General features: G+C 40.7%; 2 protein-coding genes and 1 non-coding gene across 7 annotated transcripts; all 3 read right to left on the bottom strand.

Annotated features, from left to right (window-relative positions):
- Nucleotides 1-30,036: 30,036 nt before the first annotated feature.
- RSL24D1 (ribosomal L24 domain containing 1) lies at nt 30,037-57,893 on the bottom strand. Of its 2 annotated transcripts, none has more exons than XM_032624090.1 (6): nt 57,739-57,893; nt 39,642-39,755; nt 37,816-37,888; nt 35,049-35,112; nt 33,207-33,292; nt 30,037-32,262 (listed from the first exon to the last, which is right to left on the bottom strand). In XM_032624090.1, the coding sequence occupies exons 1-6, from the start codon at nt 57,817-57,819 to the stop codon at nt 32,129-32,131; spliced, it is 552 nt and encodes a 183-aa protein (XP_032479981.1). In that variant the 5' UTR covers nt 57,820-57,893; the 3' UTR covers nt 30,037-32,128. The 2 variants fall into 2 exon arrangements, with proteins under 2 accessions (XP_032479981.1, XP_032479982.1); XM_032624091.1 differs by having other exon boundaries at nt 32,190-32,256; nt 33,203-33,292.
- Nucleotides 57,894-64,196: 6,303 nt separating this feature from the next.
- On the bottom strand, nt 64,197-137,867 carry RAB27A (RAB27A, member RAS oncogene family). Of its 4 annotated transcripts, none has more exons than XM_032622927.1 (6): nt 137,744-137,867; nt 91,306-91,480; nt 82,998-83,083; nt 80,921-81,024; nt 75,456-75,579; nt 64,197-66,534 (listed from the first exon to the last, which is right to left on the bottom strand). In XM_032622927.1, the coding sequence occupies exons 2-6, from the start codon at nt 91,456-91,458 to the stop codon at nt 66,336-66,338; spliced, it is 666 nt and encodes a 221-aa protein (XP_032478818.1). In that variant the 5' UTR covers nt 91,459-91,480; nt 137,744-137,867; the 3' UTR covers nt 64,197-66,335. The 4 variants fall into 4 exon arrangements, with proteins under 4 accessions (XP_032478818.1, XP_032478819.1, XP_032478820.1 ...); XM_032622928.1 differs by lacking the exon at nt 137,744-137,867 and adding an exon at nt 122,506-122,633; XM_032622929.1 differs by lacking the exon at nt 137,744-137,867 and adding an exon at nt 104,379-104,442.
- On the bottom strand, nt 112,936-113,042 carry LOC116750298. Its single transcript, XR_004348994.1, has one exon. It is a non-coding gene; the product is annotated as a U6 spliceosomal RNA (small nuclear RNA).
- Nucleotides 137,868-144,179: the final 6,312 nt, after the last annotated feature.

Raw genomic sequence — 144,179 nt, 5'->3', positions numbered from 1 at the left:
AACGGGAGAGGCCACAACAGTGAGAGGCCTGCGTACCGCAAAAGAAAAAAAAAAAAAACTTTGGTTTTATTAATTTTTTCTATTGTTTTTTATCTCAATTTTATTTATGTCCTGTCTGATCTTTATTTCCTTCCTTCTGCTGACTTTAGGTTTTGTTTCTTCTTGTTTTTCTAATTCTTTAAGTTGGTAGGCTAGGTTATTTATTTGGGCTTTTTCTTTTTTGAGGAAGACCTGTATTGCTATGAACTTTGCTCTTAGGACTGCTTTTGCTGCATACCATAGATTTTGTATGGTTGTGTTTTCATTGTCCTTTGTCTCAAGGTAGTTTTTTAATTTCCTCTTTGATTTCATCATTGACCCATTAGCTTTTTGGGGAGTATGTTGTTTAGTCTCCATGTAATCATTTTTTTCCTCATTTCTCTTTCTGTGGTTGATTTCTAGTTTCATGCTGTTTGGGTCAGAAAAGATACTTGAAATAATTTCTATCTTCTCAAATTTGTTGAGATTTATTTTCTGTCCTAGTATGCAGTCTATCCTAGAGAATGTTCCTTGAAATGAATGCACTTGAGAGGAATGTGTATTCTGTTTGGGCTTTTTTTTGGAGGGGGGCCATGTAATGTCCTGTAGATAACAGTTCTATTTTGTCATTTGGAATCTCTGTTGCCTTACTGATTTTTCTGTCTAGATCTGTCAGTTGATGTCAGTGGGAGTTAAAGTCTCCTACTATTATTGTATTCTCATCAGTTTCTCCAGTTATGTCTGTTAGTATTTAGATGCTCCAGTATTGTTTGCATATATGTTAATGAGTATAATATCCTCTTCTTGTATTGATCCCTTTGTCATTATATAGTGTCCTTCTTTGTTTTTCTTTATGGCCTTTGCTTTAAAGTCTATTGTGTCTGATATGACTATTGCTACCCACACTTTCTGGTCATTTCCATTTGTGTGAAATATTTTTTTCCATGCCCTCACTTTCAATCTGTGTGCATACTTTGCCCTAAAGTAGGTCTCTTGTTGGCAGCCTATTGTAGGTTCTTGTTTTCTTATCCAGTGTGCCACTCTACGTCTTTTGATTGGAGCAGTTACTTCATTGACATTTAAAGTATTTATTGATAGGTATGTATTTATTGCAATTTTAAACCTTGTTTTCCAGTTGATTTTGTATTTCGTTTTTGTTCCTTTCTTCTTCTTCTTGTTTTCCCTTTTGTTGTTTGATGGTTTTCTCTTGTATTATGCTTTTTAGGTTTTCTGAATCTATTGTATGTTTTTGATTTGTAATCACCCTGATTTTCAAGTATGTTAACCCATAACTATATCTGCTTGCTGTTGACTTGTAGCCATGTAAGGTCAAACACAGTCTTAAAAAATCTACACTGTCTTACTCCCCCAACATTTTGTGATTTTGATGTCCTATTTTACATTCTCATGTTTATCCTTTGCTGTTCATTGTAGTTATAATCGCTTTCACAGAGTTTTTTTGTTTAATCAATATATGGGCTTATTTATCTACTTTATATATATATATAAAATCACAATAGGAAAGGCCATATTTATATATGGCCTTTTCTAGTGTGATTTTCCCTTTACTGTAGATTCTTCTTTTTTATTTAGAGAAGACTGTTCAGTATTTCTTTTAGTTTTTGCTTGTCTGAGAAATTCTTTATCTCTCCCTCTATTCTAAATGATAATATTGCTGGGTTGAGTATCCTAGGTTGCAGGTTTTTCTGTTTCAGGACTTTGGTTTTTGTATTTTTTTGTATTTGAAGTATAGTTGATTTACAATGTTGTGTTAATTTCTGCTGTACAGCAAAGTGACTCAGTTATACATACATATATATATATATATATATACATTCCTTTTTAATATTCTTTTCTATTATGGTTTATTCCAGGACATTGAATACAGTTGCCTGTGCTATAAAATAAGACTTTGTTGCCCATGCATTCTATATGTAATCGTTTGTATCTACTAATCCTAAACTCCCAATGTATCCCTCCTCTACTCCCCCTTCCCCTTGGGAACTACAAGTCTGTTCTCTATGTCTGTGAGCCTGTTTCTGTTTTGTAGGTAGGTTCATTTGTGCCATATTTTAGATTCCACATATAAGTGATATCCTATGACATTTATCTTTTTCTTTCTGACTTACTTCACTTAGTATGATAATCTCTAGTTGCATCCATGTTGCTGCAAATGGCATTATTTTGGTGTTTTTTGTGGCTGAGTAGTATTCTACTGTATATTTATACCACATCATCTACATCCATTCATCTTTTGATGGGCATTTAGGTTGTTACCATGTCTCGGCTATTGTGAATAGTGCTGCTATGAACATAGGGGTGCATATATCTTTTCAGATTAGAGTTTTGTCTAGATATATGCCCAGGAGTGGGATTGCTGGATCATATGGTAATTCTATTTTCAGTTTTCTGAGGAACCTCCGTACAGTTTTCCATAGTGGCTGCAACAATTTACACTCCCATCAACAGTGTAGGAGGGTTCCCTTTTCTCTACACCCTCTCCAGGATTTGTTATTTGTAGACTTCGTTTTTTAAGTGAAAGCAGGTATACTGAGAGAGAGATACATTCCATAGGTAGAATATGGTTGTCTCAGAAGGTGAAAGTGGCCCCGGGCTAAGGGGGTGGTTAGTTTTTATGTGCTGGCTAATTTCATGCACTAAAGAGGAGGAGGATTATTCTAACTATTTTGGAGAAGAGTCAGGGACTTCCAGGAGTTGGGCCACCACCCACCTTTTGGCCGTTTTTAGTCAGCCTGGGAACTGTCATGGTATCTGTAGTTGTCATTTAGTATGTTAAAGTTTATAATGAGCATATAATGAGGCTCAAGGTCTACCAGAAGTTGAATCTTCTGCCGTCTTGGGCATAGTTGGTTCTAACTGGTTTATGTCATATCTTCAACGGCTGTGTCATTCTTTTCTGTTTCTTTTTTTTTTATTGAAGTATAGTTGATTTACAATGCTGTGCCAACCTCTGCTGTACTGCAAAGTGACTCATTTATACACATATAATCATTCTTTTTTTAATATTCTTTCCCATTATGGTTCATCACAGGATACTGAATATAAGTTCTCTATGCTATACAGTGGGACCCTGTTGCTTGTCCATCCTATATTTAATAGTTTACATCTGCTAATCCCAAACTCCCAATCCATCCCTCCCCCTTGGTAACCACTATGCTGTTCTCTGTCTGTGAGTCTGTTTCTGTTTTGTAGATAGGTTCATTTGTGCCATACTTTAGATTCCACATATAAGTGATATCATATGGTATTTGTGTTTCTCTTTCTGACTTCACTTAATGTGATAATCTGTAGTTGCATCCATATTGCTGCAAACGGCATTATTTTGGGTTTTTTGTGGCTGAGTAGTATTCCATTGTGTGTGTGTTTGTGTATACACCACATCTTCTTTATCCATTCGTCTGTTGATGGACATTTAGGTTGTTTCCATATTTTGGCTATTGTGAATAGTGCTGCTATGAACATAGAGGTGCATGTATCTTTTTGATTTATACCTTTGTCCAGGTATATGCCCAGGAATGGGATTGTTGGGTCATATGGTAATTCTATTTTTAGTTTTCTGAGGTACTTTCACACTAATTCCCATAGTGGCTGCACCTGCTTGCTTTCCCACCAACAGTGTAGGAGGGTTCCCTTTTCTCCACACCCTCTCCAGCATTTGTTATTTGTAGACTTTTTAATGATGGTCATTCTGACTAGTGTGAGGTGGTACCTCATTGAAGTTTTGATTTGCCTTTCTCTAATAATTAGCAATATTGAGCATCTCTTCATGTGCCTGTTGGCCATGGCTTCTTTAGAGAAATGTCTATTTAGGTCTTCTGCCCATTTTTCAATTGGGTTGTTTCTGTTGTGATTGAGTTGGATGAGCTGTTTGTATATTTTGGAAATTAAGCCCTTGTTGGTCTCATTGTTCGTAAATATTTTCTCCCATTCCATATGTTGTCTTTCCATTTTGTTTATGGTTCCTTTGCTGTACAAAAGCTTTTTAAGTTTGATTATGTCCCATCTGTTTATTTTTGCTTTTATTTCTATTGCCTCGGGAGGCTGACCTAAGAAAACATTGGTATGATTTATGTCAGAGAATGTTTTGCCTATGTTCTCTTCTAGAAGTTTTATGGTGTCATGTCTTATATTTAAGTCTTTAAGCCATTTTGAGTTTATTTTTGTGTGTAGTGTGAGAGTGTGTCCTAAATTCATTGATTTACATGCAGCTAACTTTCCAGCACCACTTACTGAAGAGACTTTTCCCCATTTTATATTCTTACCTCCTTTGTTGAAGATTAATAGACCATAGATGTGTGGGTTTAGTTTTGGGCTCTCTATTCTGTTCCATTGATCCATATGTTTGTTTTTGTGCCAATACCATGCTGTTTTGATTACTGTAGCTTTGTAGCATTGTCTGAAGTCTGGGAGAGTTATGCCTTCTGCTTTGTTCTTTTTCCTCAGGATTGCTTTGGCAATTCTGGGTCTTTTATGGGTCCATATAAATTTTAGAATTATTCTAATTCTGTGAAAAATGTCATGGGTAATTTGATAGGGATCACATTAAATTTGTGTATTGCTTTAGGTAGTATGGCTAAATAGCATACCAATAGCAATATTAATTCTTCCAGTCCAAGAGCATAGGATATCTTTCCATTTCTTTGAATCATCTTTAATTTCCTTTTTAATGTTTTATACTTCTCAGCATATAAGTCTTTCACCTCCTTGGTCAGGTTTATTCCTAAGTTTTGTGGGTTTTGGTGCAAGTTAATTTTTTTTTTACATCCCCTTTCTAGTATTTCATTGTTAGTGTAAAGAAATGCAACTGATTTCTGTATGTTAATCTTGTATCCTGCTACCTTGCTGAGTTCATTTATCAGTTCTAGTAGTTTTTGTGTGGATTCTTTGGGGTTTTCTATATATAGTATCATGTCATCTGCATATAATGACAATTTTACCTCTTCCCTTCCAGTTTGGATACATTTTATTTCTTTTTCTTGTCTGACTGCTGTACCTAGGACTTCCAATACTATGTTGAATAGAAGTGGTGAGAGTGGGCATCCTTGTCTTGTTCCAGAATTTAGCAGGAAGGCTTTCAGCTTTTCACCCTTGAGTGTTATATTGGCTGTGGGTTTGTCATAAATAGCTCTTACTATGTTCAGTATGTTCCCTCTGTACCCACTTTGGTGAAGGTTTTTATCATGAATGGATGTTAAATTTTGTCAAATGCTTTTTCTGCATCTATTGAGACGATTATGTGGTTTTTGTCTTTTTTTGTTGATGTGGTGTATCACATTTATTGATTGGTGTATGTTGAACCATCCTTGTGAACTTGGGATGAATGCCACTTGGTCAGGGTGTATGATCTTTTTTATGTGTTGTTGGATTTGGTTTGCTAATATTTTGTTAAGAATTTTTGCATCTGTATTCATCAAAGATATTGGCCTGTAATTTTCTTTTTAGGTGGTCTTTTAGGACTTTGCATATATTTTGCCACTCCCTTCTGGCCTGCAAAGTTTCTGTAGAGAAATCAGCTTATGGGGGTTCCCTTGTAACTGACTGTTTCTTCTTCTCTTGCTGCCTTTAGAATCTTCTCTTTATCTTTAACTTTTGCCATTTTCATTGATATGTCTTGGTGTAGGTCTTTTGGGGTTCATCTTGTTTGGGACCCTCTGTGCTTCCTGTACCTGGGTATGTTTCCTTGTTTAGGTTTGGGGAGTTTTCAGCCATAATTCTTCAAATACCTTTTTGATCCCCTTTTCTCTTCTCCTTCTGGGATCCCTATTACATGCAGATTAGCATGCTTTATATTATCCTATACATCTCATATGTTGCGTTCATTATTTTTTTTCTGATTGTCTTTCTTTCTGATGTTCTGATTGGATGACTTACAGATCATTTGTTCATTCTTCTGCCTTATTTAGTCTGCTACTCATTGCCTTTAGCTTGGTTTTTATCTCAGCAATTGAGTTGTGTAATTTTGATTAGCTCCTCTTTACAGTTTCTAGTTCCTTGTTACAGTCATCTGCATTTCTATCAACAATCTTTCTTAATTTCTTTAGTATTTTTATCATCTCAGTTTTGAACTTGGGGTCTGGTAGACTGGAGAGGTCTGTTTCATTGTTCAGGGAGTTTCTCTTGTTGGGAGTAGCACCTCTGCTTTTTCACTTATTTCTCTGACTCTATGAATTAAGGAGAAACAGTTATCTACTGTGGTCTTGAAGATCTGTTTTATGTGGGAGCCTCCCGGTGTAGGCTGCACGAGACAATATTTTTGGTGTGAGGGCTGTTTTTGGTATAGATGCCCACCACATATTTCCTCAGGGTGTGTTGGCCATTGTTCCCTTAAGAGAGCGCTGGTAATCAGCTTGGACATCCCTCAGGCACTGCACTCACAAAACCACTGGCAAAAAAAACCTGCCAAAGCTAGGCTCCCACACCTCCTGTGGGAGCCCCAGTAATTGGATTAGATTTCAGCCCCACCTCCACTTGTGTGTGTGCACCCACAAAGCTCACTGCTGCTGGCAGTGGACCTGTCTCCACTGCAGAAGCACCAATGATTGGCTTGGATGACCCTCCAGTGGTGCATGCATGCTCCCAAACCCTGCTGGTTATTGCACACTCCCAATGTCTGCAGCAGCTAGAGCCATGCCCTGCTGTGAGTGCACTGACAATGAGACTGCTGGGGCAGCCCCACACCCCTCTCTTCACACGTTGACAGTGAGGCTCCTATGGTGGACCTACACTCCATCCCACCAGCTGTGGACTAGACCACACTTCAGGCTCTTTGGCCTGTCTCTGTGCATTCAAACCTAGTTCTCTCCCCAGGGCTGTCCAGGGTAGCCCAAGTTTCAGCACCCAGCCACTGAGTACACCAGCAGGCACACATCTTGGGCTGGGAAGTACAGCGAGGTGGCCAGGACGGTCTATGTTGGTCTCTCTCTACCTTTTTTTCCCACACGGCAGCTCCTGCACTCTCTTCTAGAGCCTCTGAAACTCCCTATCTGTCCTGGCGTACCTCCCAGCTGGTGAAGGAAGTCCCCATGGTGAGGGAACCTTTCCTCTTTCATTTCGTCCTACCCAGTTACATGGGGATCTTTATTGAAGCTTTGGTTGTATGAGATCTTCTGCCAGCTTTCAGTAGGTATTCTCTGAGAATTGTTCCACATGTAGATTTATTTTTGATGTCTTTGTAGGCAAGGTGAGCTCTGGGTCCTTCTACTCTGCCATCTTGTTCTGATGGGTCCACCCTATATCTTTTGATTGGAGCATTCAGTCCATTGACATTTAAGAGATGGTTGATAGGTAGGTACTTATTGCCATTTTGTTATTTGCTTTTTGGTTGTTTTTTCTAGTTCTTCTCTGTTCTTCTTTTAGTCTCTTCCCTTGTGGCTTGATGATTTTCTTTAGTGATATGTTTGTTTCCTTTCTTTACAGTTTTTGTATAGCCATTCTAGATTTTTTTTAAACATCTTTATTGGAGTATAATTGCTTTAAAATGCTGTGTTAGTTTCTGCTTTACAACAAAATGAATTAGTTTTATATATATATACATATGTTCCCATATCTCTTCCCTCTTGCGTCTCCCTCCCTCCCACCCTCCCTATCCCACCCCTCCAGGTGGTCACAAAGCACCGAGCTGATCTCCCTGTGCTATGCGTATGCTTCCCACTAGCTACCTACTTTACGTTTGGTAGTGTATATATGTCCATGCCTCTCTCTTGATTTGTCACAGATTACCCTTCCCCCTCCCCATATCCTCAAGTCCATTCTCTAGTAGGTCTGTGTCTTTATTCCTGTCTTACCCTTAGGTTCTTCATGATATTTTTTTTTCTTAAATTCCATATATATGTGTTAGCATACGGTATTTATCTCTCTCTTTCTGACTTACTTCACTCAGTATGGCAGACTCTAGGTCTATCCACCTCATTACAAATAGCTCAATTTCGTTTCTTTTTATGGCTGAGTAATATTCCATTGTATATAAGTGCCACATCTTCTTTATCCATTCATCCGATGATGGACACTTAGGTTGTTTCCATCTCCTGGCTATTGTAAATAGAGCTGCAATGAATATTTTGGTACATGACTCTTTGTGAATTATGGTTTTCTCAGGGTATATGCCCAGTTGTAGGATTGCTGGGTCATATGGTAGTTCTATTTGTAGTTTTTAAAAGAATCTCCATACTGTTCTCCACAGTGGCTGTATCAATTTACATTCCCACCAACAGTGCAAGAGGGTTCCCTTTTCTCCACATCCTCTCCAGCATTTATTGTTGCTAGATTTTTTGATGATGGCCATTCTGACTGGTGTGAGATGATATCTCATTGTACTTTTGATTTGCATTTCTCTAATGATTAGTGATGTTGAGCATTCTTTCATGTGTTTGTTGGCAGTCTGTATATCTTCTTTGGAGAAGTGTCTATTTCGGTCTTCTGCCCATTTTTGGATTCAGTTGTTTGTTTTTTTGCTATTAAGCTGCATGAGCTGCTTATAAATTTTGGAGATTAATCCTGTCAGTTGCTTCATTTGCAAGTATTTTCTCCCATTCTGAGGGCTGTCTTTTGGTCTTGTTTATGGTTTCCTTTGCTGTGCAAAAGCTTTGAAGTTTCATTAGGTCCCATTTGTTTATTTTTGTTTTTATTTCCATTTCTCTAGGAGGTGGGTCAAAAAGGATCTTGCTGTGATTTATGTCATAGAGTGTTCTGCCTATGTTTTCCTCTAAGAGTTTGATAGTTTCTGGCCTTACATTTAGGTCTTTAATCTATTTTGAGCTTATTTTTTTGTATGGTGTTAGGGAGTGATCTAATCTCATACTTTCACATGTACCTGTCCAGTTTTCCCAGCACCACTCATTGAAGAGGCTGTCCTTTCTCCACTGTACATTACTGCCTCCTTTATGAAAGATAAGGTGACCATATGTGTGTGGGTTTATCTCTGGGCTTTCTATCCTGTTCCATTGATCTATCTTTCTGTTTTTGTGCCAGTACCGTACTGTCTTGATTACTGTAGCTTTGTAATATAATCTGAAGTCAGGGAGCCTGATTCCTCCAGCTCCGTTTTTCGTTCTCAAGATTGCTTTGGCTCTTCGGGGTCTTTTGTGTTTCCAAACAAATTGTGAAATTTTTTGTTCTAGTTCTGTGAAAAATGCCAGTGGTAGTTTGATAGGGATTGCATTGAATCTGTAGATTGCTTTGGGTAGTAGAGTCATTTTCACAATGTTGATTCTTCCAATCCAAGAACATGGTATATCTCTCCATTTATTTGTATCATCTTTAATTTCTTTCATCAGTGTCTTATAATTTTCTGCATACAGGTCTTTTGTCTCCTTAGGTAGGTTTATTCCTAGATATTTTATTCTTTTTGTTGCAATGGTAAATGGGAGTGTTTTCTTGATTTCACTTTCAGATTTTTCATCATTAGTGTATAGGAATGCCAGAGATTTCTGTGCATTAATTTTGTATCCTGCTACTTTACCAAATCATTTTAGATTTTTGATTTGTGGTTACCATGGAGTTCATATACATTGACCAGTACTATATCAACTGGCTTTAAACTAATAGCCATTTAAGGTTAAACACATTCTAAAAGCTCTACATTTTTTGCTCCCCACCCCAAGTTTTATATTTTTGATATCATATTTTACATCTTCATGTATATCTGTTAACTTTATTTTAGCTATAGTTGATTTTACAATTTTTGTCTTTTAACCATCATACTATCTTATTTAAATGGTTGATCCACTGCCACTAGTATATATTTGCCTTAAACAGTCCGATTTTTCCCTTCCTATAATTTCTTATTTCTTATTGTAGCCTTTTCTTTTTCACTTAAAGAAGACCCTTTAACACTTCTTGTAACGTCTGTTTAGTGGTGATGAATTCTTTTAGTTTTTGTTTGTCTTGTAAGCTCTTTGCTTCTCCTTCAATTCTGAATGATAGGCTTGCTGGCTACAGTATCCAAGGTTATAGGTTTTTTTCCTTTCAGCACTTTAAATATACCATGCCCGTCCCTCTGGCTTGCAAAGTTCTCTTAAAATATCAGCTGATAGCCTCATGAGGGTTCCTTTGAATGTTACTCTGTTTTTCTCTTACTGGATATAGAATTCTCTCTTTAACTTTTGACATTTAATTATGATATATCTTGATGTGAATCTCTTTGGATTCATCTTGTTTGGAACTCTGTACTTCCTGTACTTGGCTTGTTTCCTTCTCCATGTTTGGGAAGCTTTCAGCCATAATTTCATCAAATAATATTCTACACCTTTTCCTCTCCTTCTCCTTTTGGGACCCCTATAACATGAAGGTTAGTATGTTTTATGTTGTCCCAGAGGTTCCTTAAACTGTTCTAATTTTTTAAAATTTGTTTCTTTTTACTGTGCTGATTGGGTGATTTCCATTATTTAATCTTTCAGGTTGCTTATGTGCTCTTCTGTATCACCTAATCTTCTGTTAATTCCCTCTAGTGTGTTTTTCATTTCAGTTACTGTATTCTTCAGCTCTGAGTGGTCCTTCTGTACATTTCTTTCCCCAGGTCAGTTAGCATTCTCATTACTATTGCTTTGAACTCTATCAGGTAAATTATTTGTTTTCTTAGGGTTTTTTTTAAAGGTTATTTCCTTGTTCTTTCATTTGAAACATTACTCCTCTGTCTTTTCATTTTGTTTAACTTTATCTCTGTGAAATTATGTGAAAGGGTTACTTCTCCTGGTCTTGAAGGCATGCCCTTCTGTGAGAGCATGTGTATGCCATCTGCCTTTGCCCAGTGGCTTGGTGAGAGAGCTAGATCTGAAATGACCGTGAGCTGCATCTTTCACCCCAGGATGTGCTGGCAGCCACTACTTTGGTGGGAGGTGGGGGCTGGAGTTGGATTGGCTAACACCGGAGCCCGGTGCAGGCTGAGGTTTCACCTATGCTCGATGGCCATCACCATCCTATCAGGGGCAGGGTCGGGGACCAAGGGGCTGGAGCAGGACCCCTGAGGAAGTTGGGTTTCTTTCAGGAATGATGACAATCTCTGCCTTGATTTGGGATGTGACTGGGGCCTGAGGGCCTGGGGTTGTACTTCTGTGCTGGTTTCACTTTTTCCCCATGTTCACACCTTTGTTAGAGGGTGGGTCAGGGATGGAGGGGTTGGTGCCACACTACTGTGCTTGTTTCACTCCTGTTGGCAACGTTGGTCTCCACCCTGGAGCTAGTTTCACTCCTCAACATGGGCAGAATGTGCAAGCTGGAAATGGCTGTCTCCACTCCTGCCAGAGACAGAGCTGTGTCCAAGCGGGCTCCATTCCCTCTAGGTGTGCTCACTCTTTTGGGAACAGCAGCCTCCACCCTAGTGGAGAGCAGCACCATCGCAAGAGGGGCTGGAGCAAGTGCCTGGTATGGGCTGGGTGGGGGTGTGCTGGGACAGTCTTGGCAAGCCTACCAGAGCCCCAGGCAATTTTCAGTCTGATCCCTTCATGCTATGACTAGGAGTAAGCAAATTAACGCATGTGCTTTTCAAGATCAGAGTCTCAGTTTCATACACTCTTCCAGTAAACCACACTGATTTTCAAAACAGCAAAGGGGCTCATCTGCCCAGTGTCGTATCCCAGGGCTGGGGTGCCTAATACGTGGTTCAAACCCCACACTCCCCAGGGAGGATCCCTGAGCCTGTGATAACCCTCTCTTCTTCTTTGTCCCCCACTAGGGGTACCAGTCCCACCTATTTTGCATTTCCTCCCTTCCTACCCGAGTACATGTGGATCTTTCTTTACAGCCTTGCTTGTAGAACTGTTCTGCTAGCTCCTGGGTCAATTTCACTGAGAGTTGCTCTATATGCAGTTGTAGTTCTGATGTGCTCGTGAGAGAAGGTGAGACCAGCATTCTCCTACTCTGCCATCTTGGTCTCCATCTCTCTCTTTTTTTTTTTTTTTTTGCCGTACGCGGGCCTCTCACTGTTGTTGGCCTCTTCCGTTGTGGAGCACAGGCTCCGGACGCGCAGGCCCAGCGGCCATGGCTCACGGGCCCAGCCGCTCCGCGGCATGTGGGATCCTCCCGGCTCGGGGCACGAACCCGTGTCACCTGCATTGGCAGGCGGACTCTCAACCATTGCGCCACCAGGGAAGCCCAGCATCTCTTGTCTTTTTGGTAGTAGCCATTTTAACAGGTGTGAAGTGGTATCTCATTGTGATTTTGATCTGCATTTCCAGGATGAGTAGTAATGAGCACCTTTTCATGTACCCGTAGTGCATTTGTATGTTATCTTTAAAGAAATGTCTAGTCAGATCCTCTGCACATTTTTTAATATTATTTAGGTTTTTTCTACTGAGTTGTATGAGTTCTTCATATACTTTGGATGTTAACCCTTTATTGCACATATGATGTGAAAATATTTTCTGCCATTTGGTAGGTTGCCTTTTCATTTTATTGATGGTTTTCTTTGCTGTGCAGAAGCTTTTCAGTTTGATGTAGACCTACTTGTTGATTTTCGCTTTTGCTGCCTTATGATTCTTTGTGTTTGTTATATCAGTTGTCATGTCTCCTCTTGCAATTATAATTTTAAATCCCATCCTTTTTTAGTCAGTCTAGTTAAATGTTTGTCTATTTTGTTTATCTTTTTAAAAACCAGGTCTTAGTTTCATTGATCTTTTCTATTGTCTTTTTAATCTCTAATTTATTTATTTCAACTCTGAGCTTTGTTATTTCTTCCTTCTAACTTTTGGCTTAGTTTATCCTTTTTCTAATTCCTTTACATGTGAGATTGGGTTGTTTGAGATCTTGTTTTCTCTTAATGCAGGCATTTAATACTATAGTTATCCTTCAGTATCAATGGGATATTGGCTCCAAGACTGAGGATAACAAAATGAGCAGATGCCCGAGTCCCATGGTCAGCCCTCTGTATCTGCATATTTTGCATCAAAGGATTCAACCAACCGTGGGTTGTAAACATAGTACTCAATCCACAGTTAGTTGAGTCCACAAATGTGGACCCCATGGATACAGAGAGCCAACAATTTTGGAAAAAAATTGTAGGTGTTAAGTGGACCCATGCCATTCAAACGTGTGTTGTTCAAGGGTAAACTGTATAAACTTTCCTGTTTGAAATGCTTTTGCTGCATCTCATAAGTTTTGGTATGTTGTCTTTCCATTTTTACTTCATCTAAAAATATTTTTCATATTTCCCTTTGTTTTCTTTGACCCATTTGTTCTGGAGCATGTTGTTTAATTTCTTTATACTTGTGGGTTTTTTTTTTTTTTCCAGATTCTTCTTGTAATTGATTCCTAATTTCATAGCATTGTGGATGGAAAGGAAGCTTGATATGATTTCTTTTTTTAATTTAATTTTTATTTTATATTGGACTGTAGTTGGTTTACATTGTTGTTACTTTCGGGTGTACAGCTAAGTGATTCAGTTATACATATACATATATCCTTTTTCAGATTCTTTCCCATATAGGTTATTCCAGAATACTGAGTAGAGTTCCCTGTGCTATAAAGTAGGTCCTTATTGATTGCCTATTTTATCTATAGTAGTGTGTGTCTGTTAATCCCAATCTCCTAATGTATCTGTCCCCCCACCGCATGTTTCCCCTTTGGTAACCATAAGTTTGTTTTCCATGTCTGTGAGTCTGTGTCTGTTTTGTAAATAAGTTCATTTATATCATTTTTTTTAGATTCTATATATAAGTGATATCATATGATATTTGTATTTCTCTGACTTACTTCCCTTAGTATAATAATCTCTTAAGTCCAACCATGTTTGCTGCAAATAGCATTATTTCATTCTATTTTATGGCTGAGTAATATTCCATTGTATGTATGTACCTCATCTTCTTTATCAATTCCTCTGTCAGTGGACATTTAGGTTGCTTCCATGTCTTGTCTATTGTAAATAGTGCTGCAATGAACATTAGGGTGCATGTATCCTTTCAAATAACAGTTTTCTCTGGATATATGCCCAGGATTGCTTTAGTTTTTTAAGGAACCTCCATACTGTTCTCCATAGTGATTGTACCAATTTACATTCCCACCAACAGTGTAGGAGGTTTCCCTTTTCTCCACACCCTCTCCAGCATTTCTTGTTGTTTTTTTTAATATATTGGAATATAGTTGATTAACAATGTTGTGTTAGTTTCAGGTGTATAGCAAAGTGATTCAGTTATATATATACATGTATCTCTTCTTTTTCAAATTCTTTTCCCATTTGGGTTGTTACATTATATTGAGCAGAGTTCCCTGTGCTATATAGTAGGTCCTTTTTGGTTATCCATTTTAAATATGAGTGTGTACATGTCAATCCCAAACTCCCTAACTATCACTTCCCCCCACCCTTCCCCCCAGTAACTGCTTTGTAAATAAGTTCGTTTGTATCATTTTTTTTATTCCACATATAAGTGATATCATATTTCACTTTCTCTGTCTGACTTACTTCACTCAGTATGACAATCTCGAGGACGATCCATGTTTCCAGCATTTATTGTTTGTGAACTTTTTGATGATATCCATTCTGACCTGTGTGAGGTGATACCTCATTGTAGTTTTTGAATTTCTCTAATAAGCAATGCTGATCAGCTTTTCGTGTGCTTTTTAGCCATCTGTATGTCTTATTTGGAGGAATGTCTATTTAGATCTTCTGCCCATTTTTTATTTTTAATTTTTTTATATATATAGGGCTGCATGAGCTGTTTGTATGTTTTGGAGATTAATCCATTGTTGGCGGCTTAGTTTGCAAATATTTTCCCCCATTCTGTGGATTGTCTTTTCACTTTGTTTATGGTTTCCTTTGCTGTGCAAAAGCCTTTAGGTTTAATTAGTTCCCATTTGTTTATTTTTGTTTTGATTTTCATTACTCTAGGTGGTGGATCAAAGAAGATCTTGCTTCGATTTATGTCAGAGTGTTCTGCCTATGTTTTCCTCTAAGAGTTTTATAACATCCTGTCTTACATTTAAGTCTTCAATCCATTTTGAGTTTTTTTGTATATGGTGTTAGGGAATGTTCTAATTTCATTCTTTTACATGTAGCTGTCCAGTTTTCACAGCACCACTTATTAAAAAGACTGTCATTTCTCCATTGTATATTCTTGCCTCCTTTGTCATAGATTAATTGACCAAAGGTGTGTGGGTTCATCTCTGGGCTTTCTATCCTGTTCCATTGATCTATATTTCTGTTTTGTGCCAGTACTACACTGTTTTGGTTACTGTAGCTTTGTAGCATAGACTGAAATCAGGATGTTTGATTCCTCCAGCTCAGTCTGCCATTGGTAATTTGATAGGGATTGCATTGAATCTGTAGATTGCCTTGGGTAGTAGTCATTTTGACAATATTCATTCTTCCAATCCGATATCACGGTATATCTTTCCATTTGTTTGTGTTGTCTTTGATTTCTTTCATCAATGTCTTATAGTTTCCTTTTGCCTTGTTAGGTAGGTTAGGTAAAATACTCCCAGGTATTTTATTCTTTTTGATGCAACGGTAAATGGGATTGTTTCCTTAATTTCTCTTTCTGAACTTCCACTGTGATTGTATAGGAATGCAAGAGATTTCTGTGTATTAATTTTGTATCCTGAAACCTTACTGAATTCATTGATGAGCTCTAGTAGTTTTTTAATAGCATTTTAAGGATTTTCTATGGATAGTATCATGTCATCTGCAAACAGTGACAATTTTACTTCTTTTCCAATTTGGATTCTTTTTATTTCATTTTCTTGTTTGATTGCCATGGCTAAGACTTCCAAAATTATGTTGAATAAAAGTGGCGAGAATGGACAGCCTGTCTCGTTCCTGATCTTAGAGGAAATGCTTTCAGTTTTTCACCATTAAGAATGATGTCTGCTGTGGTGTTTGTCATATATGGCCTTTATTATCTTGAGGTAGGTTCTGTCTATGCCCACTTCCTAGAGAGCTTTTATCATAAATATGTGTTGAATTTTGTCAAAAGCTTTTTCTGTATCTATTGAGATGATCATATGGCTTTTATTCTTCAATTTGTTGTGTACAACACTGCTTGATTTGCGGATATTGAAGAATCTTTGCATCCCTGGGATAAATCCCACTTGATCTTGGTTTATGATCCTTTTAATGTGTTGTTGGATTAGGTTTGCTAGTACTTTGTTGATGATTTTTGCATCTATGTTCATCACTGATATTAGCCTGTAATTTTCTTATTTATTTATTTATTTTTGGCTGCGTTGGGTGTTCTTTGTTGCACGCGGGCTTTCTCTAGTTGCAGCAAGCAGGGGCTACTCTTCGTCACGGTGAGTGGGCTTCTCATTGCAGTGGCTTCTCTTGTTACAGAGCACAGGCTCTAGGTGCATGGGCTTCAGTAGTTGTGGTGAATGGGCTTAGTTGCTCTGCGGCACGTGGGATCTTCCTGGACCAGGGCTCGAAACCATGTCCCCTGCATTGGCAGGCAAATTCTTAACCACTGCACCACCAGGGAAGTCCTAGCCTGTAATTTTCGTTTTCTGTGGTATTTTTGTCTCCTTTTGGTATCAGGTATCAGGATGATGGTGGCCTCAGTAGAATGAGTTTGGGAGTGTTCCTCCCTCTGCAATTTTTTGGAATAGTTTGAGAAGGATAGGTGTTAACTCTTCTCTAAATGTTTGATAGAATTCACCTGTGAAGCCATCCGGTCCTGGACTTTTGTTTGTTGGGAGTTTTAAAATCACAGTTTCAATTTCAGTACTTGTGATTGGTCTGTTCATGTTTTCTATTTCCTCCTAGTTCAGTTTTGGAAGATTGTACCTTTCTAAAAATTTGCCCATTTCTTCTAGGTATTCCATTTTGTTGGCATATAGTTGCTTGTAGTAGTCTCTCATGATCCTGTGTATTTCTGTTGTGTTGTAACTTCTCCTTTTTTGTTCCTAATTTTATTGATCTGGGCCCTCTGCCTTTTTTTCTTGATAAGTCTGGCTAAAGGTTTATCAATTTTGTTTATGTTATCAAAGAACCAGCTTTTAGTTTCATTGATCTTTTCTATTATTTTCTTCATTTCTATTTCATGTATTTCTGCTCTCATCTTTGTTTTCTTTCTTTCTACTAACTTTGGGTTTTGTTCGTTCTTCTTTCTCTAATTGCTTTAGGTGTAAGGTTAGCTTGTTGATTTGAGATTTTTCTTGTTTCCTGATGCAAGATTGTATTGATATAAACTTCCCTCTTAGAACTGCTTTTGTTGCATCCCATACGTTTTGGATTGTCATGTTTTCATTGTCATTTGTCTCCGGGTATTTTTTTTATTTCTTCTTTGATTTCCTTGGTGATCCATTGCTTGTTTAGTAGCATATTTTTTAGTATCCACGTGTTTGTGTTTTTTAGGTTTTTTTTTCTTGTAGTTGATTTCTAATCTCATAACACTGTGGTTGGAAAAGACCCTTGATACGATTTTAGTTTTCTTAAATTTACTGAGGTTTGCTTTGTGGCCCACCATATGATCAATCCTGGAGAATGTTCCATGTGCACTTGAGAAGAATGTGTATTCTGCTTTTGGATGGAATGTTCCGTAAATATCAATTAAGTCCATCTGATCTAATGTGTCATTTAAGGACTGTGTTTCCTTATTGAATTTCTTCCTGGATGATCTGTCCATTGATGTAAGTGGAGTGTAAAATTCCCGCACTATTATTGTGTTACTGTTGATATCCCCTTTTAGGGCTGTTAGCATTTGCCTTATATATTGAGGTGCTCCTATGTTGGGTGTATATATGTTTATAATTATTATGTCTTCTTGGATTTACCCTTTGATCATTATGTAGTGTCCTTCCTTGTCTCTTGTAACAGTCTTTATTTCTAACTCTATTTTGTCTGAGTGTTGCTCTTCCAGTTTTCTTTGGATTTCTATTTGCATGGAATACCTTTTTCCATCCCCTCACTTTCCGTCTGTACGTGTCCTTAGATCTGAAGTGGGTCTTTTGTAGACAGCATATATATGTGTCTTATTTTTGTATTCATTCAGCCAGTTTGTCTTTTGGTTGGAGTATTTAATCCATTTACATTTAAGGTAATTATCAACATGTAAGTTCTATTTCTATTTTGTTAATTGTTTGGGGTTTGTTTTTGTGGGTATTTTTTCTTCCTTTCAGCTTCTCTTGTGATTTGATGACCATCTTTGGATTGCTTTTTCTTGTGTGTGTGAATCTATTAAATATTTTTGGTTTGCAGTTCCCATGAGGTTTTGATATAGCAGTCTATATATAAACAAGATTGTTTTAAATTGCTGGTCTGTTAATTTCAAATGCATTTTCAATATCCTGCATTTGTACTCTCTTCTTCTCATGATTCCTGGTTTTGATATCATATTTGTGTGTGGATAATTTCCTAACTTTACTGTATGTTTGCCTTTACCAGTGACCTTTCCCATTTGTAATTTTCTTTTTTCTACTTGTGGCTTTTTCTGTTCTGCCTAGAAAAGTTCCTTTAGCATTTGTTGTAAAGTTGGTTTTGTGGTGCTGAATTCTATTACCTTCTACTTGACTGTAAATCTTTTGATTCCTCGGTCAAATCTGACCGAGACCCTTGCTGGGTAGAGTATTCTTGGTTGTAGGTTCTTCCCTTTCATCACTTTAAACATATCATGTGAGTGCATCGTGCATGCTCCAGGAGAGAGGTGGTGTCAGAGCCTGCAGATTTTTGCTGAGTTTCCCTGAGAAGTTTCTGGAAAGTCAGAGCTCAAGGGAAGCTGGGGGATAGAGAGTGCAGGGAAGCAAGCATTTGAGAGAAGGAAAAGCAAAAAATCCAAAGCACACTGCCACTGCCCTGCCTCCATCCATCAAGCCATGACCAAAGCAAAGCCCAAGCCCACCAAGACCCTCATGCCTGAGGAAGAAGCATGGGGATGACAGCAGCTGCTCCTTCTGCCTGTGCCCACCCCCTGATACCCCTCACCACAGGGAGAAGGGAGAGAGCAGGAGGGAACGATGAAAATCCTAAGACACTCACTGGATGTTTGCGTGGTGGAGTGAAAGCTGACATCCACGCTCTAAAGTGCCTGCATGCAGTGAGCCACTGGTGGCTCTTCACTGCTCTCTTGGGTGTGTACTCAGTGTTGGAATTCAACATGGCTGCTGAAGGCCTGCTATGGGACTTTGGCGCCTTTTCCTTAATTTCTCCTCATCAGGGGACTCTTTGATTCCCCTTTCCTATCTTTACTTTGGTGGCCTGGAGTTAAGCTGCGGGTGTGGAGACCCTAGGAAAGGGGTGCTCCCTCCCCCCGTCCAACCAAAAGGGTGTCCTTGGCAGACAAGTGTCACCTAGCAGGTGTGCCATGCTCAGTTCTTTCCAGTTTGTATGCCCTTAAGTAAGAGCCTCCTGAAGAGGGGGCTGTTTGGAAGGGAAAAGGCAGCCCAGGCACAAAGTTGCCAAGTCTTTGGACTTGAGAGGGCAGAGGATGGTGCTGCTGGGTGGGGTGGTATGGGAAGGCCGGGGTGTCTCCACGAGGCCACGGAGGTGTGCCTGTGCCCAAGGAGGGCTGGGGGCCCTGACCACCATCAAGAGGAAGCTCAGGCTTGCATTGCTGCACTAGGGATGGGATCCATGGCACCTTTAATTTCTCTGCAGCACCTTTAATTTCCCCTCCAGTGCCCACTTGGGGCCTGGCCCAGCTGTCATCTTGTGACACAGCTGCCATTTTGTGGCGTGGCCACGGTTTCGCCCAGCCATGGGGGCCATGTTGTGGGGGAAGGGCACACTGCCAAAGAAGGGTGGGTCTGGCAACTGGGCATGGGCTGCCCCCAGGAGCAAAGGTGGGCAAGTCCCCTTTGTTATTCTTCTGGGCTCAGGGCTGGGCTTGGGCTCTGCCACAACCCTCTCCAGACACAGGCCAGGTGCATGTGGTCTGTGAACCTCTAAAAAGCACAGAAAGGCATGCATGGAGTCCCAAATCCTTCCTGCCCTCTAAGCTCTTGAAAAGTGGGATTTTTTCATGCCCACCCTTGCAGTGTGAATAGGGATTGACTTTATGAGGCTGTGCTCAGAGCTCGAGCATGGGAAGCTGTAATTTCACTCTGAGAGTGAAGGCACTTTCTGCAGCCCTGTGCTGCTGAGAGTCGTAAGCCCACTGGAAGGCCATACCTTGAACCACAGTGGCATTCTGCAAATAAAAGTTACACTGCGGACCTGGGAGAACCAGCAATGGTGCTAAACACCAGTGTAACTGAGAGGTCAGTCTCCTTAAAAAAGAAAAAAAAGAAAAGGTAGTGTCTTTGGAGTGCCATCAGCCATAGAAAAAGGGAGATGTTGCTTTTCATTGGCTGGCTTTGAAGCACACACTGTGCAACTATTTTCAGATCATGTTTATTTTATTTATATGTGAGCTATAAACTGGAACAATAGATTTGAATATCTTATTTCTGTCTGTTGAGAACATCTTCCATTTAACTTCTTTTTAAAATCCCTTATGAGTATGTAAATAACAAATTGACTCAATAAAATCTGTTATGTGCCAAAAATAAATATCAATATGTATCTACCTATATCATGCCACTCCCCTCTGGCCTTCAGAGTCTCTGCTGAAAAATCAGCTGATAACCTTATGGGGATTCCCTTGTATGTTATTTGTTGCTTTTCCCTTGTTGCTTTTAATATTTTCTCTTTGTCTTTAGTTTTTGTGAGTTTGATTTATATGTGTCTCGGCATGTTCCTCCTTGGGTTTATGCTGTATGGGACTCTCTACACTTCCTGGACTTGAGCGAATGTTTCCTTTCCCATGTTAGGGATGTTTTTGGCTATAATCTTCAAATATCTTCTCGGGCCCTTTCTCCCTCTCTTCTCCTTCTGGGACCCCTAGAATGCATTGATGGATTCAGTGTTGTCCCAGAGGTCTCTGAGACTATCCTCATTTCTTTCCATTCTTTTTCTTCTGTTCTGCAGCAGTGATTTCCACCACTCTCTTCCAGCTCACTTATTTGTTCTTCTGCCTCATTTATTCTGCTATTGATTCCTTCTAGTGTATTTTTCATTTCAGTTATTGTATTGTTCCTCTCTGTTTGTTGTTCTAGCTCTTTGGTAAACATTTCTTATCTTCTCAGTCTGTGTCTCCATTCTTTTTCTGAGATCTTAGATATCTTTACTATCATTAGTCTGAATTCTTTTTCAAGTAGATTTTCTGTCACCACTTCACTTAATTGTTCTTCTGGGTTTTTACCTTGTTCCTTCATCTGGAACATGTTTCTCTGCCATCTCATTTTATCTAACTTTCTGTGTTTGTGATCTCCTTTCCACAGGCTGCAGGATCGTAGTTCCTCTTGCTTCTGCTGTCTGCCCCCCCGGTGGGTGAGGTTGGTCCAGGGGCTTGTGTAAACTTCCTGGTGGGAGGGACCCGTGTGCTTGCCCACTGGTGGGTGGATCTGGGTCTTGTCCCTCTGATGGACAGGGCTGTGTCAAGTGATGTGTTTAGAGGTGGCTGTTAGCGAAGTACATCTTGAGGCAGCCTGTATGATGATGGGGGGGGGGGGGCTGTGTGCCCCCGCTTCCTTGCTGTTTGGGCTCAGGCGTCCCAGCAGTGGAGTCTGCAGACTACTGACTTGGGCCAGGTCTCAGTGGCAAAATGGTGACCTCCAGGAGTGCTCATGATGATTGATATTCCCTGGGGCCAAGCCACCAGTGTCCTTCCCCCCACAGTGAGCCACAGCCAACCCCTGTCTCCCCAGGAGACCCTCCAAGACACACAGTTATGTCTGGCAGAGGCTCCTATGTAGCCACTGCTTTGTGCTGTGTCCCAGTGCACATGAAATCTTGTGTGTGCCCTCTGAGAGTGGAGTCTCTTGTTTCCCCCAGTCCTGTGGCGCTCCTGCATTCAAGCCCCACTGGACTACAAAGCCAAATGCTCTCAGGGTTCCTCCTCCCAGTGCCAGATCCTCAGGCTGGGGAGCCTTCCATGGGGCTCAGAACACTCACTGCTGTGGGAGAACATCTGCAATATAATTATTTTCCAGTTTGTGGGTTGCCCACTCAGCAGGTATAGGATTTGATTATATTGCAAAAGCGCCCCCTACTGTCTCGTCGTGACTTCTTCTTTGTCTTTGGATGTAAAATATCTTTTTTGGTAGGTTCCAGTCTTTTTTTGTTGATGGCTGTTCAGCAGCGAGCTGTGATTTTGGTGTTTTCATAAGGAGAGGTGAGCTGAAGTCCTTCTACTCTCCCATCTTGTCCAGAATCAAGGGGCTGCTTTTAGTGTGGATGCTTGCTGCCTCTTTCCTCAGTGTGTGCTGGCCACTATCCCCTTGATAGGTGGTGTGCAGGTGCGGCGGCCTGTGCGCTCTCCCAGTACGGCAGGGGCAGCGATTGGCACCCACTCGCAGGTCTCCCAGCCATGGCAGCGGCCCACGCACTCCCAGGACAGCAGGAGCAGTGCTTGGCGCCTGCTTCTGTGTCTCTTACTGGCGGCGACAGGCTGTGCACTCCTGGGATAGCAGAGGGAGCAATTAGTGCCCGCTGCGGCCCATGTGCGCTCCTACAGGTCTTTTGCTTCCTTAGGTAGGTTTATACCTAGGTATTTCATTCTTTTTGATGTGATGGGAAATGGGATTGTTTCCTTAATATCTCTTTCTGATCTTTCGTTGTCAGTGTTTATTTATATGATTTCAATCTTAAATTTATTGAGGCTTGCTTTGTGGCCTAACATAATCTATCCTGGGGAATATTTCACGTGCACTTGAAAAGAATGTGTATTCTGCTGCTGTTTGATGGAATACTCTATAAATGTCTATTAGATATATCTGACTAATGTGTGGTTTAAAGTGCAGTATTTCTTTATGGATTTTCTGCCTGGATGATGTATCCTTTAATGAAAGTGGGATATTGAACTCCCCTACTATGACTGTGCTGCTTATATATTACTCCTTTCATGTATGTTAACACTGAATTTATATATTTAGGTGCTCCTTTGTTAGCTGCATAAATATTTACTGATGTTTTGTTCTACTGATAAATTGAACCCTCTATCATTATTTGATGACCTTCTTTGTTTCCTGTTAGTCTTTGACTTAAAGTCTGTTTTGTCTAATGTAAATCTAGCTACCTTGCCTTTTGATTTCCATTTGTTTGGAATATCTTTGCTAATCCTTTCACTTTCAGTCTATGTGTATCCTTAAAGCTGAAGTGAGGTTTTGTTTGTTTTTTGTTGTTTTTGTGTGTGTGTGTGTTTTGTTTGTTTGTTTGGGCTGTGCTGCACAGCTTGTGAGGTGTTAGTTCCCCAACCAGGGAGTGAATCCATGCCCTCAGCAGTGAGAGCATGGCATCCTAACCACTGGACCACCAGGGAATTCCCTGAAGTGAGTTTCTTGTAGGCAGCATATAGGTGGGTCTTGGATTTTTTCATCTTTTGTTTTGGTTTTGGTTTTGTTCGTTTTATCCATTCAGCTACTTTGTCTTTCATGAGGATATAGCCCATTTACATGTAACGATTGTTAGAAATGGAGTTGATATTGCTATTTTGTTATTTTTCTGGTTGTTTTGTAACTGCTTTGTTCTTTTGATCCTCTCTTGGTTTCTCCCTTTGCGATTTAATGATTTTCTGTAGTGGTATTCTTAAAGTCATTTCTCTTTATCTTCTGTGCATCTACGATAGGTTTTTGCTTTGTGGTTACCATGATGCTTACATAAAATATAAGTCTATTTTAAGCTGATAATATAACTTTGAAGGTCTACATTTTTACACTCCCCCACCCACATTTTTGTCACAATTTGTCTTTTTATGTTGTGTAACCATTAACAAATTATTGAGGTTATTATTAATACTTTGGTCTTTTAATCCTTATAGAATTATAAGTGACTTACCCATCAATGTTATAACTTTACAGTATTCTGAGTTGAACTATATAGTTACTTTTACCAGTGAGTTTTATGCCTTCTTATGTTTCTCGTTACTAATTAGGATCACTTAATTCCAGCTTGAAGAACACTTCAATATGTCTTGTAAGGCCAGTCCAGTGGTGATAAACTCCTTTAGCTTTTGTTTGTCTGGAAAACTCTCCAAATCTGAAGGATATTTTTGCCAGAATATTCTCCATTGGCAACATTTTCTTCCTTTCCTTCTTTCTTTCCTTCTTTCCCTTCTTTCTTTCTTCCTTCTTTCCTTCCTCCCTTCCTTTTCTTTCTTCCTTTGTTTCTTTCTTCTACTTTGAAAATATTCTGCCGCCCACTTCTGTCCTGCAAAGTCCCTGCTAAAAAATCCACTGATGGTCTTATGGGGGTACATATACAACTTGTTGCACGAAACAAGTTGCTTTTCTCTTGCTGCTTTTAAGATTCTTTCCTTTTCTTTGTCCTTTGGCAGTTTAATTATAATATGCCTTAAATGGGTGTCTCCGAATCCTCTTTATCTGGAACACTCTGGCATTCATAGATGTGTAAGTCTGTTCCCTTCCCCAGATCAGGGAAGTTATCAGCCAATATTTTTTTAAAATAAGCTTTCTCTCTCTCTCTCTCTCCTCCTTCTAGGACCTCTTTAATGCATATAATTGTGCTATGATGGTTGGTATCCCATAAAACCCTTATGATATCTTTACCTTCTTCATACTTTTTGGGTTTTGCTTCCCTGGATGAATTCCATTGCCCTGTCTTTAAGTTCACTAATCCTTTCTTCCAGTTGCTCTAATCTGCTCTTGAATCCCTCTATTGAATTTCTTAGTTCAATTTATATTTTTCAGCTCTGATTTGTTTTGTGCTTTTCTGCATTTTCTCTCCCATTTTTGAAATTATCATTGTGTTGCACATTGCTGTCTGACCTCAGTTAGCATCTATATGACTGTCATTTTGAATTCCATCAGGTACTTTACTTTTCTCCATTTCATTAAGATCTTTTTCTAGAGATTATCTTCTTTTGTTCAGAACATACTCATCTATTTCTTCATTTTTCTTGATTCTTTATGTTGATTTCTGATAAAACAGCCACCTTTCCCAGTCTTGACAAAATGGTCTTGTGTAGGAGATAAACCTCATCTGTCAGCCTGGCCCCAGCTCCTGGTTCTCTCAAACCTCTGTGATCTTCCAAGCTGCCTTCTTTGTTCTGAATGGCTCCCAGTACTTGAGGGTGTACCAAGATCTGTCAATGTCCTAAAGTGGAGGACCTCAGCCGGAACCTAGATACAGACTGATTAGAAGGCAGACCCTTAGGCGGCAGCTGGGAAAGTTTTTAGTTAAGCCCCTTCTAGGGAGAAACTGGGAGATAAGAATTTTTGCCTGCTCCCTCTGCTCTAGGCCCGCATATATAGATGCAGGGGTCAAGGGGTGCTTCTGTGCCCATTAAGAACTGCTTCTTTGTTTGTTACTATTCTGTAGGACTCGTGAATGCAAGCCCTGTTAGCTATCAGAGCCAGGCAATCTAAGGGCCCATCCCACAGGCAGCAGCGCAAAAGCTGGGCACAGATAAGCATATAAGCTCGTTCCATGGTGACAGTGGCAACTTTGAGGGGCTGTAGGGAGAGGCTATAGCAGAGGAGGTGTCCGACAGGTTCCTGTCTCCAGGAAACACAGCTAGTGCCTAGATGTGTCCTAAAGTAGAAGCCTGACCCTAAGGCAGCAGCTTTCAACATATGCACATACACTCCTTTCAGAGAAAGATTGGGAAACTGGTGATTTTTGCCTGCTCCTGCCACACAGAGCCCAGGGGATCTAGCCACAGCAAGTGCTCACACACCCACTAACAACTGCTCCTTTGTTTGCTGTAGTCTTGTGGGTGCAAGCCTGATTGGCTTTCAGAGCTAGGTGTTTTGGAGGACCCACTCCTCAGGTGAGCATCTTTAAAGTTGGGACGCCAGATGGGAGGTTCAAACCCTTTAATCCTCAGGGAGAAGCTGGAAGTTGGGAGTTTCTACCTGACTGTATGGTGGTGTGCTGGGCGTGGGGTTTACGGTGAGTGTGTCGCAGCCTTCCCTATCCATTTCAATGTGGGTTTTGTTCATTCACCAGTGTATACAAGTCATTCAGCTAGTTTCTAAATTTCTTTCAGAGTTGATGACTCTGCGTGTCCATGGGAGAAGAGTTCAGGTACCTCTTTTGTCACCATCTTTCTTGACCCTAACACCTGATAACTTTTTAAAAATAATGCCTGGGCCTCAATCCCAGATTCTCATTTAATCGTTCTGGGGCAGGGACCTGGGACTGATAACTGTAAATTGCCCCAGATGATTCTCTTGTGCCATCAGGCTGGAGGCCCCCACTCTGAGTGCTGCTGTAGCTAATCCTCAACTGTTTTGATCGAATCTTCCTGGATCCCTAATCTCCAGTGGGGACTTAGCATCAAGAAAAAGGAATACAGTTGCTTAGTAGGGCCCACATTATTTCTGAGGTTCCACTTAACTAACAGTGGGAATAAAATATTATCATGTGTGCTTACGCGTTGCAAGAACATGATTTTAGATTCTTTTCCACATCAGTTATTAGAAAGACGAATCCAATAGTACACTGGGCATCTTCAGATCGCACCTCTCACCTTCGATGAAACCTGAAGCTTGTCAGCATCAGGACTTTCAGCCCCTGGGACAAAGACGTAACTGTATTGTCAGTAATCCTGACAGTCTTAGAGAATTTAAGAATTGGCCCAAGAGCAACAGCTATTAGAATTAAAGTCCTATAAAATGAACTCTAACTAGAGGAATGCACTTTGCAATGATTCCGATTTCTCAAGTATAACATGAATTAACTTGCTAAGTGAGGCAAACAGTGCCTCACACATAGCAGACACAAAATAAAAATTTAAAATTAATACTGAAGTTGCTCAATTGAAGCAGGTGTTGAATTTCAAAATCTTCTTGGGATAACAAGATTAGCAAGCATTGTAGTGCTAAATGAACACTTGCTCCAATAATTATACTGTAATTACTTGTACTGCTGTACTAATTTTTGAAGTAAATTTCAAAAAAACTTAATTTCCCTGAACTTGCTGTCTGAATTATACTCAGCCTGGGATAGGTGATCACCTGTCAGTCCTGGAAGAACTGGTAAGAAAAAGTGTTCATTCTAGAGTCATAGGTTCAACCACTCCATGAAATCTATCCTTTTCTCCTGGATACTTTTTTACTGCTAGATTTTTTTCCTTGAATGAATAAACACATGTATATTGAGCACCAACATGCTCGATGCTGTTTAGGATTTCAGCTAGTGATTGTCAGAGCTTGAATTTAAGCTCTGCTACTTGTTAGTGACGAGCATATGGATGAAGCTGTTTTCATATTCTAATGTTCCTCATCTACAAAATGTAGGACTAACTTAAAGGGCTGTGAATATTATGAGATAATATATGCAGTGTACCTGGCTGTAATATTTCCTGTATCACTGAGTTCTCACAACTCTGGGATAAGGTGGTACTACCTCTTGGCAAACGTGTGATCAAAGGAACTGAGAGATTAGGACCTAGATATTTTCCCCTACAGAACTTTTATTTCCATTGTATATTATCTTCTAGAAATGGGGAAACTGTCTCTACAAAGTCAAAAAGCTACTAGCTCTGGTGTTTCAGCAGCATGAAGAATCAGAGTACTGAAGAGAAACTCAGTGGACAACAATGTAGTTTAACACAGTATAAGCATGTAGTATCATTTGCTTTGGAATGGGGAATCCTTTTAATCAGCTGGACTGCCTTTACTTGCTCACTGCCTACATCATTCTGTATCAGAAGAGTTAATATGTAACAATATCATCAAATGTACACTGGAAAACAGTGTGAGGTAACTCACTAGAATGGCATACTGTTCATTGGTGTTCCTCTTAAGAGTCCAAGGCTTGGTGCCGAACCAAACATATATACACTTTATTGGAATATATTAAACAAATGAAGTATTTAAAATCTGGCATTCTCAAAACAAAGAGTTCCTCAAAATGCTAATGGACCAGTCTCCTGTATTTTTTTGGTTGGTTAACAACCCTTTAAGAGAAGCAGTACTCTTTTAACAGATTCTTCCCAATTGTTCTTCTTTCTATTTTAGACTCTGTGGCTCCTGAAGTAAAGTTCTACTTCCACCAGCACAGCACGTTCCAGACAAAACATTAGGAAACCTGCCAAAACCATGGCTCATGCTCAGTTCTTCCTGGGATTTCTTGACTTGTGAATGCTCCGCCAGACCCAGAAGTGGAGGTTGGTGTACCACGACTAGACGGTTAGACCTAAGCAGCAAAATCAGTTTTCTGCAACCCAAGGTAAGCACTGTTCTTCAGCAAGTCTTCCCAACAGTGCAGATACAATTAATGTTAAAGTCACAGACAGGCTGCTTCCTTTCCTGATGTAGTATCTCTCTACTGCTAATTGATTCTTTATATCTTCCAAGTTACTGGCTATCTTAAAGATAAGCAGGAGTAAACCTAGCAAATGGCTACATTTAGTCGCATCTATTGAGAACCTTCCATGCACCAGGTACATGTGTATGGGATAAGAAACAGTCCCTGAAATCTTAATACATTATGATAGAAATGGGTTGCCTGGACTTGCTGGAGAGGATGGGGATGTCTATCAATCAAAATTTTTGGTTACAAACACTGGCAAAAGGAATTTATTGTCAGGATCAAAGGAAAGACACAGAATCGATGGGAGCCTAGAGAATCAGTTCAGGTAACTGTAGTGAGTTTTTCTACTATGTTGGTAGAAACATCACCTCCAACCCCTGCATGATAGCTTGAATTAAGATACAAAACCTAGGGGGAGGGGGCTTCCCTGGTGGCACAGTGGTTGAGAATCTGCCTGCTAATGCAGAGGACATGGGTTCGAGCCCTGGTCTGGGAAGATCCCACATGCCGCGGAGAACTAGGCCCGTGAGCCACAACTACTGAGCCTGCGCGTGTGGAGCCTGTGCTCCCCAACAAGAGAGGCCGCGATAGTGAGAGGCCCGTGCACCGCGATGAAGAGTGCCCCCGCTTGGCACAACTAGAGAAAGCCCTCACACAGAAACTAAGACCCAACACAGCCAAAAATAAATAAGGAGGCAGATTAAAAAAAACAAAACCTAGGGAGAGTGTTCAAGAAGGAGAGCTTAAGTTAGAGACTCACCCCATGGCACCAGAAACTAAAGATTGTTACATCCAGAGTGTCAGAAAAGATAAGAAAAAGGTCACTTCTCCTTTAAAAAGAAATTCAACAGACAAAAACGATTCCAGTCAACACGAGGCTGATGGATACACTCATTGTAAACACATGCAGGGTAAACCATGTGGGTTAACTTTTCCATTCTGCTATGTATCAGTAAAGAATAGACACCTTAGAAAATTCTTCCTATAGCCTTTGAAACTGATTTTTAATATATTTTTCCCCTTAGTTTTTCAACACTCTCAATTCAGCAGGCTGCTAAGTTAATTTTTACAAGGTGTAGTGTTCATTCAATATTGGAATTTATATTGAGTGATTAAAGTCTGATGTCTTTTTCCAGATCTCCATTTAAAATGTAAGCTAAAGGACAGAGGGAAAAAATAACTTCCCTTATATCATGTAAATTAGCCATTAAAACTACGGGCGATGAGTCATTTTTTAAACTAATGCTGATGAACCAGAAATGTATTTCCCCCTCCCAATCTTCACAGCAGAGAATGTTTGTGGAATGAGATGCTTTTAATAACTGAACTTGCCAGCTGACATAAAGGCTAAAATTAACATTTTAAACCATACATACCACTTTGTAGACTAAGTACACTGCACTCAATTTAGCACAGCTAGCCCCAACCCTAAGACCTTCCATCTTTCTTCCAAGTCAAAGTCCTTTGCTGTTACTGAGTTTGTTAGTAGCTAACTTTTTTTTTTTGCGGTATGCAGGCCTCTCACCGTTGTGGCCTCTCCCGTTGCGGAGCACAGGCTCCAGATGTGCAGGCTCAGTGGCCATGGCTCATGGGCCAGCCGCTCCGCGGCATGTGGGATCTTCCCGGACCGGGGCACGAACCTGCGTCCCCTGCATCGGCAGGCGGACTCTCGACCACTGCGCCACCAGGGAAGCCCCGATAGCTAACATTTTAACAGTACCTTACTATAGTGGTGGAGTTGAAATGACTATTTTACATGTATTAACTAATTAGATCCTCATAAAACTCCTGAGGTTAGTCATATTAGTCTCCATTTTTTTTTTCCAGATGAAGAAACCAAAGTATAGTCAAGGGAGTGTTACAGCTAACACCTGGACTTGTGAAGATGGGATCTGAGAGGCTCTAGATCAATCCCTTCCATATAAACGCAGGGCAATGCTGGAAACAGACTGGTAAGAACACAACTCCCTGCCTCTTCCATCTTCTGTTCCGTGTGATTAAGGGGCAAGATTTTATACCTGAAATTTGGCCATTTATAAAATTAGAAAAATGCTGTCTTCTTCATGAGATAATAGGCTAGTTCTTCTCAAACTTTCTTCTACAGGGCAAACATCTTCCTAGGGTTTCCATTTTTAAGAAATGAGATTTTTTTTTATGTGAGAATTTTTTTTCTGCAATCTTACAAGGTTTTTTAAGAGGTACATGTTAAAAAAAATTCTATGACTTCCAGCCCTATGCTGTTCTTAAACAATGAGAGAATATATTCTGTGTAGTGAGTGTTTGGACAATTTACGCTTTTGTGTTTATGCTAACTGCCCAGCAGAGGTCTCAACCAGACAAGCTAAAACAATAGTAGCCTAAAACCATTGAACCTCGCCACTCTCAGGCAAACTTTAAAGGGACAACTCATCCTCAGTGGTCCAACCAAGCTTAAAAAGCTGTGGGTGGATAAAATCATGGCATTTGCACCCAAATACTTATCTGGCGTCTCACAATAATATGAAATCCTGACAGCTAAGAGAACTGCCTGAATGTTAAACCTGAGACACAGTGTCACCTCTTTGTTTCAGCTCAATTTCCCCAATTAATGATCTCAAAGCAACAGCTAAGCTGCTCCCTAACTAGCACAGTAGGAAATTTGTTTCTTAGTAAGTTTTACTGAGTTTTAAGAAACTAAGTTTTACTTAGTTTTACTATGTAATTTTAAACAAGTTTATATTAAAACAAACATGAATATAGCATGCAATGAAAACTTCAAGTAATTTTACAAATGTCTTTACATACATATTTCCCCTAAATGTTGCATCAATAATGTTTACAAATGAGCTTTTATTTTATCAATAAGAACAAAGACTGGATTTAGGTCTTCTAACACGTGGTCCAGTGGATCGGTCCACTTTTTACTATCTAATACTAAAATTAAAATTTAGCCATAACTATATAATTATATAACCTTAAAACTTTGGAATTTATTCTAACTTTTGTCCTAAAAAAAAAAAACTGAGTTACTAATACTCTAAACATACTTACTCATAAGTAATGTAAAAATAAGAAAACATGAAGTATAAAGTATACATTTCTCTCTAAATGTATCTCCTGCTTCTTAGTATGTGTGAGCAAACGTCATACCTTTCTGTTTAGTACTTTTAAATAATAAATATGTAGGCACTTACTTCAGAAACAATTTTATGTGCAAATAATCTATAATGTGTTACCCATACGTCCAATTTTCCACAAACAATAAGGAGGTTTTTTAAAAAGAAAACCACACAAAACATTTAAATAGGTACTGGACGCCTAGAAAAATAAAGCTTATTCTACTAGGAATCTCAACTACGAAGTGAGTATATTCTCCAAAGTAGAAATTATATAGTGCCATTTCAGGAACAGACTATTCAACTCACCCTCAACATCCCACAAATCCCCTATCAATCACAATAGTTAAAACCAGATCAAAACGGTCCAACATAATTAGGCTTCAATATATTAGACCATTATGTTCTTCTAAGAAGCTAATAAACCAAAACCAAAACCAAAACCAAAAGAAATTACTAGAGGCTAATTATCATACAGATTGTTAGTTCCTTGCTATATCCCTTCTAGAAAAGGAATATTTTACTGCAATGAAAGTTTTATTTTATATATAACTCGTCATGAATTTGTCATTAATTGTTACATAAATGCTGCCTAGTGCCATTAACCAAATGCCATGACCATTTTATGTCCACAATTCACTTCTGTATTTACAAACAATTTTCATGACTTACAAAAGTGTATCTCTCAGTGAAGGCTTAATGTTGAGATGCAATCAAGCATCCACACTGCCGTTCTGTAGAGACCAATGTAGGAAGGAAGTACTTAATCCCCTTTCATATGAGTGACCTTATATGAAAAAACCCCAATAATTTAGAAGTTCTATGTCGCCAAAGGAGATTTCCAGATGCACTTATAGAAATGGTTACAGACAGTAAGAGTTCTAAGAAACATCTTCCATGTCCACATCCTGTTGTAATTTCTGCACCATTCTGTCTTCCAGCTGCTTTCTTTGCCTTAAAAAAAAAAAGAAAGATCTAACTCTTGACAAAGAAGCTGGGATGTGAACCCTGGCCACCTTGAACCAGGGTCTCTGCTCTTAACACTGTACTACCTACCTCAAAGAGGGTTACCTGAAAACTTAGGTAACAATGGTTCATTCCTATTGTTCTTTTGGGTGTCTGTCAGTCCATATCATCTATATGTGAAACAATGCTCCAGGATTTTGTCTTTTTTTTAAAAATTTGGTACAAAACAACCTAGCTAGGACTTTTGCATAAATTACCCAATATGTGGCTATAGGATTGACTTTACCTAAGGTTTAGGCATAGCTATATCTCACCAAAATTTCCTCCTTTTTAACAGATCGTACTCTGGCTACCAGCCTGAGTAAAGAGTGGTTTCCTAGCATCTCACAGAAGAAAGATGCACACAAGCAACTGCTAAGTGAGTGCCTAACTGTAAGTTACATGAGCACAAGGGAGGGTTTTTGAATACAGAACTGTAGTTCTCAGACTCACCTGGAGAGCTAGTAAAGAACAGAGGTCCAAACTCAAGGTGGCTTAGACCTCTATGTTTACATACTTAAGTCCCCCAAGTAACTCCCACACCAAATGAAGTCTGAGAGCTACTATTAAAACATTATCCTTTAATCAAAACAGGTAGGGCAAAATCATCATTAAATTATTACTCAAATCGTTTTTTGATTAACTGGATTTTGTGGAAGCTAGGATTTTACGAAGGGAGAAAGAAACACCCTACGCAATAAACTGATGGAACTGGGAAACACGCACGACTAAATTATTTTTATAAACAGTCATATCATAAATGAGGGAGAACACTTACATGAAAAGATTCAACCTTAAAAAGTTGGTTGGTACCCAATTACATGGACCACAACAATCCAGATTTTTCATTTCTCTACTTAAGGCAGAGAACTCCTGCACAATGCAGTACTTACCTGCAAGAGGGGCCCGGATAAGATGGATGTTTTGCTTCACTTCTTTAATGTCCTGAACTTTCTGTAGTTCTTTATTTTTCTTCAACCTAGGATAAAGGCCAAAATTTCAGTTACTAAAATCTCTTTAAAAGAAAGACATTAATTCCTAATTTGTAAAAATTGTATTAAGTTAGCCACACAAATGAGCAATGGGAACACAATTCATTTCTTGTTCCTAATTAGCTTAAACATGATTCCTGCACTCCCAATTTGTTCATTCACTGTATTCTTAGCACCTAGTCAGGAATAAAACAGGGGTTGAAAAGATATTTGCTCAGTGAATGAAGGGATGTGATTGAAACAAAGAATTAACAAGTCTCAGAGATTACACAGAGTAAGAATCTCTAATTATTAAAGTGTCTGTGTTCTCTATTTGAGGAGAAAGATTTGTAGTCTCTGTGTTACCTAATTTTTTAAATCATTCAGTAATTACAAGAGCACAAAACACAAGACATTCAACAAAAAAAGCTAACAGACTAGTTCTCAAGCATTTGGGTCCTTTTTTGTAATGCTTTAAAAAATAAAAAAAAAAATTTTTTTTTTAAGCCAGAAAGCTGTTGACGCATGCTTTTCTATGACTAGATCAAAAGCGATGCCCCTTCTAAAGAAATGGCCAATTCCAAGCTGGGGCAGGGAAAATCTTATTAGCCATAAAGCAAAAAGCAAGAAAGGACTCAAAGAATGGTGAGGTACTGTCAAAATGACACACAGCCTGCCTGAAGGAATTCTCACTGGCCAACTTGGGGCACTTAGAACATCAAAATAATGACAAAGGATTATAACTCATGGAATACAATGAATTAATGAATACACACAGATATGATGTGAATAAATGAATAAAAGAATAAATTTTGGAACTGGGGAAAAAGGAAAATGCTGTTTCTTAGATAAGAAGGTCAACTAATAAACGGAGAAGAAATGATGAAATCAGAAAAACCACCATTTGGCAACAATCACAGTAATCACAGTAATAACAGATTCAGGCAGAACGCTAATGGATGCGAAAACCAGTAGGTATCAGTTTGAGGAGTAACAGGCTCTTTGCTGAGTCTCAATGTGTCTCCCTCAAGATATATACTGATTAAAAAGGGGGGAAAAACAGTAACTTTCCAGTGGAGAAAACTGGCAGACACTACTTTAACCAAGCAATGAAAGTTAACATCACCAGTAAGGGACAACAGGTGCCTCTGCTGGGGTGCTTAAGGGGGACACACTTCTATGATGTTCTGGCCAAAGGGACCTGAATCTAATCACGAAGAAAACATCAAACAAAAACCGGGGAACATTCTATGAAATGACTGACCTGTACTCTTCAAACAGGCCAATGTCATCTAAGACAAAGGTGAGAAACTGTTTGGATTAAAGGAGCTTGAGGAGATATGACCACTAAATGTAATGTATGATCCAGGATTTTCTGCTATGAAGGACATTATTGGAACAACAGGTAAATCTAGTAAGGTCTGTAGTATTTTAGCAGTGTTAATGTTCTGATTTAACTATACTGTGGTTATTAAGAGCATGTTCTTATGCTGTACACCTGAAACTAATGTCGTGTGTCAATTATATCTCAATTTTAAAATCCCAGAGAAAAAGAACATACTATTTTTAGGATATATATATAGATGAGAGAGAGAGAGAAGCATACTTAGGAGGAAAAGGTATCATGTCTTCAACTTACTGCGCACAGAGTTAAAGTAAATTTGGCAAAATGCTAACAGAATATACAAGACTTCTTTATACTATCTTGCCAGTTTTTGAAAGTTTGAAGTTACATGAAAATAAAGGTATTTTAAATATTCATACCTGTTCATTATAAATGTAGCCTGGCGTTTCTGTTTGATCTCTTCAACTCTCTTCATTGCATCAACTACAAAAAAAATTCATATATGTTAAAATTCATAAATGTTAACAAATTTATGTACATTCATTCAAGCAGGATGATTATAACCAACAGGAGCTTTAACAATCACTACTTTACTGTGGCTAAGAAGTGGATTAAACTCAACAAAAAACTCACCTCAAAAACAATTCCTACTAAAATAGCTGACAAAGGTATGCACCCTTGGCTGATATCACTGTTGACTCTTTCCCACGTATCATTTCTCTTTTATTTTGCAAAAGCCTTTACTACTAAATTTTTCTTGTACTTGAAACCAGTCCAACGCTTTTCAAATTTATTCTACAGAGAACTTGGATTAATGGCAGTTAATCCCATTCTTAGCTTGTCATCTCCATAAATAGACTCTACCTTGTCATAAAAGCCACTTTTTCTTCAAGTGCCTAGGATATGATCTGCACATGATGAATACTGGTAGAATGAACCAGTCAATCTGCCACGTTCTTAACCACTAAAATCCAACTGTTTCAGAAAATGTGTAGAGGAGCCTTGGCTATAAGGGAGTTGAGTCCAACTACTCTAGAATCTATATCAGCACTGTCCAATGTAAGATAAATCACATATGTAATTTAGAATTTTCTAGTAGCCACTTTTTTAAAGTAAAAAGGAACAGTTTGAAATTAAATTTAAGATAGATTTTGTTTAACCCAACATAGCCAAAATACTATCATTTCAACATGTAATTAATATAAAAACTTATTACTGAGGTCTCTTATGCTTGTTTTCATACTAAGTATTCAAAATCCAGCATGTATTTTATATTTACAGAACATCTCAATTCACGCTAGTCACATTTTAATTGCTCAGTAGCCCCTGGGGCTAGTGGCTACCACACTAAATAGCACAATTCCCAATCCAGATTCTTAAAAGTGTAGTCTGTGGATCTGAGTGGGGCAAATGAATGAGACTCCGTGATAATACCTAAACCAATTACTGTCTTAACAGAAACAATAAAATACTCAGTAAAATGCACTGAGAGATCAGGGACTGTGTATGCCCTGTTCATCTTCGTATGCTAGAGTCAGTGGTTATTGGTAAAGGAGACAACATCTTAGAGAACACACAGTATTTCTCAGGAACAACATAAACAGCATGATACCAGCACAGAGGATCTTAGTAACTGAAGATCCACAGATGACTAAAATATGTACCTTAGTTTCCATATCAAGCTGAATACCCATCAAGTAAAAGTAGTTATAGGTAAAAATGGTCTGGAGCTGCTATCTTCAAGTAGTAACAAAAAAGAAAACAAAGGCCAAAGTGAAATAAAACTCAATGGGGTCCAGAAACGCTTTAGGGTCTTCCAATAATGTCCCTGCCAAGAGTACCTTTAGGAATCAATTTAATAATCCTATGAAAATCAGCTATGTATGGTATAGATGTTAACCAGACTTACCTTGGTGATCATTTCACAATATACACAAATATCAAATCATTGTGCTGTGCACCTGAAACTAATATGTCAATTATAATCTCAATTTAAAAATCCTATTAATCTCTTCAGAAATCCTTGCGTTTGAATCAGTGTTATTTCCTTACTAAATAAACCCAATAAAACCAACTGCTAATCAGAAATTAACTCCTCCTCTAATTACAGAACAGAAGGGAAAGACCTTATTTTTTAAAAAGATAAAAAAACCAAACAAGCACACCAAGGGGCAGAATACTTATTCCCCATTGGGACTCTGATTTTTCCACACAGTTCAGGAAGATAAACAAGGCTTTAGAGGGTGTCAAATGCTACTACAAAGGCCCATAACTTTCCAACTCTTCCTCTGAAGTCTTGTGACTAACTGGTGAAAAGGTGTTGAAAAGTATGCCCTGCCAATAATCCATTAGACACCAATAAAGTTGGTAGAATTCTAAGTCTTAGAGACTTCTAGTTAACAAACTACATCACCTCCACACCCAAGACTAGAAATGGCTGAAGGCCGCATAAGCAGGCATGGGGGAAGGAGAAAAGGCAGGGCCAAGGGCCTCAAACAAACACACATAGAGACGTAGTGGAATCTACAAGCTAGCTTAAGGAACTACGTTTTACTACATTAAAGCCTCTGCTTACTTAAATAAGTAAACAAAACAGAGATAGATAGGTAGGTAGGTAGATAAGAATTAAACATTACTGCTTTTAGTTTCAGTAGCCTATAGCTTCATTTTTACCCAAGTCAAGCACTTAGAAGTTCTCTTAGAAAATTTGTAATTATCACCTTACATGCTGTACTTTTTAACTTTACAGAATCACTAAGTTTTATTAGATATACAGAAAACAATACTTATATCCCGAAACCAAATTATCTAAACTTGTAAAGTGTGTTAGGTTTTTTGTATATTTTAACTATGCCACACTCACCCCCCAAAAGTATTCTACATCTCTATTTTTTTCCCCAGATATTTGAATGTTTTTATATTTCTGTGTAGGCACTTCAAGTAATATCAAATTTAATAATTATGTCATTTTTATAATGGATACATCAGCCAATTCTGAAAAGGATTTGGGATAGCTTATTAAAAAAACCCACAAATACAACAGAGCCATTAAAATAAGGATCAAAGTATAAAAGCTAACTGATGAAAAGAAGAAATTTAATATTTAAACAACCAACTGATATTAAAGTTACAGTAATACCCCAAACCAGTGTCTCCTGAAAATCCCCGGTAGTCCTTGTGACTTACTGGTTTTATTCCACAGCTCTCGCTGGTATCTGACAGGTTCATTTCTACGTTTTTCAAATTCAAATGAATTATCCTGTAAGAAGAAGAGAAATACGGTTTTAAGAGAGGTAGAAAGGAAGCATTTCTTAAAACTTTTTCTCCTTTTCACAAAAGTTCTAAGTGTTTCAAGCTATGGGCACATATTAAGATTTCCCCCGGGGTGATCCCAGAGGATACAAGTTTTCAACCTTTTTCTCCTTTAAATACCACGATGTACAAGACAGCCCTATTGAAAACGTCTGTCTATGTAGGAGTGATTCTCAAAGGGAGGGGAGAGGATCACCACCATCCCTCATAGGGGCCTATAACAATCATGGGGATTATAAACGAACTAAAAAACTTCCCTAATTTCCTATTCCCCTAATTTCCTATTCCTAGATGAGACTCACAGCCAGAAAACTTTATATTAGTTTGAACCATATGAAATTTCCTTTTCCCATAGATCAAAAAGTCAAACACTGAGGACCGCATATGGTTCAACAAAAATACCTAGCATGTTTATATATTTCAAGACCTATAAACCTTTGTTACAGCACAGAGTTGAAACCACATCTTCAAATAACGTGGTACTACTCTGCATGATGTAAGCTTCAGCCTGAAATTCCTTAGTCCCCTCCAAATATAGTTGATATTTTGACAATTAACAATCCTGTTTATCTCAAAACATGCAAAATAATTTTGGAAAAACTACAGATATTTCTTAGTTTTCAAATCTATCAGACTCTGGCATGTGGAACAGCATTAACTCTGCACTTGGCTATTTCATTTATATACACATGCCTCTGTTCGGATCACAGATTTATATACACATGCCTCTGTTCAGATCCCAGTAACCTCAGCCATGATAAGGTAAGTGGTCACCAGCAAATGACTATGACCCGGCATCCTTTCTTCACTCATACAGTTGCCACCTGTATTTGAGACGCAACATATCTATTCGTCCACAGTGAAAATTACTTTTGTGACAATTATGATTTGGCCTTATGTGTTGTCAAAAAATATTCTTTATGTTCACTGAAGAACCTCAGGTGTCGAGAAAGACAGCAAAGGGCTTCATAGCAACTACTAAGATACTGTCTTTAAGGAGTGGCGAGGTGGGAAAGAGTCATGGGTTTGGGGGAAGGGGAAGTCCGGCGGAAGGGGACAGTTGAAAGCTCTCCCTCCCTCAAAGGTAGCCTGTGCAGCAGCTTCCCCTCCTCCCTTTTTAAGGATCGAGTGCAGATCAGCTTCACCAGGTCCTTACACCAACTCAATTAACAGCAATATGATGGTGGGGGCTTGCCCCATGGAACTCCCTCACCCCTGATTCCTCACTATTCCTCCTTACACTGCCATTATGAACTAAGCTCTCTGCTCTCAGACACAGAGTCCTGCTAAAGAAATCAAGAAACTGATAAATGAGTCTACTACAAACCTCATCTGAACCCTCACTGCTAGTCAAAAACCCTTTAATCTCTTAACCTCCTTTCAAAACCCTTAAGTAGCAATTTCCAACTTCAATCCATTTAAATAATTCTCCCCTTGTTGCAAGAGCTAAAAATACTTTTTCGAGAATAAGAAAAATCACTTTCACAAACTAGATTAGGAATTTTTTTCCTTTTCAGAATTCTACAGATTTATGGTTCTGAGGATCATGTGAGAATGAGATTACCAAACCCAAATGCAAATAAGTCACTCATTAACCATTCTATAAGAAGCCTTGTTAGAGTTAATGAAATCACATCTCCCACCCAAAAGTTAAAATTTTGAAAACTGTAAAAACGATACTGATAGCTAACCGTACTCACCACTGTGAGCTCTTTACCAGCTGCTTTCCGGAATGCTTTGGTCCACCTGACCTTGCGAGGATTGCGCTTCTTTTTAAAGTTTTTATGACACTTGGATTTACAGAATCTGAACACCTACAAGAAAAGTGTTAAAATAGTGAAAAGTCAATATTAAAAAATTTTATACCACAGGATGTTATCCTACCAAACAAAATATACTATAAAGTCTGAGAAGTAACAATAGTTCTCACTCACAACTGCTTCTACTTACTCAAACTCAAAACAGCATTTAGAAATGTGTGAGACATATCACATAAAATGGAAATTGAACTATTTTTTGACTAAAACAGCATCACAACTAAAGATTGGGGGCCCCAAAAATATGGTTAAAAACGACCATTGGGGCGTCCCTGGTGGCGCAGTGGTTGAGAGTCCGCCTGCCGATGCAGGGGACACGGGTTTGTGCCCCGGTCTGGGAAGATCCCACATGCCACGGAGCTGCTGGGCCCGTGAGCCATGGCCGCTGAGCCTGCGCGTCCGGAGCCTGTGCTCCGCAGCGGGAGAGGCCACAACAGTGAGAGGACCGCAAAACAAAAACAAAAAATGAAAAGGCAACCTACTGAATGGGATAAAATATTTGCATATCATATATCTGATAAAGGGTTAATATCCAAAATATGTAAAGAACTCATACTATTCAATAGCAAACAAACAACCAATACAATTAAAAAATGGGCAGAAGACCTGAATAGACACTTTCCTAAAAAAGAAGATGGCCAACAGGTACATAACAAGATGCTCAACATCACTAATCAGAGAAATGAAAATCAAAACCACAGTTAGAATGGCTATTTTCAAAAAGACAAGAAGTAACAAGTGTTGGAGAGGATGTGGAGAAAAGGGAACACTTGTAATTGTTGGTGGGATTGTAAAGTGCTGCAGTCACTATGGAAAACGTTATGGAAATGCTTCAGAAAAAGAACAGAACTACTATGTGATCCAGTTATTCCACTTCTGGGTATTTACCCAAAGAACACAGAAATACTAATTTGAAAAGATATATGCATGTCTATGTTCATTGCAGCATTACTTACAATAGTCAAGATATGGAAACAACCTAAGTGTGCATCTAGAGATAAATGGACAAAGAAAAAATGTGTATATATACAATAAAATACTATTCATGCCACTGTAAATATGACATATATATATAATGGAACATTATTCAATCATAAAAAAGAAGGAAATCTTGGGAATTCCCTGGTGGTCCAGTGGTTAGGACTGGGTGCTTCCATGGCAGGGGGCCCGGGTTCGATCCCTGGTTGGGGAACTAAGATCCCACAAGCCACATGGCACAGCCAAAGAAAAAAGGAAGGAAATCTTGCTGTTTACAACATGGATGGATCTTGAGGGCATTATGCTAGGTAAAATAAGCAGACAGAGGAAGACAAATACCGTATGTATGATATCACTTACATGTGGGATCTAAAAAAACAAAAACACAAAGCTCACAGATACAGAGAATAAATTGGTGGTGGTTAGAGACTGAGGGAAGGGGGAGAGGTGGGCAAAATGGGTGAAGGGAGTCAGAAGATACAAACTTCCAGTTATAAAAAAAATAAGTCATGGGGATGTAATATACAGCATGACGACTACAGTTAATAGACTGTATTGCATATTTGAAAGTTGCTAACAGTAGATTTTAACAGTTCTCATCACAGTAAAATAAATTCTGTAACAAGGTAATGGTGACAAATGTTAACTAGACTTACTGTGGTGACCATTTCACAATGTATATAAATACCAAATCATTATGTTGTACACATGGAACTAATGTACGTCAATTATAACTTAATAAAAATAAGATGGTAAATTTTATGTTATGTAAATCTCACCTCAATAAAAACGAATTTAGAGTTTGTTGCCAGTGCCCTACAAGAAATGCTAAAGGGAGTCCTTCAGGCCGAAATGAAAGGACAATGGGCAGTAACTTGAATCCACAAGAAGAAATAAAGAACACCAGTTTGAATCCACAAGAAGAAATAACACCAGTAAAGGTAACTAAATAGGTGACTATAAAGGTCAGTATTAATGAATTTCTAGTTAGTGACTCCTCTTTTTTCAAAAGATTTAATTTAAAAGACAATTGTATAAAACAATAATTATAAATCTACATCACTGGAAATTAAGATTAATTGTAGTCACCAGAGTAACCATTAAGAAAGTTACTAAAACTAAAAATATACAGACAAAGAAACAAGAAGGGAATCGCAACAGTACACTACAGAAAAAGCAGTCATAAAGTAAGACAGTAATAAGAATTGAGGAACAAAAAAGACATGACATAGAAAACAAATAATAAAAATGGCAGAAGTCCTTCCTTACTGGTAATTACTTTAAACGTAAATAAATCAACTTCTCTAATGAAAAGGCAGAAATTGGCAGGATGAATTTTAAAAAATGATCCATCCTGGGACTTCCCTGGTGGCGCAGTGGTTAAGAATCCACCTGCCAATGCAGGGGACACAGGTTCAAGCCCTGGTCCGGGAAGATCCCACATGCCACGGAGCAACTAAGCCTGTGCACCACAATTACTGAGCCTGCGCTCTAGAGCCCACAAGCCACAGCTACTGAAGCCCATGAGCCTAGAGTCCGTGCTCTGCAACAAGAAAAGCCACCGCAATGAGAAGCCCACGTACTGCAACAAAGAATAATAGCCCCTGCTCCCTGCAACCAGAGAAAGCCCGCATGCACCAACAAAGACCCAATGCAGCCAAAAATAAAATATTATTTTAAAAAAAGATCCATCTATATGCTGTCTACAGGACAGCCTAACGGTAGTTATATTGTTTATATAGTATAACTATACTAGTAGTTATACTAATATCAGGCAAAATAAGTCTTAAGAAAAATTGTTACAAAAGAAAAAAGGACATCATAAAATGATAAAAGGGTCAATCCAACATGAAGATATAATTTAAAACATATATGCACCTGCATGTAAATCAATGAAGTTACAACACACCCTCACACCGTACACAAAAATAAACTCAAAATGGCTTAAAGACTTAAACATAAGACATGACACCATAAAACTCCTAGAAGAGAACACAGGCAAAAATTTCTGACATAAATCGTACCAATGTTTTATTAGGTCAGTCTACCAAGGCAATAGAAATAAAAGCAAAAATAAACAAATGGGACCTAATCAAACTTACAAGCTTTTGCACAGCAAAGGAAACCATAAGCAAAATGAAAAGACAACATACAGACTGGGAGAAAATATTTGCAATTGATGTGACCAACAAGGGCTTAATTTCCAAAATATACCAATAGCTCATACAACTCAATAACAAAAAAACAAACAACCCAAGCAAAACATGGGCAGAAGATCTAAACAGACATTTCTCCAAAGATGACATACAGATGGCCAACAGGAACATGAAAAGATGCTCAACATGGCTAATTATTAGAGAAATGCAAATCAAAACTACAGTGAGGTACCACGTCACACCAGTCAGAATGGCCATCATTAAAGAAGGCTACAGATGGGCTTCCCTGGTGGCGCAGTGGTTGAGAGTCCACCTGCCGATGAAGGTGACACGGGTTCGTGCCACGGTCCGGGAAGATCCCACATGCCGCGGAGCGGCTAGGCCCGTGAGCCATGGCCGCTGAGCCTGCACGTCCGGAGCCTGTGCTCCACACGGGAGAGGCCACAACAGTGAGAGGCCTGCGTACCGCAAAAAAAAAAAAAGTCTACAGATAACAAATGCTGGAGAGGGTGTGGAGAAAGCAAACCTTCCTACACTGTTGGTGTGAAAGTACATTGGTGCAGCCACTATGGAGAACAGTATGGAGGTTCCTCAAAAAACTAAAAGCAGTTTTGTGGGAAGATGAAGGAAGAGTAAGACGCGGAGATCGCCTTCCTCCCCACGGATACACCAGAAATACATCTACACGTGGAACAACTCCTACAGAACACCTACTGAAGGCTGGCAGAAGACCTCAGAGCTCCCAAAAGGCAAGAAACTCCCCACGTACCTGGGTAGGGCAAAAGAAAAAAGAAAAAACAGAGACAAAAGAATAAGGACGGCACCTGCACCAGTGGGAGGGAGCTGTGAAGGAGGAAAAGTTTCCACACACTAGGAAGCCCCTCCGCGGGCGGAGACTGCGGGAGGCGGCGGGGGGAGCTTCAGGACCGCGGAGTAGTGCACAGCGACGGGTGCGGAGGGCAAAGCGGGGAGATTCCTGCAAAGACGATCGGTGCCGACCGGCACTCACCAACCCGAGAGGCTTGCTGCTCACCCACCGGGGCGGGCGGGGCTGCGAGCTGAGGCTCAGGTTTCGGTTTTGGACGGAGCTCAGGGAGACGACTGGGGTTGGCTGCTTGAGCATAGCCTGAAGGGGTTAGTGCACCACGACTAGCCGGGAGGGAGTTCGGGGAAAAGCCTGCACCTGCCGAAGAGGCAAGAGACTTTTTCTTCCCTCTTTGTTTCCTGGTGCGCGAGGAGAGGGGTTTAAGAGCGCTGCTTAAAGGATCTCCAGAGACGGGCGCGAGCCGCGGCTAAAAGCGCGAACCCCAGAGACGGGCGCGAGCCGCGGCTGAAAGCGCAAACCCCAGAGACGGGCGCGAGCCGCGGCTAAAACCGCAGACCCCAGAGACGGGCGGGAGACGCTAAGGCTGCTGCTGCCGCCACCAAGGGGCCTGTTTACGAGCACAGGTCACTCTCCACACCCCTCTTCCGCGGAGCCTGTGCAGCCCGCCACTGCCAGGTTCCCGGGATCCAGGGACAACTTCCCCGGGAGTACGCACGGCGGGTCTCAGGCTGGTGCAACGTCACACCGGCCTCTGCCGCCGCAGGCCCGCCCCGCACGCAGTGCCCCTCCTTCCCCCATCCCCCAACCCCCGGCCTGAGTGAGCCGGATACCCCGAATCAGCAGCTCCTTTAACCCCGTCCTGTCTGAGCAAAAAACAGACGCCCTCCAGCGACCTACACGCAGAGGCAGGGCCAAATCCAAAGCTGAGCTCCTGTGAGCTGTGAGAACAAAGAAGAGAAAGGGAAATCTCTCCCAGCAGCCACAGAAGCAGCGGATTAAAGCTCCACAATCAACTTGATATACCCTGCATCTGTGGAATACCTGAATAGACAAGGAATGATCCCAAATTGAAGAGGTGGAATTTAGGAGCGAAATCTATGATTTTTTTCCCTTTTCCTCTTTTTGTGAAGGTGTACGTGTATGCTCCTGTGTGACATCTAGTCTGTATACTCTAGCTTCCACCATTTGTCCTAGGGCTCTATCCGTCCATGACTTTTTTTTAAAAATTCTTTTTCTTAATAATTAAGTTTAATTGTAATAACTTTATTATACTTTACCTTCGTTCTTTCTTTCTTTCCTTCCTTCCCTCCCTCCTTTAGACAACGAATCACCCCAAATTGAGGAGGTGGTCTCAGGGAGCAGGATTTATGATTTTTCCCCCTTTACCTCTTTTTGTGAAGGTGTGTATGTGTATGCTTCTGTGTAAGATTTTCTCTGTATAGCTTTGCTTCCAACATTTGTCCTAAGGGTCTATCCGTCCCTTTTTTTTTTTTCTAAATATTTTTTAATTCAATAACTATATTATACTTTATTTTATTTTTACTGTATCTTCTTTCTTTTTTTCCTTCTTTCCCTCCTTCCTTCCTTCCTCCCTCCCTCCCTCCTTTCTTTCCTTCTTTGCTTCATTCTTCCTTCCTTCCTTTCCTCCTTTCCTTCTTTCTTTCCTCATACTTCTAATTCTCTCTACATTTTCTCCTTCTTTCCCTCCTCCCTTCCTCCCTCCCTCCCTTTCTTTCCTTCTTTGCTTCTTTCTTCCTTCCTTCCTGTCCTCCTTTCCTTCTTTCTTTCCTCATACTTCTACTAATTCTCTCTACATTTTCTCCTTCTTTCCCTCCTCCCTTCCTTCCTTCCTCCCTCCCTCCCTCCCTTTCTTTCCTTCTTTGCTTCTTTCTTCCTTCCTTCCTTCCCTCCTTTCCTTTCTTTCCTCATACTTCTACTAATTCTCTCTACATTTTCTCCTTCTTTCCCTCCTCCCTTCCTTCCTTCCTCCCTCCCTCCCTTTCTTTCCTTCTTTGCTTCTTTCTTCCTTCCTTCCTTTCCTCCTTTCCTTCTTTCTTTCCTCATACTTCTACTAATTCTCTCTACATTTTCTCCTTCTTTCCCTCCTCCCTTCCTTCCTTCCTCCTTCCCTCCCTCCCTCCTTTCTTTCCTTCTTTCTTCCTTCCTTCCCTCCTTTCCTTCTTTCTTTCCTCATACTTCTACTAATTCTCTCTACATTTTCTCCTTCTTTCCCTCCTCCCTTCCTTCCTTCCTCCCTCCCTCCCTCCCTCCTTTCTTTCCTTCTTTGCTTCCTTCTTCCTTCCTTCCTTTCCTCCTTTCCTTCTTTCTTTCCTCATACTTCTACTAATTCTCTCTACTTTTTCTCCCTTTTATTCTGAGCCGTGTGGATGAAAGGCTCTTGGTGCTCCAGCCCAGGAGTCAGGGCTCTGCCTCTGAGGTAGGAGAGCCAACTTCAGGACACTGGTCAACAAGAGACCTCCCAGCTCCACATAATATTAAACGGTGGAAATCTCCCAGAGATCTCCATCTTAACACCAGCACCCAGCTTCACTCAACGACCAGCAAGCCACAGTGCTGGACAACCTATGCCAAACAACTAGCAAAACAGGAACACAACCCCACCCATTAGCAGAGAGGCTGCCTAAAATCATAATAAGGCCACAGACACCCCAAAACACACCACCAGACGTGAACCTGCCCACTAGAGAGACAAGATCCAGCCTCATCCAGCACAACACAGGCACTAGTCCCCTCCACCAGGAAGCCTACACAACCCACTGAAACAACCTTAGCCACTGGAGACAGACATCAAAAACAACGGGAACTACGAACGTGCAGCCTGCAAAAAGGAGACCCCAAACACAGTAAGATAAGCAAAATGAGAAGACAGAAAAACACACAGCAGATGAAGGAGCAAGATAAAAACCCACCAGACCTAACAAATGAAGAGGAAATAGGCAATCTACCTGAAAAAGAATTCAGAATAATGATAGTAAGGATGATCCGAAATCTTGGAAGGAGAATGGACAAAATGCAAGAAACAGTTAACAAGGACCTAGAAGACATAAAGATGAAACAAGCAACGATGAACAATGCAATAAATGAAATTAAAAGTACTCTAGATAGGATCAATAGCAGAATAACTGAGGCAGAAGAACGGATGAGTGACCTGGAAGATAAAGTAGTGGAAATAACTACTGCAGAGCAGAATAAAGAAAAAAGAATGAAAAGAACTGAGGACAGTCTCAGAGACCTCTGGGACAACATGAAACGCACCAACATTCGAATTATAGGGGTTCCAGAAGAAGAAAAAAGAAAGGGACTGAGAAAATATTTGAAGAGATTATAGTTGAAAACTTCCCTAATATGGGAAAGGAAATAGTTAATCAAGTCCAGGAAGCACAGAGAGTCCCATACAGGATAAATACAAGGAGAAATACGCCAAGACACATATTAATCAAACTGTCAAAAATTAAATACAAAGAAAGCATATTAAAAGCAGCAAGGGAAAAACAACAAATAACACACAAGGGAATCCCCATAAGGTTAACAGCTGATCTCTCAGCAGAAACCCTACAAGCCAGAAGGGAGTGGCAGGACATACTGAAAGTGATGAAGGAGAAAAACCTGCAACCAGGACTACTCTACCCAGCAAGGATCTCATTCAGATTTGATGGAGAAATTAAAACCTTTACAGACAAGCAAAAGCTGAGAAAGTTCAGCACCACCAAACCAGCTTTACAACAAATGCTAAAGGAACTTCTCTAGACAAGAAACACAAGAGAAGGAAACGACCTATAATAACGAACCCAAAACAATATAGAAAATGGGAGTAGGAACATACATATCGATAATTACCTTAAATGTAAATGGACTAAATGCTCCCACCAAAAGACACAGATTGGCTGAATGGATACAAAAACAAGACCCTTATATATGCTGTCTACAAGAGACCCACTTCAGACCTAGAGACACATACAGACTGAAAGTAAGGGGATGGAAAAAGATATTCCATGCAAATGGAAACCAAAAGAAAGCTGGAGTAGCAATTCTCATATCAGACAAAATAGACTTTAAAATAAGGACTATTAAAAGGGACAAAGAAGGACACTACATAATGATCAAGGGATCGATCCAAGAAGAAGATATAACAATTGTAAATATTTATGCACCCAACATAGGAGCACCTCAATACATAAGGCAAATACTAACAGCCATAAAAGGGGAGATCGACAGTAACACATTCATAGTAGGGGACTTTAACACCCCACTTTCACCAATGGACAGATCATCCAAAATGAAAATAAATAAGGAAACACAAGCTTTAAATGATACATTAAACAAGATGGACTTAATTGATATTTATAGGACACTCCATCCAAAAACAACAGAATACACATTTTTCTCAAGTGCTCATGGAACATTCTCCAGGACAGATCATATCTTGGGTCACAAATCAAGCCTTGGTAAATTTAAGAAAACTGAAATTGTATCAAGTATCTTTTCTGACCACAACGCCATGAGACTAGATATCAACTACAGGAAAAGATTGTAAAAAATACAAACACATGGAGGCTAAACAATACACTACTTAATAATGAAGTGATCACTGAAGAAATCAAAGAGGAAATAAAAAAATACCTAGAAACAAATGACAATGGAGACACAACGACCCAAAAGCTATGGGATGCAGCAAAAGCAGTTCTAAGGAGGAAGTTTATAGCAATACAAGCCCACCTTAAGAAGCAGGAAACATCTCGAATAAACAACCTAACCTTGCACCTCAAGCAATTAGAGAAAGAAGAACAAAAAAACCCCAAAGCTAGCAGAAGGAAAGAAATCATAAAAATCAGATCAGAAATAAATGAAAAAGAAATGAAGGAAACAATAGCAAAGATCAATAAAACTAAAAGCTGGTTTCTTTGAGAAGATAAACAAAATTGATAAACCACTAGCCAGACTCATCAAGAAAAAAAAGGAGAAGACTCAAATCAATAGAATTAGAAATGAAAAAGGAGAAGTAACAACTGACACTGCAGAAATAAAAAAATCATGAGAGATTACTACAAGCAACTCTATGCCAATAAAATGGACAATCTGGAAGAAATGGACAAATTCTTAGAAATGCACAACCTGCCAAGACTGAATCAGGAAGAAATAGAAAATATGAACAGAACAATCACAAGCACTGAAATTGAAACTGTGATTAAAAATCTTCCAACAAACAAAAGCCCAGGACCAGATGGCTTCACAGGTGAATTCTATCAAACGTTTAGAGAAGAGCTAACACCTATCCTTCTCAAACTCTTCCAAAATATAGCAGAGGGAGGAAACACTCCCAAATTCCTTCTATGAGGCCACCATCACCTTGATACCAAAACCAGACAAGGATGTCACAAAGAAAGAAAACCACAGGCCAATATCACTGATGAACATAGATGCAAAAATCCTCAACAAAATACTAGCAAACAGAATCCAACAGCACATTAAAAGGATCATACACCATGATCAAGTGGGGTTTATTCCAGGAATGCAAGGATTCTTCAATATACGCAAATCAATGTGATAAACCATATTAACAAATTGAAGGAGAAAAACCATATGATCATCTCAATAGATGCAGAGAAAGCCTTCGACAAAATTCAACACCCATTTATGATAAAAACCCTCCAGAAAGTAGGCATAGAGGGAACTTTCCTCAACATAATAAAGGCCATATATGACAAGCCCACAGCAAACATCATCCTCAATGGTGAAAAACTTTTCAGTTCAGATCTTCATTTCCACTAAGATCAGGAACAGGACAAGGTTGCCCACTCTCACCACTCTTATTCAACATAGTTTTGGAAGTTTTAGCCACAGCAATCAGAGAAGAAAAGGAAATAAAAGGAGTCCAAATCGGAAAAGAAGAAGTAAAGCTGTCACTGTTTGCAGATGACATGATACTATACATAGAGAATCCTAAAGATGCTACCAGAAAACTACTAGAGCTAATCAATGAATTTGGTTAAAGTAGCAGGATACAAAATTAATGCACAGAAATCTCTGGCATTCCTATATACTAATGATGAAAAATCTGAAAGTGAAATCAAGAAAACACTCCCATTTACCATTGCAACAAAAAGAATAAAATATCTAGGAATAAACCTACCTAAGGAGACGGAAGACCTGTATGCAGAAAATTATAAGACACTGATGAAAGAAATTAAAGATGATACAAATAGATGGAGAGATATACCATGTTCTTGGATGGGAAGAATCAACATTGTGAAAATGACTCTACTACCCAAAGCAATCTACAGATTCAATGCAATCCCTATCAAACTACCACTGGCATTTTTCACAGAACTAGAACAAAAAATTTCACAATTTGTATGGAAACACAAAAGACCCCGAATAGCCAAAGCAATCTTGAGAACGAAAAAAGGAGCTGGTGGAATCAGGCTCCCTGACTTCAGACTATACTACAAAGCAACAGTAATCAAGACAGTATGGTACTGGCCCAAAAACAGAAAGATCAGTGGAACAGGATAGAAAGCCAGAGATAAACCACGCACATATGGACACCTTATCTTTGATAAAGGAGGCAGGAATGTACAGTGGAGAAAGGACAGCCTCTTCAATAAATGGTGCTGGGAAAACTGGACAGGTACATGTAAAAGTATGAGATTAGATCACTCCCTAACACCATACACAAAAATAAGCTCAAAATGGATTAAAGACCTAAATGTAAGGCCAGAAACTATCAAACTCTTAGAGGAAAACATAGGAAGAACACTCTATGACATAAATCACAGCAAGATCCTTTCTGACCCACCTCCTAGAGTAATGGAAATAAAAACAAAAATAAACAAATGGGACCTAATGAAACTTCAAAGCTTTTGCACAGCAAGGAAACCATAATCAAGACCAAAAGACAACCCTCAGAATGGGAGAAAACATTTGCAAATGAAGCAACTGACAAAGGATTAATCTCCAAAATTTACAAGCAGCTCATGCAGCTCAATAACAAAAAACAAAAAGCCCCATCCAAAAATGGGCAGAAGACCTAAATAGACATTTCTCCAAAGAAGATATACAGAATGCCAACAAACACATGAAAGAATGCTCAACATCATTAATCATTAGAGAAATGCAAATCAAAACTACAATGAGATATCATCTCACACCAATCAGAATGGCCATCATCAAAAAATCTAGAAACAATAAATGCTGGAGAGGGTGTGGAGAAAAGGGGACACTCTTGCACTGCTGGTGGGAATGTGAATTGGTTCAGCCACTGTGGAGAACAGTATGAGGTTCCTTAGAAAACTACAAATAGAATTACCATATGACCCAGCAATCCCACTACTGGGCATATACCCTGAGAAAACCAAAATTCAAAAAGAGTCATGTACCAAAATGTTCATTGCAGCTCTATTTACAATAGCCCAGAGATGGAAACAACCTAAGCGCCCATCATTGGATGAATGGATAAAGAAGATGTGGCACATATACACAATGGAATATTACTCAGCCTTAAAAAGAAATGAAGTTGAGCTATTTGTAATGAGATGGATAGACCTAGAGTCTGTCATACAGAGTGAAGTGAGTCAGAAAGAAAAAGACAAATACCGTATGCTAACACATATATATGGAATTTAAGGGAAAAAAATGTCATGAAGAACCTAGGAGTAAGACAGGAATAAAGACGCAGACCTACTGGAGAATGGAGTTGAGGATATGGGGAGGGGGAAGGGTGAGTTATGACAGGGCGAGAGAGAGTCATGGACATATACACACTAACAAACGTAGTAAGGTAGATAGCTAGGGGGAAGCAGCCGCAAGGCACAGGGATATTAGCTCGGTGCTTTGTGACAGCCTGGAGGGGTGGGATGGGGAGAGTGGGAGGGAGGGAGACGCAAGAGGGAAGACATATGGGAACATATGTATATGTATAGCTGATTCACTTTGTTATAAAGCAGAAACTAACACACCATTGTAAAGCAATTATACCCCAATAAAGATGTTTAAAAAAAAAAAAAACTAAAAGCAGAGTTGCCATATGATCCAGCAATTGCTACCTCCTGGGCAAATATCCGGACAAAACTATAATTCAAAAAGATAGATGCACTCCTATGTTCATAGCAGCACTGTTCACAATAGCCAAGACATGGAAACAACCTAAATTGCTACAGATAGATGAGTGGATAAAGAAGATGTGAGAGACATTATATATGTATACACACACACATATATACACAATGGAATATAAAAAAGAATGAAATAATGCCATTTGCAGCTACATGGATGGACCTAGAGATAATCCTACTAAGTGAAGTACGTCAGAAAGAAAAGGACAAATACCATAGGATATCACTTATGTGTGGAATCTAAAATATGACACAAATGAACTTATCTATGAAACAGAAAAAGACTCACAGGCATAGAGAACAGACCTGTGGTTGCGAAGGGGGTGTGGGGGTGGGAGAGGGTTGGACTGAGAGTTTGGGACTAGCAGATGCAAACTATTATATACACTGAGTTGGCCACAAAGTTCATTCGGTTTTAAGTAAAAATAAAACACATTTTTCATTTTCACCAAGAACTTTATTAAATGCATACATTAACCAAACGAACTTTTTGGCCAACCCAACAGAATGAATAAACAACAAGGTCCTATTGCATAGCACAGGGAACTATATTCAATATCCTGTAATAAATCATAATGGAAAAGAATATGAAAAAAATGTAATATATATGTATAATATATAACTGAATCACTGTGCTGTACACCAGAAACTACCACAACATTGTAAATCAACTACACTTCAATAAAATATATATATATATATATATATATATATATATATATGCACCAAAAGAAAAAAAAAACACCAACAGAATTGAAGGAAGAAATAGTTCCACAGTAACAATTGGAAACTTCAAACACCCCACTTTCAATAATGGTCAGAACAAAACGATCAGTAAGGAAACAGAGGACTTGAACAATGCTATAAAACAACCAGACATAACAGACATCAGTAGAACTCTCCACTCAACAGTAGAACATACATTCTTCCCAACTGCACATGCAACATTCTCCAAGACAGACCATAATTTTAGGACACAAAACAAGTCTCAATAAATTTGAAAAGACTAAAATAATACAAAGTATGTTCTCTGACCACAACAGAATGAAACTGAAATCAATCACAGAAAAAAATCTGGAAAATTCACAAATATGTGGAAATTAAACAATGCACTCAAACAATCAAGGGTGCAAAGAAGAAATCACAAGGGAAATTAGAAAATATTTTGACATGAATGAAAATAACAAAGCCTACCAAAAGTGTAAGGGATGCAGGGAAAGCAGTGCTAAAAAGGAAATTTGTAGGGCTTCCCTGGTGGCACAGTGGTTGAGAGTCCGCGTGCCGATGCAGGGGACACGGGTTTTGTGCCCCTGTCCGGGAGGATCCCACATGCCGCGGAGTGGGCTGGGCCCGTGAGCCATGGCCGCTGAGCCTGCGCGTCCGCAGCCTGTGCTCCGCAACGGGAGAGGCCACAACAGTGAGAGGCCCGCGTACCGAAAAAAAAAAAACCGACCATTTTTATAGAATAATAGTAAAACCTTACAAATGATCTTGAATGAAGGGAACAGTTTTAAGGAAAGTCATTTATTTAAATCCCTTTGCAATTCAGAATTCTCAAAATTCACTTTCTAAATACCTCAATGGGGGGAAGGGGTTAAAAGTTTCAAACAACCATTCTGAAACTTCCTTTGGTTCTTTCCACCACTGCACAAAATAATTTCAAAAAGCAACTAAAACTGGACTATAGATTTGTTTTCTAAAGAATTTATTCAGAGATCTACTAGGAAGATTCTTCACTACTCTAAATTCTTCACTTTCATCCCAAAAGATGTGATCCTTTAATAGTGTTACAATTTAATGATCATTCAACATGCTCCTGAAATGGCTTATTGGGACTCATTTATAAGTCTAAAATGTATCATTTTGGTTACTTTGTCTTAGAACACATTGAAATTTGTGTGTATTACTAGAGGAAATCTGAAGAGAAAAAGTAATTGTGTTTGTAGATCTTGGCAAAGAAAATTAAGTTGAATTATCATACCTAGAAAATGTGACCCATTAAAAAAAAAGGTCAAAATAAGGTATCACCATTTCAAGCTAATATACACACTCTCTCACACACACACACACACACACACACACACACTCGCGTATATCACAAACCAAAATACTTTTCATTTTATATACACTTTGTTCTATGGAGACCTTCAAATAGGTCACTAAACACACTAGGACATAGTTTTCTTAAAAATGGTCAATACCAGATCAATCTGATCTAAGCCCTGACCTCATGGAGAGCCCTCTCCTGGGAGACTTGAGTAAAAGCATGTCTACATTCTTGAATTAATTTCAAACCAACCAGAAAATAGGAGAATATGGTAGTCTTCTGGAATAACTCGCTGTAAAATCATTACTGGTAAAATTTCTTTGAGTATTTTCAGCCAAAGTACTATTACCTTTTTTAAGTAAAAGCCTTCAATGTTTAAATACCTACTAGATAACTCCTAAACAAATCCCCATTTCTGAGATATACCTAATGAGAGGCCTGAACTTGTCCCAGGTCTCCTCGGTTCCAAAGAGAGCCAATGGGAAGTTACAGGCAAGTCTACTTGAACTCCATACCTAACAGACGTCACCTGAAAAGCACAATGAATTATCTGAAGAGACTGGAGTCATTGAAAATGGGATGAGGATTCATCCCCAAATAAAGAGCAGCTACTATGTGCTGGATGTTGTACTAGATACAAGAATAATTAAAACATGACGCCCTACGTTGAGAAAGCTTAGTCTAGCAATGTGGTAAAATCTCATTTTGCAAACAAGAGAGATAAAGAACGGACTAGGATATAAACAATGAGATATAACTATACACAATAATCAAGTATAAAGTAATATGCAAGTACACATTAAGGAAGTCGTTAAATCTATGGTGGGGTAGGTGGTAAACGATTATGTGTGAGACAAAGCTTCATAGACTCAAATCTCCCTTTTACCCTAGTCCTCTGGCATCATCCTCAGTCTTCAACATGCACACAAATGATCCATCTGAGCCTCAAAGTTCTTCAGCACCTTCAAGTTCTTATGCCACATCTTCAAGTTCTTATGCCACTAATGCAACAAACATTTATTAAGCACACCTTAAGAGTATGTATATTTTTCCTGTTTGCAAACTATGAAAATACGGAGCAGTAATACACTAATTCTACTCTTAAGAAACTACCTGAGAAGCATAAGAGGGGAGGTTTCTATGAAAGATGGTCCCAAAAGCTAAGAGCATAAATGCAGAAAGACTAGTTAGGAGGCTACAAAAAGCGACAAGTGCCTAATCTGGACCCAGGGGCAGGTGGGCAGAAAGAAAGCTAAGACACCACTCTCCTTTGCAAAGGCAGAATGGATAGAACCTATAGCTAGATATAAACGGTGAAAGATTCAAAGATGACTCTCAGTTTCTAGCAGAACTGTCTAGGTGGATGAACAGTATCAATTCAGAGAGCAAAAAGATTGAGGGTAATAAGGAACACTCTCAGTAGGCTCACTGTTAAGTACAAACAGGATTTCCCTGTCAAGCGGAAAAATTCAGACCTGGAACTAAGAGAATAAAGATTTCGGAATCATCAACAAAGAAAAAAATGAGGTACCTGTTCTTCATTAGTGCTTCAGGGCCTCTACTTATTTCCCCAATCAACTCTGTTCTGGATACACTGGTCTTCCCTACAGCAAGCTAGCTCCCAGCTAATTGAACACTATCCTTGCTAGCAATATAGACTTCCTCATCAACTTGAACTTCCACTGTGTCTGCCAGATCAACATACAACTCTAGATAGCTCCCATCATCCTTTCTAATTCCCATACCCAGCTGACAAACACTGATGGACAAAAATCATAGTCATGATGACCAAATCATCCACAAAGCCATAATGCCCACCCCATTGGGCATTACACCCCAACCTGACAATCATTTCATTCATTGCTATAAATTCTTTGTCATGTTCCTGAGAGCAGGAATTAAAAATCTTTTGGGCTCCCCTGGTGACGCAGTGGTTGAGAGTCCACCTGCCGATGCAGGGGACACGGGCTCGTGCCCCGGTCCGGGAAGATCCCACATGCCACGGAGCGGCTAGGCCCGTGAGCCATGGCCGCTAAGCCTGCGCGTCCGGAGCCTGTTCTCCGCAACGGGAAAGGCCACAACAGTGAGAGGCCTGCGTACCGTGAAAAAAAAAAAAAAAAAAAATGCGTGGAAGACCTAAATAGACACTTCACCAAGGAAGACATACATACAGATGGCCAAGATGCACATGAAAAGATGCTCAACATCACTAATTACTAGAGAAATGCAAGTCAAAACTACAATGAGGTATTACCTCACACTGGTCAGAATGGCCATTAGCAAAATATCTAGAAACAATAATGCTGGAAAGGGTGTGGTGAAAAGGGAAACCCTCCTGCACTGTTGGTGGGAATGTAAATTGATACAACCACTAGGGGAGAACACTATTGAGGGTTCCTTAAAAAAACTAAAAATAGAACTACCATATGACCCAGCAATCCCACTACTGGCATATACCCTGAGAAAAACCATAAATTCAACCATGGTGACGCAGTGGTTGAGAATCCGCCTGCCGGATGCAGGGGACACGGGTGCGTGCCCCGGTCCGGGAAGATCCCCACATGCCACGAAGCGGCTAGGCCCGTGAGCCATGGCCGCTGAGCCTGCGCGTCCGGAGCCTGTTCTCCACAACGGGAGAGGCCACAACAGTGAGAGGCCCGCGTACCGCAAAAAAAAAAAAAAAAAAAAAAAAAAAAATCTTTTACATGCTCTTTCAAGTTTCCAAATATCGCTTTGGTCCCACACTTTTGGCAAGACCCCTTACTCCTAATTTAGTGAGGTCAATATCTTTCATGTAGAATACAGACATAAGGTGATTAAACAGGAACTGTAGTTCTTTAGCATGTCAAAATCACCTCACTGAATATAGATTCCTAGCTCCTCTTCCTCTCTCCCCAGAGATTCCAATTCAATAGATCTGGTGGAAACCAGGAATCAGTATTATCTACGAGTGTCCAGTGATTCCGAAGCAAATACAAGAGAGGTCTAATTCTGAGAAACAATGTGTTAAACAGAGGAATGAGATCCATTCCGGTATGAAAGGCAAATTCATGTATCACTCATGAAGTCTTTCACACAGAGGCCTTATACAGACGGTCCCCAACTTATGATCTTTCGATTTCATGATGATGAAAAAGTGATACACATTCAGTGGAAACCGTACTTCATTATAGCCCTACCCCAAGCCTCTATTACCATCTACAATCCGTCACTTCCCTAAACAGAGAAGTAGCTGCTCCCCCTCTGTGCCTTTGCTCAAACTGTTCGTTTTCCTTCCACCTAGATTGCCTTCTCCTCACGTTCTTAAGCAAAACGCAAGATCCAGGATAAACGTCACTTCCTTTCTGTGCCTTTCTACAGACGACCCTCTCCAAAACACCTCCAACAGCTTCATAATACATAACTCTACTATTAAGCCATATGCAACATTTCTATCAACCGCTACAGACTATGGCCGACCCCAAATCTTATTCATCTGTACAGACGCGGACCTCAGCAATGATGCTTAACCCGGCATGCGTTCAACAAAGTTTACCGAACTGAAGAACGTGGCCCATGTACAAAAGTGGGCAAACAGACTCCCAGCTTCCCCGACGGCGCCTCAACCTCATCGCAGCCAGCCTCGCCCAACGGCGGCCTAGTGACCAGCTCCGGTCGCGACGCCGGCAGGAGAACCTTCCCCAAGAGGGAGGTCGAGGTCGGAGCCGCTAGCAAAACCAGCCCCACGAGCCGAAATCCTAGACCAAACCCCACGCAGAGGCAGAGGAACCCCGCGCCGAGCGGGCGCGGCGTCAGCCCGGAGGGAACGCAGCGGAGCGCGCGCTACTCCCGGCCGTCTCACCTTGCAATCGTTGCGAACGAACATCATGCCGTGGCCTGGGTAAATAGGACCCGAACAGAAATAACACTTCTCAATCCGCATGTTGAACGCTCGTGCGGACGCCCCGGCCACACGCCGCGCTTAAGAGGAAGTGACGTAGCCCCGCCACGGGAAGTGATTCTCTTTCCGGTTCTCCACCCGGAAAAGGCGGTGTTCCATCGCTCTTGCGGGCCCCTGGAAAGCTAGCCGGACGTGACAGCGCCACCCCGCGGGCGCGCCGGCAAAAGCGTTGCCGTTTGGCGCAGGCCCAGACTGCGGCCGCCCGCTGGTGAAGTGCGCGTTTCTACGCAGGCTTTTGAACTGGCTGTCCGAGCCTCTAGTTTTCCTCCCCACCGTGTCGTTTAACGTCAGCATTTACTCACGTCTTGTATATCTTGTTTCTGGTTTGTACTCTTCCCAAGACGGCTCTCCACACGTGGCTCGTCTCCAGGAACTCATTTCTCTGCGGCCTGAGCCCCGCCCATGATTCCAGTCCCAAGCCGACTTGCCTGATGTTCCCGCCACGCGCTGCAACCGAAGCAGCTGAGCCTCAGGTTCGGAGGACTTAACCGGCAGTGTTTTAAAGACTTGTAGTGGTGGTCTCCACCTTTACTCCCCCACCTCCGCGCTTTTTAATTAATATACATATGTGGTTAAAAAAAATTTTTTTTTCTTCACAGTAAACTGAAGTTCTCTCCCAGACCTCCAGTCCTCCTCTCCAGTAGCAGTCACTTCCTTTTATTACCTACCAGAGGTTTTCTGTGCATAGACATTTGTGTGTACGTGTCTCCACTCCCTCTTCCTGATAACACTGATGAGCATCCTGTTCACCCTTTTCTGCATCTTGCTGTTATCTGCCTCCCCTCAATGGGATGTGAGCTCCATGAAGGCAAGGATTTTTGTCGTTTTGTTTACAGCTATACTCCCAGTACCTAGAACAGTTCCTGGCACGTAATTAAGCATCCAATACACATTTTATTATCAGTGAATACTTCACATTCTCTTCCATAGTTACATAAGCGCAATTGTAGGAGGGTATCATCTTAATTGGTCGCCTGTGTTTGGACATTTGTTTCGTATCTTGTCTCCTATCTTTGGGAGATAATAAGCATCCTTACTAATTTTTTTTTTCAGAAGAGTTTATTGGTATAGAGTTGCTGGGCCTATAACACTTAAAATTTGGTAGATAATACTAAATGCCTTACAAAAGGTTTTACCAATTAACACTCAACAAGAACAAATAAGATGCCTACTTCACGACGTCTTTGTCGAAGGTGATCTTTGCCAATCTGAGATTAAAAATTTTTTTATTATTATTTTAACTGGCATTTATTTGATTATGAATGGAGTTAGGAATCTTTACAAATGTTTGACATCTATTTTTTTCTGTGAATTGCCTGTTTATGTCCTTCACACAGTTTTCTACTGTGTTGTTGATTTTTAACAGCATTTTACATGTTAAGAAATTTAGAGCTTTGCTCTAACTTTCAGAAATTGTTTCCCAATTTATCAATATTTTAAATTTTGCTTATAGCATTTCTCTGTGCAGAAATGTCTTATTTGTATGTATCCAAATTAATCTTTTCTTCTGTGGTTTTGGATTTGGTGTTTTGCTTGAAACTGCATTTCCCTCTTCAAAATTGTTTTTCAAAGATTTTTCTCTATTATTTTTATAGTATCATTTTTCACATTTGAATTTTCAACTAATCTGGAATTTGCTTAAGTATAAATAATAACATAGGATTCCAGTGCATTTTTTTCCCCCCAGTACCACAGGTTGAATAAGGGCATTGCTTCCTCCACTAATTCAAAATATCACTTCTCCATGGGTCTATCTACTTTGTTCAACTGATTTATCTATTTATGTGACAGTCCCAAAATGTTTAAATTATTGTAATTTTTTAAATAACTGGGTTTACCAGCAGTCCTCCTCTTCCTTCCTTGGCCTTCTTATTCCTTGTTTCTCTAGCTATTCCTTAAGTTTTTTCTTTAACTTTAGAATCAGTTTGTCTAGTTATAATCTGTGAATACATGTGTTTTCCTTTTATCTGATACTTGCATTTATTTTTCTTTGCTAATCACTTGACATGCAATTCCAGAACAATGTTAATAACAAAGGCACACATCAGAAATTTCAGTAATAAACATTTTCCCAACACTTCATTGGCAACCAAGATACTGAAAATTATTTTACTTTTGTTTGATCTCCTCCCTCTCTCATCCCCCTCAATAATTATAGAAGAGCCTCATCAGTCTTGCCAAGCTCTTTACACAGTTCCTTCCCAACTCTCTCAGTTTTATCCCTTTATTTCAACAAGAAATCTCCTGCCTTTCTCACCAACATGATAACCCAGCTTCACTTCTTACCTTCAGTGTCAGGGGCCCTATCCCTTATCTGTGTTCTTAATCCCACACCTTAAGGCTTCATTTGAGACTCTGTTCCCTTCAGCCTATGAGCATACTCAGTGCTTCGCTCTAGGTTGAATAGGTGAGTAGCCAGTCTTAGAAAATGTTTTTCTTTCCAATTATTATAATGGAATACAGAGGAAGGGGTTAACAACAACAACAAACATGTATTTCACGTCCAACAGACTGAACTGAAATCTTGGAAATACTATTTCTTTTTGTTTAGCTTGCTTGAGACTTAATGATTCCTGAATCTGAAGGTGTATGTCTGTCACCATTACTGAAAAATTCTCAGCTATTTTCTTTTCATATATTTCCTCTTCCTCTATGTCCTCCCATTTCTCCTTCTAGAATTCCTATTAGACATAAGTTGGAGCCTTAATCTTTCCTCTATCTCTCTTAACCTCCCTCATACCTTATCCCTGTCTGCTGAATTCTGTATAATTTCCTCCAGTCTATCTTCTAGTTCACCAATTTTCTCTTCACCTGTCAAACTTGCCATTTAACTTCTGACCATTCCATTTTGAACATCAATAGCTACATTTTTCCATATATGGAAGTCTTTTTCTAAAATTCAAACCAGTCTTGTATCTTTAATAAAGTCTTCTTTTCCCAGATGTTTCCATTCCTTTTATGTTTGTAAGCATTTTAAACATCTTTACTTTATGGTCTCCATCTGATAACTATATTATCTGAAGTTCTTAAGTGCCATATTGCTGGATTTTGGTTCACTGGCCCTTGCTCATGTTTGGGGCTGAAGGGGGTGAGGAAGGAATGGGTTTTCATTTTAAATAATGAGCTCACTCTTAGCAGGGTGTTTTCTGTAAAAATCCTGTAAGTTCTGGGTGAAAATGTTTTCTCTGAAGAGATTTTACTTTGCTTCTTCCAAGAAATCCAGAGGTATTACCAACCACAAATCACTTTGTTAGTTTATGTTCATTTTTTGGCTTAGACATTCCCAGAAAGGGGGGCTAATGTAAACTTGAACCTCAAGCCTGTGTAAAGCATACTTATGGTTATAAATGCTCAGGGAAGATTAAGACATAGACCAGGCCCTGGCTTTGTGTGTGTTTGGAGGTAGGGGCCCTCCACCCCAGTATCCTACCTCCAACAGATCCAAAGCTTTCTCCCATGATGGCATGTAGCCATTAAAACCAAGCACCTAGATTACGGATGCTGGAAAAAACCAAACCAAAAGCAAACCACACTCAGTATCAGTTTGTTGTAAGTTCCCTCTGTTGCTGACATTGTTGTTGCTGATGTTGCTGCTGTTGTCTGTTGTGTGGAAAAAGAGGGATGGTCTCAGGGTATTTCCCTTACTTTCTTAAGAGATCAAGAGGTCATTAAAAAAATGTTCATTATATTTTATCCAGCATTATCAAAGTGTTTTATATTGGGAGAGTTTTCCAGTTCTATACTCACCCATATTGCCAAAAATAGAAGACCTGGAAATACCATATAGAGTTTTCCAGCTTATAAAAAGCCAAGCAAAACATTCTTTAGTGTGCAAAAATAAACAAATGGGACCTAATCAAACTTACAGGCTTTTGCACAGCAAAAGGAACCATAAACAAAATGAAAAGACAATCTACAGAATGGGAGAAAATATTTGTAAATGATGTGACCAACAAGGGATTAATTTCTAAAATATACAGACAGCTCCTACAACTCAGTATCAAAAAACCCAAACAACCCAATTCAAAAATGGGCAGAAGATCAGAAGAGACATTTATCTAAAGAAAACATATAGATGGCCAACAGTCACATAAAAAGATGCTCAACATCACTAATTATTAGAGAAGTGAAAATCAGAACTACAGTGAGTTATCACCTCACACCAGTCAGAATGGCCATCATCAAAAAGTCTACAAATAACAAATGCTGGAGAGGGTGTGGAGAAAAAAAACCCTCCTACACTGTTGGTGGCAATGTAAATTAGTGCAGCCACTATGGAGAACAGTATGGAGGCTCCTTTAAAAACTAAAAATAGAGCTACCATATGACCCAGCAATCCCACTCCTGGGCATATATCCAGAAAAGACAAAAACTCTAATTCAAAAAGATACTTGCACTCCACTGTTCATTGCAGCACTACTTACAGTAGCCAAGACATGGAAGCAACCTAAGTCTCCACTGACAGATAAATGGATAAAGAAGATGTGGTAATATATATACGATAGAATATTACTCAGCCATAAAAAAGAAAGAAATAATGCCATTTGCAGCAACATGGATGGACCTAGAGCTTATCATACTAAGGGAAGTAAGCCAGGCAGACAAATACTATATGACTTAAATATGGAATCTAAACAATAACACAAGTGAACTGATTTGTAAAACAGAAACAGACTCACAGACATAGAAAACAAACTTATGGTTACCAAAGGGGAAAGGAGGGAGGAGGAATAAATTAGGAGTATGTGATTAACAGATACACACTACTATATATAAAATAAACAACGAGGACCTACTATATAGCACGGGGAACTATATTCAGTATCTTGTAATAACCTCTAATGGGAGAGAATCTGAAAAAGAATATACATATGTATATTATACATATATAATGTATGCATAATGTTAGCAAAGAATTACTTTGCTAACACATATTGTAAATCAACAACAGTTCAATAAAAAAAAAAAAAAAACTCCTTATTGGGAATTCCCTGGCGGTACAGTGGTTAGGACTCTGTGTTTCCACTGTGGGGGGCACGCGTTCCGATCCCTGGTCAGGGAACTGAGATCCTGCATGCAACGTGGAGCGGCCAAAAAGTCCTCATTGAACATTTCTTCAATAGATTATTAGCTATCTTGACATCAACTTCAAAACACCAGAACATACTTCTCAGATTTCCTAATTTCTCATAATAAACCAATATGGATTTATTATATGAGAGCATTTCTAAACATTTTTGAAGTGGTTACTTTCAAATTCTATTCCTGTCTTTGAACATTAATAGTGACTCCTGTTTAGAAAACTCTTTCACTTGACCCCTGCTGCATCTTAAGTCCTTTATTCAGTCCACCAATAACCATCTGAGTACCTACTGTATACCAGGCCTTTTCCAGGTAGTGGCAACACAATTTTGAAGAAAACTTCCCAAGTCCCTGTCCTCATGGAGCTTATATCTTAGTGGATGGAGACAAACATACAAATATATTGAGTGGTGATAAGTGACATGTACAGAAACAGAGCAGGATAACAAGGCAGCAGGTGACAATCTGGTTGGGGCCATGAGGGGGAGTGACTGATATTTTATTTTTTTGCGGTATGCGGGCCTCTCGCTGTTGCGGCCTCTCCCGTTGTGGAGCATAGACTCCGGACGCGCAGGCTCAGCGGCCATGGCTCACGGGCCTAGCCGCTCCGCGGCACGTGGGATCTTCCCGGACCGGGGCACGAACCCGTGTCCCCTGCATCGGCAGGCGGACTCCCAACCACTGCGCCACCAGGGAAGCCCGACTGCTATTTTATATAAGGTGATCAGTAAAGTCCTTTTGGACAACGTGACATTTGAACTGTCTTAACGGATGGGAGAGGGAGCCGTGCAGATATATGGAAGACTAGCTTTCCAGGTAGAGGGAACAGCAAATATTCCTAAGGCAGGAACATACTTGGCCGCTCCAGGGAGGCCCATATGCCTGTGGAGGAGTAAGTGGGGTGAACAGTGGTGGTAGGAAATAAGGTAAGAGTGTCCATTTCCCCACATATTTATTCCCTCCTCATCCAGTCAAGTACTACACCACTCCCAATGCCTCTTGCACCTATCTCTCAGTCCCAGTCTTACTTCACGCCCTTACCATCCTTGCTTTGTTCACCTGAGGACAGCTAGTACAACATTTCCTGCACTGTAGATGCTCCATAAATGTTCGAGGATAACATATTTGAATTATCTTCTCCAGAATATGTTGTCTTGGCTGGTCCCTCATCACGCACCTAATGGAATTTGTGTCTCTGAATGTGGTTTCCTTTAGCATGATGACTTCTGGTTGAAACTTTATTGTGATGGGAAATGAAGTTATGTTCACATCCAAACTTGACAGATTAAACCACTTTTTTATTATAAGCTTAATTGGCACACAGTTCACTGAAGATACACTTCACTTTTACAGAAGCCTGTCAATAGGAAAATACATTGACGCACACAAAAATTTATATTGGTACTTCAATATAAATTTAAACAAATGCTTTCCAAAGAGGATACAGGTTATTTACGTCAATAATTAAAGATGGCTCTTGCATGTGCCAATGTCATGTATATGTTTAATTGCGTATTATGTTTAAGGCCGATGGAATCTGTAGCTAACTTCTCAGTTGGTTCCTAAATAGGAACATACTGATATTGTCTTCTTGTTAACTATACAAATGAATCATATAAAATGTTCCCTGATATGTAGCTATAAAATTATTATTTACTCCACACTTAAGTCTTACGGCAACTTTAGAAGGCACTGCCTGTGAGGATGACCCTGCCCTTGAAATGTCTGTATCTTTTTCTCACCAGGATACACAATTCAAATGCATAGGACTCAATGACTCCTTAGTATTTAAAAAGGTCCTCATTTCAAGCATAGAAATATATAAGATCTTAGTAAACACAGCTGAGTTTCTTAAGGGGATGGTGGGAGGGCAGTGGCAAAAAAACCCCAGGACAGATGCTCAACAAAAAGCCGTTTGAAAATCATCATAAAAGTAAATACTTTCCATCATAGCTGTATTTTTCTAATTACTGTTATGCCAAACATTTGCCACCACAAAATACATTCATTTTTATTCTTTATTTAAATTATAATGAGTGGTGGGTGTTTCTTCCTAAATAGCCATTAAGCTCTTTGGAAATTTTAATCTACTTTACTTAAACTAATTTAATAAACAAGAATTTTCCCCTTTGATTTTTATAAGCAACTGCCATGAAGCATATTTTGAAACCACCCTTAATTTGGTAAAAAGACACTTTGGCAATGTGGGAGAGTACATGACCTTGGAAAGACCCAGCAAGTACAGTAAATGCCCATGATCTCAAGGAAAACTACAGGCTACAGAACACTCCATTTTTCTTATACTGAGCTAGAGTACAAATGTAACTGCTTAAACACAAACATCCATCTTCCACCAAATAGTAAACAGATATTTTATGTAATTATAAGATAATTCCTTCAATTCCACCAATGTAAAAGCAAAACAAGTTGCAAAGATCAACAATATAGAGACCGAGGGTGAAAACAAGGTGAGTCGTTCACAAGCTAATTGAAACTGCAGCCTGAAGATGCCAGACCAACATTATAAATATGAAGGAAAAGAAGCTAAATGTTTACTTATCACAAATAACTTCGGCATAAGCACCAGCTATGTTCAGATGGGGCCAGCACACAGGCCAAGTATAAATGCACAGATCACAGTGAACGAAAGCCATAAAAATCTAGCTCCCTGGCCCTTCAATCAACCCTTCAGAGCAACGGGAATTTAGCAGGGAGCCAGAAGTCCCCCTTCAGCTGCTTATACAACATTAAGCCACCCCACGCCTCACCCCCAAGCCCTTTCCCACCAGCAACAGTCACAGTGAGCATATAATTTCTCGATCCAGTTTATCCAAGGTCTGTAGGTACGGGCAATAATTTGCCCTATTTCATTTTAAAGAGAATGCTTACATAAATTAATACTCAAAGACATTGAACCATCATTTGTGTATATTCTTATTTAACATTCAAATGGTTTAGATGGCATTTTAGAAGGTCCCCTATGGTGCAAGTAAGGGTCTTTAAATTTGGATTAAACACTGATATTACGTCTAAGATCTTGAATGTGAGACTCCAGGCCTCTCTATGGTAAGGCAGGTGACAGTATCTTCAGTCATTCTACATAATAAATGCACTGTTCTGTGGCTACAAAATCCTGACTACTTGAATGATCTACTGCCATGGGCTAAGGTTTTATAAGGCACTTTTGGCTATGTGAAATATTTCTCCTAACTCTCAGGCTGAATCTTAAAGAAATATTTACAAAGCTGCAGCAAAGTAATTTTAAAACTGGATGCTCTACTGATAGGTCTAACTGGGATGGTGAGAAGCAGTTTGTACACAATGCCCGTTAATTTCTCCCTGTGCCGTGCGTGTATCACCGTAGAGAAGGTCACAGACGTGGGCCACCTGAATTACTGTGTAGCTCGCTGGACTCTTCAACAGCCACATGACCCCTTTTCCTTTTCTTCATTCAACTGATCTGCAGAGGTGTGACCGTTGGATCGCACCACGCCTTCGGGAATCCAGGACTTGTCCACACACCGTTCCATTCGCTTCATTATCAGGTCCAGGAGCACCTCAATCGCTTGGTTTATGTTTGTCCCATTGGCAGCGCTAGTTTCAAAGTAGGGGATTCTGGAAGACAGTGACAACTCGGGTAAAAACATGTGGAGGGAAAGGACAGTGACCTTTTTGCTCTTGATAATTCAACTTAAAAAATCGGAAGAATACAAATATACAAGACAACAAAAGCATTTTGCCACAAAGGCTACATTAAAAAGCGAAAAATAAAATAATTGACACTGCATTCCTAACAGACGTAAAACTTCTGGAAGTGTTTACTCCCATTTAACAGATGATTAAACTGCAGCTCAGAAAGATAAAGCAACGTGCCCAGTTTCATTATGCTAGAAAGTAGCGGAGCCAGGATTTGAATCCACAGCTGTTTGATTCTAGTGTAACCAACTTAAACCATTGGCTCCACTGGTTCCAAATATGCATACTTGCATGAGGATTTCCAAAACAGAAAACTCTGTTTCACTTGATACATACGGGGGGCGGGGGGGAAGCTGATATAAGAGAGACTTCAGAGGTCCCTGGCTGTATTTGTCAAAGGCTTTGCCACTTGTCAGCTCCAGGCTGTATTCCTGGACCACACACTTGAAGACGTTCTGAATTCCATAGCACTTCAGAGTTCCTCAGGTATTATCAATCTTAAGCATGTTTGTTTTGTTATCCCAGGACCCGAGGTTAGGTGTAATTTTTTAGTAACTCACAAAGCATCATTTCAAAACTGTAAGGCTACTTTTCACATATTCTTAAGACGTCAGTCTTGTCATGGTGGTCACCTTTCATACTCAGAGTCAGTCTTTGCAAGGGGATTAATCAATCACCTGCCAAGTTCTTCCTCTCATGAAAATAGTGATAAATTTGTATTTTCTTCAAACTGTTGATTTCATTCCCACCACTTAGTAAGGAATCTGACCAAAAATGCTCTTAGATGTAAAATCTACAAAAGAAAGTTGTTTTAGCACCTCTGGGAGCCCTGCAATTGAATTCAGTAAAATATTCCTTACATTTATAGAGACTTTAACATCCAACTCTATTATAATACTTTTCCTGAAGAATGTCTTTGTTTTCCTGTCTTCTCATAGCATGTTAACACTACATCAATGACTCTGATTACAACTTTAGTTATTCTTTCATCATTTCCTGGCTAGGAGCAGCTTCCACAGGAGAGCTTTTACAGATTTGTTTTAACCTTCTTACTACTTTTACAGATCTTTTCACAACTGTTCTGCTTCCTGTGTCACCAAGAAGCACATTAGGGGCACATGTGTCGGGATGGAAGGCTGTTTGTCCATTATGATTTCCTCAAGATGTTGCCTTATTATCTACTCGCTTCCTATGGGAGGTAACAGGCCTTGCAACTGGACTCTACAATCCTCTCCCGTCTGAGTATAGCTCTTAAAAACCGGTTGAGGAACCATCACTTCATTTGAGGATTTATCTACCTATCTGTGAGTCCTGAAGGACATGCTTGCTCCACTGATTCTACCATGACCATGTTCATAGCCCTTCATATGCTGACTCTAAAATATCTTAATCAGAGAAGGGTCCACTGGGCAAATTACATCATCTCAGTAGTTTTTAAACCTCTTGCCTGGATATCTCTTTGGTTACTGTCAGTCTTTTTTCCCTACATCTTCATCTGGTGCCTTAGCCACAAAATGAAGGTAATACATCTTTCCCATCCCCCTGGTCACATGCAGTATTTCTTTACCAAGTTTGAAGAAGACATTCTTTGTAGGGACTGAATAAATACTTATTTATCAAGTACCTATGTTATTGAGCTAAGCCCTGGGGACATTTTGTAATGCTGCCATTTTTACATGAGCTGAATTTTAGATTAAGAATTCTCAAAATTTAAATACTTAGATTTTCTCCATCGTGCTCTTTCTCAATTGTACCCATGAAGAATCATTTAATATCTGCAGAACATTTCTTATACTTAAGGAGAAGGCTTGATCATTCTATCACCATTCAGAAAGCTATTGTTTAATGGAAAAGCAACTGAAAAACTCATCTCTCCCTCAGAGAATAATGGGCTGAAATTGGAAATACAAAAATAAAAAAGTAGCTGAGCAGTAAACTTTCTTGTAAATACTAGTCATAATAGTGTACATCTTACTTTTAAAATTTCCTCAAAGTCAATTAAAAATATCTTTCCAGCTATAGAGTCCTCAGCCTCAATGAATCCCTCAACAGGATCTCCATTAAGCTATTTCTACTTTCCACAGTTTCTTCCATCTCAGCTCCTGGTAATTACCTCACAACAATTTTTAAGGCATAAATGAGAAAGCACAGTTGAAAATACTTTTTAAAAAATAATAAAACCTATGCATTGAAGTTACAGACAGTTTGGAGAATAGTTAAGAGCCATAACCTCTGGAGCCAGCCTGCCGGGATTCAAATCCTAGTACGACTCCTTACCGACTGTGTAGCCCTGGCAAGCTATTAACATCTGTGCCTCAGTTGCCTTATCCATAAAACTAGATAATATCAGTATCTTCCTATTAAGGATTAAATGAGTTAACATTTCAAGCACTTAGAAATGCGCAATTTCTGACAAATGTGTCATTGATAAACATTTCTTATTTCCAACGCAGTAATGGGTTAGGTTACAAAAGTTTGTTTTTAATTTTGTTGTTTAAAACTTAGGACACATAGAAACAATGTCACTGAATCATGGAAAATCATAGCTCCAAGAGACCTCAGCAAGATTATAAACATTAAATTTCCAGATTAGCCCATAAGCATTGATTTAATCCACAATGTAGCTGATATACAATCCTGCCCTAAATTCTGGTAAACTGAGCCATGCTTCCCTACGTCAGAGATGGCTCACTCAGATCTGTCCTAGCCAAAATGTTTCATGCTTCAAAGCATTTGTCTCGAGGTCCAGTCCCTGTCAAACCATAAGAGGTTCCTTACTGCCCCCAAGTGATCATCACTAAATGCTGAGAGAAAATGGATCTTGCTTTACTGATCAATACTGAAGTATAAATGACTGGTGCCTCTAGCAGAACTATGAGCTATTCTCTATTTACTAACTTCAGCAAATATTTAATTGGTACAATTTCAGGGTATATGAGTGAAGGTGTACATTTTTAAGTCACTCATATGAAAAGAGGTACAGTATTAATGAGATGTAGTTTAGAGTTATAATTCAAATTCTAGTAACAAACTAAAAATATATTTACTGGCCATTTGTGAATCTTCAGGTGATGTGACCAGGAGTCAGGTTAACAGACTTAAAATCTTTGGACTAATCATTCAGAGTCTTCTGAGCAATTGGGGCGACATGGTTTTCGTTTCTATAGGAATAAATGAATGCTAGAGATCACTCCTCTCTACTCTCAGTTCTTTGAGCTGCCAGACGAAAAGCAAACTAGATGAGATGCACATCGAAGACCCTGAATTAAGACTTCTGTTCCAGCATAAAATGATGCCCCAGACACAGAAATGTGCCTTGGGCTCACATTTGAAAATTGGACTTGCTCAGCTTGTCCTAAGGGCATAGGAAGTCTAGCGGATGGAGTCAGTCATATTTTTACTTCCATATCTTCCTGATGCTCACTTTTAGAAGGCATTCGGGCTACTTTATCTGAACAGTTCTCCGGGTCTGTAAAGAGGTGTAACAGTGCTTCGTGGGGTCTTGATAAGGAGGCAATAAGATAATACACGTAAAGGGTTTAACACAAGCCTAGCATCCGCAAGTGCTCAATCAGTGTTCATCTAATGGGGTTCTCTTCTTCTCTAAAAATAATATTCTGCTTTTCCTAAAACTTTCTAGGCAAAAATTTAGTAATCTTAGCTTAAATTCAAGAGGATCAATTGTCCCCCTTTTAAGCATGGAGACAGGTGTGTTGTTCCTTCTCGCCACATGGTAGTGCTAGAGCAGCATGACTAGGGAGCAGTCCCGCCAAATGTTTGAAAAAATCATGTGCAGCTAATTGATATCTGTAAACGAGCACTTACTGACATTTTGGAACACATGCAGAACACAAATTTTGATGTGCTTTTAATAAATCGATAAATCACAAATTTTTAAATTAAAAAATAATGAGCAAAACGAAAATTAGGGTGGGCATTATCATTTGCAGCTTTTCACCGAGACACCTATATCCAGCTCACGTCATAGGTTAGGACCCACATTTTTAGATGTTTTCTTTTCCATGACTTATTTCTACAACACGAGAAGATCTTAGATCCCAGGAATGAAAGCAAGTGTATCTGGTGATTCTGTCCAATGGTTCTAGATATTTGGCTCACGTGTGGATCCAGAAATTAGGAAGGTATTTTTCACTAAAGTAAGAAGTGAGTCTCACTACTCTTCATGGCCTGTTGGCTGGTAAATGAACAAGCATTTACAGGAAAGAGTGAGTGTATAAACTGTTTCAGCCTGGGAGATTGTGCCCAAATGAAATTCAGGTCCTCCTACTGAGTTCTTTGGGGCTCTGGAAATCAGCCTTATCTGTTTAGTTGCAGCTTATGTGTGTGGTTTTAAAATGTGCCCAATGATACGGCATTAATTTATTTCTGGAATAAGGGTTGGATGTCCACAAATTTTCAAAGAATAAAAAACTATTCAGACTAGATAAGACACTGACAGCAGTTTGCTGTGCTAAGCCACTTGAAATCCCAGAAATGGTCTGTACTCATATTACTAATGTTGTAAATCAATGTTTTTAACACATCCTTTATTCAAGAAACTCTTCAGCACCCTTCTCAGCACTAGCCAGCAGTCTCCAATGGGGGGAAAATGTTGTCTTATATTTGCTGCCCCTAAGAATAGATCTTAAAAGCTCTCATCGCAAGAAAACAAAATTGTAACTACATGGGACTTTCCTGGTGGTCCAGTGGTTAAGACTCTGCACTTCCACTGCAGGGGGCACGGGTTCCACCCCTGGTCTGGGAACTAAGGTCCCACATGCTACCAGGCATGGCCAGAAAAAAAAAAAAAAGGAAAATAAAATTGTAACTACATGTGGTGATGGATGTTAACTAAACTTACTGTGGTGATCATATCACAATATATACATAAATCAAATCGTTAAGTTGTATACCTAAAACGAATACAATGTTATATATAATGATATCTCATTTTTTTAAAATTTGCTGACTCTTTCTTTGCACAGCACATGTGAAATACATACTTTCAATTATCATACTTTCATCATATTCATAATCTCTATTCCCCCCGACCCTGAATCAAAAACAAAAGGCTTATATTGACCACCAACTATCTTCTGTGAATAAAGAGGGTAGAAGGATGCTTAGATGCAACCATTTCCACTCACAATAAAGTCCTTTCCTACCCAGTTGTGGCTGGTGCTCCTTTGGTACCAATCCCAGTGTCCCTGCCCAGTCTGTATCAATTATGACATCAATTATGTCATCAGTCTGATGTCATTAACTGTGCAAGAGAAAAAAATCCTCCTGCATTTAGCATGGATTTTCCGATGTTAAGTCATTGAGCGCATTTCCCTTCTCCAAGCATGGCACAAGTAGACACCTGTTTCATATTCTGTGCATAATGATTTTGTCCAGGTCTGCTGTCAAGGAAAATATCTGCCAGCATGCACAGCTCATAGTAACTTGACATCTACACAGGTGGTTCTCAAAGTGTTATCCTCAATCACTAACAGCAGCAGCATCTAGGAATCAGCTAGAAATGTAAAATGTGGGGCTTCGTCCCAGACCTACTAAATGAGAAACTGAGTGGGACAGCGTTCAGGTGAAGCTGGAGCACACTAAAGTCTGAGATCCAACAGTATCATCTAAAAGACGAATGTTGTCCATGTTGCATTCTGCTTTCTCTTTTAATATATTTGTCACTGACTTTGTAACTATTTTTAAAAGTATTTCAGCAACAGTGTTAACTATAATAGTTTTCTGACTGGCAGAAGTACAAATTTGAATAACCCTGTTTTGCTCTCTTCTCCGATTTCATTGACAATATTATTCAATATTACATACTAGAAAGCATTATTTTGTAGTTGTTCTAAAAAACGTGACTGCTTTACGGGGCACATCGCTTTGTTGTGTTAGGAAGTGACCTAAGAGCTTCACATTACAATTTAACCACGTTTTATAGCAAAAAAAAAAAAAAAAAAAAAAAAAAAAGGGTAATTAGGGGTGAAGGGATTCTTAGTCTACTAAAAATAATTTTTTGAATATTCATCGTCATGCATCCAATTCACCCTTTCTACTTTGGGCTGCTGCATGAAGCCCTCATTCTCAGATTTACTTGTCCCAGCAGACACAGATTTATGTTCCATATTTGCATTGTGACATGTTTTTATTAGGTTTGCAAAGTTTTTCTGAGACATAGTCCTTCACTCTCCAAATGCATGTATATTTCAGAGAACCACCTGTGAACCAATGACCCATTTTTATGAACTGAGGAGAGAAGGCAATACCATAGTAACAAAAAATGCAAATTTATCAGACAAAAGATATGAAGGTATGCCATAAACTACCGGTTTCTGAGTGTTAGCATGTAGATGGACGAACCAACATAGTCCTCTAGTGCATGTGCAACCAATGAAAATATTACGATTATTAAAAATGAAAAAAAGATGTCTGTGAAAATAATCATTAAACTTATATGTTCAAATTTGTGAAATGCACGTGAACCAAATTTCCCCTTTACACCTTCCTCTTAAACTGCCAAACAGCCTACAGAACTCTATTTTATGCTTCCTGAATCCTGAGGGATGTCCGTTTCCACCCCTTTCCATTCTTCAATAATTTCAATTATCTTATCTGCTAATCTCTCCTCTCCTTATTTTAACTCAGCTCAGAAACTTTACATCGAGTCCCTCTTATGAAATACTCCCCAGATCTTCCAACCTGGGCACAGAGGGAAGACAATCCCTGTTATCCCCAGATCCCCCATATAGTCAGAAAGCAACGCCAGGCTCTTTCATACCAGGCAGGAGACGGAATCCTAAGAACCTGCCCAGAGGAAACAAGCAAAAGGCTGAAGAAGGCCAGAGGGGTAAGAAATCAATCCACACTCCCCAACAAAGCTTGAGAATGTGCTTGTTTGATCCAGCTAACTCCCCTAGCTGCCCTATTTTTTTTTTTTTTTTTTTTGGTCTTTGCAAACACACTTCTCAAAAGCATGGTCCACAGTTTCCTTTGCTTCATCACTTACTTCCTCCTCACCCCCTTGCAACACAGCGCCCAGCTTCAACACTTCAGAATCCTCCATGATATTTGATCCCTCCCTCTTTCCTTCCACTACTTTACACAAAGTGCCTCTCATGAGAGGAGGGGACATATCAGGTGATCAGAATCGCCTGCAGGGCTCTGTCAGCCTCCATTTCAGAATCACCTCCGTCAGAGGTTCTCCACCTCTGCTCACAAAAATCACATGGAGAGCTTTTAAAAGATACCAGTGTCCGGCCCCCACTCCCCACCTGTGGTGGCTTTGCAATCTGTCAGCTTGGCTAGATTGAACAATACTTCCCAGAATTCCCTTCCCAGTCAGGGTGGACCACAGAGAGATGCAGCGGGGGGGATGCAGAGGGCGGAAGTGAAGGAGCAGCCGTTCTGCTCATACAACGACGCTTCTCCACTAGCTCATCTCGTTGGCACAGACCAGTGACCAGACCTGCCCCCTTTCCACCTTCCCCTAGATCCTCCTTCAGCTTCTCCAACTCCTGGGCCAGGTGTGTGTGTTTAACTCTGTGGCAAAGGGTCTTGGCTTCTGTAGGACACCCACACCATCCAGGTCAGAAGCCATAAGAACTGATACAAGTTTCAGACCATCATTACGGGTCCCAGCTGGTTCTGGCTCTCCGCCACTTCAAATCCATCTTCCCCTCTGACTGCCTGCCCTGTGGGCTCCAGAGTCAGACACAAAGCAACACTTTACAAAGGCTGCCCAACAGCTCTCCACTTCACCCCACTCGCCATCCCCAGACTGACCTGGGAAAGTAGTCATAACAGCCCTCCACGTTTGAAGGCTTTCGGCAACTTCCTGTGTCCCAGGAGATCAAGTCCACTCTTCTTACCTGGTGTTCAAAGCTCTCCAAACTCTGGCTCCTTCCCACCGGGCCTTCCACTCCCCCCACCACCCCCGGTGTGAACCCCATCCTTGCGTGCTTTCCGAACTCAATCGGCCCAAGGAAGAACAAAGCAGGGGTCACACAAGGAAAGGGGCAAGGGCCTCCTCTGGTCTCCTCGGGCTTGTCTAACAACAGAGGCCGCCAGCCTGGTAACGCCCCTACACACAGCCTGCCTATCTCTTTATCTCTCTCTCTCTCTCTCCCCTTCCTTCTCTACCCTACTTGCTGCCTCCCACTTATATTAAGGGTAATTAATACATACACATTTGCATTCTCATTATATGAGAGGCAGAAAGAAAGTAAAGCACGAATTGTTTTGTAGACGTGCCCCAGACACCTTAATTAGCAGCGGCTGACCCCTTCTCTCATGTCCAGTTAATGCTGCTGCTACTACGAACCTATTCCCTGAGCTAAAGGAGGAAGACAGTATTTAGTTGATTCTCCAGCACAAAAACACAGCTTAAACCAAAGGGGATCTTCACAGTCCTCTCCCAGCACAGGTATTCCAAAGCCAATAAGGCCTTCTTGTCTGCGGGAGCTATCTACAGCAGCATAGGAACTGGCTTTGAAATTTCCTCGCTGAATATAGAGAATTTCCTTATCCTGGGTGTCTCTTACCTGCATCTTGGAAAGGAGGCCTTACATAGTTAGGGCATTTGACCTCAAAGCTTTCTTCAAACACCAAGAGATTGAGAAAAACGGTACTGAAGCGCTGAATGAGGGCCCTCGCCCACTGCTGTGGCTATGGTTCCCATATCATATAATATTAATATGCAAAGTAGGTATTTGACACCTCCCCCCAAGGGCTACATCTCAGTGTTTCAATTTTTTGCTTTTGCCCTTTTTGTTATCCATTCATATGCAAATGTTTGTATTGGAAACTTGCTCTGTAGATTCCTCCACAAAAATACTCACCCATACTTCTCCGCAAGTCCTCTGGCTTCTTCCTCTTTTACTACTCTTTGGTCTTCCAGATCACTCTTATTTCCACATAACACTATATCTGGGTTTTCACAATATGCATGCATTTGTAGCTGGCCTATTAATATAAGAAAATTTATTATAGGTAAGTAATGTAAGTCTATGATCAGTGGAGAATACATGCAAAAGTGCTTTGAAACTGTAAATGGATATACAGATATTAGGAACTGATATAATTCTTTCAAAGCACCAAGACCCTAAGCTATAAAACTAAATGGATAGGGCAGAGATGTAAAACTAATCCTACCCTTATGCACATACCCCAGCTTATTTATATCGGAGAGGAATGGGAGAATTTGTTCTCTCTCCAAAAGTTATGTACACACACACACACACACACACACGCGCGCGCATACACATACAACATAGCTGTCTCTCTTATGAAGGCCATTTGAAAAAAAAAAAACACTTGGAGGATTTACTAGTGCTTATGGCTAATCTTAAAGCTCTGATTTTCATATATTTTCTCTCCACAGCAATGACATTTTAAAACAAATTGTCTTTCTATAAACTAACCTATTTCCGTCTGAAATGTTTTTCACATTTTCCTATTATCCTAAGGCAGAATCAATTTATCTAAAACAAACAAAATATAGGATCAAATGAAGATAGAAAACCCAGAATAAATAGTAAATGATTCTGTCACCAGAACCAAGAAGCAGGAGACTACAATTCTTACTCCATAGCTGCTATTTCTTTTCACCTGAAAACCTGTAAATAGGCAATAATTTTTTTTTTTTTTTTTTTTTTTTTTTTTTTGCAGTACGTGGGCCTCTCACTGTTGAGGCCTCTACCGTTGTGGAGTACAGGCTCCGGACGCGCAGGCTCAGTGGCCACGGCTCACGGGCCTAGCCGCTCCGCGGCATGTGGGATCTTCCCGAGCTGGGGCACGAACCTGTATCCCCTGCATCGGCAGGCGGACTCTCAACCACTGCGCCACCAGGGAAGCCCGGCAATAATTTTTAATAGCAGTTAAATCAAGGGAACTTCAACTAAGCTAAAGAGCTTAATCTCCCCAAGAAGGAAAATAAAGCCTTATTTCTTCCTCATCACACTCCACAATGAAATGAAAGCAACCCAAACTTGCACAATAAGACTTCCTCAAAAATGTGTGGCTTAATTTATTTTTTATCATGGTTAACCAGAAAAGTGTTGACATTTTAGTTCCTCATTATAAAGTCACGTTCGCTATATCTTATCATGAGAAAGTCAAATCGGCAAGTATTTACTGAGCAATAAGGGAGGCCTGATACTTGGTGTAGAATTCAGGGCACTGACCTTCGCCCTCAAGGGATAGTTAGGGGAAACAAGACCTATACAGGCAAGACCAAACTGTGTACCATTTCCAACAAGAGCCGAGACCTTTCTTTCCTCCAGGCTGTTACACATGCTGTCCCCACACCCTTGAATACCCAAACACAACCTTCCTTCAGGGACTCCCAACCCTTCCTTTAAGACTTGCCTCTCAGTTACCTCTACTGTGAAACCTTTCTGGTCTCCAGAGAGACTCTGAGCTCTGTTAACACCATGTCTATTCAGTGTCATGGTTATGAGCATGAACTCAGGACTCAGGGTGTCTAAGGTTGAATCCTGGCTCTGCCATTTACTAGCTGTGTGGCCTTGAGGAAGTTATGCGGCCACTCTGTGCCTCAGTTTCCCCATCTGTAAATGGTGATAATGACGGTACTTACTTCATAGGGTTTAGGTGAGGATTAAATGAGTTAATTCAGCAACTCTTCAGGTAAGGTCCATGGACCAGCAGCCTAACCATCACCTGGGAACTTGTTAGAAATGCAAATTCTCAGGTACCACCCCAGATCTACTGAATCAGGAAGGTTGGGTTTCAGGCCTGGAATCTGTGTTTTAACAAGCCCTCTGGGGGGATCTGGATGCATGCTTGCACTTGACAATCATTAAGTTAATATAATAAAGAATTTAGAGCTGCTGTGTATTACCAGTAGTAATGTTTAATAGTATTTACTATGAGGAGTCTGGGAAGTACAATAATTGATAATTTTTTTTTCTTTTTTCCCAACTTTTCTAGAAAATCTGTGAATTACTTACCGTGGGTTCGATCCCTGGTCCAGTAAGATCCCACATGCTGTGGAGCAACTAAGCCTGTGTGCCACAACTACTGAGCCCGCGTGCCACAACTACTGAGCCCAGGCACTGTAACTACTGAAGCCCATGTACTGGGGCCCACGTGCTGCAACTACTGAAGCCTGTGTGCCTAGAGTCTGTGCTCCGCAACAAGAGAAGCCACCGCAATGAGAAGCCCATGCACTGCAACGAAGAGTAGCCCCCACTCACCGCAACTAGAGAAAGCCCGTGCGCAGTAATGAGGACCCAACACAGCCACAAAAGAAAAAAAGGTAAATTAGGGATGTCCCTGGTGGTCCAGTGGCTAAAGACTCTGTGCTCCCAATGCAATGGGCCCGGGTTCGATCCCTGGTCAGGGAAAATAGATCCCACATGCCGCAACTAAGAGTTCGCATTCTGCAACTAAAGATCCTACATGCCTCAACTAAGACCCGGCACAGCCAAATAAAAAAAATTTTTTTAGTAAATTGATTAATTCTTTTAAAAAAATCTCACTAAGGAAAAAAGCACATACATAAATAACTACAACTAGAGGTGGTATGTGATACGGACCCTGTAAGTAGTACGAAAGGTAACAGGATTTAAGAGGAAAGAAAAAATTTAATCCAACAAAGTTGTCACAGAAAATTTCATGGAGGCCATATTTTGCTATATTTTAAAGAAAAAGTAAAACTCAACTTTTTAAGGAAATGGGTGTGGGTGTGAGGAGGGCTTTTCAGACAGAGGGAATAACAGGAATAAAAATATAAAGGCAAAAATACGTTAAAAATATACCTGCTGGGCTCCTGTCCCATTTATGTGAGGCTACAGAAGAAAAGTTTAGAAATATAGGCTGCTTTAGAGTTTCCCTACAAAACACGCTGCCTGTGGGCATGACTGCCTCCTCCTACAAGCTCCAGAAAGACAGGTGAGTGATAAAACCTATCTGATTCCTCTCAGATTTCAAATTCAGGCCCAGAGGACACAGCTCTCTATTCACTCTCCTAAACTCAGCAGGGATCACCTTGGGACTCTTACCCCTTGCCCAAGAGGGCATGGACAGATCTTGGGTCAAGGGAGAAGGGACTGTAATGCAGCTCTGGAGAAGCAAAGGGAGGGGGCAGACCTGCTTCCTCCCCCTGGGCCTTCAGCGCCCAGGACTCAGCTACCTGCTCAATGCAACACTGCCTCTGTTCTTCTATCACCATTAGTGTGTATATATATATATATATATATTTTTTTAATTTGACCAAAAAAAAAGAAGAAATGAATGATCCCTCTAATAGTCAAAATACTAACAGGAAGAGGAAAAATAAAATGTATAGATAATTAACAAATTTTTATTCCTAATTAAGATTTGCTATTACCACCTCTGACACTGAACCTTATACCATTTTTTTAAAAACGGGGCTGGAGGGAGGAGAATACTTTCCATTGAAGATGCGAAATCTCCAATATGCATGTTTTCTTTACCTAACTGGGCAAAAAGAATTCTTTTACACTATAAGGAAAACATAAAATAATACATACATACACATAATTTCACATGATTTTGTTCTTCATCTAACTAGCCATAAAGCCCAAATGGACAAGATTTATCTTCTCCAGAGTTTCAGTTTCTGCCAGTGAAAAATAGGTGGGTTGATGCTCTTTTGATGCTAAGATTCTATGAGCCCATCTCTAACAACAATCCTTATAAAGTGCTTGACTTAAGAAAGCCCCAGAATTTGTTCCGATGATGCAGAGGAGAGAATGATGAGCGAGGATAAGAGATTAGAAATAGCCACCACCCTTCAATTGTAAGGGTGTGTGACTCAGGCAGGCATTTAACGAAGTGAAGCCCAGTAAGCATGACTAAATTGGGGAACCTATATTTAAAGTATTAAATAGCTCTTCAACTCTTAGTGATCAACTTAGTCGAGAAAGAACATAAAGGGCCACTGAATCAAGGGGAAAAAAAGGCCACTGAATCAAAAGCCAAAAGCTCCATGTCATTGGACACGTCTGTTACTCTGTGAGGCTCAGCATCTTCATCCTAAAATTAGGACACACCACCTCCCTGCATCTGCTCACAGGGGGCACGTGGGGATCAGACACAAACTATGTGAAAATGCTTTGAAAACCACAAGGCACTAATAAATTACTTATTTAAAAACTCTTTTTTTTTAATTTTTAAAAATTGTTTATTTTTGGCTATGTTTGGTCTTTGTTGTTGCGCGCGGGCTTTCTCTAGTTGTGGCGAGCGGGGGCTACTCTTTGTTGTGGTGCACAGGCTTCTCATTGTGGTGGCTTCTTTTGTTGTGGAACATGGGCTCTAGGCTCACGGGCTTCAGTAGTGTGGCATGTGGGCTCAGTAGTTGTGGTGCAAGGGCTTAGGTGCTCCGCGGCATGTGGGATCTTCCTGGACCAGGGCATGAACCTGTGTCACCTGCATTGGCAGGCGGATTCTTAACCACTGCACCACCAGGGAGGTCCCTCATTTTCTAAAATAAGGTTTTCTACTATAAAAACCACAGCCCATTACCCTTTCATAATACAAAAACTCCAAATTCTTAAGTAGTGGGTGTTTCGAAATAAGTGTTTTCACTTTAAAGATTTGGATGTTAAGAATTTAACATCACAGCCCTCTCAATAGATTCTCTAAGGTAACACTAATACAGCCAACAGAGGAAAATGTACATTTGCAAGGCAAGAAAATGATACATTTGGTCAAGTAGCAGGATTTTAAATGGCTACTATAACCAATCATGTAAGAGATTAGGCTGTCTCCGAAGAGCCAAAATGCAGGTTCATATATATTGTGCTGGGGACCACTCTGGCCAATGCAGTTCTAGAGGTTTCTATGACGGGATCCTCCTGGTAAATGCTCTGGCCCTAAAAGTAGAAAGGGGCCTCTAAATACAAAAGAGACATGGAGCCAGGGGTAGGGTCCATTAAGTTTTCAAAAGGGTCAATGTAATATATGTTTTAAACCCTGGGATGGTAAAATACCTGATAGCACTTCTATAGGCTTCTATTTCCTCATCTATAAAATGCAGATGAGAGTCCCTTTTGTGGAAAAGACTGATGAAGAGATTACACAGAAAGCACTCCTTGTATCTAGAGTGCAGGATGCACTCAACAAATGAAAGTGAGCATGACTAGGGAAAGCAGAGTATTTCAGTTATCTTCACCCCTAAACTAAGAGCCTTGCTCCTTTAAACAGCATCTTAAACAGCACTAGGAGCTCTTACAGAACAACTTACAAAAGAAGTAGAATATAAAAGGGATTTTATTGCAGGGAGTGGGAAGCAAGAGGCAGGGAGACTATTAACACTTACTTATCCAGTTTCTGACACTGAGGAAACTTTGCTCATTTGTCAGATCAAAAAGCAGAAGAAACCCCATAGCATCTCTGAAGAATGCGGTTGTCAAGCTGCGGAACCTGGGAACAGAAAGCAGATTGGTCACCTAAACCATGGCCCCACCCTTGAGAGATAAAGGCACCAGCAGTACCCTCAGCCTCTTTCAATAGTTCATCAAAAACAAGTTAGATGTTTAATAACATGCCGCTGTTTCTAGTAACTTCACATTATATGTGCACATCATACACGCATAAATCTTATTTGTGCAAGATTTACTGTATTACATTAATAGATAATTTCAACAGTGTAAAATTATGTACATAATCAATGATATTGGATAGCATACAAAATATAGTAAATAGTTATCTAGAGCAAGAAAGAATATGTGAAAACACATCTAGACTTTCGAAAATGCCAACAATTATCCAAAGTTAAACGTGCCATTTTCTTTTAAAATAAAGACCATCTGTGTAAACTTTTAAAAAATTTTAAATGAGTTAGATGATGATATTCCAAACATGTATATTACAGTTATTTATCTAACTGATAAAAGTTTATGTGTTAATAATAGGCCATGTGATTTAAAAACCCAGCCTGCTGGACAGGGATGACAAGAACTAGCTCGTGATGCCTTAGTCTCAGCCAAGAATTTATTGTACAATTAAGAGTTCAATAGGCCAAAAGCAATGGTGCTTGCTGTGTTTGTCTTCTTTGTCCTGTGAAAGCTTGACTTGATTGAACATCACAATGTGTTCCATGACCTTTTAATGTTCAGTCTCTAAAGAAATCTCTTATGCCACAGTCTCCCCTTTCTTGGTACTCTTTCCACCAAGGATTTATCCTGCTCTCTCCTCTCTCTCTCTAGTAGCAGGTTTTCTCTTATTTTGCTTTTATGCAAAGCCTGCAACTGACAGGCATAGGCTCCAGGGAAGAAAATACTGGTATGAATCTGTCATCTAATCTGCTCTAATTGATGATGAATCTGTCATCTAATCCGCTCTAATCTGCTCATCTAATCCGTTTCCTCAAATATCTCTAATCCATGTTTTTACAAAAACAGTACTTATCTTTCAGAGATATGTACCAAAATAGTTATGAATGAAATAATTTGGGATTTGCTTCAAAATAATTGGGCGGTGGGGGTGGTGAGAAAAGGTGAGGAATATACGTGAAGTACGATGGGCCACAACTTGATGGCTGTTGAAACCAGGGAATTAGTACCTGAGTTCACTGTACTCTCCTCTCTACTTCTGCATATACTCGGAGTTTCCCATGATAAAAAGTTAAACAAACAAAATCCTTCAAGGAAATTGTGAGAGATAACATAGCTATAGCTAACTAAAAGCAACTTGAAACAGACTTGTGGTTGACAAGGGGGGAGAGGGGTGGGGGAGGGATGAATTGGGAGTTTGGGATTAGCAGATGCAAACTATTATAAACAACAAGGTTCTATTATATAGCACAGAGAACTATATTCAATATCCTGTGATAAACCATAATGGAAAAGAACATAAAAGAGGATGTATATATTTGTATAGCTGAATCACTTTACCATACAGCAGAAATTAACACAACACTGTAAATCATCTATACTGCAATTTTTAAAAAGTAACTTCATATGAAGATTTCATGTGACATTTTTGTCAAGCAACCTCTGACTATATAAATTAATTCCAATGAGATTTTCTACTAGGTTTCAACAATCAGGTAAGAATAATGTATACAACTCTACAGCTTTCTTTGTGGTTGAGTAAACAGCAAAAGCAAATGGAGAAAAGTATACAGGTCTAAAAAAAGGGTGGGAGAAAAAGAAAGAAGTCCATAAGTAAAAGGGTCCATTTTGAAAAGGATTCATTTTTCCTTTGACCTTGTATGAAATAAAGCCACCATTATCAGCTCAGACTGATACATTTCCTGCTAATTTGGAAGCATGTCTTATCCAGGTGCAAATCAACTAATCAGCTGGCCTTTTCCTGCTCAGGTCACTGTGTGAAGAGCGCAGCTGTTTTTCCCCTTTCCTCCAGTAAGGAGCACGTAACTGAAGATCTCATACCTCTCCTGCCCTGCTGTGTCCCATAACTGCAGGTGGATTCTCTGGCCTCTGCCAATGGCTCCATCTGGTCCATTGGCTCTGTACACCTAAAATGGAAAAATGAAAGAGAAAAAGAGAACTTCTGAGAGAACTTCTTCTCACTTTCCTATTCAGTACAACTCCCCTAAGCATCTAAACTTCTAAAGGAAATCCCATCTGGAATACAATCTTATTTGTATTTTATTCCAAATAATCGTCTTTGGGTAACACAATAATTTGTATTAAATGATGTATGTACATTATATATCTTTATAAATATATTACAAAATATACAAGTAATACATAATTTGTATTAAAAAATAATAATCAGCTCACCTTTCCTCAAAGTCCCCTCAGGTCACTAGTTTCAGGAAATATTACCTTCTCCCCATCCTATCTTTAAAAAGTACTCTTAAAATAATTTTATAGGAAGGGCCTCTGAAAATCTCTTCCTCCATCAAAGCAATAAAAACACTGGCAAAAATAGTCAAAATCAACTTTTTCCAAACCCTTAAAATTAACAAAGGCTTGCAACATTCCAAGGAGCACCTATTCAAGAAAAACAGCTGAATATCAGTAAAAAATTGTAAATTTTGTGCCTTTTTAACTAGTCCTATTCCCATTCCCCCTCCCCAGCTCCACTGTAGCCTTGAAAACCAACAGACACACAACTACAGTAGCTGTGAAAACCATCAGTGCAGCAACCACTGTAGGAAGGAGAGGCAGAACAGGTTTGGAGTTCCCCAAAAGTCTCATCCCCAGAGTAGTGTCTGAAATCTCCCTGTAAAGCTCCATTCCCAAGTCTTGTCTTTATTTTATCTGACTTAACTTGCTCTATGAGAAAACCCTATCCTTAGACCATTTATTGAAAGCAATCAGCAGCAATTATTTAACATCACAGCTACCAAAGGCAGCAAGACCAGTTGGACCTAATCTAACCCAAAATCTTAAAGATAAGATATGAGATGTCCACAGAGAGATTTGAAAAGTTTCAAAATATTCCTTGGAACCTACTAGGCCAGGTTCATGTACATGGTTGTACATATGTCCAGGAAAGACCTAAAAATGCCCTAATCTCTCACCTTTGGCTGACCTTGAGACTCTTCTCAAGCAGAAGTGAAGGCTAAGGCAGAGTTGTGAACTGCCTGCAGGAGTATTAAGCAAACATCCCAGCACACACACACACAGAGTCCCTCAGAGAAAGCTGAGAGATATACTGGCTCAAGAATTTAAGAAACTTTCTGTCCACTCATTAGCTGACCACTAAGTTAACTAAGCAGAGACTTCAGTAGCTGCATGTAACAAGAAATACAGACTTCACAGAATTAGCCCAAGAACATCACTAAACAAACAGTGATGACAAAAATAAAGGGGAAAAACAAGAAACCCTTGGGAATGGGGAGGAATCTGATTTCCAGAGTTGCTACATTCTATCAATTTAAATGTTCAGCTCTCAACAAAATTTATAAGACACACAAAGAAATAGGAACACACACACAGATAAAGCAACCAAAAGAAACCACTCCTAAGGAAGCTCAGATGTTGAACTTACAAGACTTTAAATCAGCTATTATAAATATGTTCAAAGAACTAAAGGAAATCATGTCTAAGGAATCAAAGGAAAGTATGAGAATAATGCCTCACTGAATAGAGAATGTCAATAAAGAGATAGATACTATAAAAAGTAGTAAACAGACATTCTGGAGTTAAAAATTGTAACTGAAGTGCAATATTCACTAGAGGGGCTCAAGAGGAGATTTGAACTGGCAGAAGAAATAATCACTGAATCTAAAGATAGCTCAATTGAGATCACCTAGTCTACTCACAAAAGAAAAAAAAAAGAATGAATAAAAGTGAAGAGAGGGAATTCCCTGGTGGCACAGTGGTTGGGAATCCACCTGCCATTGCAGGGAATATGGGTTCGAGCCCTGATCCAGGAGGATCTCACATGCTGTGGAGCAGCTGGGCCTGCGTGCCACAACTGCTGAGCCTACACTCTGAAGCCCGCGAGCCACACTACTGAGCCTGTGCGCCACAGCTACTGAAGCCCATGCGCCTAGAGCCCGTGCTCCGCAGCAAGAGAAGCCACCGCAGTGAGAAGCCTGCGCACGGCAACGAAGAGTAGCCCCTGCCTGCTGCAACTAAAAAAAGCCTACGCACAGCAACAAAGACCCAACACAGCCAAAAATAAATTAATTTAAAAAAAAAAAAAGTGAAGAGAGTCTTGGAGACCTATGAAACACCATGAAACATATGGTTTCAAACAATGTTTCAAACATATATTTCAAACAATATATGCATACTAGCAATCCGTAAAAAAATAAAAATAAAAAAAGGGAGAGATAGAAAGAGGCAGAAAAAATATCTGAGGAAATAATAGCCCAAAACTTTCCAAATCTGATGAAAAACATTCATCTCCACATTCAAGAAACTCAGTAAACTCCAAGAAGGATAAGCTTGCTGATACTGACTAGACATATCACCACCAAACTGTCAAAATCAAAAGACAGAGAGAATTTTAAAAGCAGCAAGAGAAAAGTGATTCAGCACATGCAAGGGATCCCAATAAGACTAAGAGCTGATTTATCATCAAAAAAAATGAAGGCCAAAAGGCAGTAGGATGCCAAAAAGTGTTGAAAGAAAAAAGACTGTCAACCAAGAATCCTATATCCAGCAAAGCTATCCTTTAAAATTAAAAGAGAAATTAAGACATCCTCAGATAAACAAAAACAGAAAATTCATTGCTAACAGAACTGCCCAGCAAGAAATAATAAAGACAGAGCTTTAGGCTGAGATGAAAGGACCCTAGCCAGTAATTTGAATCCATACAAAGAAATAAAGAGCACCAGTAAAGATAACTACGTGGGTCAATATAAAAGACAGTATAAATGGTTTTTTGCAACTCTTTTCTTCCATCTGATTAAAATACAATTGCATAAATTAATAATCATAAACCTGTGTTGATGGGCACACAGTGTATAAAGATACAATTTGTATGACAATAACAGTGCAAAGTAAGGGGTAGGAAATGGAGCCACATAAGAGCAGAGTATGGCATTGAAATTAAATTGGTACTAATCCAAACTAGATTGTTAAAAATTAAGATGACAACTGTAATCCCTAGGGGAACTATTAAGAAAATAATTCAAAAAATATATAGTAAAAAATGAGAAGGGAATTTAAATAGTATACTAGAAAATATCTATGTAACACAGTTGCAAAGAAATAACAAAACAGCAGAAAAAAGATACACAGAAAACAAGTAGCAAAATGGCAGATATAAATCCTACTTTATCAGTAATTATACTGAATGTAAATGTATTAAAGACTCCAAGTGAAAGGCAGGGGTTGGTAGAATGGATTTAAAAACATGATCCAACTATGCTATCCACAAAAGACACACTTTAGATTCAAAAAGGTGTAGGGAAAAGGATGAAAAAAATATATACCATACAAACAATAACAAAGAGAGAGCTGGAGTGGCTATACTAATATGAGACAAAATAGACTTGAAGACAAAAAGAGTTATTAGAGACAAAGAAGGATATTTTATAATGATAAAAGGGCTGATTTATTAAGGATGCATAGGGATAAAAAGAGAAATGAACAATTTGACAATAATATTTAGAGACTTCAATACTACTTTCAATAATGGATAAAACAGGGGCTTCCCTGGTGGCGCAGTGGTTGAGAGTCCGCCTGCTGATGCAGAGGACGGGGGTTCGTGCCCCGGTCCGGGAAGATCCCACATGCCGCGGAGCGGCTGGACCCGTGAGCCATGGCCGCTGAGCCTGCGCGTCCGGAGCCTGTGCTCCGCAACGGGAGAGGCCACAGCAGTGAGAGGCCCGCGTACCGCAAAAAAAAAAAGGATAAAACAAGCAGACAGATGAACAATGAAACAGAAGACCTGCAGAACACTGTAAGCCAATTAGACACAATAGACATCTACAGAAGATTTCACCCAACAACTGCAAAATACACATTCTTCTCAGGTACACATGAAACATTCTCAAGGACAGACCATATGTTAGGTCATCAAACAAGCCTCAATAAATTTAAAAAACTGAAGTCATACAAAGTATGTTTTCTAACCACAATGTGGTAAAATTAGAAATCATTAACAGAAAGAAATTTGGAAAATTCATGAATATGTGGAAATTAAACAATACAGTCTTAAATAACCAATGGGTCAAAGAAGAAACACAAGGGAAACTAGAAAATACTTATAGATGAATGAAAAGCACAACATACAAAAAATACCAAGTGAACTTAAAACAGTGCTCAGAGGGAAATTTCTAGCAGTAAACACCTATATTAAAAAACAAGAAAGATCTCAAATCAATAACTTAAACTTCAACCTCAAAAAACTAGAAAAATAAGAGTAAACTAATTCCAAAGCAAGCAGAAGGAAAGAAATAGATTAGAGTAGAAATAAATGAACTTTTCTTTGAAAACAAATCAAGAAAATTGATAAACCTTTAGTTAGACTAATCAAGGATAAAAATAGAAGACTCAAACTCTTAAAATCAGAAATGAAAGAAAGGACAACACTACCAACCTTACACATGTAAAAAGATTATAAAGGAATAGTATGAACAATTGTATGCCAAAATATTAGATAGCTTAGAAGAAATGGAGAAATTCCTAGACCCAAACAATTGAAACCGACTCAAGAAAAAATAAAAAATCTAAAGAAATATATAACCAATAAGAAGACTGAATTCATAATAAAAATAACTTCCCACAAAGAAAAGGCCAGGCCCAAATGTCTTCAATGATGAATCTGATCAAATGTTTACAGAAAAGTTAACACCAATCCTTCTCAAACTCCTCCAAAATATAGAAAAGAAGGAAATACCTCCCACCTCATTTTATGAGGCCTATACTATCCTGACACCAAAATCAAAGATACGAGGGGAAGAAAAACTACAGACCAATATCCTCTCTGAATACAGACACCAAAATACTAGCAAAAAGAATCCAGAAAAATATATAAAGGATTATATACCATGACTGAGTAGAAGTTATCACGAGAACAACAAGATTGGTTTAACATACAAAAATCAACCAATATTGATTTGTAATGGAATAGAACGATTATAGAATAAAGGACTAAAACCACACGACCATTTCAAAAGATGCAGAAAAAGCATTTGAAAAAGTCCAACACCTTTCATGATAAAAATGCTCAACAAATTAGGAATAGAAGGGAACATCCTTGACCTGAAGAACAGCATCTATGAAAAATGCACAGCTTATATTACACTTAATGGTGACTGAATGCTTTCTCCCTAAAAGACAAGACAAAGATGTTCTCTCTGGACACTTCTATTCAACTTTTTACTGGAGGTTCTCATCAGGGCGATTAGGCAAGAAAAAGAAACAAAACATACCCAAGTTGGAAAGGAAGAAGTATAACAGAAGATGGGAATTCCGAACATCTATTTCCTATCTTGTATATAGGAAATCCTAAGGAATAAATACACACACAGATACATACACCCCCTACACACACGTACAGGTTATATTAGAACTAATAAACAAGTTCAGTAAGGTTCCAGTATACAAGCTCAACTTACAAAATAAATTGTATTTTTATACACTGGCAAGGAACAATTCAAAAATAAAGAAAACAATTTAATTTATAATAGCATAAAGAGATTAAGGTACTTAATAAATTTAATAAAAAAGTATAAAACATATTCTGAAAGCTATAAAATATTGTTGAAAGAAATTAAAGAAGATCTAAATAGGAAAACGTTCCACGTTCACAAATCAGAAGACTTAATAGTGTTAAGATACCAATACTCACCAAATTATTCTACAGAGTCAATGCAAACCCTAACAGAATCTCAGCCGGCTTCTTTGTAGAAATTAACAAGCTGTCCCTAAGATTCATATGAAATTGCAAGGAACCCAAAACAATCGTGAAAAAAGACAAAGTGGGAGGACTCGTGCTTCCCAATTTCAAAACTTACAACAAAGCTACAGTAATCAAGATAGTGGCATAAGGATAGACATATAGATAAATGGAATAGAACTGAGAGTCCAAAAATAAACCCTTACATTTATGGTCAACTGATTTTCAACAAGAGTGTCAAGAACATTCAACAGGGGAAAGAATAGTCTTTTCAACAAATGGTGCTGGGACAATTAGATATACACATGCAGAAGAATGAAGCTGGACCCCTATTCACCCTATACCCCAAAATTAACTCAAAATGGATCACAGATCTAAATGTAAAAGCTAAAACTATTTGCATATCATATATCTGATAAGAACATTTATTCAGAATACACACACAAAAAAAACCTCTTAAAACTTAACAACAATAAAACAACCAGTTTCAAAATAGGCAAAGGATCTGAACAGACATTTCTCCAAAGATGATAAACTAATGGCCGATAAGCATATGAAAAGGTGATTGTTCCACAACATTCATCATTAGGGAAATTAAAGTCAAACTTGCAATGAGGTACCACTTCACACCCACTAGAATGGCTACAATCAAATAGACAACAAGAAGAGCTGGTGAAGATATAGAGAAATTGGAACCCTCATACATGGTTGGTGAGGATGTAAAATGGGGCAGCATCTTCCGAAAAATGTGAAAGTCCCTCAAAGTTAAACAGAGAGTTATCATATAGCCAGTCAAATCCGCTCCAAGCCTATATAAGTATATTGAAAACATAAGTTCACCCAAAAAAGGTATGTGAATATTAATAGAAGTATGGTTCATAACAGCTAAAAAGTGAAACAACTGAAATGTCCACCAATGGATGAATGGATAAACAAAATGTGGTATACCGATACAGTGGAATACTATTTGATCATAAAAAGGAATGAAGTTCTGATACATGATACAACATTATGCAGAAAACATTACACTAAGTAAAAGAAGCCAGACGCAAAAGGCCACATATTGTATGATTCCATTTACATGATAAATCCAAATGAGCAAATCCAGAGAGTAGATTAGTGGCTGGGGGAGGGAAAATGGAAAAATGCTAAAGGATATGAGGTTTCTTTTGGGGTGATGAAATGTTCTAAAATTTGGTAGTGGTGACAGTTGCACAACTGTGAATATACTAAAATACCACTCAATTGTACATGTTAAATGGGTGAATTTTATATAAATTATATCTCAATAAAGTTATTTTTTAAAAACAAAGTTATAAAATGGGGATTAGTTAATAAATATAATCACAAGCATATAGGGGAGGGGCAAGATAGTGGTAGGGAACTGAGAGTTACAAACTACTATATATAAAATAAATAAGCTATAAGGATATATTGTACAACACAGGGAATATAGCCAATATTTTATAATAACTATAAATGGAATATAACCTTTAAAAATTGTGAATCACTATATTGTACACCTGAAATTTATACAATATTGTACAGCAACTATACCTCGATTTTAAAATAATTAAAAAAAAAAAAGAAAGAAACAGACTCTCTGGTAGTGGAAGGCTTAGGGTGGATCAGAGGGAATGAATATTTCCATCCTAGAAGCCAGAGACAATTCATTTTTCCCAGGTAGAATACTCTCCACTGCAGGGTTTTTGTCATTAATCTCCTGACTACTTGTTGACCTGCTTCATGGGAACAGCTGCTTTTTCAGTAAGAAATGTAGTTCCTGGACATACTAACCTCCTGACTTCCTCCCTAGCCCACAATAACTTGTCTTGCTGTCCTTTGAAAAATACATTAAATAAAAATATTTTAAAATATCCTCTTCCCTTATTCTACAGAACCTTGCTGTTCCCTTGGTTACCTCCCAGATCCATATGCCCTACCGCCATTCCCATCCCTACTCCAACCTCACACTCCTGGTGGGATCAATGAGTTCTGATACTTAGTGTTCCACATGCGATAGCTGAGGCCTTAATTAAGAGAAAATCCATTGAAAATGATATCAAAAATGGAAGAAATAGCCCACAAAACAGGGGTATGAGGAGCAGAGAAGATTGCAAGCTTCATAACAAAGGTACGAAGCAAATTCCACAAATAACTTTGTGGAAATCAGAAGGAACATACCAGCCAAAAGAGTATCAAGGAAATTTTTTTAAATCTTCACTTTTATTTTATCTGCTTGGTTTTATATGAAGTGTCCTCAGTTACAGCCTTTAATCACATTGCCCAGACTGAACATAATACACTCTCATATGTACCCTTTAATTTTAGATTCCAACCTTTGTCCTCCTAATTCCTACAAAGTAAACAAAACAGACAGGCAAATGTTGACTCAGATTATGTTTTTATATAGAAGGATACAGAACTTACCACTCTCTTTTCCCTGAAATCAATGCCGACTGTCGTGATAAATTTGGAGTTAAATTTACCATCTGTGTACTGGTAAAGTACACTGGTCTTCCCTACTCCAGAGTCTCCCAGAGCTAAAAACTTGATGAGGTAATCATAGTCTCCATCAGACATAATGAAGAACTCAGTGGTTCACCTGAAAAATACAAACAAATGTATATTTACCAAAAACCGATTAGAAAATATTAGAATCTTCCATGTATTAAATGACTTCCTTTAATATCCAGTTCATCAAGTACTTCTACGTAACACCTATGTGCCTAAGGGTTCTGTGAAGAGAGGGTTAGACATTATTCACTATCCCAAGGGCTTAATCATTTGCTAGATGAGATGCTACTGAACTTGTAAATAAGTAACAGTTTAAATTTATCGTGCATATTATAGTACTGTTAAGACAAAAATTCCAAGTGAGAATGAAAGTCAAGAAGATAATGGTCACTAAGGCTTATACGCAGACGGTGTAGAACAAGAGTTGACAAAACAAAGAAAGAAAGGAGGAAGGAGAATATTACAGGAATAACAATAATTCTTAGAGTGCAAGTGGTTCCAACTGCCCCTCCTTTCTCAAAGTCTCCTAGTGTTGCATCCTTGGCTTTTCTTTTTTTTACTTGGACATTGAGGCAATTTCATTTATCCTATGCATTTTCACATGTGATTATCATTCCTTCAAAGATAATGTTAAGTTCACAAGTAAAACTTGGTTTGCAGCTTCCTTACAAATTATTGTTACTACATATTAAATCAGATCTTTCTAGAATATCACTGCTCACTTGAGAACTGAGTTCTACCATGAAGGGCTCATTTATCTACATTTGCCTTGGTATTCTACAGGAAATGCTACCAATTCAGCTCTTCAATATTGGCCAGAAGTCTACCTTTGAGAAGAAATATTCTTGGTTTTACAGCAAGACCTAACCATGGTTACTTTCTATCCTTTGCAATCAGCACTTTTCAAGATTTGTTTTTATCCTCTAAATAGATTCAAACTATTCAAAATATCAGTCTGACTAGAAATATAGTCTGTCTCCAGGGAAGGCTTACTTCTTTTTATCCTCCCATTTCTAATACCGATAAACACTCCTGAAAATCAGAAAAACAATCAGCTATTCCGTTACCACTGACAACTCTACCTGCCCATTCAACATACATATTCACCCATCCACATACACATCATATGCCCTACATTAGATGCTGCTGATTTTCCTCTCATTGTCCGCTTTTCACCCAGCCATCACCTGCCCAGAAACTTTACCACAATTCTCAACGCTTCCTATAGGATTATTTCTATAGATCCATAAAATTCTTAAAAGCTCAGGCAAGGACATTTATTGATTTTCAAGGTTGCCTCCCCCACCCTATCCTCAATTTGGTGACCCACCTTATGCTCAAAAATCCTGAATTCTGATCCCCAAGAGCTGCTTCAGTGACTTCCACAGAGTCCCTTAGTGCAGAGCTGTGGCCTCACATTCAGATATGGCTGGTCAGTCGACAAGGGCAAAGCCTCTACAAACAGTTGGCATTCTATTTGCACACTATAAGGCGTGACACTGTACAGATGATGGCTTTCCTATATTATAGCTTCTGTACTCACAGGTACAGGTTGCCAGCATTAATGGTGTGTAACAGAATGCCTCTCCAGAAGATGACCACTTGGATACAAATAAAGATTCTAGTACGTTTTATCACAGCATCTCACTCGGCTCCAAGTTATTCATAAATAAGAGCTAAGAATTGAAAAGTAGGTCCAGATAACATTGAATCATTGGTGGGGGCTCCCCTCCAAATAAATGAGGAAGCAGAAAGCAACTCCAAATTCTGCAAGGAGAATGATGCAAGAAGTCGCTGTGGCTACCTTATTTCCTGTTTATTTTTTTTATTTTATTATTTTTTTTTTGTGGTACGCGGGCCTCTCACTGTTGTGGCCTCTCCTGTTGCGGAGCACAGGCTCCAGACGCGCAGGCTCAGCGGCCATGGCTCACAGGCCCAGCCGCTCCGCAGCATGTGGGATCTTCCCGAACCGGGGCACAAACTCGTGTCCCCTGAATCGGCAGGCGGACTCTCAACCACTGCACCACCAGGGAAGCCCTCCTCTTTACGTTTATTTTGAAAAAAGTTGGTCATTTTTATAACTAGTTTCTGTATCATTTCAGATACAGGAGAAAATGTTGTCGCCAATGGCATATTCTTCTAGAATTCTTTAAACCTACTTCAATGGAATTCAAAGACTGATGAACCTATCTCTGCTGCACCAAAATTTAATATGTTTAGTTATCATGGGAGAAGAATTACACAGGTAAGTCTACAAATGATCTTCATGGGTTTTGTCTTCTATTCGTGATGACCGCAATATATAACAGTTTGTTCCCAAACCAAACCATCATAAAGGAAGTGTTAACAAAATACCACAGCTGAAGGTATAGACACCACCATTGAAATTAATCATATTTTATACTCTTCAGACTGCACCTTTAGACAATTATCTGCCTTGCTGATCTGAAAATAAATGCTCAGACCTTCCATTTTCTGGGTTCAGTTTGCTAAAGAATGAAACAGAACCCAGAGAGTTTAACTCATTTGCACAGTCTAGAACATGTGTCTCCCAACTTCAAGTCCAATGTCCATTCTACCTCAAGCTTTGTGGCCATTACCCAAGTTTTTACAAATGGATGTTGGATTTAAAAGTGACTAGGTAGGATATCATACAAGGTAGCCTAACAGGAAACATGTGACTTCTGAAGCCAAGCAGAGCTGGATTGGATTCCATATCTCCCACATACTGGCTACTCAGATGTTTTTCAGTCTTGGATTTTCAGGTTTCCATTCCATGAAAAAGAAAATGTACACTACTTCCCACCATTGTTCTAAGGATTGAATGAGATACTCTTTGTGGAGTGCCCAGCACAATGCTTGGCATATGCTGGGTACTCAGTAAATGTTGGCTCACTTCTTCTCCCCATTCTGGACAGATCAGACAGGCTCTGAAGACCTAGAATAATTTCTGAAATTGCCTCTGGGCAGCTCAAAACATGTATTTCTGGCACAAAAGATTGCTGACTGGCTCAGAGTAGTTTACCGAGTCAGCAAACATCACCTTCTTTTTTGGCTGGTTCAAACCATATTCAATTAATTTTAAGTAGATATGTCAATTTCAAAAGCGTTATGACCAGCTTAAGAACGGGTTTAAATTGTATAAAACACTCTAATCCATACTAAAAAATTCATACTTGTTCAAAAGGATCTCAAAGGTTCATTCTGGTTCAGAGTGAAAGAGTTAAGTTCAGAGACATTCTACCTACAAAACCATTTCTGATTGATCTAAAGCCACGTGGTTAAAACCGCGTGTATTACTCAGCCATAAAAAGAAACGAAACTGAGCTATGTGTAATGAGGTGGATAGACCTAGCGTCTGTCATACAGAGTGAAGTAAGTCAGAAAGAGAAAGACAAATACCGTATGCTAACATATATATATGGAATTTAAGAAAAAAAAATGTCATGAAGAACCTAGGGGTAAGACAGGAATAAAGACACAGACCTACTGGAGAATGGACTTGAGGATATGGGGAGGGGGAAGGGTGAGCTGTGACAAAGCGAGAGAGAGGCATGGACATATATACACTACCAAACATAAGGTAAATAGCTAGTGGGAAGCAGCCGCATAGCACAGGGAGATCAGCTCGGTGCTTTGTGACCACCTGGAGGGGTGGGATAGGGAGGGTGGCAGGGAGGCAGACGCAAGAGGGAAGAGATATGGGAACATATGTATATGTATAACTGATTCACTTTGTTATAAAGCAGAAACTAACACACCATTGTAAAGCAATTATACCCCAATAAAGATGTTAAAAAAAAAAAAACCACATGTATCTAACCAAAATCATTTAGGTCTGGTTTTAAGAGCTCAAACTGCTTCACACTGGTTTTAGCTAGCTCAAATAAGCTCTGACCTGGACAAGTAGGTTCTGACTGGCTCACCTAAGGTTTGATTGGTTCAGAGCATATTTTACTGAATCAAGCTAGTGCTGACCAATTAAATCTATCTCCAACTGGGTCACAGTTGCTCTAATTTTATCAAACTGCTTGTAGTTGAAGGTAAAAACTGGCTCAAAACAGTCCAAGTTGACTGATAAGATGTTCAAACAGTTCAAGACTAAAAATGTAAAATGATACTCAGAAGCACCAAAAGCAATGGTTTGGTGCTTTTAAACTTATACCAAATCAACAAACTTAAAATTTTCCTTATAATTACACCAGCTGTAGACAATCTGTACTCAAATATTTATCTCCATCACAGTCCAGTCTCTTTCTACACTTGAACAGCTTGTACGTGTTGGAGTACAGAAAACAGGTTGGGAGAAGGGATACTGGCAGAGGAGAATACGATAAACAACAGGGAAAGGTATGATGAGTGACACAGGCTTCCTTGGTTGAGAACTCACCTCCTGCCTTATCTCAAGGACCTGGCAGCAAAACACTGATCTGTAATCCAACAATAAAACAGAGATTTCAGCTGGGGGGAACCTTTAGCAAATTGGGATGCTATTTAGAGTTTGCCCTACGTTGGTCACAGTGACCAGGCTGGTCTGGGTTAACAGAGACCAGAATTCTAAAGAGTAAAGAAGCTGCTAGGAAATAAAAGTATTCAGGGAACAGGCAGGTCTTCAAATTGCTGACAGAGATTTTTCAGGGTATTGGTGGTGACAGGTTCCTTATCTGAGCTTACAGTCAGTTAGTCAAAGCCTAGAGTTAATGGAATCATTCCATCTTTCAGGAGAAAATAATTCTAGTCCACAGCAGACTACAGTCCCAAACCCCTGCTGCAGTCCTATATGTGGTTGTCTTGCCACCGCTTACCACCACGAGGTAAAGACAACTAAATGTTAAGTTTCAGCTTCTGGTACGTCTTCACGTAGAACCATCTTCATATTATTAAAAATTATTTTTGGGACTTCCCTGGCGGTCCAGTGGTTGAGACTTCGTCTTCCAATGCAGGGCGTGAGGGTTTGATCCCTGGTCAGGGAACTTAGATCCCACATGCCTCAGGGCCAAAAAACCAAAACATAAAACAGAAGCAATATTGTAAAAAATTCCATAAAGATTTTTAAAATGATCCACACACAAAAAAAAGAAAATCAGGGCTTCCCTGGAGGCACAGTGGTTAAGAATCGCTTGCCGATGCAGGGGACACGGGTTCGAGCCCTGGCCCTGGAAGATCCCACATGCTGCGGAGCAACTAAGCCCGTGAGCCACGACTACTGAGCCTGCGTTCTAGAGCTCACATGCCACAACTACTGAAGCCCACGTGCCTAGAGCCCGTGCTCCACAACAAGAGAAGCTACTGCAATGAGAAGCTCGCGCACCACAACAAAGCGTAGCCCCCACTCGCTGCAACCAGAGAAAGCCCGCGCACAGCAACGAAGACCCAACGCAGCCAAAAATAATAATAAATAATAAATAAATATATTTTTTAAAAAAGAAAAAAATTTTAAAAAGAATATAAACATTTTTTTTAATTAAAAAAATTATTTTGGCTTTTTATTTTTGTTACTCAAGTCTTGAGTGGTGTTTCTGGAACCTGTTCTTCAGAAAAAAAAAAAAATACTCCACTCCCCAATTATGGAAATAACAAATTATTTTTATGTTGGCATTTTACAGCAGACAGGGAAACAGTAAAAATACACAGTGCAGAATTTGGGGCACCCAAACAACATTTTGTGCACACAATTTCCAGCAAGCACTCCAGCCTATTGATGCTTGGGAAGCTAGTTCATCAAGGCCTCTCAATTGCACTGCTGTTGTTAAAAATAAGTAAGATGTCCACATGTCAGGCACTTTACCGGCATTAGTGTAACAGCCCTCATCACAGCCCTAAAGGCAGGTGATACATACATCACACACACTTCCTCCCTCGGAAGAATCTCGGTGCCAGTCTATCATGAATGCCACAATGAAAGGATGAGGAAGTGGGTCTTGGGCAGTCTCTCCACATATTAACATGCGCTCAATTCCAATGAATTGTTGAGAGGCATAAAAAAAGTGGAAGTTAAGAGCCAGGACTCTAGAGTTGAATCACCTGGATATGAATCCAGTCATGTCACTTTAGAAAATTTAATGTCTTTTGCCTCGGGATCCCCATCTTAACAATGGGAATGATAACCTATTTTATTAATACTATCATGTATCTGCTTTCTTAACTTCTTTAAAAGTGGGGTGCATCTTATATTTCACAGTCTTACCACCCATGACATCTTACAATTGTTATTAAATAAGGTGGCACTGGAAATACAGTTGTGTGAAACCTTTCATTAGCAACTTCTAAGCAAAATCAAGAAGGCAGCATCAACACATTTTAGATTCGATGGAGCACAACAGTAAACCTATCTCAGAGGGCTGTTGTGAGGATTGAGTATACATATAAAGTTTAGTTTAGAACAGTGCCTGGCACACAGTAAGTCCTGTATAAGTATTAACTGCTATTAGCATCATCAAGCAGTCTAGCTCTGAAGGGTCAATACGAAGGCAATATTCTTTCTTAGAAATGAAGGAAGAACTGAATCCCTAATTGAAAAATAAGATTAAAAAAAAAACTCTATGGAGATGTAATGGCCTATATGGGAAAAGAATCTTAAAAAAAAAAAAAAAGAGTGGATATATGTATATGTATAACTGATTCACTTTGCTATACACCTGAAACTAATACAACATTGTAAATCAACTATACTCCAATAAAAATGTAAAAAATAAAATAAATTTTATGAAAAAAAGAAAAAAAAAGAATCTATGGAGAGCACTTGAACCTAAGGTTAATTCTTTAAACACTGTACCTCCTGGAGGAAGTAGCATCTAAATACCTCAAGGAAATGTCTTCTAAAAAGTCAAGAATGCCCTCAATTTGAGACAGGCAAAAGATTTTCTTATTCATCTCATATCTATCTCCTCCTTACACAAATATTTTTTCAAAGTGATCTACACCCTCACTCTCATCAGATTAACAACAGAAAGCAAGGAACACCTACTTCCTCAACGTGTACCATGTGGTGATAATTGCCTGGTGAGAGAAAGTCAATGATCTTCTTCCTTATTTAAAAAATAAAATATATTTTAATTGCTTTTCAGGAAATAAGATAGAAGAAATTGATTTTAGTTAAGTGCAAAGGGGAAAGCTCTCTCTCTCGCTCTCTCTCTCTCTCTCTCTCTCTCTCTCTCTCTCACACACACACACACACACACACACAATAGTCCAAATTCTCCATGAAACTTCCTATTAAATTCAGTCAAAGATTCCAACCTTACGATCCCCAATCACTAGGCAGAATCATTCAAAATCTACTCCAGATAAGCCAGTTTTTAAAAGCCCAATGTTCCCTCTATCAACCACATTTAATACAGAGAGTAAAAAAGCAGGGAGGGATAATATTACCTGAACAACTACTATGTGTCATGAATGGTAGTAGACGTGGTTCTATTTTATCATCCTTAAGTGGAACTTAATGTCTGGGTAAGACATAAAGAGAACGTTGTTTTCTTAATGTGGTGGCACGTAGGCTTGGGTTCAAATTCTGGACTCTTCTTGGTGTGACTTGGTCTAAGTTCTTCAAACTAAGTCTCCTCTCTTTCAACTACAAAGTGGAGATAACACTACTAACCTCACTGGGTTACTTTAAGGATGAAGTGACATAATCCACAGAAAGTTTTAGCACATTGCTTGGTTTGTGTTAAGTGTTCAACAACTGAAACTTCTTTTTAGCAATACTATTACTAACGTATAGCCTCATCAAGTTCTTATTAGGCAAGGCATGTAATTTTATAACCTATTCCTAATGTAACCAGTACCTGAACCTTTAGAAAAAATAAAGAAAGTCAATTTAGGTGCAATTATTTATGAGGTCTCTATCACAAAACCTACCTTGGCATTCCATTCTAACAATGAGGGGTTTTTTTTTTTTGCGGTACGCGGGCCTCTCACTGTTGTGGCCTCTCCCATTGCGGAACACAGGCTCCGGACGCACAGGCTCAGTGGCCATGGCTCACAGGCCCAGCCGCTCCGCGGCATGTGGGATCTTCCTGGACCGGGGCACGAACCTGGGTCCCTTGCATCGGCAGGCAGACTCTCAACCACTGCGCCACCAGGGAAGCCCAACAATGAGTTTTAACTGGGTGATTTTTGGCAATTTCAGAGCTAGAGTGTTCATTATAAAAGCATTTTATAATGGGAAATTCCCTGGTGGTCCAGTGATTAAGTCTCCTCATGCTTCCATTGCAGGGGGCCTGGGTTCGATCCCTGGTCAGGGAACTAAGATCTCACAAGCCACGAGGAAAAACCAAAAAAAAAAAAAAAAAAAAGCAGCATTTTGTAATGTACCAAGATATGAGTAGGGGCAACTTGTGTTTACCAGATGAGCTCTGGCTACAACTGTCTTAGATCACTGCAATTGCTATACCCTGAAGTAACATACATTTACTCTCACTGCAAAAGCAAGATGTGTACTGCCCAAGAGTGGGGCTCCCCATTTCCACAAGAGGAGATAGCCTCTGCCCTCTGTGCACGTGACCTTCCTCTTCTCAATTTCTGATCTAGTGTGAGTAGATAGGTTTCTACCCTCCTGAATAGGTTGATAGGAGAATAGATGAAATTATAAACAAAGAGCTTATCTTGTTTGTGCAAAGATCTTAGGTAGAGAGAAGTAAGTAGAAATGTAATGGCATTGAAGAATAGACAGAAATTGGAATCTGTTTCATAGTAATACAATAGATCCACCCTTAACACTGAGAAGAGAGGTACATAGCTAAAAATTGACAATCTAAATTTACATTCAATTTGGCTTAATATTTATAAATGTGCCTCTTACACAGGAATATTCCATTTTCCCCAATTACACAAAGTGAAAAGACTAAATTATAGTATTCGATGATATTCCAACATAGTAAGTTATTCAGAGAAAAAATAAAATCATCTACAAACACTACTGAATTAAATATACATTCCCAAATACTACCAGGACATCCAAATATATCATTTGTAAAAGCATCCTTCAGCCATTTGCAATTCCTTATGAGTATTAAAGAGAAAGACCAGAATAAAGAAAAAATAAGCAGTCTCAATCCAGGAGTTGACCTACTATTTCTGAAATGTTACTATCACCTCAGTAGGTGACTAACATAAGCCAGTAGTCAAATAATACAAGAAACTACACATTAAGAAAGAAGGGGGCACTGGAATGATTCTTGAAAGTAGAAAATGTTCTTCTGGAAGACCACTGTCAACGACTCAAATGAGATACTGGCTTTTTTGTTTTTGTACGATATGGAGATCATCAATTCATTTACTCAAAAGACATTATTTGCTGCCCACGCCTCTTTTACAATCAGAATATAACTGTTTACCGAAATTTATGGAAAGTAAATACTGGGTGTTATTTACTTACAGTTTGTGACAAGTACATCTTATTTTATAGACACAGGGTAATAGGAATAAAGGCGTACTACAGAAACTGTCCTTTGTAAAATATAGACAATACAGTGGCAATAGGAGTGGCTGTTTGGTTTGCCGAGTAATATCTCAAATAAGGTGAAAGTAGCCCTATAATGGCCACAACCACACGTCCCTGCAATGGAATGTCCCACCCATGGCTAAATGTGCTTCCTAATGACACTGTAAAGCAGGAAATTCTTGGAATTCTCCAAGAAGTCCACAGAAGTGCAAAACGTGTAAAGTCTACTCCCACTCAGTGGTTGCTTTTTGTGAGCACATAGAAAACAGTAAGACATAGGTGTTGGAATCAGGGTCTCCTCAATTCAAACAGGGGACCACCACCTACTGGTGTAAAGTGAGTAGCAAAATGCATGATGGAGGGGCTTCCCTGGTGGCGCAGTGGTTGGGAGTCTGCCTGCCGACGCAGGGGACACGGGTTCGTGTCCCGGTCCGGGAGGATCCCACATGCCGCGGAGCGGCTGGGCCCGTGAGCCATGGCTGCTGAGCCTGCACGTCCGTGAGCCTGTGCTCCCCAATGGGAGAGGCCACAAGAGTGAGAGGACCGCAAACCGCAAAAAAAAAAAAAAGCATGATGGAGGTCAATATATCGTAGCTGTTCTTATGACTACGAGAGATTAAGGTTTGAACACTGACCTTATGGCATTAAGACTGGTGCTTTTTCCACTATTCCTTAAGAGGGACACTGAACCTAATAAATCTCCTAAAAACTGGAGAAAAAACATTTTACGAAAATGGAAAAGGAGGAGTGACCTAAGCTACCTGGAAGGTAGCTGCAAGACCAACTGATTCATAGAGGGAATTCTGCTATTAAGTTCTGAAGAGGTAGAAGTGAAGAGCCTTTGGCTATGTCAGAGTGATGCCAAACTCCTGGGCCCAAGAATCAAAGATGGAAACATTAGGAGTGACTGTGCTGCTACCGCAGCCAGGACTGGAAGGATTACAAATTAAGTAGCACTCAAAGGACTTGAAATTGAAAAGTGCATTTCCATGAACTGGGAGACTAGGATTGACATGTATACACTGATGTGTATAAAATGGATGACTAATAAGACCCTGCTGTATAAAAAAATAAAGTAAAATTCAAAAAGAAAAAAAAAAAGTACATTTCTAAGGTTGCGAAACACAGAACACCTTTCCATTTATGACCTAGAAATGGAATCAGGGATTCTTGCCAAGCCTAGTCCTCCCGGAATATGCGAGAGTTGTAAGGCCTCTGACCAACACAGCCTAGCTGCCCTCTTGCATCTCACCTCTCTCAAAGTTTTTCATGTGCTGCAACACAGGAAAGATGTTGATTTGTCAGAGGAAATGCACCAAATCAAGAAAAGAATCACTTCACTTTGTGATGAGGCAATGATGCTTCTTTCATTCCAAGAAAAATTTTAGGATGGAAAAGCAATTGTGAATTAAAAGAATCTTAGACCTGTTGAGGATGACTGTCCAAATAATAAAAACAATTAGATTAATATCCCTGAGTTGGCAGTAGCTGGGGAAGAGAGGGATTCCTTTACCATTGCCTTTTTTAAAAACTAGAATGAGTGCTCTATATTTATTCACCCCGTAGAGACACTGTGTCCAGAATATACCACCACCCTGCCTTTCCAGACCCAATCATTTGCATACCAGGATATTATTTTCACTGTTGTTTTGTAAGGGTGACTTCTACAGTGTACTGTAACCATTTCCCTGACTTCTTAAACAAAGGGCATAGACCATACCTCAACTTTTCTGTGATGAGATACTGTAACTGTATACTTGCAGAAACTGTGAACGGTGAGGGCTCCTATCCCACACACCCTACTCTGAAGGCCAAGATGAAGCATCAGTTTGGCACACAGATACTTACAAAGGCCGCTAAGATGCACCGGACAGGGCTTCACCTCTCCCTCGTCCTGCCTACACCACAGCCTCACCCACGCTGACCACACCAGGGCACAACCGTTCTCCACCCCAAGGGATATGCTTCTCAGGTGCAGTCTGGCTTACGAAAGCACACAGGACTCTATCTCTTCACAGCTGGTTTTCTTTCTTTTTTTTACATATAACTTTATTTATTTGTTTGTTTTTATTTTTGGCTGTGTGGGTCTTTGTTGCTGCACACGGGCTTTCTCTAGTTGCGGCGGGGGCGGGGGGGCTACTCTTCGTTGCGGTGCGCGGGCTTCTCATTGTGGTGGCTTCTCTTGATGCGAAGCACGGGCTCTAGGCACACGGGCTTCAGTAGTTGTGGCTCGCGGGCTTCAGTAGCTGTGGCATGAAGGCTCTAGAGCACAGGCTCAGCAGTTGTGGCACACGGGCTTAGGTGCTCCACGGCACGTGGGATCTTCCCAAACCAGGGCTCGAACCCTTGTCCCTTGCATTGGCAGGCAGATTCTTAACCACTGCACCACCAGGGAAGTCCCATGCACAGCTGCTTTTCCTTTCCATAGTCTCCTATCCACCCTACAACACCCCCATGTTGGGTTCTAACAGTCCCACTTCTATTCATTACCCTGAGCCTCTCTACTCTTTCTTGTCCCTCATCTCCATGTACTCTTCCCAAACTCCAGTTTGTGTGTGCAAAAACTGACCTCACACCAACAACACCAGTCCATGAATACTGATGCTTTCCTTATAACAGTGAGCTGCTATATCAATTTAAAGGTACTGGACTCTCCATAAGCTCATTTGCTACTCTGTCTTCAGGAACTTCTGCTTTTCCAATAAGGAAAGTTTTCCCCCAGCTAAGTCTGGGAACAGAACCATTTCAGAAACCCAAGTGCTTCTCCACTGTGCCAGTTTGGGGTTTACCATATACTGATGAAAAGGCAGCATACTGACACGTTAATCATGAGTTTAAAAAACTAGTGTCTGAGGATTTCCCTGATGGCGCAGTGGTTAGGAATCCACCTGCCAATGCAGGGGACACGGGTTCGAGCCCTGGTCTGTGAAGATCCCACATGCTGCAGAGCAACTAAGCCCGTGCACCACAACTACTGAGCCTGTGCTCTAGAGCCCGCAAGCCACAACTACTGAGCCTGCACGCCACAACTAATGAAGCCCGCATGCCTAGAGCCTGTGCTCTTCAACAAGAGAAGCCACCTCAATGAGAAGCACGCGCACTGCAATGAAGAGTCGCCCCCGCTTGTTGCAACTAAAGAAAGCCCGCACGTAGCAACGAAGACCCAACGCAGACAAAAATAGATAAAAAACAAATAAATTTAAAAAACTAGTGTCTGAAAAAAAAAAAAAAAAAAAAAAAAAAAAAAAAAAAACTAGTGTCTGTAAATATTCCACATGTGTTAACTTAGTTCTTTTAAAAACAGTAAAATAGGCTCAGAAAAATCAAACTATTTCCTGATGTTTTAGCACCACAAAACAACAGTACTAGGATTCTTAGCCTCTCTCGTTTGGTGTCAATAAGCTCTAAACAGCCAGCTATAGGTCTTCCTGGTCCTCGATCAGGTCCACTCTCTCCATTTAATATACTTACAATACATGTTTAACTGCTCCCTAAATATCATATTCTTTAATAGCTGAATCAAAAGGAAAGAAGAGAAACTCACCTGTGGTGCAGGTCCAACCTAATACACTTCTTATTGATTCTTGCCCCGTTCCACCTATGCAGTAGGCAGTCTTAGCAGGGACTGTTTGCATTTCTATCAACAGCTTTTTATAGACTAGGGCGTGCCTTGGGTTTACTTATGCAAAAGAGGACTGAGGTACTTGCAGCCATCCAGCCTATTTCTAAATCAGCCTCTCAGATCACAGTTGGCTTTTTTGCGATTGTTGTTGTTTTTTCTAATTTTCTTACCTTTGAATCAGTAAGTGCTGCCTAATACCACATTTGGGGGGATTTGTTAAGTTTTACGAATGTCCCCTGGTTGCGTAAAAAGGATCTGTATTCCCTGTTTGTTGTATGCAGAATTACGTATGTACTAGTTCAAGCTAGTTAGTTGTATTTTTCAATCTGATATATCCTTGTTTATGTTTTCCTACTTCACCTGTTAGGTTCCGAGAAAAAACTGGATGGTATTTATTTTTAGAAAATAAGCACAAGACAATGTCTTAAATGAGATGAATATAACACATCATAAAAGAATAAGGCACTGCAGTTCTTATTAGAGAGGCCTCAAGTCTGTGGAACTCTGGGACCCACTGAGGTTCTTTAGGAGTCTATAAACTTTTATTCAAATGTCCTTTTTCTCTTTATTGTTATTTTTTTTAACTGGAATAAAAAGTTACAGCCAAACGAGTTATATACCACATTTAGAGATCTCCAAATTGTTCACTTACTGCCTGGCTAAGTTATTTGCTTCTGCCTTTAGTGCATACCTATTATTTGGAATTCTTATAAATCTGTCATTAATTGAGAAGGCTATAATTTGCACTAGGCTTTTGTCATTCTCTTTCCTTTTTAAAAAAAAAGTGTGGAGTGGATTCACATGTCCCCTCTTGTGAGAATATTTAAGGAAGCATATGTGAGCCACACTCAGTAAATGACAGCAAGGCTCAGGCACATCTGTTCAGCACATGTTGGCTTTTACTCAGGACAATTGAGCCATAAGGAATGAACACAGTATGCTGCATCCTAACATTCTATTACAGAGCACTGCAGACATGACTTTATGTTTGGGGAGCTTCTTCTCTGACTTAGAGCTACGCTAAGCTTGGGTTACTTCTTGTTCATAGCAGATCAGTGTTTTCACAGCCAGCTGAATACTCTTGCATAGCGTCTCAGAAAAGCTACATAATGTCACTGCAGCAAACCTTTCGCTCCCTCAGAAAACTGCTCTGGTCCAACTGGTTGCAAACTTTCTTTAGCAAGGTTCTTCACATGAAATCTTACCTGGCACTTTAACATATAAAACAGGTGAAAGTAGAACCACTCTGGTAAAAGAAGTGAAGGTAAGACCCCACCTCCAAGGCCTGTGGACCCAACAAAGTCCTAACAAGTGCTCCATTGTACACATGTGGAAAATCAACGTGGAAAGCTCGACCTCAAATGGCTCTGAATCATCTCTTTTACCTTCAACTTTGTACCCAACACTTCCTGCCTGCCTAAACACCTCAAACTGACACCTCAAAAATGCCATCTCTCAAATCTCGTCCCCTTACCACAACCTTAGGACTCTTCTTATCTGGGATTGAAAATCTGGAATGTATTGGGTGACCCTGGTAAGAATTCCAAGAAGGGCTACCTGGAGCTTCACAGAATAAGTCTGTAGGAAAGGACAATGATCACTGGGTCAGTCAAAGGGAAAGAAGAGCTGTGGATCTAAGGCTGAATAGTCCAGGGAAAATCTAGACCAAACTGGCTAGAAGTGAAGCAAGGGGCAGCATCCCCCTTGGGACAGAAAACCAGTGTTCTTGAAAAAGGGAACTATTGGGAGGATGTTTATAACCAGCTACACTGGTGATCTTTTCCCAAAGGGCATTATAAAGCATAGCCATGTCAGTCTCAATGGACTCAACAACCTATGCTTGGGTGGAACCCTCAAAAGTCAAGATATGCTTTGAAGACCACAATGAAATGTTGATATAGCAAACTTAAAAAAACTGAGAATATATTATTTTGTGCTACGTCAGAAGCCACTTTGTACTAAAGTACAGCACAGGATAACACAAAGCAGCATAAATTAAAAAAAAAATACTGATGGGAGAAAAACTTAAAATTCTCTCCACTAACGACTTTTTTCTATAAATTCAAAAGAAATTGCTAGTATTGTATTTTCTCCATAGAACCCCCTGTTCCAGCTAATGGCAATGTCATGAGGAATGTTTCATATGAAAGGACTGCTACTGGGACTTCCCTGGTGGCGCAGTGGTTAAGAATCCACCTGCCAATGCAGGGGACACGGGTTCAAGCCCTGGTCCAGGAAGGTCCCACATGCCACGGAGCAACTAAGCCCTTGCACCACAACCACTAAGCCTGTGCTCTAGAGCCCGCAAGCCACAACTCCTGAGCCCACATGCTGCAACTACTAAAGCCCGTGTGCCTAGAGCCCGTGCTCCACAACAGTAGAAGCCACCGCAATGAGAAACCCACACACCGCAACAAAGAGTAGCCCCCGCTCACCGCAATTAAAGCCCACACGCAGCAACGAAGACCCAACGCAGCCAATAAATAAATAAATTAATTTAATTTAAAAAAAAAAAAAGAAAGGACTGCTACTTAGAACCATTAGAAAGTTCCAGGGAAGGAGGAAAGGGCATGGGGAAGACGGGAACAGAGCAATCCCTAGCGTTCCCTACCAGAGCAGGCAGCCTCATATGAAGATGGCATAGAACCAACTTCAGGCCAGAAGGGGGAGATACAAATGGAGGTCCCAGACAGGTGGACAAAGTCACATCAAAGTCAAACACCAAAAAAGTAAGGAGCAGATCAAAAAGGGGACAGATGGCTTGTGGATTTGAGCAATTCAGGAGGACAGCTAGCCATACAGACTGGGAAGACTACTTGATCATCAGAGCCAGTAGGAACAACACCTAGAAAAGACCCAGGTAGCTGTTACTTTATCAAAAGCCAGAGAGATTCTTCCTTTCTAAGTCAGGACAATTTATTCCATCTACTTGCTCTCCCCTGCTTAACCTATCCAATTTCAAAGGCTCCCTAATCAACCCAAACAGGTTCCTTCACTAAGTTTCCTCCAGCTGCCCTGGGCAAATGGAAAAGTCAAGCATCCAGGTTAGAACTTGGTTCCCAAAGCCATACCTGTCTCTGTCATCAGCCAAGCCTGGGATAAGGACACCTATGGGAACCAAGCTCCTATTTTCTTTTTTTTTTGGGGGGGATGGGTAAGAAGTGGATTTATATAACACAAAATAAAGATTCTGTGTTAGCAAGGAAACTATGAATCAGCAAGAGAACAAGCTTCTATTAGGAAACTGGACATTTACCACATACATTCTAGTGCAAGAGGTTTTACATTTTGTTAAGATGCAAAATGCTTATTTACTCAGGAGATGCAGTGTGATTTTCCAAACCAAAATCTGAGGCATGAGGTCTGTCAGTGGATCTTCATGACTGTTTTGGGAAAAAGGCAGAATTGGGAATATAGTTTAGTTACCAAAGTACTGGAATTTCTAAAGCACCTCACTAATTTATAGGGCAAATACACAGAGAAGAAAGTGAAATGAAGCAGTATCGGAAAAGCCATGGAGTTGGCCATCACAGCACACCTCTGTGCACAGAGGACACGTGCAATCATTTGAGTTCCCTTCACTTCTGACCATCAGGGCTCAGGACTGAGACCCTACTGATCGCCGTAGTAGAGAAAGGGGAAGGGAAGTTGTTTCAATGGCAACGTCCTCACCTACTTATGTTCCTCTTCTCACAGTCTCAGTAATTAACACTATGACCACGAACTAAGCCAAAAGTTTCTCTACCCATTCCACTCTCAGCCTGGAAACCAGTCCTCCTAGGCCACATCATGCTCTGGATATTCCTTTAACCAATGTTTTCTCAATATGTATGAGTGCTTTATCTTGGTTAACTTGGACGGGTATTACACTACTTCTGAGTACTCCTCTCCCATTCCTCAGCTCCCCAGTAAACTTGCGTATTGCCGGGACTGTTCTTCTCGTGTGTCGCTTCCCCTCCACACCTCACCGCTGGACTTAAAACAGGCCAGCTGTCACTCAATTGCTAATTGTGTCTACCATCTGGCTTTCTCTGACAGCCTTTTCCTTCCTCTGTTTCCCTCTGTTCCCTGCTGATTTCATTCAGGAATGACTCATAAGGTGTCTTGGAGCTCCACTGATAGCGGCTCTTTTTTTTTTTTAAATAAGTTTATTTATTTATTTATTTTTGGCTGTGTTGGGTCTTCGTTGCTGCGCGCAGGCTTTCTCTAGTTTTGGCGAGCAGGGGCTACTCTCCATTAGAATGTGTGGCTTCCTCATTGCAGTGTCCTCTCTTTGTTGCGCAGCACGGGCAATAGGCTCACGGGCTTCAGTAGTTGTGGCACGAGGGCTCAGTAGCTGCGGCGCACGGGCTTAGTTGCTCTGCAGCATGTGGGATCTTCCCGGACCAGGGTTCGAACCTGTGTCACCTGCATTGGCAGGCGGATTCTTAACCACTGAGCCACCAGGGAAGTCCCTAGCTGCTCTTTTTTGATAAATTAAATCATATTTGCATTCAACTCAAAAGTATTTGATAAGCAGTTTATGTGCCCAGTACTGTGTTGGCAACTACAAATGACACAAGAGAAATATGAGAACCCTCAAGAACTTGGTAATTGGGATGAGCAAATAAAATGAACTCACTTCCAACAAAGGACAAATAAGACAAGATAATCAGGAAGCAAAATGTTACCCAGCCCAGGATATCAAAAGTGAAATGGGGGGCTTCCCTGGTGGCGCAGTGGTTGAGAGTCTGCCTGCCGATGCAGGGGACGCGGGTTCGTGCCCCGGTCCGGGAGGATCCCACATGCCGCGGAGCGGCTGGGCCCGTGAGCCATGGCCGCTGAGCCTGCACGTCCGGAGCCTGTGCTCCGCAACGGGAGAGGCCACAGCAGTGAGAGGCCCTCGTACCACAAAAAAAAAAAAAAAGTGAAATGGGCTTGATGTCAGAACACCTGGATTCTGCAACTTACTTCCTAGCTGTGTGATCTCGTAACCTCTCCCAGCCTGTTTCCTCAATATGGGAGTATTTATCTAGCAAGATCACTGGGAGGATTAAAGACACCAAGAGGTCAGAAACAGGGCACAATCTGACCAAGGCTTCAAGCAGAAACCAGGGCCTTAGCTGAACACCTTCAAAGCCGGAAGGGATTTAGCTCAGTGGTGGTGAGTAGGAAAGATGGAATGTTTAGTGCAAGAACATGTTTTGACTGCAATTTAACAAGTATTGAGAAGCCCTGTTAACTACTTCAAAGGCTATGAATGTAAACACGATATAGTTCTTTCCCTCAAAATTTAGTCAGAGAAACATAAGACAAATCCACAAATAACTACAAAACTGGCTATAAATTCAAAGGAATGCTTATGAGGCAATGTGGCAAGCTGAAGAAGGCTGGACAACGAACCCGTCAGTGTGCTGGGTACTCGTTTCAGCTCTGCTACCATCTGCGTGTGATCCAGCATGGGTCACCACCCCTTCTCCAGGCCTTGTTTCCTCAAATATGAAATAAGACGGCTGAACTCAATGGTCTCTTCCCTACACAAACATTCTACATTTGAAGAGTTTAGCCACGAGACGTTTAAATGGGGTCATGGTGGCAGCTGTCCCTCGTGTCACCTCTCACTCCTTAAAGACGAGAGCCTAGACATGAGCATGAGATGGAAAACATCCAAGAGACATCTGCATTGATTTTGTGGATTCTTGATGGTAAATAAAATGGTTATAGTATAAAAAAAATAATAATAATAAAATGCAGTGCCTCACTGGGTAGAGGAGGAAGCAGCAAAGAGAAAGTACTACCAAGAATGAAACTGGGTGACCAAGGCGGCAAAATGGGGCTGCTGACAGAAACAGGATATTTGAAGTTCGGGAAGGGAGAGAGCTGAAGTGGGCAGAAGGTTCTTGTGGGTGGCCCCCAGATTTTTGGAGGGAAAAGATGATGAGATTGGATTGGGACAGACTGAGAGTTAGGGGTCAACAAAGCCACATGACAGAGAAGTGCTTGAAAACCATCCCCTTTCACTATGGTCCCACATTTATCTCTGTCCTTGGGACAGAGGCAGAGGGGCCAACAGTGAAAGGTCCAAAAAGAAGGCCATGACTGTACAAACCACAGAAGAGGGAACACACAAGACCAAGGATCACAGCAGGGTGTTCTCACTCAAACTAAATTACATGGGACATGGTGGGAAGTCCCTGCTGTTGTGATGAAACTTCATTTGCAGACATCATGCCTCTAGTATCTGACAGTAAGTAAAAGGGAAATGTCAAGGAGGACAGCTGGATATCTCCTTGCCTCTAGACTGTTGTCTCCTTTGGGGAGCCTTTATTAGGGCACCAATTCAGATTCAAAACATCACCCTATATCCCACCCGTCTGACTACATGTTAATAAAAATACATACTGGCCAGGGGTATATCATTTTCCTTCAGCCTCATTCTCTGCCTCTCTCACTCGGCTTGAAATAATTACCACTTTTACCGCTGATATTAAGAAATGACAAGCCCAAACCCTTTTCTAATTACTTAATGGCTGAGGGTTTTCCGAAGAGAATTAGCTAACTAGACCATGTCCGCCATGTTTTTGTTCTCATTTAAAATAAAGCAACACTTCTATAAATATGCATGTGCACCGTCTCCTGACGCATGCCAGCAAGAGCTTCTCCAGGAAATTGTTTGGCAACCTTTTTCATGCTGTTTGTTTGACGAACTGGGTCAAATGCTCATAATCGAAGGCCACAGATCTGGGCATTCCAGCAATGCCAGGCCCTGCCCAACAACCCTGAGAGAAGAAGCGTTTACTGTCTCAACACATCTGAACCAATTCAGAACATACCAGGGGAGAAGGGTAGATACCAAAGAGTGACATTCCTGGGGCATAGGTATGTGCGCGTTCAATAATATTCAGTACAAGACGATGCCAAATTGTTGTCCAGCATAATTGTTGTACTCTCCCAACTTCACATCTTCACCAACATTTTATTGTCAGACTTCTCAGAATGGTAACACACTGTAATCTAAATTAGCATTTCTTTTATTGCTAATGTGGTTGAGCCATTCAATTTCTTTTTTTTTTTTTTTTTTTTAATTTGTTGGCCATTTGATTTCTTCTTGTGGAAGAGCATAGTCATGTCCTTTCCCTTTTCCTTCTGTTGGGTTGTCTTTTTCTTACGGACATGCAGGAGTTCTTCATATATTCTGGCTACTCGTCCTTTGTCAGTTACAGAGGTTGCAAATATCTTCTTCCTGTTTGTGGTTTGTCTTTTCACTTTTTTTTTTTAATTGAAGTATAGTTGGATTTGCAATCTTGTGTTAATTTCTGCTGTACAGCAAAGTGACTCAGTTTATGGAGAGAGAGAGAGAGAGAGAGAGAGAGAGCGCGAAAGAGTCTTTTTTATATTCTTTTCCATTATGGTTTATCTCAGGATATTGAATATAGTTCCCTGTGCTACACAGTAGGACCTAGTTGTTTGTCTTTTCACTTTTTTAATGTGAAAAAAAAAGTAGTCATATCTATCAAACTTTTATAGTTCTTTTCATATCATGAAAGAAATCCTTCTTTACCGAAAGTAATAAAGATATTCTTCTACATTATTTTCTAAAAGATTTTGCCTTTCACATTAAGTCTTCAATCCAGTGGGAATTTTTAAGGTGTATGTGGGAATCCAATTTCATTAGTTTCCCCAGAAGGACACCTAATTATCATAGTACCATTTATTGAGAAAAATTATGCTTTCCCTAGTGAGTCACCATATCTGATTAGATCTGTTTCATGGCTCTCTCTTCTGTTCCTTTGGTCATTTTCATTATCCCTGGGCCAATGTCATATGGTCTTAACTACTACTATGGCTTTATAATACAGCTTTATATTTATTGTTTGTATCTGGGAGGACCAGGCCCCTCTACCTCACTGTGGACATCCTTGACCTTTCACACTTCTTTAACGCCTTTAAAAATGTTGTCAAAGTAAATTCTCTTCATAAAGACCTTGTACGTTTTTAGATTTACTGGTACTTTATATTTTTGTGACTATTATAAGTGACATCTTTTAAATATATATAATATATATGTAGTATATATATATATACACACACACATATATATATATACATTCTATATATTTCTTTTCTAATCTTGATACCTTTTATTTATATTCCTTGTCTTACTGTACCAGTTAGGACCTCCAAAAGTACTGAATAAAAATCTTGTCTTGATTCTAACGTTTCACCGTGATGAATAACATTTGCTACAGGTTTTTGGTACACACTCTTATCAGGTTAAGGAAGTGCACCATCTATTACTAGTTTTCTAAGAATGAGTATTATGAATGCATATCAATTTTATCAAATTTCGTTCCTAAATCTATTGGGAAAATTATGTGGGTTTTTTTTCTTCTTCCATCTGTTAATTTACAAGCTTTTATAATTATTCTGCCTTTTTTTTTACATATTTATTGGAGTATAATTGCTTTACAATGGTGTGCTAGTTTCTGCTTTATAACAAAAAATTATGGAACACTTCACGAATTTGCGTGTCATCCTTGCACCGGGGCCATGCTAATCTTCTCTGTATCGTTCCAATTTTACTATATGTGCTGCCGAAGCGAGCACTATTCTGCCTTTGATCTTTATTTTTCCTTTCTTCTAGTTTTTTCTCTAACTTTCCTGACTTCTCCTCTTTACCTATACTCTCTACCCAAGACTTCTCTTTCAAAGTCACTGTTTCTTCCATGTCCATCCCTGAGGAGAGGAGGCTATAGTTCTCAGAATCATTAATAAATATTTGAATGAATAAAAAAATGAAATACCTAATAAGTATCACATAATTGAGAGGATTTATTCAAAACCAATCTTCAAATGTAACACATCACGTGTACATACGTTGCTCTAGCTTGGAGCCAAAAGAAAAAGGTTACTCAAGATGCAGTCAGTTAGAGACAGAAGTAATTATCACAGAAAGTTTTCAACTGAAATAGTCTTTTACTCCCCAGAAAAATATCAGAAAATCATTAGTTGTCTTTTGAATTTCTTTTCAGTACTATGTTGGACTTTAAGTACTGGGGTTCAAGCGTCCCCCCATTATAACACCTAGCAATGAGGGTGATAGATTTCAAAAATGGTAAGCATCTTAAGAGAGATAAAAAGTGATGCTTATATATATTTTGCAATTCAACACTACCAGCCAAAGGGGCCAGCCCATGCCTCAAAACCTTGGTTCCAAACCTAAACCAGACCAGCCACAATGATCATCTAATTTGTACAATCTGAGGATAGAGGGGGAAATATAGTTATTTCCTTTTGCTTAAAACAGGATGAACAAATCTGATTTGTGGAATGCTGCATCAAGGGAGGTTATACCTCTAGAAAAGACTGGACAGGTTCTGTTTTAACCTGAAGGGGGTTATTATCTGTTTGTTTTGTTCATTCATTTAATAGTTGAGTGCCCACCATAGGCAAACACTGTGCAAGGTGATAGAGATGCAAATAAGACAGATACAGCACCTGCCCCACCCCCCCACCCCCCCTGCCAAATTTACCATCTAACGGAGAACATTGACCACTGAAGCAAGACTCCAAGTGTGGTTAGTACCTATGGGTGGCATAATGGAAGGAGCACATGAGATTAACACCTAACCTAGATACAGGTGAGGTGGGTTCTGAGAGGAAGTGTACAAAGGGTTTGGTGTCTGGAGATGGAGAAGTTCTCTAAGTAATTTGCCCTAAATAGTACATTAAAGCTGGGATTCCCTAGGGGGAAAGCATTCTACAGTCCAACAGTGTACAACAGGAGAGAATAGAAAAGCTGAAAGATCCAAAGACCCTCATCCATACTCTCCCCTCATCCCACCCCACTGCCCATACACACACACAACTGCGTGACTCACCCTGAAGGCTACAGTTTAAAAAAAAAAGTCAATGTATTCCCCAGATACTTGGAGAAAAGACTGTGACAGTGAGTATGAAACAGGTTCCTCATCTTTCTTGCCTTACTATACCTCTCTTGTTATGCACTAGATCCTACCCAATCTGCCATCTCCCTCTACTAGTCAAAAAATGTGCTTTTCATATAGATGGCTAAAAAGCACATAAAAAGATGCTCAACATCACTAATTATCAGAGAAATGCAAATCAAAACTACAATGAGGTTATCACCTCACACCAGTCAGAATGGCCATCATCAAAAAGTCTACAAACAATAAATGCTGGAGAGGGTGTGGAGAAAAAGGAACCCTCCTACACCGTTGGTGGGAATGTCAACTGGTACAACCACTACAGAGAACAGCATGGAGGTTCCTTAAAAAACTAAAAATAGGGGCTTCCCTGGTGGCGCAGTAGTTGAGAGTCCACCTGCCGATGCAGAGGACATGGGTTCGTGCCCTGGTCTGGGAAGATCCCACATGCCGTGGAGCGGCTAGGCCCGTGAGCCATGGCTGCTGAGCCTGCGTGTCCGGAGCCTGTGCTCCGCAATGGGAGAGGCCACAACAGTGAGAGGCCCGCGTACCGCAAAAAGAAAAAAAACAAAACAAAACACCTAAATATAGAACTACCATATGATACAGTAATCCCACTCCTGGGCATACATCCAGAGAAAACCATAATTCGAAAAGACACATGCACCTCAATGTTCATAGAAGCACTATTTACAATAGCCAGGATGTGGAAGCAACCTAAATATCCATCGACAGAGGAATGGATAAAGAAGATGTGGTACATATATACAATGGAATATTACTCAGCCATAAAAAAGAACAAAATAATGCCATTTGCAGCAACATGGAGGGACCCAGAGATTATCATACTAAGAGGAGTAATTCAAAGACAAATATATGATAACACGCATATGTGGAATCTAATTTTTAAAAATGATACAAATGAACTTATTTACAAAACAGAAACAGACTTACAGATATCAAAAACAAACTTATGGTTAACAAAGCGGAAAGGTGGGGGATAAATCAGGAGCTTGGGATTAACATACACACACTACTATATATGAGATAGACAACCAACAAGGACCTACTGTATAGCACAGAGAACTCTACTCAGTATTCTATGAAAACCTATATGAGAAAATAATCTGAAAAAGAATGAATATGTATATAACTGAATCACTTTGCTGTACACCTGAAACTAATACAACATTGTAAATCAACTATAATCCAATAAAATGTTTTTTAAATGTGATCTTATCACTTTTTAAAAGGTGACATCTTGGGGCTTCCCTGGTGGCGCAGTGGTTGGGAGTCTGCCTGCCGATGCTGGGGACACGGGTTCGTGCCCCAGTCCGGGAAGATCCCACATGCCGCGGAGCGGCTAGGCCTGTGAGCCATGGCCGTGAAGCCTGCGCGTCCGGAGCCTGCACGTCCGGAGCCTGTGCTCCGCAACGGGAGAGGCCACAACAGTGAGAGGCCCACGTACCGCAAAACATTAAAAAATTAAAAAAAAAAAAAAAATAGGTGATATCTTGGACTTTCCTGGTGGCGCAGTAGATAAGAATCCACCTGCCAATGCAGGGCACACAGGTTCAAGCCCTGGTCCGGGAAGATCCCATTTGCCACAAAGCAACTAAGCCCATGTGCCACAACTACTGAGCCCACGTGCCCCAACTACTGAAGCCCGCGCGCCTAGAGCCTGTGCTCCGTAACGAGAAGCCACTGCAATGAGAAGCCCAGGCACCGCAACGAAGAGTAACCCCTATTCACCGCAACTAGAGAAAACCCACGCAGCAACAAAGACCCAGCACAGCCAAAATAAATTTAAAAAATAAAAAAATTTTTAAAAAGGTGACATCTTCATTTTAAAATTAAAGAAGTTGAAGGTACATTTCTAAACTCTAGCTAATTATTTAGGATGCACTTTTGAAAAAACTGCCAAGGTTTTTTTGTTTTTCAATTGGCCTATACAATTATACTAATGTCTGTATTTAACTCCATGAAATACACCTATTTTACCAGGGATGTTAGATGAAAAAGGGCAGTTAAATAGAAATCAGCAAGCAGCTCTCAAACAAACTTCTAGAGTCTTTCATCCTAAGAAAAGTAAATTAAACATCACAAGACTATATAGAATTGTAATTCGCACCTGACTCCAAGGAGCCCCAGGGTCATTGCCAGCAGTAAGTTTTCTAACACCATAAAAACAAAAACAAAACAAAACAAAAAACAGTCTATCTTCATTCTGTGATTTCTATAAACACTTAATCACTTTTACTTTTTAAACACTTTTCAGAACTATAAAAACTAGACTAGATGGCAATCTATTTTTTTTAAACACACTTTTAAGTGGCTTTAAAGGAAAAATTTGGGGGACTTCCCTGGTGGCAGAGTGGTTAAGAATCTGCCTGCCATAGCAGGGGACACAGGTCAATCCCTGGTCCGGGAAGATTCCACATGCTGTGGAGCAACTAAGCCTGTGCACCACAACTACTGAGCTTGCGCTCTAGAGCCCGCAAGCCATAACTACTGAGCCCACGTGCCACAACTACTGAAGCCCTTGCGCCTGGACCCCATGCTCCGCAACAAGAGAAGCCACTGCAACAAGAAGCCCGTGCACCACAACAAAGAGTAGCCCCCGCTTGCCGCAACTAGAGAAAGCCAGCGGGCAGCAACGAAGACCCGACGCAGCAGAAAATAAGTAAGTAAATTTATATAAATAAATAAATAAAGGAAAACTTGGCTCAAGAGACAAATGCAGGGACTTTCCTGATGGTCCAGTGGTTAAGACTCCGTGCTTCCACTACAGGAAGCGCAGGTTTGATCCCTGGTCAGGGAACTAAGATCCCGCATGCCATGAGGCACCACCAAAAAAACAAAAAAGGCAAATGCAAAATCAGAAAAATTATAAAGGATAGGATGATGTGGAGAATGGCTGTGACAGATACGGAAGTATTTCCCAAGAAATATACATACACCAAATGTCCTTAAATATAACCAGAACTAAATGCAAAATGATATATAAATATCAATCCAAAAGGCGTTAATAATTTTAAATAAAATTTGACAAGTGGACTGTCCTACACCAATGATCCAAAGATATACCAGCAAAGCCTGAAGACACTGAGGAGGGAGAGCCTGGTATGAATGACAGAAATTCAGGTCGTGGCTGATGAGCAGATCAGTTCAAACATCATGCCTGTAATAAGTTAGCACTGAGAACAGGCCCTGCGCTCACCACTATGTTAAGCACCTAGCACAAGGCTCTAGAAAAGCAACGTCTAACAGAAGCGCTGTACGTGGAAATGAACAACGAAAATGCAGTGGAACAAGAACGTTACAGAAATATGCACACAACGCTGGGCAGCCAGGAGGCCTGGGGCAGAGAGCGCCAGAGGGGCGGGGAGCCCACTATGCCGCCTCACAGAGGGGCACCTGAGCCAAGGACTTACATCAGCACACAGAGACGCAAGTGACAAATGCGAATGAACAAGAATTACACAGTTCACATACGATGTGGTAAAGGACTTCACCTCATATGTCAAATAAGCATTATCCTTTAAAGATCATGGAAACCATCAACCAAAATGATCACAGATGCCAATCCGAAAGGCGTAACCGAGTTTTGATGGAATTAGGTAAGGGCTGTCTGACATTCGAAGTACAAAACACAGGCCAGGTTTAGAGCCATGAGAAGGGAGCAGGTGCTGGGGTGACTGAATGGGAGGGTGGGAGTCGGGAAAGAGCATTTGCACTTGCAAAGGTCTAAGAGGGAAAAGGCTACGATGCACTTAGGGGACCTCAGCAGATGCATGCCGCTATAGGGCTGCACAGGGAGGTGACAGGAGGTGTCCCAACAGGCTGAAAAGATGGGAGAGAGTTGGGACTTGGGCCTGAAAGGACTCTTATATGGCACTAGGAAGTCTTGTGTTGTCCTCTGGGCAATGGAAAGCCACTACAGGCTTTTACGAAGAGGAGGAATACAAGGTCTGTGTCTTAGAAAGATCTTTCTGGCAGCCACATGGAGACTGGGAATACACAGAGGACCAGGAAGCTATGAGGAGAGACAGTGAGTGACATGTGTTGGTGACAGTGGGATGAAGAAGAAGGGATTAATTCAAGATAGATTTAGGAGGCAGAAAATCAGTATAATTTCTTAACTGACTGGTATGAGTTAAAGATAACCAAAACTGAATGAAAGGTATTATCATTAACTAAGAGAGGAAAAGCTGGTTTGAGATGATTATAAGTAACACTCACTGACTACTAAGCCCTTTAAAATATTAACTCATTAGAGCTTCACAACCCTATGAATTCTCTAATTTACAGATGAGAAAAAACTCATGCATAGAAAGGCTAAGTAAGTTCTCCAAGGTCACACAGCCAATAAAAGGCAAAGCCAAGATTTGAACCCAGACACGCTCTCAACTACTATGTTATACTGTATGGGACAAGGCCAATTAAATGTCCCTCATGTCTCAGGGACATCCAGGGAGTTGTGTTTAATTGGCATGTGGAAAACAGAAACAGGGCTCAAAAGAAAAACAAGGGTTAACACGACGGATTTTAAAGCCCTCAACACAGTTGATTTACTGAGAAAATGGGAGAGATAAGATGGCCTTTTAGAGTGAAGAGCCAAAATGTGAAGGCTCAACCAGAGAGATCCAAGAAGGACGCTAGGAAGGAAATTTTTCAAACGACAGTCCATAGGCTGGGTCAGTCACCACCGCACAGAGGTGCCAGCTTAAAGCCGTCTGGACTTTCTCCTTCTTGTGAAAACACAGGATCCATTCAATATTTGCTGAGTGATAAATCCAGCACTTACAATAAAGGACCCCTTTACAGACGACATCAGGGAGAAGAGAAGCCCAACAACATCGATGCTCTCAGCTCTTGGATGATTTGCATCTGTGTTTGAGCAAAGTGGCTCCTGCCTCCAGAGAAGCAGCAGCAATGCGAGCTCACCTCTCACGCAGCGCCCTCATCTCATCACCTCCCTACCCTCCAACCCCCACCGAACCCAGCCTCTGCTCTGCCAAGAGGGCAGGGCCCCTGCCACGCCACAGCAACACCGGGAGCGCCCCAGAAAGCAGGAAGGTGTCCTCTTGCAAAGACAGCCCCAGAGAACGATGGCTTCTGCAAAAATCAGCTTTTGTTTTTAATGGGCCTGTTCCATGACTCATCAGCTATCACATATGCTGCACCATGGCTCAAGCTATAAATCAACCACGTTCCTAGGGAGGAAGGAGGGAATGACAGCAAAAGAGAGATGAGAAACAGAGGGAAGTGGGGAGCATGTCCTCCGTGAGCGCTCAGGTACTGAGGGACTGGAAAGGGCAGATGCTGAACCAGCGGCAGAGGCAGCCCTGGGCTCCCAGCCCTGCCAAACAGGCGCAGGTCCTGGTTCCCATGGCGCTATCCTGCTGGCCGGTAAGGTTGCATCAGCATTCTCTTTCTACCACAGTTCCTGTCTTGTGGGCGCCAGCAGCAGCAAGAAAGAAGAAAAAATGTTGTTTGTGCTCTAATGGCTGCTGGGTCACTGAACACTGTGCCTGGAAAGAATAAAGGGAAAGTGGAAAGAGACAGAGAAACTAACCAAGGTGGGAGCAAACTCCTTTGGGATGTATTAACTACAACCTGGACATTCTATAGATGAAATGCCCTCATGAATAAACACACCTCCCCAAAACTTTTTTTTTTTTGGTACTTAGAAGAATCTCAACAGAGAATGTCGGCTTTTTATCAAGTCTCTCTCTCATGGGAATTTTTTTTTTTTTTTTTTTTTTTTTTTTGCCACACCACGTAGCATGCAGGATCTAAGTTCCCCAACCAGGGATGGTCCCCTGCAGTGGAAGTGCAGAGCCCTAATCACTGGCCCACCAGGGAAGTCCCCCTCTCATCTGATTTCTGATGAGACTTTGGGTTCACTCCCAGGTGAAAGCATGAACTGTGACCAAGAAAAGAAAATGATGTACTGGGGTGGAAGTCAGGACACTGCCTTGGCTCTGACGCTCCTCAGCCAAATGACTTGAGCACTTTGAAGCCTCAGTTTCTTCATTTGTGAAATGAGGAGGTCAGACTAGATGAATGTTAAGGGTCCTTCTACTCTCCTCACCTATCTTGAGGGTGTTCCAGAGCAAGGGAGCCCTTCCAGGTGCCCTTGTGCCAAGATGCTGATTGTGTCTCCAGGGACACCCAACAGTGAAAGTGGCCACGACTCAATGGAAGAGGTAAGTGGAATGCACACTCACGAAGTTATATCCATACATATGATTAAACCAGTGTTAGTGGGCAGAGACCATGTCTTATTTATCTTCACACACTCAACAGCCAACACAGTCTAGGCACCTGGCTTAATAAATATTTATTGCATGCACGTGGAGGCAAAGTGTGATGTAATGAAATCTTTCAAATTTATCTGTGATGAGTTGAATTGTGTTCCCCCAAAATTCATATGTTGAAGCCCTAACTCGTAGTACTTCATAACATGACCTGATTTGGAAGAGGGTCCTTAGAGAGGGTATCAAATGAAAAAGAGGTCATTAGGGTGGGCCCTAATCCAATGTGACTGGTGTCCCTATAATAAGATTTCTGAACAGAGACACACAGAAAAGGAAGATGACAAGAAGAGACAGAGGGAGAAGACAGCCATATACAAGCCAAGGAGAGAGGCCTGGAACAGACCCTTCCTTCAGAGCCCCCAGAAGGAGCCAGCCCTGCCAACACGTTGATCTCAGACTTCTAGGCTCCAGGACTGAGACAAGAAATTTCTGTTATTTAAGCTACACAGTCTGTGACACTTTGTTATGGCAGTTCCAGCAAACTGGTACATATCTAAAAGTAGGGAGAATTGTATAATAAGATACCCCATCATACTCATCACCCAGATCTTTCATTCCTGCATACTATCACTAAGCACCTCTAAAATAGATGGACCTTTCCTCACAATGCTGTTTCCACACATCACAAAATTAATAATTTGAAGGCAAATTTAACTGACAGAAGAAATACATCTTACACTAAAACACATGCTTATATAATTCTCCACTAGAGCTATTAACAGTATTGAAAACAAACAGTATTGAAAACAAAATCCCAATAAGCTTCAATTGTTGTGGATAAAATGCTCAGAGGATGAGCGAGACTCTTAGAGCAATTCAATTCCATAATCGGCTCTCTTGTTCAACATATTATCTGAGAATAAAAGCCTCTGTTACTTTGTTAAAGCACAGAAAAGAAAGGAAGAATGCAGTCAGTATTCATACTCACTCTCTGGTAACTGAAAATGCACTTTTCAAACTAAACCCAAGAAATTTAGCAGATGTCTTGAAGTCTTTGTTTAAAAAAAAAATTAACGTGCAGTGGCATCTTATGTTAAAGTGCACATGTTTTAAGTACTTGAAAATTGGCATGGAGGAACTCTACCTCCCTCCCCACCACCAAAAAAAGCAAAAGCATACGTTGATAAAGTATAAATCGCTGGTTAATTTTCCTAAAACTTCAGAGACTGGCGTTCCCAATACTTCAACAATTATACAACTTGGAATCACATGTCCTCTTCTAAAAAGTTACTTTTTGTCTAATACAAAGATGTGAAAGTCAGAATCGCCTACTTGTAAAAGTTTTTCAAAAGAGTCTTTTGAAAAGCAATTTGCTCCATCAACTTTCAAAATCAGGCATCTCTGTAAAAACCCACAATCCAGCTAATTAGTCTCAGCTGTTCGTCATATAGCCTGCAAACCAGTCAAGTGACTTTGCCCCTTTCAAGTTTTTACTAAAACCCAATCTCCTGGTCTCTCAGACAGAAGGTGGCTGTATTAACCGCCTTGCAACGTTAGAAGACTCACACTTCAACTTTTTCTTTTTCCCCCCATCAAAAAATTAGATGTTTCTTGAAAAAACATCTTTAAAGGTACTGTGTTCTCAAGGCCCTGAAGGTTTATATTAATATTGTTTCTTTACAAACACAAGGCCTGATCCAAACAAACACCACGGGAGATCAGTGTTAAGTGGCAGAAGTGACGGGACTTCCTACACCTCTCACTCCGGCCTCCAGACTCACGAGGGAAACTCTCTACCGCGCGGTCCACCCAGATATCTTGCCGGCATCTTAAATTCAACATGTCCTGCCCTCCACTTACCTCCTGTGCTCTCCTCTCCAGACCCTGCTTCAGACCCTCCTCTCCTCCTGTGTCTTGAGTAACACAATCCGAACACACATCCAGCCAGACATCTGACTGGCCCTCAGTGGCTCCTCCCACTTCCATTAGCCACCAAGTTCTAGGGCTCTTCCCTCCTCTTGCTTTTATTCCAAGTGTTTATCATTTCTCATTGGATGGCTACAATCAACCACACGTTCGGTTTTCTGGCCCCCAACTGGGCCCCCCCACGGACCCATCCTCCACGCCTCAGCCAAAGTGATCTTTCCAAAAGGTAAGTGGGTGTCCATCACCGTCCTCTGCAAAGCCAGCCAACGGCTCCCCACCACCTCCACAGTGGCATCCCCACTCCTCAGGCCTCTGCCTTCCTTGTCATCCCTGCCTCCTGACTCCAGCCACCACAACTAGTTGTAATTCTCTAAACCAGTGATTTTCAAAATGGGAGAGCAGAGTCACCAGCAGCACCTGGGAAACTGTTAGAAATGCACATTCGTGGGTCCACCCCAGGCCTATGGGATCAGAAATTCTAAGGATGGGGGCGGCCAACAAGCCCTCCAGGTGATTCTGATACACTCCCCATAGGGCACCTGCTCTAAACTCACCCAGAGACTTAGTCCTTCGCTCCTTCTTCTGCCAGTAATGCTGCATTAGATGCCTCTTCTCTGTGCTCACTCTTCCTAGAACAGGTTAACCCTGTATGGTAATTATCCAATTTATTTCTTGCTGGTTGGTGAATATCTTTTTTTTTTCTTGGCCGTGCCGCATGGCCTGTGAGGTCTTAGTTCCCCAACCAGGGATCAAACCCGTGCTCCCCTGCAGTGGAAGCACGGAGTCTTAACCACTGGGCCGCCAGGGAAGTTCCTGAATATCTTGAAGACAGGAATTGTGTCTTATCTGACTCACCCGTCCCACAAATCACTAGCTGAAGACAAGCCTGTCACTGGGATAGATGCTGGGCGTAAAACGAATCACTCTATCCCTTGCCTCTAGGGGAAGCCACCCGCTCACTTTGACCACTCAAAGTGTGACTGAAGGCTCCACCGATACAATCTACACAATCCCATCACCAACCTGAAATGTGAGCAACTGAAAACACCTGAACATAACCAGTCTGACATCATCTGGTAAATGACACGGAATTTTCGGTTTATGTGGTTTATAAAGGAAAACTTATATACTCCTCTTTTCTCACAGCAACCTCTAGAATGTGGAGAATAATTTATTAAGGGAAAGTACCAAAATGTTTAAATCCCAGATTAAAACTCATTATAGTTAGCTTATTCTAAATTACAGTAGAAGCTGAGTAAAGTTTCATATTAGCACTTCTCAGCCTTCAGGGTTCTTAGGAATCTTAGGGTTTTGTTAAAATGCTAATTCTGATTCAATAGGTCTGGGTAGGGCCCAGGATTCTGCATTTCTAAGGAGCACCCAGGTGATACCCAGGTAACAATGATGCTCCTTGTCCTGGAACGACACTTTCAGTAGCAAGTAAAACTTCAACAACCCCATTTTTCATAGAACTATAAGTCTTAGAGCAATACAACCTTTTTTTAGACCACTTTGCAGTGAAAGCTTTCTCAAATGTATTTCAGGCTTCAGGATACAGATGGCACACTAAATACATTTAGTTCTATTACCTCCCCAAATCTCACTAGTATAACAAGGAAGAGAATTTTATTTCTTACAGACATAAACTTACAAAAACAAAGAGAACATAAGTGGAAACAACAGGAAGAAAATGTTGGAAGCTAGAAAGTATCGAATAGATGAACAAGAGGTAATCGATTAGCAGACCCAGGAAAGCGGACTCTTTACCTGCCATTAGAGAAAGCCAACAAGCAACTCATCACAGAATCTCCAGAAAGGCTTAGGCAGTTGGGGCCCCAAACACCTCCGAGGGAGGGGAGAGGGTAAAGTGGGGCTAAAAATGGTGGAAGTCTGTTTACACCCCAAGCCCCACCCTTGCCAGCCTTGTGACTCCTCCAGGTCTGGCAGTAGTCGAAGGTTTATTCTCTGGAGAGAGTAAAACACCGAGTACCAGACTCTCAGAGGGTCTCTGAGTCATACCAACTTCAGTGGAGGCAGGGGGAGGCACTGAGAAGTTGCTAAGTATGAAGACACCTCCACCCTCACCTACACACTGGACTTCCAGAAGGCAGGCATACTCCACAGGCAGGTGGGTTCAAATGGTCTTCTCGGGAGAATCTGCCCAACCCAGGAGGGACGCTGAAAGATGCAAAGGAGCCCATGACATGTCAATCTAGCTAAAACTCTGATGTACCTGTCGGGAGAAGGAGGAGATGGAAATGGTATACGTGTGTGGTAGGGGTATAGGTGGAAAAACAAGCTAAAACTCTCTTCTTCCATAGTAAAGCATCAACAGATAATGCCTCAAACTGAAAAACCGGCCATAGAAATATAAGTACGTCATTTAGAGACGGGATATAACGACCAGCAAGAGTCAATTCATTGCAAGAACTGAAAGCAGTTGACTCTGGGGAGCAGGAAATGAACTGGGGGCGGGGACTCAGATGGCTTCTCCTAACAGGCCTTGTAGAACTATGCCCTGATAAAATCTTTAAAATTAATTAATACAAAATGAAATGTAATGCCCAAGCTTAAATTTTTTTTTCTTGGATGAGTCAGGCCATCACAATAAACACCTCTGATGTGTGCTACATCCTCAGGATCTAGGGTCTACACGGAAACAGGATGCTGAGGATCTGGGCCCTGGAGGCAGGCTGCCTGGCTCTGAATCTCGGCTTTACCACTCACTGGCTGTGTGACCTTCAGCAAGTTACTTAACCTCTCTGTGCCTCAGTTTCCTCATCTGTGGAACCAGGATAATAACAGGATTATTTTGTAAAAATTGAATTATGTAATACCTATAAAGTACTTAAAACAGTGTTTGGCACATAGTTAATGTTCAAAAGTAGCTATTCTTATTAAGGTATGTTTGCCCCTATAATAAAAGCCTCCTGACACTGTATTGATTTTGTCTTTTATTAGTTTACATTTCATTCTCCCTGTCCTCACCTTCTCTGTTAGCCAGCTGTCCCTCACCATAATAATCAGTGTGCCTTTCTAGGGTCACCCCTTCCCCCGCCAATGTGCAGCTTCTAATTGACAAGGCACATGGAAACCAAATAAACGAGATAAGAATTATGTATAAAATAGAGAAAAATGGGCACCACAAAATGTTCTGACGGTCTCTCTGTGGGGCAAATCTGCACATTTCCATATATGAATCATCTATCTGACAATTCAGAACCCTTTGGGCTTACTTTCTAACTATCAACTGTAGGTCAGTGAGCTGGGTGACACTCAGGGAAACCAACCATCCCAGTTTACCTGGGACTGCGTTTTAGCACCGAAAGTCCTGCATACCTGGAAACCCCAGTCCCAGCACTGGTTAAATTACTTAACCCTTCTGAGCCTATTTCATCAGCTGTAAAATGAAGGATAATATTTAGTTTGAAAGTCTATTGAGGATTAAGTGAGAGAATGTTCATATAATTCCTGACACATAGTAAGCTCTCAATAAATGATAGCTCTAGCTACTGGACTCAGTTACCTGTTGTTATTACCAACTCTGATATCAGTGGCAAAATAAATTATCCTTAGAAACTTAACCTGTACCTTGGTTATTTTCTTACTGGAAAAATAATTAACCTTATATACAGTGGATCCCAGGAAGCTGAAATGTTTGCTTTCATGAATCTCCTTCCACCCTTTTCCTACACAATTTGTTTCAGGGACTAAGACTTGTTAAAGAAATGTAATATTTCAACAATGTTGACTTCTCCATGCATCTTTTCTACTACAGACGCCCTGGGGTTCTTATGTTAGTACTTATGTTCGTAGTTGCTTCTAAACTTCTGGACAGAAATCAGCATTCCAACTCGCAAAGAAGGACATCAGACATGATGAAATTCTTTTTTAATTTTCATCTCCCTTTTTTCCTTCAGAATGGCACCAAATCATTGTCTCCTAATGGATTAACAATTCATTCACTAAATATGTCCATTCTATGCCTGAAAAATAAGGTGGGGCTTCCCTGGTGGCGCAGTGGTTGAGAGTCCGCCTGCCGATGCAGGGGACGCGGGTTCGTGCCCCGGTGTGGGAGGATCTCGCGTGCCGCGGAGCGGCTGGGCCCGTGGGCCGTGGCCGCTGAGCCTGCGCGTCCGGAGCCTGTTGCTCCGCAGCGGGAGAGGCCACAGCGGTGAGGGGCCCGCGTACCACAAAAAAAAAAAAAAAAAAAAAAAATAAGGTGGACATCAGGGCAGTCCACCAACACAAGGGCGAAGTTGCTATAAGAAAAGTTGCACGATTTGGGGTAGATAACTGAAAGGATCACAAGTTACTCAAAGCCAAGACATGGCCTGGGCACTCTAAGAGGCAGCAGAGAGCATGAACACCCAGGCATGTAAGAGACTTCTCTGTCCAGGCTCCCAAGCTCCCACCTCCCATGTTCATACTTCTTCTGCCAGTGTCCCCACCCAGTGCCCAAGGCCTGTGAGCAAAACACTGGCGAACCACAGAACCTCCGAGGAGCCTTGAGAGACATCTGGTCCAACTACTGAAGCAAGAGTGATTGGATCCAGGAGAGAACTTCTCCAAGTATGGTCTGATGCCCACTGGCAGCAGAATCACCTGGAGCACCTGAAGAAAATCCACCCAGGCCCCTGAAGGAGGATCTCTGAGAGGATGGCTAGGGAATGTGCATTTATAACAAGATTCCCAGAGGACTCCTGATTGTGCATAAAGAGGTTTGAGTGGAGACCACAGACAGCAAAACGCACAACCATCTCTGGGCAAATAACCCAGAGGGAAGACCACGTTTAACCTCCACCAACCTCAAGACTCCAAATCTGTAAAATAGGGATAATAATACCTACCTAGCAGGATGGTTGTGAGAATTAAATGAGACAACAGGTAAGAGCTTCCAGCACAGAGCGTCACATGCAGCAGGTGTTCAACAAGTATTAACCCATCCCCCCCTTTCTTGTGTAGCAGTCTAATGAAGATTTATAACAAAAGTCCCTATTTTGAACAAACTTCACCAAGGAAAGCAGATGGCTAGCTTAAGTCCTGCATGTTAATGAGTCACCAACTAAAAGGCCGAGGCCAGCTTCTTTAACCAATGGTTGGGTTGTAAAAAGTGCCTGTGATGGTGGTTCTCAAGCTTCAGTGGGCATCAGAATTATCTGGATGGCTTGAAAATACAGACTGGTGGGCCATCTCCAGAGTTCCAGAATCAGTAGTTCTGGGCCGGGGCTGAGAATCTGCCTTTCTAACAAGTTCCCAGATGGTGCCGGTGTTGCTGGTCCCAGAACCACACTTTGATCATCGCTCCACTAAAATCAGATTGTTCTGACAGTTTGTAATAAAAAAGGAAAACGATGCTACATGCATTTCCTGTTTGACACCAGACTGGTTAGTTACATGTCAATAAAGAAAAAAGTAATAAACCCACAACTTCCAAGGCTGTGCCACCTCTGTCCCTGAGACTCTTTCTCACTACATTTTTCAAAAGGCGCAGAGAAAGCTGGGAGATTTGAGTGCCATCTCCCAGCTCCCCAGGTGGGTGCCCCTGAGTGAGACAGGGGATCTCTTTGAACCTCTCAGTGTATTCACCTGGGAACAGAAGTGGGCTCAGTAACTGGTTCCCAAACCTGGCTGTGCACCATCCATCACTACAGCAGCATTTTAGATAAAACATGGATTCCCCAGCCTTAATGCCAAGAATAGCAAATTAAAATCTCCAAAGGAGAGACTGAAAAACGTGTGGTTTTGCATGTGTATTTTTTTTAGGTTTTGTTTTTTTTTGTTTTTTTTTTTAATATTTATTTGGCTGCACCGGGTCTTAGTTGTGGCACACGGGATCTTTGTTGCCGTGTGCGGGATCTTTAGTTGCAGCATGTGGGATCTAGTTCCCTGACCAGGGATCAAACCTAGGTCCCCTGCATTGGGAGCACAGAGTGTTAGCCACTGGACCGCCAAGAAAGTCCCTGCGTGAGTATGTTTTAAATAAAAGTTCCCTGTGTGATTTTCATGGGCAGCCAGTTTTGAGGAACCATTCCCATGGTGATCTTACAAGCCTCATCCAGCACTAAAGCTCTTGGACCTGTCTGATTTCTAAGTCCCTGTGTCTGAGTCTGTGCTTACCAAGTACCCTTGTCCTTTTATATTTGCTTCCCACAGAGTTTTTAACAGAGGAAGTGAGTACATTCATCTTCAAAGAAAGGAATCTAGTCTGCTTAACAGTTGCACTTTTCTCATGTATCAAACTGGCATTCCAGTTTTAGTTCAAAAAATAAAGTCCAGGACTTCCCTGGCGGAGCAGTGGTTGAGTCCTCCTGTCAATGCGGGGACACAGGTTCGAGCCCTGGTCCAGGAAGATCCCACATGCTGCGGAGCAACTAAGCCCGTGCACCACAACTACTGAGCCTGTGCTCTAGAGCCCATGTGCCACAACTACTGAAGCCTGGGCGCCTAGGGCCCATACTCTGCAGCAAGAGAAGCCACCACAATGAGAAGCCCGCGCACTGCAAGGAAGAGTAGCCCCCACTCGCCACAACTAGAGAAAGCCCGCACACAGCAACGAAGACCCAACGCAGTCAACAATTAATTAATGAATTAATTTTAAAAAAAGAAACAAGTTTAAAAAATAAATAAAGCTCAATGTAGGAAAAAATAGGAATTACATAGGACAATCTGTCAGGCAATCTTCTCTAACACCAACTCCCTAGTTACTCTATCATTCATTTATTACCTTAGCATCTACCATGTGCCAGGCATTATTCTAGGTGCTAAGCATAGAGAGTTCACAAAACAGAAAAAGTCCCTGCTCTCATAGACAGAACAATTCAGTAGGAAGACACAGACAGTAATAAGTGAAGACAGAGATAAAATAATTTCAAAGAGTACTAAGTCCTGTGAAGACAATAGTGTAATAATAGGGAAGAGACTGACTAGAGACTACTTTCAACAGAGTCATCAGGGATTACTCTGCTGCAAGGGACCAGCCAGGTGAGGATCTAGAGAAAAGAATTATAGGCAAGTATAAAGGCTCTGAGGAAGGAAAGAACTTGGCATTTTTAAGGAACAGAAAGGAAGTAGATAAGGCTGAAAGATGGAGGCACAGGGATGAACTGAGGTCAAAGAGGTCAACAGGGCTCAGATCACGGAGACTCTTCCAGACCAGTTAGAACATTTGGATTTTACACCAACTGCAATGGGAAGTGACTAAGGAATTTTTTTTTTTTTTTTTTTGCGGTACGCGGGCCTCTCACTGTTGTGGCCTCTCCCGTTGCAGAGCACAGGCTCCGGACGCACAGGCTCAGCGGCCATGGCTCACGGGCCCAGCCGCTCCGCGGCATGTGGGATCCTCCCGGACCGGGGCACGAACCCGTGTCCCCTGCATCGGCAGGCAGACTCTCAACCACTGCGCCACCAGGGAAGCCCCGACTGAGGAATTTTAAACAGAAGGATATGATCTGATTTACATTGTTTAAAGATCACTGGCTTTGTGTGAGGAATGGGTTATGGGTGGCACAGAACGGGACCAGAAAAGCAGCAGGGACTTTCCTGGTGGTCCAGTGGTTAAGACTCCACGCTTGCACAGCAGGGGGTGCAGGTTTGACACCGGGCCAGGGAAGTAAGATCCCACATGCTGCATGGTGTGGCCAAAAAAAAAAAAAAAAAGAAGAAGAAGAAAAGCAATAGTACAGGCAAAAAAATGATGGTGGCCTTTAACTGGCAGCTGGCACACAGCCACAGCAGACAGATATTTCTGGACTGCTTTAACATAGGGGAAAATCATTAATATACTTGCTTCAATTCCTGTGATATTTCAGAAGAGTTCAAGGAAGAGACACTGCTGGTTACAATTAAGAAACATTTGCACAGGGGCATAGAAAGAACCAGCAGACCTGTCTTCTAGAACCGTCTCTGCCATCAATTTGTCATGTGACCTTGGGGACCGCTCTGAACCTCTGAGGTGGAGGGGAGGCTGGGCCCCCTTGTTTCTAAGGTGCCTACCAGCCCTTAAATTACACGATGCCATAAGTGTAACAAGTGAGGTTTCCTTATCTGGGGGGCAAAATGGGCTGCTGACTCAGGGTTGGGGTTTTTGCTGTTGACTTTTAATCTCTCAGAGAGGCTCTAGCTAAGCAGGAAATGGGGTGTTAGTGAAGAAACTGGCCAGTCCTACTATTTCCTTGGGAATCTCTGAGGTCTCTGGCACCTCTGGCACAAGGGTACGGTGGCCAGCTGGGAATCTGTGAAGCAGACACTCCCGGGAAGCTGAGAGCTCGTCAGGCCGAGGGACTGAGGGCCCCATCTCTGAGGAATTCAGGGACCAAGCCTTCAGTCACAGCACTCCCTGCGGCCCTTCTGGCAGCCTTCCACCTGCGCTGAGTCACACGGCAGCCAGGCCCTGCCACCCGGCTCTCACTTCCTACTGGTAGGCTCTCCCTACACCATCCACTCCCCTCAAATGGTCCACCTGGCACCTTGGTGAGGACCTCACTCCATGATCCCTGAGGGCAGGGTTCTCAGTCCCAACTGCCCACCAGCATCCCTGGTGGGGATTAAAAACTATGTACACATATAGATGCCTGGGTCCTACTTCACATTTAATGACTTAGAATTGGGGTGAGGGAGAGGTTAGAAAGGCAAGAGTGGTAGAGTTAGGCTTAGTTAACTTTACATGATGGAGAGAATGTGGAACTCAGGAAACCGCACACCAGAGAGGTTCAACGATGTGTCTAACGCAGGGTTTCTCAGCCTTGGCCCTACTGACATGGTGGGCAGGACTGACCCTTTGCCATGAGGGGCTGTCCTGTGCATTGTGGGATGTTTAGAGGCGCCCCTGGTCTCTAACCACTAAATGCCAGCAATAGCTCCCCAGGTGTGACAACCAGACGTGTCTCTAGACATTGCCCAGTGCCCTCTGCGGGAGGAGCGAGTCGGAACCAGCCCAGCTGAGAACGCTGGTGTAATATCACTTAGTTAATTATTGGCAGTGTTAGAAGCTAAAAACCAATCCACTAATTCCTGCCTGTGTTGGTTCCTCCACATTCCAGCAGGAGCTGTGGAACACAGGGATGAGTCACTCCCTGAGGAAATACCACAACCCACTTCACGGCCCTCTGGGCCTAAGCAGAGTGGGGGCAATGGAGAACTGACCTTGTCCCTGACGAAGGAAGCCCAGCCTGGAACAGCCAGCAGCTTGTTTGGCCACATTTGGTCTCCAGTATCTGACTAGAAGGACGGTACCTTATCTTTTCAAGGGCTGCTAGACCTTTTTACTCATGCCTGGGGTTGCTCCCTTGCAGTGGTGAGATTCATTATGAAAATGATTTACACACTGCAGGAAACAAAGAAATCCCGACCACAACCATGGATTATATTTTAAAATTCTCAGGTGTATGTCTCATTCCTTCCTTCCCGTGTTAGGGCTAGTACAGCAAGAATTTAAACAATACCTTACCATAAGCTTTATTAGCTGACTGAGACCCTGCCTTTGTTGCAAATGATACAAATATACAGGAGATAAGTAACCAGCCATACTCAGATAAGACTTGACCAGCTGCTCATGAGGTGGGATCAGAGCAAGATAGATGAGCAGCAGTTAGTTAAGAACAAACAGATTTTTCAGTCTCTTGGCAACCAATTTTATTGTTATGCTTTGACCTGGCAGCTGGTAAGGCTTTATATGAATTAATCAACAAAGCTATGAAAAAACAGGATTAGTGGCTCTGAAATAGGGTATTCTCATGGCAGTCAGAGGAAGCATATTCGTTTTCAAGACTGCTTTCTCAAATAAGTACAAATAACTTTTAAACAGTAAGAAAATAACCCAGTGTTTTAAAAGGACACATCTCTAAATAGGAAGTCACATATACCTATCTACTGCATTGGTCCTTACCACGTAGCTTCCATATTTATTCTACCAAAATACAAAAGGATACGGAGTATCAAAGGAATAGGCCACACAAAGCAAGTGACTTACAGTGAGACAGTACTTGGTGGCTGTGGAATTATTCTCAGCAAGTCCTCCTAAATCAAAGCATCTTACGATGAACACTCAAAGGTGACAAAAATATTAACCAGACCTTAAAAGGAATAAAAACACATGGAAAGTCAGGCTTTCTGGCTTTCTGGCATCACCACAGAAATACAACCTATGGTGGCTCTAAACAGTCCTATGGTTCTCAGAGAAAAGACAAGGGTATCCGTGAGGATGGCTTCGCCTGCCACATAACGTATCTAGGGACTGGAAGGACAGCAGGAGAATGGAGCGATCATGGGAGGGTGGCAAAAGAAGTGATTAAAGGCCAGCACGAAAACATAAGCAACTTACACATGATCTCTTAAGGGAAGACATTATGTAGCAGACCAACCACTGGACCCAGAGTTCCGGTTCTGGCTCTGCTACTAACTGTGTGATCTTAGAAAATGACTTAACATCTCTGGATAAAAATTTCCTTAACTGCCAAACACTAGAGTAAGATAATCTTCTACTTCCTTCTAGTTCTAATACTCCTTGAGTTTACAAGCCCCCTCCTTCCTTAAGATGGACACATGTGCAATCACCAAAGTGAGCCATAGCTCAGTCGTTCTTTGGACATTATCATGATCAATGCATTCCCTGTGCATAAACCTAGGTTTACCAAACCAGGGTTACCAGATTAGATTCAAGACACCAGTTGATTTTGCCTTTCATAAAAACAACTAATTTTTTAGCATAAGTACGTCCCAAATATTGCCTGGGACATACTTAGAGTAAAATATCAGTTGTTGGTCATCCAAAATGCAAATTTCTTTTTTTTTTTCCAGTTTGCTAAATCTGGCACCCTACCTCTGACCCCACGTTAAAAGTTCAATTTCAAGACTCAAAAGTCCGATTTCATATTTGTGGGTGGTGCCAAGCGTGGCTGAGGCACCAAATGGGAGGCCTTCTCGTGGGTAACATACAAAGAGGCAAAAAACAAAACAAAAACAGGCAAGGAAGAATAACTTTCAACATTTCTTTTGAGTAAGTGAGGCATCAAGTTTTCTTTAACAGTAAATGAAATATGAGTGTTATAGACCTCAATCATACAAGAAAAACAATGTGGTGTACTGCACCACCAGACAGGAGGCCAAAACGAGCTGGATGCTCACAGCTCCACACCTCTCACCCTCTGGACATAAAGTTAATTACAAACCCTTTATCTCTTCCTCCAACTCAGTGCTCACAGTCTGCTCCCAAGATAATCAGCTTAAGGGAAACCAGACCATAAACTGGAACTTCCTGACCAAGAGGCAGAGGAATAAATAAGATCCAAGCAAAACCTGCACACAGTATAAAAAGCGAAGGCAGTGAAAGGGAAAACTTCCTCTCTTCAGAAGGCAATCTTGTTCTAACAATGGCAAGACAATCTTGCTGCCTAGGGGATCACATTTTCTTTTTTATTATTGTGGGCCAGCTTTACTGAGGCATAATTGACATACAAAATTGTAAGATGTTTAAAGTGTACATCATGGTGATTTGATATACATATACATGGTGAGAGGGATTCTCCCACCCATCCAGTTAATTACGGACTCACACTTTAAATATGTGAGCCCTGTTTGGTTTTTCAGGTGGTATCAAGCCTATCATAATTTATTAGAGAGAAAAATATATATATATATTCCATGTACGTAAAAATAATCCTTTTTCATAGTTTGTAGTGAAGATATAGACAGGGCACATTCCAAGATAAGTTTAAATAATGATGGAAGGCTAGTTCAGTTTTCAAAATAACACAGAAGATTGATTACTGTGCTGTCTGGGCCAGTTAATTCAATTCTCACTGAGAGAGGTCCGCGGGAAACCCCTCTCAGCTGTTGCCAATATTGCTCTATCAGGAGCACCAGGATGAGGTGGACTGAGACCAGATACTTACATCTGTACACTAAGAAAAATTAAATATATGGGCTCGAGGTTTCTAATGAGGAAAACAAACCCAAGTTTATTCATTAACTTATGGGTACATTCAGCAAGAGTTTATTGAACACTTCTTTTTTTGTCTAAGGCCACATACACATAATCAGCTGACAGCCTAAAGTCGTCACGTCATTAAAGGCCAAAATGAGTCTCAGAACTGGCAATTTCAGTTAGAAGTCAGAAAAAGATTAAATTCACTGTACTGCAAAATATTCATTAGGAAATGAAATTCCATTTTCTCAAATTTCCAAGGGATTTCACTCTCTCCCTAGATCAGAACAAGAGACCGAATCACTGGAGACACATGCTGAATGCCCCCACCCAGAGGAGAGGTCTCCCCACTGCCACGGTGGGAAGGACCCAAAGTCCTCACCTTTCTGCTTGTTTGACCTTTCCCTTTCCAAGGAGGGTAAGGCCATTATCTTGAGGAAAATAGGAGAATAGAAGAGGAGAGATTTAGGAGTTGTGGTATAGCTATGGACATTGCTTCTCGGATAAAGTGGGAAGAAGAGTGAGAAAGAAATAGCAGAGTGATCCCCATTTCTCAGCCTCTCATTCCCTTTTCACTCACTCAACATGATTTTTTAGGGCTTAATATGTGCCAGAAACCATTCTAGGTGCTATGCCCACCATAGGGAACAAGACAAATTCCTGACCTTCATGGAGCTTGTATTCCACCAATGGGAGATAGATGTTGTGTACAACATCTCTGTGTGTGTGTGTCTGTGTGTGTGTGTGTGTGTGTGTGTGATGACAGTAAGTGCTATAAATACTCTAAAGAAAAATAAGGCAAGGGAAAGGGGAAGAAAATGATGGGGCAGGGCGGGGGTGGGGGGTGAAGGATGCTATTTTAGATGGGATGGTACAAGAAGGCATCTCTAAAGAAATGACTTTTGACTTGAAAGAAATGAGTGAGTAAGCTGTGCAGACATCTGAAGGAAGAACATTCCAGGCAGAGGAAACAGCAAATACAAAGGTCCTGAGGCGTGGCTGAAGCAGAGTGTGAAAAGAGGGGAGCGATAGAAGATGAAGCCCCCCACACCATGTAAGGGGACTGCAGGCCACAGTAAGGACTTTGGTTTCCTTCTGAGATAAAAAGCCACTGGAGAGCTTTGAGCACCGGAGTGAGACATAATTGACTCTGGCTGCTGTGTTGAGAACAGACTGTAGAGTGGTGAGGGTGGAAGCAGAGTGGCCCTGTAGGAGGCTTTTGAGTAATCCAGGCGACAGAAGTGAAAGGAACTTGGTGGAAGCAGGGGAAACTGTGGAAATTTCCTATCCTAGGTATAGACTCAAAATAGAACCAATGAGATCTGCTGAGGGACTAGATGTGGAGTGTGAGAGAAAGAAAAGAATCAGGGGTGACCCTGGGGTGTTTAGCCTGAGCACCTGGAAGAGTGAAGTTGCCATTAACGGAGACAGGTGAGACTAAGCGAAAGCGGGTTTGGAAGAGGAAAATCAAGAGTCTGGTTCCTAGAGACTGTTGCCCACTTCAAGACCCTTAGATCTCTTTTAAAACCAAGGCAACAGAAATTGAGAAGCTGATCTTAAATTTCATATGGAAATTCAGGGAACCCAGAATAGCCAGAACAGTCTCAAAACAGAAAAGCAAAGTGGGAGGACTCACACTTCCCGATCTCAAAACTCACCATGTACATAGCTAATAAAGAGGCGAGTATGATACTAGCATAAGGACAGACATACAGATCAGTGGAGTAGAACTGAGAGTCTAGAAATAAACCCTCACATTTACAGTCAATTTATTTTCAACACAGGCACCAACAGCATTCAAAGGGGAAAAAATAATCTTTTCAACAAATGGTGCTGGGAGAACTGGATGTCCATATGCAAAAAAATTAAGTTAGACCCCGTACCACACACCATATAGAAAAATTAAAGTGAGTCAAAGATGGAAATGTAAGAGCTAAAACTATACAACTCTTAGAAGAAAACATAGGCATAAATCTTCATGGCTTTGGATTTAGCAATGGTTTTTTAGATTTGACACCAAAAGCAGAGCAACAGAAGAAAAAATAAATTAATTGTACTTCATCAAAGTTAAAAATCAAGGCAGGCCATGGAAATTAAGGAAGTGAGGGAGTAAGGAAGAAAGAATAAAGGAAAGGAAGAAAGTAGGAATGAAAACTAACATAAAATATAGAAGAGAATGATGGTCAGTCAAGTCTTTCCAGCACTACATTAACCTTTCTTCATTTGTAACCATCTGCAGAAATTCTGTTTTCCAGACTGTGTTTTCCCCCTAAAGCAAGTTTCTAAGAAGGTTAAAATAAATAAATAAATGGAACAAGAACAGTGAAGCACCAAGTTATATCACCAATAATTATAGAAAATTTATACAGCATAACACTACTCCCCTTCTCAACATCTGAATGATGAGCTGACCCAAAAGTGATAATCCATCCAGTAGGAAAAAATAGCTGTTAGCCCATAGAGGTAAGAAAGAGGACCCCCTGGCAGGAGATTAGGAAGTCATGTGGCCCGCAGGAGCCGAAATGCTGGGAAGGTGAAGTCAAGGGCTCACAAGCTTTCCTTCACTTCAGGCCTGACTTTGCTTAATCGGTGATCTACTGGGACAGAGACAAAAGCTTTGGCAATAGTTACCAAACGAGTCATCACACCAGCCCTACCACCAGTCAAGACCCGAGAGCCTGGCTGCCTGGTAGGGTTTTCTGTCTGATTGGCAGGGAAAGAGAGAACCCTCTCCCACCCGTGCAGTTTGCCCTTCCAGACCCTCACCAGCAAAGGTGTCAAGATGATAAATCATTCAACCGACAACAAAGGGAGGGAGGAAAGAACGGCGGGGGGTTGGGGAGCGGAGGGGGGGCGTGCAGGAGGTCTGGGACCTTCCTCCTCTCCTGCCAGAGAAGTTTCCTTCCTCCCACCCCGAGATGGGGAGCCTCGCACCTGGATGCCGCCCGGAGGTGACCTCAGCCCCGTCCCAACCTGGGACTCCACCTAATCAGCACCTCGCCCAAGCTGACCCTCACCCCCGTCTCTGTCATCGTGGGGTCTGTGCTGAGGGCCTGGGAGAAGCAAAGCAGCTTTTCTGGTGGGCTCAGCCGCCCACAGGCGGGGAGAGAAGGAGCTGCAGCTCCACCCCCCCGCCCCAGGGCCAGACCCTGCGCTCGCCCGCTCCGTCGCTCAGCCCCGCGGGATGACTGGACCCTCCAGGAGCCCCGGGCCTGAGTGCGCCTCCCCCGCCCGCGCCGGCCGCCTCACCTGCTTCGCCCGCGGTCCCCACGCCGCTCCTTCTGCGCGCGCCGCGTCCACCCGCTGACGGCCTTTTTCGGGTCCTCGGCGGGTATTTTCCGTCGGGCCGCACATCACTTCCCGTAAAGGAGAGCGAGGTGGGGGCGGGACCTCCTCTCCACCCTCCACCTCCCGCTTCCTCCTGTCACCTCGGCGAGCACCCCCGCCCAACTCTGCGAGAGCGCTTTGCGGGCGCCCTCCCTGCGCGCCGCCCCCAGCCCCGCCGCACCTGCCACGCAAAGGCCCCATTCGCCTATTTCCAAGTTGGGTCTCCACTGCCGCTTCCCAGAAGGCGCGAAACCTTAGGGTGTTGTTTTCGTTCTGAGACACAGTGGTGACACAAACTGCCACGGGATCGGGCACTGCAAGGTATAGTTTGGTGCCTCTCGCCAAATCTGCTCCCCTAAAAGCCATTTTCTAAAGGTGTTTTCCAGGGCATCAGGTCGGTGTGTCCACCTTGTAGCCAGAGGTGCTGAGCGGCTGCAAAGTCAGCTCTGCCCGCGGTTCCTGAGGCCCGGGGGCGCTCCAGCTCACAGTGCCCCCTTGGTCCGGCTCCCCAGGGACCGGATCCGCGCTGGGCATCCGGCTCTGCCACTGTCCATCCCGCCCCGCCAGCTCCTCACTCAGGGGGCCTGGACATGGCCTTCCTGGAGTGAGAAAAAGCTCTGGGATTCTTGAAAATGACCGGGGGGAGCGGGGGGGGGGGGCGGGGGGAGAGTAGTAGAATTCTGGCAGGAAAAAAATATATTTCTGGAAGGAAATGACAAACGGGGTCTCTACTCGTACAGTCCAGTTCAGATTATAAAATCGCTCTCAGTTAAATTTCCAAGTATTTGAGCAATTCGTTAAAAAAAAAAAAGTACAGTACTTGAAAGAATAGCCCCTGTACGGAGAAATCTACGAGCCTTTGCTGCCCCCCAGCGGCTTCCTTCTCTCAGTGCCGACGGTTTTGTGTGGGCCGCTTGGACCTGTGGCTGTGAGGCAGGTTGGGGCCACCAGGTTCCCACTGAGAGGGAGCCGAATTCTCCTCCAGTGCCCTGGGGGTCTGAACAGTGGCTTTTGGGCCTGCCCCGTGGGCTTTCCGGGAAAGCACTTCTGAACCAAATAATTCTACTTCTAAGCAAAAGAAAATGACTGGAAGCCCTAGTCTACTGACTCTTACTATCTGTTCTATCTCACTGATTCTTCTTGCACCACAAATTCCAGCTGTCTCAGGGCGACCTGCCCAACTCCATCATTCTTTCAGTCTATAACTACTTACAGTTCGCACTACAGTACAATTAGCTTCTCAGATTCACATATAGGATGAACCATATGAAATTGCCAAATATTGAATATACATTCAATTTAATAGTTCTAAATATAACAAAGTGATCTCAAAGTTAGGGATAACAGATTGCACCATAGGGTGATGCTTTCAAGGGATGTTTCCCAGGGAAGAGAAAGGCCATCAAACTGTTGTTGATGGAGGTTAGGACAGGAAAAGTAGCCCGATATTCATGTGTAGAGGAAGTCTTAGGAGTCACTGATCAGCTAAGATCTGGGGGACCAACAATGCAGCAACCGCTAATGGCTCATATAAGGAGAGCTCCCCCTTCAGCCCTCCCCACTCCTGCAGCCAGGCAGGGCTGTCACCAGGAGTTTACCAGGCAGGAGATCAGAAAATAGCGATGCTGTGGCCCATTCGTCATCACCCATTCATTCATTTCACTCAGTGAGTCAAGCACTGTGTTAGGTACTGGAGAGGCAATAGTGAACGAGGTAAATTGGTCCCTGCCCTCAGGGATCCTGCCCTCAGAGAAACCAAGTTAACTCCAGTGCAGTGAGATACGATCCTTGATAAGGGAAGTTAAAGAGTGTAACTGGAACACAGATAAGTGACACCAAGTCAAGACTTCCCAGAGATAGTGATGTATAGATTCAGAAGGATGAATAAGAGGGGAAAAGTGAGAGAGGAGAGAATTTTAGGAAAGAGAGCAGAGGAATGGTCTGGAGGCAAAAAGAGAGAATGAGATATTGGAGCAACTGAAAGAAGTTCGGAAAAGCTGAAAAACTGAGTGGAAGGAAGCAATCAAAGAAACTGCAGAAATGAGCAGAGGCTGGAACATGAAGAACCCTGGAATGCTTATATTAGCTAACATTTATTGACCATTTACTCTGAATCAGCCAATATGCTAAGAACTTTACATGCATCACCTCATTTACGTCTCACAATTGCCCTATAAAATAAGCACTATTCTTGTTCCCATATTACAGATGAGGAAACTGAGCCTTAAAGGGATTAAGCAACCTAAGTTCATATACCTAATAAGTGGCAAAGCCAGGACCAGAACTTAGAACACATTTTCTTTCTTTTTTTTTTTTTTTTTTTTTTTGCGGTACGCAGGCCTCTCACTGCTGTGGCCTCTCCCGTTGCGGAGCACAGGCTCCGGACGCGCAGGCTCAGCGGCCATGGCTCACGGGCCCAGCCGCTCTGCGGCATGTGGGATCTTCCCGAACCGGGGCACGAACCCGTGTCCCCTGCATCAGCAGGTGGACTCTCAACCACTGTGCCACCAGGGAAGCCCTGAACCCATTTTCTTAATGGCTACAAGGCGAAGAATGGGCTGGGAAGGCCAATTAGCATGCTGAAGTCCAAGTGAGGGATATCTGGTTTAAGGCAGTGGCTCTGAGGATGAAGATGAATGGACAGATTTGAGATACTTAAGAGAGTGAATCAAGAAGACTTTGTTAGGGACTGGTGGTGCAGTGGTTAAGAATCCACCTGCCAACGCAGGGGACACGGGTTCAATCTCTGGTCCAGGAAGATCCCACATGCCGTGGAGCAACTAAGTCCATGCGCCACAACTACTGAAGCCCGCGCGCCTAGACCCTGTGCTCTGCTGCAAGAGAAGCCACCGCATTGAGAAGCCCGCGCACCACAACGAAGAGTAGCCCCCGCTCGCCGCAACTAGAGAAAGCCCATGTGCAGCAACGAAGACCCAGCACAGCCAAAAATAAAAATTAATCAATTAAAAAAAAAACGAGGAAGACTTTGTTGTAGGGGGTGAAGAAGAGGGAGGAATCCATGGAGACGCCCAGATTTCTGGTTTGGCCAACTAGGAAACCCTTGAGCAAAAGGAAGAAAGCAACAGGGAAGGAGAGTGAAATAGGCAATAATAAACAAGTTTAGGACATTTCAACTCTGACATACCAGCACCAGCAGAACATCCAAGTGAAACTGTTTAGTATGTAGTTGAATAAGTTGGTCTGAAGCACAGAAGACGTGAACTGGAGCTATTACCAAGGGGACTCAAAGACATGAGAGGCAATGAGCTAGTCTAGAAAATGTGCTGAGAGGGCAAAGAGGGGGCTTGGTGCAGAACCCAGAGGATCACTCAGTATTTAAGGCATTGGCAGAGGAAATCCAAAAAGGAATTTGAGAAAAGTGTGTCCAGAGGAAAACAGAGAGAGAAAGTTATTACAGAAACCAAGTATATTAAATCCATCTCGTGCACCAGTTCAAAATCCTCCCCACACCACTTCTTACTCCAGCCACAGAACTGGTCACAGTATACCTCTTGCTTCCAGCTCTGGAGCTTCTCTGACACTGCAGGCTGCTGCTTGAAACATGCAGAGTCCCAGCTCCAGTTACATTAATAGGATTGAAATGGGAGGTATCAGTACAAACTCATGATTTTTAATACGGAGAAACAGAGTTATGTATAGATATGTATTAAGTATATATTTTCCAGCTCCATCTGCTAAGAGGTCCTAGAAGCAAGTATATCATAGTAGCTATGAACACACTTAGCACGCAGATCTTGATTTCTAAATACCCTTTTCCAATAAAAGGAACCTTTTATATACAAAATCCTAAAGAATCTACTAAAAAACTATTAGCGCTAATAAATGAAATATGCAAAGATGCAGGATGCAAGATCAATACACAAAGATCAGTTGTGTTTCTATACACTGGGAATGAACAATCAAAAAAGGAACTTTTTTTAAAAATCCCATTTATAATAGCAACAAAAAGAATAAAATACTTAGGAGATGCAGGATTTATACACTAAAAACTACAGAACACTACTGCAAGAAATTAAAGAGGACTTAAATAAATGAAAGGATATACCATGTTGTTGGATTGGAAGACATAATATTGTAAAGATGGCAATGCTCCCCAAAGCAATCTGTAGATTCAATGCAATCCCTATCGAATTCAACACTATTTTTGCAGAAAAGGAAAAGCTGATGCTAAAATTCACATGAAATTGCAAAGGACTCCAAATAGCCCCCCAAAAAATCCTGAAAAAGAATAAAGATAGGGATTCCTTTGTGGTGCAGCGGTTGAGAGTCCGCCTGCCGATGCACGGGACACGGGTTCGTGCCCTGGTCCGGGGGGATCCCAGGTGCCACGGAGCGGCTGGGCCCATGAGCCATGGCCGCTGGGCCTGCACGTCTGGAGCCTGTGCTCTGCGGTGGGAGAGGCCACAACAGTGAGAGGCCCGCGTACCGCAAAAAAAAAAAAAAGAATAAAGTTAACTCATACGTCCTGATTTCAAAACTTAATACAAAATTGCAGTAATCAAAACAGTGTGGTATTGGCATAAAGACAGAGATATAGATGAGTGGAATGGACTTGAGGGTCCAGAAATAAGCCCATAAATCTATAGCCAATTGATTTTCAAAAAGAGTACCAAGACCATTTGATGGGGAAAGAACAGTCTCTTCAACAAATGGTGCTGGGAGAATAGATATTCACATGTAAAAGAGTGAAGTTGGACCCTTTCCTCACACCATATATAAAAATTAACTCAAAATAGATCAAAGACCTAAATCATGAGAACTAAAACTATAAAACTCATAGAAGAAAACATAGGCAGAAATCTTCATGACCTTGGATCTGGCAATGGTTTCTTACATGTGATAGCATAAGCAGAAGCAACAAAAGAAAAGTGTATTAGACAATCAAAATTTAAAATTTGTTTACATCAAAGGATACTCTCAAGAGAGTGAAAACACAATCCACAGAATGAGAGAAAATATTTGCAAACCATATATCTGATAAGAATATAGTATCAGAATATATAAAGAGCTCTTACAACTCAACCACAAAAAGACAATCCAATTAAAAAGCAGGCAAAGGACTAAAATAGACATCTCTCCAAAGAGGATATAAAAGTGGCCAACAACCACATGAAAATATGTTCAATGGCATTAGTCATTAGGGAAACACAAATCAAAACCATAATGAGATACCACTTCATACCCACTAGGTAGGCCATAACTTTAAAAAAAAAAAAAGACAAGACAAGTAACAAGTGTTAGCGAGATATAGAGAAACTGGAACCTTTATACATTGCTGGAGGGAATGTAAAATGATGTAGTCACTTTGGGAAACAGTTTGACAGTTCTTCAAAAAGTTAAACAGAGAATCGTCATATGTCCCAACAAGTTTATTCCTAGAAATATGCCAAAATTATTGAAAACAGGTATTCAAACAAATACTTGTACACAAATGTTCATAGCAGCACAACTCCAAAAGGTTCCAAAAGGTGGAAACAATCTAAACATCCATCAATGGATGAATGGATAAAGAAATTGTGGTATATCCATACAATGGAATATTACTTGGCCACAAAAAGGAGTGAGGCACTAATACATGTTACAACATGAATGAAACTTGAAAGTATACTAAGTAAAAGAAGCCAGTCACAGAAGGTCACATACTGTATGATTCTATTTAAATGAAACATCCAGAAAAGGTAAATCCATAGAGACAGAAAGCAGACTGGTTGCCAGGGCTGCAGGGAAGAGGAATAGAGAATGACTGTTTACTGTACATCATCCTTTTGGGGTGATGAAAATGTCCTGGAACTCGACAGAAGTGATAGTTTCACAACATTGTGAATGTACTAAATGCCACAGAATTGTATGCTTTAAAATGTGTTATGTGAATTTTGTTTCAATTTTTAAAAAAGAACCAAACTCCTAGAGTCAAAGCTTCGTCTAAGCAAAGGATGAGCCAGAAAGTAAAGAAGTGCTCAGAGAATGACAAGGACATATCAAAAGGACACAGACCCATCTGGGGGAGGATTATTCCTCAGCTAAGAGCTTGCTTATTTTAACTAGGACTGTCAATATATTTTTGTTTATAAGCTACATTAACAAAACTTACCTTTCAAAAATGTCCACTGTGAATGTCAAAGTATATTCTTGAGTATTTTATACCTAGTTGTAAACTTTTTTAAGAAGTCTTATTTTACACTTGTTAAACTACAAAATTATTTTCAGAAAATGCTTAAACATTACATTTTATATTTGAAATAAACATTTATTAAAAAAGAATACAGGAGCCAGCTTGAAAGGACTCCAACCAGCCAAATCTGGGACAATTTGAACATGTAGTGATTGTCAGGGTTGT

The sequence above is a fragment of the Phocoena sinus genome, chromosome 2 (genome assembly GCF_008692025.1).
Source record: "Phocoena sinus isolate mPhoSin1 chromosome 2, mPhoSin1.pri, whole genome shotgun sequence".
NCBI classification, from domain to species: Eukaryota; Metazoa; Chordata; class Mammalia; order Artiodactyla; family Phocoenidae; genus Phocoena; species Phocoena sinus.
This window is presented reverse-complemented; position numbering and strand designations above follow the sequence as displayed.

Excerpts from the sequence above, each read along its gene's own strand:
- RSL24D1 (XM_032624090.1), bottom strand. The coding sequence starts at position 57,819 with ATGCGGATTGAGAAGTGTTATTTCTGTTCGGGTCCTATTTACCCAGGC. Across the intron at positions 33,293-35,048 it reads GCTACATTTATAATGAACAG|GTTGAAGAAAAATAAAGAAC; the intron begins GTATGAATATTT and ends CCTTTATCCTAG. Across the intron at positions 32,263-33,206 it reads TATCCGGGCCCCTCTTGCAG|GCAAAGAAAGCAGCTGGAAG; the intron begins GTAAGTACTGCA and ends TTTTTTTTTAAG.
- RAB27A (XM_032622927.1), bottom strand. The coding sequence starts at position 91,458 with ATGTCTGATGGAGACTATGATTACCTCATCAAGTTTTTAGCTCTGGGA. Across the intron at positions 83,084-91,305 it reads ATTTCAGGGAAAAGAGAGTG|GTGTACAGAGCCAATGGACC; the intron begins GTAAGTTCTGTA and ends TTTCCATTTTAG. Across the intron at positions 66,535-75,455 it reads GGACTTGCGGAGAAGTATGG|AATCCCCTACTTTGAAACTA; the intron begins GTGAGTATTTTT and ends ACTGTCTTCCAG.